Source organism: Desmodus rotundus, chromosome 2 (genome assembly GCF_022682495.2).
Source record: "Desmodus rotundus isolate HL8 chromosome 2, HLdesRot8A.1, whole genome shotgun sequence".
NCBI classification, from domain to species: Eukaryota; Metazoa; Chordata; class Mammalia; order Chiroptera; family Phyllostomidae; genus Desmodus; species Desmodus rotundus.
This window is the reverse complement of record NC_071388.1, coordinates 109148591-109292769: the sequence shown is the minus strand read 5'-3', so window position 1 is coordinate 109292769 and position 144179 is coordinate 109148591. Positions and strand designations below refer to the sequence as shown.

Genomic DNA, 144179 nt, shown 5'->3' with positions numbered 1-144179 from the left:
AAAGAAGAACAAATTAAGCCTAAAGTCAGTAAAAAGAAATAAAAAGTAAAAATCAGAGCAGAAATAAAATATAAAACAAAAAGACAATAGAAAAAGTTAATAAAAACAAAGAGCTGACTCTTTGGGAAAATAAACAAAATTGGCAAACCTCTGGTTAACCTCTCTAAGGAAAAAAGAGAAGATGCTCAAATAAAATTAAAAATGAAAGATGAGAAGTTAAAATGGACACCATAGAAATACAAATGATTACACAAGAATGCTATGAAAGGCTATATGCCTCCAAATTCAATAACCTAGAAGAAAAATACAACCTGTCTAGACTAAACCATGAAGAACTGGGAATCCTGAATACACCAATCACTCGGAGGAAATTGAAAAAGCAATAAAAAATATCTTAAAAAAGTAAAAGTCCTGTACCAGATAGCTCCTCTGGTGAATTCTACCACACATCCAAAAAAGATTTAAAATACCTATGGGGCAAGAGATAGTCAGGAAGGAGGAAACTCTGGAAGTGCCCCAGGGCTAAGATAAAGCACAATGATACAGGACACAGACCCTCTTCTAAGACCAGTTGTTCCCGCTTTCTGGGAAAGCGCTGAATCCTGGTGACTCATGAATGCACCTGAACAGATGATGCTACATGACCCCTGCTTCATTATAATAGCATTATAATAAATTAACATTGTGCAACCCCCTTCCCTGGTGGCCAATCAAGAAAAATCATGGGAGACAACATACACAGTCGCTTTAAAGTAATACAACTACTTGTACATGCACAATAAAAGCCCGCCAAAACTAGCCAGGAAATATGCACCCCATAAGAATAGAATCCCTCTAGCCCCTGAGGTCAATCTCTGCTCAGAGTTGGCCTACTCCCATGTTCTGTGGAGGGTACAATCACTTAATAAGTCTGCTGTCTCTCTTTCTGCTATAAACTCTGTATTCAGTTCAATTCTTTGTCTGCAATCACCAAGAACCTGGTCACTTGTGCCCACCTGTGACACCTATACTTCTCAACCTCTTCCAAAAAAAAAAAAACTGAAGGAAAAGGACTACTTCCTAACTCATTTTAATAGGCCAACATTACCCTGATACCAAAACCCAGCAAGGACTATACACACAGAAAAGAAAATTACAGGCTAGTAACTCTGATGAACATAGATGCAAAAATTCCTAAAAAAATACTAGCAAATCAAATACATTAAAAGGATCATACATCGCAATTAAGCAGAGTTCATCTCAGGGATGTTAGAATGGATCAACATCCACAAATCATTCAGCATTACCAAATAAATGATAAAAATCATATGATTATATCAATAGATGCAGAAAAAGCATTTCTCAAGGCACAACCTCCATTTATGATTAAAACACTCAATAAAATAGATAGAGAAGGAAAGTATCTCAACTTAGTAATGGGCATATAGGACAAACCCTCTGCTAATATATTCAGTGTTGAAAAACTGACAGCCTTCTCTCTGAGATCAGGAACAAAACAAGAATGTCTACACTCGCCATTGTTATTTAACAGGATACTGGAAGTCCTGGTCAGAGCAATCAGTAAAGAATAAGAAATAAAAGGCATCCAAATGAGAATAAAGAAGTAGATGACATGATTCCATACATAGAAAACCCTCAAGGCTCCACCTTAAGACTATTAGAAACAATAAACAGATACAACAAATTTGCAGGATACAAAATGAATATAAAAATTTTGTTGCATTCCCAAATAGCAACAATAAAATATCAGAAAGAGAAATAAATAATCCCACTTACAATCGCAACAAAAAGAATAAAATACCTGGAAAGACACTTAACAAAGGAGGTGAAGGACCTATACTCTGAAAACTACAAAGCCTTGTTGAAAGAAATTGAAGACACAATGGAATAGATATATAGTCCACGTTAATGAATTGGAAGAATCAACATTGTTAAAATGGTCATATTCAGCGAGAGGGAGGAGGAGGGGTGCCCACACTGACTGATCAGAGGAGAGCAATAGGGGCTCAAAGGGATAGCAGTCCTCAGAGAGACTTAATTTAATAGGGGAACTAAACAGCCCTGAAAGGACTTTGAGAGTGCACAGTACCCAGCACAGCAGAGGAGGAGGAGGACGGGTGCAAGTTGCTTCTAATCAATGCACCTCACAGGCGGTACAACGTGGTGGATTAAAGGCACTGTCCTGGCGCAGATGGACAGTGGGTGTGGCGCAAAACCACAGGAAAGGAAAAAAATCGAAGCCCAGCCCCACTCTGTCTTCAGCATCCGGGAAAACCAGAAGAACAGGCTTGATGGGTTTAAAGTCAGCAGGAGGCTTCTTTCTTCCCCCAAGTGTGAGACAATAAGACCTGGAGCTGTGAAAGGACCAATTACAGATCCAGAGAGAGATCACAAGGATAACCTCAACAACTGAGAAACCGAGAAAAATTTCACTTTGCTATCCTACAGAACTTGCATTTTATTTTCTATTTTTATTATTATTTCTTTCATTTATTTTTATTTTCTACTACTTTTTTCTCTTCTTTCTGTTCAGTTTTCTTCATTTTCTTTGTTTAATTGCATTGTTTGAATGGTTTTTTTTGTTCTCCCTTTCACATTCCACTTAAATTTTTCTACTATCACATCAATTGTATTCCAATAACACACTACTCTTGGTCTTTTACTGTCTATTCTTTTTATTCAGATCATATATTTTTTGTCACATAATTGTTGTTCCTGTATTATTGTAAATAATTGTTGTTCCACATTATGTAAGTCCTACACAGCACTCCTCCCTAGTCTTGGCCCATTTCACTGTCTTCCTGAGCTTTATTACTGTTGTGGTTAACTTAATTCTCTCACACACTATGCCTAGTTTCTATCCCTTACTCTCACTATATCTCACCATCTAAACTTGCAGCATCACCATGTTTTCTGGATTCAGCTCATATTCTTTCTCCCCTCTAATAAGAGTCTTCTATCTTTTTCACCTTTTATAAAAAGTGGCTAGTTGGGTGAAATATCATGGTTATCACTGTATTTCTCCAAAGGATCTCCTATCTGTTCTCTACTTGTTGGTACTTTAAATCCCATAAATTATTCTCCCACTGTCTTAATTAATGTTGCCTTCCCCCTGCCATGGATCACACACAAGATAAGGTGGGAGTTGTGAACACTAGTAAACCCACTGAAGGAGAGAACCCACAAACAAAGGAACCACCAACAGGTAAAACCCAAGTACAACAAGAGAGCCCCCACAAACTGAAGAAAGGACAACCCTAGAGCATCCACACAAAGAGATCAAAGAGAGCACACCAGTGAATCCCACAGAATTCCTACATAGAAGTTCACCTACAAAGGACAACTAGCAAAGCAGAGCATCAGGAATCACAGAAACAAAAAGAGTCACCTAAAATGGGGAGACAAAGAAAGAACCTGCAACCAAAAGGAATGGAAGACTCCACACTACCAGAGCTAAATGAATTGGAGGCAAGCAAACTATCAGATATGGAATTCAAAAGAATGGTTATAAGGATGCTCAAGGAACTCATAGATAAGTACAAGGCACTACATGAGAACTACAACAGTATGAAAAAGGAAATAGAAACGATAAACAAGAACCAGGAAGAAATGAAGAATACAATTTCTGAAGGAAAAAAGAAAATGCACTAGAAGGAATTACAAGCAGGCTGGATGAAGCAGAGGACTGATTTAGTGAGCTGGAAGACAAGGTAGAAAGAAAAACCAGCTTTTTCGAGCAGCTGCACAAAAAAGACTAAAAAATATGAAGATAGCTTAAGGGAACTGCAAGATAAAATGAAATGCAACAACATTCAAATCATAGGAATACCAGAAGGAGAAGAAAAAGAACAAGGGATAGAAACCCTGTTTGAAAAAATAATGACTGAAAACTTTCCAAACCTGGAGAGGGAAAAAACCATGCAAGTTTAGGAAGCATAGAGGGTCCCAATCAAGAGGAATCCAAAGAGGTCTACTCCAAGACACACCATAATTAAAATGCCAAGTTTTAAAGACGAATAGAATCTTAAAAGCAGCAAGGAAGAAACAAGAAGTAACATACAAAGGAACTCCAATAAGGCTAGCAGCTGATTTCTCAACAGACACAATACAGGTCAGGAAAGAATGACAAGAAATATTCCAAGTAATGAAAAGCAAAGACCTGCAACCAAGACTACTCTACCCACAGAGGCTCTCAATTAAAAAGGAAGGTGAAATAAGAAGTTTCCCAGACAAAAGAAAGCTGAAAGAATATATCTCCACCAAACCAGCACTGCAAGACATTCTAAAGGGACTGCTATAAGAACAGGAAGCAGCCCTGGCTGGTGCTGTTCAGTGGATTGAACGCCGGTCTGCAAACCAAAGGGTTACCAGTTCAATTCCCAGTCAGGGCACATGTCTGTGTTGCAGGCCAGGTCCCCATTAGAGGTCGCTAAAGAAGCAACCACACATTGATATTTCTCTCCCTCTCTTCTTCCCTTCCCCGCTCTCTAAATATAAATAAGTAAAATCTTTCAAAAAAAGAGAAGAGTGAGAGAGAGAACACAGGTACAAAGTGGGTAAAATGACAATGAGTAAGTACCTACCAATAATAACCTTAAATGTTAATGGATTAAATGACCCAGACAAAGGGTAGTTGAGTGGATAAATAAAAATAACCCACACATATGCTGCCTACCATAGTCCCACCTTAGAAAAAAATACCTACACAGACTGAAAGTGAAGGCTTGGAAAAAAATATTCCAAGCAAACGGACAGAAAAAGTAGCAATATGTATATCAGAAAATATATACTTTAAACCAAAAGCCATAAAGAGACAGTGAAGGACACTTCATAATACTCAAGACATAAACATTGTAAACATATATGCACCCAACATAGGAGAACCCAAATATATAGAAACCAGAAACTAACCTCAAGGAAAAAAATCAAAAACACTCAAAATCATGGAGATTGAATAGCATGCTATTAAACAATGAATGGGTTAATAATGACATCAGTAAAGAAATCAAAAAGTTTCTAGAAAAAAATGCAAATGAACCCACAACAGTCCAGAACTTATGGAACATAGCGAAGGCAGTCCTGAGAGGCCAGATCATAGTGATACAGGCCTACCTAAAAAAGATAGAAACATTTCAAATAAACAACTGAACCCTACAGCTATAAGAACTGAAGGAACCACAAAAATCAAACCCCAGAGTGAATAGAAGGAAGGAAGGAACCAAGATCAGAGCAGAATTAAAAGACATAGAGACTAAAACAACAATCCAAAGGATCAATAAATCCAGGAGCTGTTTCTTTGAAAAGATAAACAAAATCAGCAAGCCTGTAAGCAGACTCACCAAGAAAAAGAGAGAGAGGACCCAAATAAACACAATCAGAAATGAAAGAGGAGAAATTACAATTGATACCACAGAGATACAAAGGATTGTAAGAAATTACTAAGAACAACTGTGTGCTAAGTAATTTGAAAACCAGGGTGAAACAGACAAATTTCTAGAAAAACACAATCTCCAAAACTGAATGAAGAAGAAGCAGAAGGCCTGAACAGACAAGTAACAACATAGGAGCTGATGAAATAGAAGCTGTAATCAAAAACTACTGGCACACCAAAGTCCTAGACTGGACAGTTTCACAAGACAATTTTACAAAACATTTAAGGAAGAGCTAACCCCTATCCTTCACAGATTATTCCCAAAAATCCAAGGAGAGAGAAGACTCCCCAACTCTTTTTATGAAGTCAGCATCATCCTAATTCCAAAACCAGACAAAGACACAACAAAGAAAGAAAACTACAGTCCAAAATCACTGATGAACATAGATACTAAAATCCTCAGCAAAATATTGGCAAACTGCATCCAGCAATACATTAAAAAGATCATACATTATGATCAAGTGAGATTAATCCCAGGGATGCCAGGATGGTACAACATTCACAAATCAATAAATGTAATACATCACATAAACAACAGCAAAGACAAAAATCACATGATCATATCAACAGATGAAGGAAAAGCATTTGATAAGCTACACCATCAATTTATGATAAAAACACTCAGCAAAGTGGGAGTAAAGGGAGCATTCCTCAACATAATAAAGGCCATATACGAGAGACCTACAGCCAACGTCATACTCAATGACCAAAAACTAAAAGCTTTCCCACTGATAGCAGGAACAAGACAAGGATGTCTGCTTTCACCACTTCTATTCAAAATATTAGTGGAAGTACTAGCCACAGCAATCAGACAAGAAAAAGAAATAAAGGGCATCCAAATTGGAAAGGAGGAAGCAAAACTGTCATGGTTTGCAGATGACAGTATAGTGTACATAGAAAACCCTATAGACTCCACCTAAAACTACTCGACCTAATAAATGAATTGGCAAAACAGCAGGGTTCAAAGCCAATATTCAGAAATCAAAGGCATTTTTATACACCAATAACAAAAGGTCAGAATCAGCAATCAGGAAAAAAGTCCCATTTGCTACAGCAACCAGAAAAGTAAAGTACATAGGAATAAACCTTACCAAGGAGGTGAAAGACCTATTCTCAGAAAACTACACAACACTGAAGCAAGAAATTAAGGAAGACACAAATAAATGGAAGTATATACTGTGTTCATGGATTAGAAGAGTTAACATCCTCCGACTGTCCATATTACCCAAAACAATTTATGGGTTTAACACAATCCTTATTAAAATACCAATGGCATATTTCATAGATTTATAACAAACATTTCAAAAATTTACATGGAACCATAAATGGCCCCAAATAGCCACAGCAATTTTGAGAAAGTGGAGGGATCACAATACCAGATATCAAACTATATTACAAGGCCACTGTAATCAAAACAGTATGGTACTGGCATAAGAACAGACATAGATCAATGGAACAAAATAAAGAACCCAGAAATAAACCCAAGTCTCTATGATCAATTAATATTTGACAAAGGGGGCAGAAGCATAAAATGGACTAAAATAGCCTCTTCCGCAAATGGTGTTGGGAGATCTGGATAGCTACATGCAAAAAAATGAAACTGGATCACCAACTTACACCATACACAAAAATGAACTCAAGATGGATAAAAGGCCCTGGCTGGTGTGGCTCAGTGGATTGAGTGACAGCCTGCGAACCAAAGGGTTGCTGGTCCGATTCCCAGTCAGGGCACATTCCTGGGTAGTGGGCCAATTCCCCAGTGGAGGATGCATGAGAGGCAACCACATTTGATAATTCTCTCTCTCTCATTCTCCCTCCCTTCCCCTCTAAAAAAATAAAAAATAAAGACTTTAAAAAAACATTTTAAAAAGATGGATAAAAGACTAAAATATAAGTTGTGACACCATAAAAGTCCTATTGGAAAACACAGGCAGGAAAATCTCAGATATTCCACGCAGTAGTATTTTCATCAATATGTCTCCTAGAGCAAGGGACAGAAATGAAAGAATAAATAAATGGGATCTCAAAAGCTCCTGCATGGCTGAAGAAAACAGCATTAAAATGAAAAGAGAACCAACCATACAGGAAAACATATTTGCAAATGATACCTTGGACAAGGGTTTGATCTCCAAAATACATAAAGAATTCACATGACTCTACTCTAGGAAGACAAAAAACCCAATTAAAAAATGGGCAAAGTACCTGAACAGACACTTCTCCAAGGAGGACATACAGAGGGCCCAGAGACATATGAGAAGATGCTCAGCATCACTGGCCATTAGAGATGCAAATTAAAACCACAATGAGATACCACTTCACACAGGTCAGAATGGCCATCATAAACAAATCAACAAACAACTGTTAGAGAGGATGTGGAGAAAAGGGAACCCTAGTGCTCTGTTAGTGGGAAAGAAGACTGGTACAGCCGCTGTGGAAAACAGCATGGAATTTCTTCAGAAAACTAAAAATGAAAATGCCTTTTGGCCCAGTAATTCCACTGCTGGGATTATATCCTAAGAACCCTGAAACACCAATCCAAAAGGACTTATGCACCCCAATGTTCAGAGCAGCACAATTTACAATAGCCAAGTGCTGGAAGCAACCTAAGTGCCCAGCAGTAAATGAGTGGATCTTAGAACTGTGGTACATTTACACAATGGAATGCTACACAGCAGAAAGAAAGAAGGAGCTCCTACCCTTTGCAACAGCATGGATGTATCTGGAGAGCATTATGCTAAGTGAAATAAGCCAGGTGGTGAAAGAAAAATACCATATGATCTCACCTATAAGTGGAAGCTAATCACCAAAACAAACAAGCAAGCAAAATACAACCAGACATTGAAATAAAGAACAAACTGATAGTAAACAGCTAGGAAGGGGGAGAGGTTTAATAGGGCATAATAGGGAAAGGGCCATAGGATCATGTATAAAGGATGCATGGACAAAGCCAAGGAGGTAGGTTCAAGGGTGGGAGGCAGGCATGGGTGGGACAGTGGGGGAATGGTGGGGTGGAAATGAATACAACTTTATTTGAACAACAATAAAAAAAACCCAGCAAAATAAAAATAAAAATAAAATAGCCATATTATCTAAAGCAATAGGTACAAATTTAATGCAATCCCCTTCAAAATTCCAATGGCATTTTTTCACAGAAATAGAACAAAAAAACCCTCAGATTTGTACGGAAAAACAAAAGATCCTAAATAGCCAAAGCAATCCTGATTTAGGAAAAAAAAAAAAAAAAAAGGAATAAAGCCAAAGGTATCACACTCACTGACTTCCAACTACACTACAAAGCCTACAATAATCAAAACAGTATGGTACTAGCTGAAGAACAGACACGCAACCTATGGGACAGAATTGAGAGCCCAGAAATAAACCCACATATATTTGAGCAACTAATTTTCAACAAAGGAGCCAAAAATATACAATGGAGAAAGAAATGTTTCCTTAGTAAATGGTGGTGGTAAAACTGGAAAGCCAGATGCAAAAGAACAAAACTAGACTGCTATTTGACACTATTCACAAAGAACAACTGAAAATGGATTAAAGATTTGAATATATAAGACATGAAACAATAAAATATACAGAAGAAAACATAGGCACTAAACTTATGGACCTTTGTCTTGGCACTACACTTATGACCCCAAAGACAAAGGAGGTAAAAGAAAAAAAATAAATGAATGAGACTACATAAAACTAAAAAGCTACTGCGCAGCAAAAGAAACTATCAAGAAAGAAAAAGGCAACAAAATGAATGGGAGAAGGTATTTGCAAATGATACCTCTGATCAAGGGCTAATATCCAAAACACATAAAGAACTCATACAACTCAACAACAATAAAAAAATCTGATTAAAAAATGGGCAGAGGACCTGAATGGGCAGACGATTTTCCAAGGAAGAAATACAAATGGCCAACAGTTATACTAGGAGACAGTCAACATCACTATAGGGAAAATGAAAATTAAAACCACAATGAGATACCACGTTGTTGGGAGCCATCCTTCCTGGTTTCAGGAGCTGTAACCCCACTGACAGACGAAAAGGCCTCATGGCTAGGGGACCTTGGGACCATAAGCCACTAAGGAGACAAAACTTACCCTCCTGGCAGGGGCGCAGCCTCTGCCCCCTTTACTTCACCCTGCATGGCCCCTGGAGGATGGCTGGATAGTCAATGATGGGTAAGATTTCTCAGGGAAGGAACAACCTAAGACAGGCACAGTCACACAGGGGCCATCAGGGAAGGACTTAGGGGATTGTGGAGGAGGGACTAAAGATCTTCACCCCCTGGCTTCATCATATCCTGAGTCCTCATTCTATCTGTAAAAAGTCTCCCAATCTCTTGGCTGCCTTGCTTCCCCCGCCTGATTCAGGCCTGAAACAATGCCAAAGTGGGATGCAGCCCTGTGCCAGAACTGGCAGTTTCCAGGAGCAATCAGACCTGAGAAAGAATGCATAAAATCCTGTGAAACCTGCTTTGCTAAGAATGTCCTCAATTTAAATGTTAAGGGTACAAGCACAAAATAAGTTTGTTTCCCAAGGTTGTACAGCCGATTGGCATCACCTTGTCTACCAGACCCTGACTCAAAAGGACCCCCGTGACCCCAGAAATGTTATCTATAAACCATACCTCCTTTCTCTGATATGCATCCCTATGCAAGCTAACCCAATAAAAGTCCATTGAAAGTGAGGCTCAAGACCTTTCTTCTCTGAGACTGGTCAGCCTTTCCTCCCCAAGCAGATCATGTGTTTGTAGACCTATTCTCACCCACGGCAGCAGGGATCTCTGTGGACAGAGCACCCCAAAACTACCTCACAACTGTTAGAATGTTTATTATCAAGAAGAAAAGAAGTAAGTGTTATAGAGGATGTGGAGAAAAATGAACCTTCCCAGTGTTGGTGGGAATGTAAATTGGTGCAGCTAGTATGGAAAACAGTATACAGGTTCATCAAAAAATTAAGAATAGAGCTACCATATGACCCAGAAATCCCTCTTCTAGGTATATACCTAAAGATTTTTACAACAATCATTTATAAAGACATATGTTCACTGGAGCATCATTCACAATAGGCAATGCACAGAAACAATCTAAGTGCCTTTCAACTTATGATTGGATAAAGAATATGTGGTACAAATATATAATGAAATACTACTCAGCCATAAAAAGGGGAAATATTGCCATTGGCAACAACATGGATGGATCTTGAGAATATAATGCTAAATAAGTTAGATGTAAAAGGGCAAGAACCGTATGATTTCACTCAGATGTGGGATATAAAAAAGCAACAAATGAACAAAAAAACAAAAAAATCAAGCTTACAGATACAGACAACAGTATGTTGGTTACCACAAGGAAAGATGGTGGGTAGAGGGAGGATGAACAGGGTAATGGGGTCAAATATACGGTGACAGAGGAAGACAAGTCTTCAGGTAGTGAGCACACAATAGAGCATACAGTTGTATTACAAAGTTGTATACCTAAAATTTATGTTATCATCAACCAATGTTACCCCTATAAATCTTAAAAATAAAATAAAACTACAAAAGAAATCTTTCCAGCGCTGGCTGATGTGGCTCTGTGGAATGGGTGCCAGCCTGCAAACCAAAGCTTCACTGACTCGATTCCCAGTCAGGGCACATACCTGGGTTGTGGGCCAGGTCCCCAGAAGGGGACACATGAGAGGCAACCACACATTGATGTTTCTCTCCCTTTCTTCCTCCTTTCCTCCTTGTCTAAAAATAAATAAATAAAACCTTTTTAAAAACATTTTTTAGAAAAAGAAAAAAGAAATCCAACCTCTTCCTAGTTCCAAATCCATTCCCACATTTTGGGGTATTTGTTACAACAGCATCTCACTCTTGGTACCAAAATATGTAGTTATCTTTTGCTGTGTAATCATGTACAACCATGACCACTATCCATTTATAGAATTTAGCAATAAATTCCTTTAAAAAATGTAAATAAGAAAATTTTTAATTAAAAAAAATTCAAAACATTTAAAATTCTGTAGCTTAAAATAACATTTATTATCTTACACTTTCTGTGCATCAGGAATCCAGGTCCTCATCTGGGTCCTCTGGTTCAGGGTATCTCACAGACTGCAATCAAAGTAGGTTAGGGCTGTAGTCATGTCCACCTTACTGGGGGCAAGTACCGGTTTCCAAGCTCACTTGCAGTTGTTGGCAGGATTCAGCCCACCATAGGCTATTGGACTGAGGTCCTTGTCAGTTTGCCAAGTGGGCCTCTCCCCAGGGCAGATTGCTTTGTCAGAGCAGGCAAATGAAACAGTGTGGAAACCAGTTGCAGTCAGTCTTTTGTAACCTAATCTTAAACATCCCATCACTTTCAATGGATTTTATCCAACAGAAGCAAATCTGTACTTCTGCCTCACACTAAGGGAGGTGAATCCACAAAGGCCTGAATACCAGAAGGGATAACTGGAACCCATGTCAGAATCTGCCAAAACAACCCACAAGGTATACTTTTCATTTTAGACAATGCAGTTTTCGTCTCTAGAAGTTTGATACAGATCATTTTTGTTATCATTTACATCAACTTAACACGCAAAATCTTTCCCCAGCTTTGTGAACATACGGAATACAGTTACAGCTTTAATGCCCTGTGTACTAATTCTATCATCTGGGTCATTTGTGGGTCCATTTTATTTTCATTTTCATTATGAATACTATTTTTCAGGCCCTTTGTTTGCCTGGTGATCTCTGATTGGATGTCAGACACGGTTACTGTACAGTTGCTATATAGTTTTGTGGCACAATAACTTGCTTTTTTTTTTTTTCTGGGATGTTCTAAGATACTTGGAAATAGTTTGATCCTTTCAGGTGTTGCTTTTAAACTTTGTTCAACAGAACGGATGCAGAATTAGCTGAAGTCTATCTAACTTTACACAATACTGAGGCAACAACTCACTGAAAATTCGATCAGATGCCTTATGAATGATGAAGTTTTTCCACTCTGGCTGGTGGAAACAGGAATAGTTGAGGGCCCGGGTAAGCTCTCCCTAATCCTTTCATGTAGCTTCCGTATGCACATGTGCTAACCAGTGCTCAGTGGAAGGGTAGAGAGACCCTAAGGCACCTGTCTACAGTTCTTTGTGCGGCTCTCCTATTTTGGCATTTTGTCCTTGCAAATTCCACTGCCATGGGGTGTAAGGGCTGACTCAAGGAAAAGGAAGGAGGAAAACAAGATAGAGTTCACTCATAACTTTCCTCAAGAAATAAAGACAAGTTTATTTTACTTCTTTTAAATCCATAAGCTTTGAAAAGTGTGCCCAATTCAAGAGTCAATGGGTACCTACTGTACGCCAGATATTGGGGTACACACAGAACTCAGACTAATAAGATACCCATGTGAAAATAAAACAAAACAAAGAAAGCATAAAGGACATAGCACAGTAGAGGATACTATTAGTGGTAGGAGTTAGGCTTCCTGGGGGTAGTCTCCTAACTTACTTTTAAAGAATAGGGATTTGTTTCATGGTGTCAAACAAAAAACAAATCCAGACTTGGTAAAGAGACTATTTGAAAGAATTATTTCAAAGGGGGTAGGGGACAGTTAACGCAATAGGGAGAATGTGCTGACCATAAGATCTGTGTCTAAAGGGTTAGACAAAAGTTTTTCCTTTATGGTGAGGGGAAAAAAAGTAGAAACAGGGTGTTGGGAAGCAGGATGAATGAGAGTGGTACGGTCAGGCAGAAATCGGGCAATGTTTGACCCTGAGTCTAGCCTGTTCTCAGGAGGGGTAAGCCAAAGGTAAAGGTAAGCCAAAATCCAAGGGCCAGGTGAAAAGGAGAGAATCTTAACCAAGATTGGGTAACAAGCATTTTGCTCCTATTGAACATTGGGGAAAAGCAATTCCACTAATCATTTGAGGCAAAGAACTGGTATTTGGAAGGTCTATGTCTGGCCTCATCGTCGGTAATCAATCACCTGGGCATCCATGACTCTTCCCTAAGTTGGATGTGAAGGGTGGTTCTTTGCAGTAAGGCCTTCCAGAATGCAAAAGACCACAAGTTTCACTTAAAATTCAGCACGCCAGGAGAGAGGCTAGGGTAAAAAAAACAGCAGGTGCCAGCCCACTAAGAAGTGACATGCAGGTCTGCAGGCCTTAGCACTTACGTGCCTGGGCACAGGCCTCAGGTCTGGCTGTTCAGGGCCACTTCTGGGGTTTGCACTGACAAAGTGCCCAGCTGCATGTCAGCACCAACTGCTGGCCAGACTGTAAGAGTGTGTTGTGTCCCCAAAAGGTCAGCTCAGAGAAGTAGAATTCGGGAAAGGTAGATATTGCTTCAAAGCACTCCTGCTACACAGTAGACACCGTCACCTCCCCAGGGCTGCCATGTCGCTGCTTCGTGGAACTGGACAGGAGTGAAAGCACTAACCACTGGGAAGTAGAAGGCTGATGCACAGCTACGGGATAGGCTGGGACTCCAAATTTAAAGCCTTACTGACCACAGGCTTTCAATACTCCCCAGGTGTGAATGCTATTTCCCATTACAATGAGCCTCTACCTCAAAATAAGTTTTCCTTCATGATCTATGCTTGTGTGTGCCTTTACTTCAGGGAGCAATTCTACCTTGTCTTTTTCTTAACACCCTTTCTTTCATTCCAGAACAGGAGAAAAAAAGTCCAAAGACATTTTTTTCAGAATAAAGGAACTAGCTACTAAAGACTCAAGGGTAATAAGCTCCTATTAGGAGAGGAATCCAGCCTCCCAGGAATATCAGAAATGTATTTGGGGGAGAAATAGAGGTCTTCCTCTTAGAGAATATCAACCATCAGGAGCTATGTGCACTGTGGCTTCCTAAGGAGGTGATGGCCTTCAGGTGATCTAGAGGACCTACACACTGTGGATTCCCTCTGTTGAATGCACCTGAGATAAACAGGAACAGGTAGCACTGCAAACTGTTTCAAGCTCTTCCCTCTGCCTGGACCACACCCTATCCCCAGCTACCAGGGCCTATCCACTGTCAACACTTCAACACCAAGTAGCAAGTCTCTTCTCGTCACCCCAGTAGCTCCCTCAGAATGGGCTCCACCTCACTCTGCCTGCTACCAAGTGTGGACTTGGGGGGTTGTCACAGAGTCATGAAGCATGCCTATGACAAGGAAGAAGGGCATCTATAATGAAAAGTGGTTAAACTGTCCATTTGTTTATTCAGGAAAACAGTAGGATAAACACATCTTAAATACTACAAATTTTTATATACAGGAATGACCACTCCCCAACAAGTTTGAAAAGTGGTCTGAGAAGAGCAATGAAGTATAGACAGACCCCCACTACTTTTTTAAACTCTGGATAATCCATGGAGACAGAACCAAATTCTTGATATATTTTCTTCAACATAGCATCACTTTGGCCAATGCTGGAGGGAGAACATGATTAGTCTACGTAGCTCCATGAGCGTCATTTCCGGAAGCGCTTGAAAAGGGGATGTACATGCTTGGCAGAAGCCTTGCTCCGCGCTGAGTGGTACTCCATGTACACGGTGTCATCGGCCCCAGACATGGAGCTCATTGTGCCAAAGCGCCGAGATACCTGTGGGGGACCCAGCCCACTGTCAGTTTCCAAGGGGAAAGACACTCCTTTTGTAACATTTATAATAAATTTCATAAATTTTTTAAATTTAACAAATTTTATGATATTTAAATAACATTTATTGATCACTTACCATGTCTCAGGCATCGTTCTAAGCAGTACACACACTTACATGTATTAACTCATCTAATCCTCACAAACACTGTAATCTCCACTTCATAGAAGAGGAAACTGAAGCACAGACAGGGCAAGTAACGTGTGTAAGATTATACAGCTCTTAAAGAGATGGGACTTGAACACAGGCAGTCTGGCTTCAGCTACCCTATACTTAAACGTAATGCTACACTACCTCTCTTAATGACAATTTTTGAAGAGAATTTTTTAACAGTGAGGACGGAAGTCCCTCAAAATTTCCCAAGACTCGACCACAAGGCTTTGAATCAAGCGGAAAACCAGAAATCCTAGGCTTGAATCTTATCTTTGCATCTCCTTGGGTGACCTTGAGCAAATACTGAATGCCCGCACCTCAATGATGTCATGTTAGATAGGGATAACCACACCTGCCTAGACATAGGTGCTATGAACAGAAAACATTCAAGTCTGGGGTGTGTCCCAGAGTCTGGCACCCACAGGGACCAGATGGCAACCATACACACAGATGGGCCCTGAAGTAATGCCTGTAACAGCCTGGCCTCAGGGGAACCACTGTGAGGTAGGACTGACCCAAAGTTGCCCATGATGTGGTCAGAAGCAAGGAGTTTCCCTGGGGTCTCCATGGAGAGTGCCAGAGAGCCAGTCCCTGAATCCCAGGTCTGAGGGGAGCAAGGTCTCTGGCTGTAGGGAGGGCAGCACCTTTCCTGGTGATGTTGCTTCTCTCTTTCCTTGTTCTAGTCATTACTCTCCTTTTGGCTCTAATACCAATTTACTTTCAAAACCACCAAACTATGCTTCTCTCCTTGGAGGGCCTGATTAAGGATTCCCCATAATGATACTTTTGTTAATTATGCCATGCCTGACACATAGTGGGCATTCAGAAAGTATGTGCAGAATAAAAAGTTGAGTACTTTCAGAAAACTCTAAACTTTTTTCAAAATAATTATTGAAACTACAAAATGAGTTGATCCTTAGATCCATTTTATAGGCTGGAGGCTCAGCTAGGGACTAGGGAGGAAACCAGAGATGAAGTGACTTGCCCAAGGCCAAGAGTGGCAGCCCCAGGCCCATCACACTCCTTTCTACAGCTACCCTAGTAAGAGCCTGAGGTCATGTCTGCCATCCTAGGCTTCAACATAAAAATACTAACACTGGTAGAGCAAGAGCAATTACAGCCACTGTGGGCTCAGCCATGTAAAACAGCATGTACAGAAGGAAAGATACACACCAATAGCTTAATGGGTTGTTAGTATTCTCTTCTCTATAAGTTTTTTAGAAGACTGCACAGGCTCATACGCACAACTGTGCATGCGTAAGTCTAAGAACTTTGTCCTTCAGGAGCCTCACACACACACTCACTGACAGACCTAGGCAGGCCTAGGAGGAATGGCAAATCACCAGGCGACAAAATGGCACCATGGAAAACCGTGGGAAGCTGCCTGCAGACCCTACCCAGGACAAACAGATGCCCGGCTAAGTTTAGGGTCTGGGGTCGGCCTATCCAGCACAACAGGATGCAGCTTTAACTTGAGCCTGACAAGATGTATCAAGAACAATGGTCAGCAGAAATAGCACCCAGCAACCAGCTCTAGCCAATCAGACTCTGACACCCCAACCAGTTACCCTTTGCGGGTTTTTGCGCTTAAAAACCCTGCCCTAAGAACAACCAAGTGAGTCTTAACCTCCCTTGGTTGGCTCCACTTTCCCTCTTATTCCCCACTAATAAATCCTGCTCCTTAGCTCGCTGCATCCGTCTGGTTTCTTGAGCAACTCTGGCCTAATGCTCACCTGACTGGATCTGAAGCCAGACTCTCCTGCCACCACCTCTTCCTCAGCATCCAGGTCAGTGGCTGCCAGGACTTTTTGCAAGAGCTGCTGCTGTTCTTCTTTCGTTGAAAATGCCAGCTCTTCCTCTTCCATGCCAGCAAGCTTTGTGATCACCTGTAAGGCCAGAACCAGCAGGCGACACACTCCCTTTGCTTTCCCTCCCCTCCCCTTCCCTACCGCTTTCTCTTGGGTTCACTTGCTCTGGTCACTTCCCTTGACCAGCGGCATAGGTGGCTAACAGTGGAGAGCTCCTCGGGATACTCCAGAGACCAGCTTTAGCAGTCACCTTCAATAGGAGTGCAATCAATGACTGCAAGGCAGGAGAGGTTAAGAAAATTCCAGAGAAATCTGCTCCCAATGCATAACAGCTAAATGATCCCTTACAAAAGATCAACAGGGATCTTGGCGATGTTGAAACATCTTGCACCAGGTAACAAAAGGGACCAGAGACTGAAAGGCACAGCCTGCTGCCCCTGAGAAGGCCTTCAACCTCCTGGCCTGGACCCAGGGTTTCCAGCAGGGGGAGCACTTTCAAAAAACAAAATGTCAAGAATGGATTTACAAGATTTTTCCTAAAAGAGCAAGATGACAGCCTGATAGAGAGATTTGGTTTTCATTTCTTTGGAGGTAACTTACTACAAGGCCTACCTAGCTCTGCAATAAGCTTAGACTGATTTATGTAAAGGGAACTTTTTTTCCTCCAATTCTTCTCATAATTTTAATTAAAAGAAAATTCCTAAAGCAAGTAACAGGCTCAGCCCTTCTGGTGGCCAGATCTGGATTACAGATACGGGACACCTCTGCCCTGGCCTGGCCACCCCCCTCCAGAGTCATGATTCTGGGAACTGTGACCCGGCTGCTCCCAGCCACAGCACAAAAAGTGAAAAAGATGAAGACAGCTGCCACCAACACAGAAACCGTACGTCAGGTGCCTTTCTGTCAATCTCACCCTTCCAAGAACTCACAGCACTTCCTAACTCAGTGCTTCTCCCACCCTACCACTCTCCCAGGGATCAAGAGTCATGAATGCTGTCCACAGTGCACACTTACAGATATATAAAAAGGTCATGATGCAAATCTTTCAAAAACCTGTCCCAAGAGTCCTGTCCTCCAGCCCAACATAACAAGTCTCAAAAGTGTCACTGTCTCTGGCTAAAAGAGGAGGTGTCAGATAACCTTATCCTCTTGTCTACTGGTAATAATAGGATCCCTCACTAAAGTATCTGTATAAGTCAGCCTATAGTCTTTCTCAAATCAAGAACCTGGGAACCTATACACCCAAGTTCTAGTGAGGTCCCTTTAGTCCCCTTGATCCAGCATCTTCCATCCAACCCTACAAATAAAAACCCATTAGGACACTAAATCCTGATATAAATCTACTATTTGTGTTTGCAGGAAAGAAAATGCCTCAGCAAGTGAAAGCCAAAGCTTTAGAATTTTCCAAGTTATGCAAATAACTGATTTGTAGTACACTGGATGGCTGTCGTGTCTATGAGGCCCCCTAAGGCCCAGACTCACCAGCTGACTATGAGAAGAGCTGTCCAGGCCACCAGGAGTGGTACCTCTTAAGAAAGTAATCCCAGGGTTTCACACTAACACACTGAGGGCCACAGTTTGTGGGTACCTTAAGTCCTGCTAGCCTTACATATTTCCCCACCAACATCTAATGTTTTTTGCACAAGACAACTGTAAAATGTTAATAAGCAGATTCCAGCCCTTTGCTTCAAAGGTCCCATTCTTTGACCATTCACCGTGGGAAGCTGGGGGAATGAGGGGATCCTGCACAATGTTTTCCATCACAGACCCTGCAATTCAGGCAAAGACAAAGGGAGTCTGCAGCAGGCAGAGCCTCCAGTCCCCTAATGCTCTGTGTCTGCCTGAGCTCTGTCCCATGCTGGTACTAACCATGGCCCCACTTTTCCTGGAGGCCTAAGTACAAAAAAAGCCGTGGTCCTACTATGACCTGAGACCAAACGGAAACATACCTTAAAGCTGTAACCCTGATCTACCAAGAATCTCTGCCGCTTGGTTGAATAAGCCATTTCCTGTGTGTCCTGAGATACCAGTGAGTAGAAGAAGGCATTGTACTCCTCTGCAACCATTCCTGGGGAGAGGGCAGGAAAAAGGATAACATTAGCCATGAGAATGCAGGAACTAAGGTTCCAGGGCTCAGAAGCAAGTAATGCAGTGGGAGAGCTTTGGAGTCAGGAGTTGATTGCCCTGATTTTGTATGGGGACTTCATCAAAATTAAAAACTTTTGTGCTTCAAAGAACACCACCAAAAAAATTGGAAAAAGAAAACACATAATGGGAAAAAATATTTACAAAACATATACCCGATAAGGAATTTGTATCTAGGTTATATAAAGAACTATTACAACTCAATAATGAAAATACAACTCAATTACAAAAAGGGTCCAGGATCAGAACAGACACTTCTCTAAAGAGAATATACAAATGGCCAACCAGCACTTGAAAAGATGCTCAACATCATTAGTCATCGGGAAACACAAATCATAACCACAATGAGATCACACACTAATATAGCTAAAATTTTTAAAAGACAGATTACAGTTGTTGTCAAGGATGTGGAGAGGATGGAACCCTTGTACACTGCTAGTGAGAACATAATGGTATAGCCACTTCGTAAACAGTCTGGAGGTTTATTAAAATGTTAACCATAGTAACTACATGATTCTACTCCTAGATACATAGCCAAGAGAACTGAAAACATATGTCCACATAAAACTTGCACATAAATTTCATAGTATATTCTGTGAGCCAAAAAAGTAGAAATAGTCCAAATATCCTTTTACCAGATTATTTATCAGATAAATGGATAAATAAAATGTGGTATGTCCATACAATGGAACATCATTCAGCAATAAAAAATGAGGAATTACTGGTAAAGGGAAAGGATTTCTTTTGAGGGCGATAATAATATTCTAAATACAGATTGTGGCGATAATTATGCAACTTTGTGAATATACTAAAAACCACTGAATTATACACTTGAAATAGATCAATTGTATAGTATGTGAATTGTATCTCAAAAAAGCTGCTAAAAAAAAAAACGCTCTGTGGGAAAACCCAGAACAGAATTAACACAGAATCTAGGACAGAAAATACTGTAGCCTATAAAACCTGATCTTTCAGGAAAATCTAAACATTTATGTTTCACAGTTCAAATGCCAGTAGGTTAAGTATTGGTATATTGCTTCTGAAATCAATTGTTTCCTTGTCTTGTAAGAACTTATAGATGCAAAGGGGCCAAATACCTACCTCAAATAGTTTTTTTTTTCTTTCAGTTTTATTGATATAAAATTGACATACAGACTGTATAAGTTTAAGGTGCACAGACAGCATCATTTGACTTACATATATTATAAAATAATTACCACAATAAATTTGGTTAACATCCATCATTTTTTACTAATACAAAAAATGTTTTTCCTTGCAAGAAAATCTTTTAGGATTTACTCTTAGCAATTTTCAAATATACTATATAGCAGCATTAACTATGTCCACCTAAAAATAAAAGGCCAATGAGACAGGCAATAAGCATTTATTTAAAATCAAAAAGAAAAGCTTTTCAGGAAGTACTGATTCAGGTAGAAGCCCAAATACTACTCGCATTAGAAGAGTAAAGCAATGGGTGTTTATGAAAAAGGGAAGGGGAACCATTACACCAATAGAAGGAAGACCTTTCTACAGGTGCAAATAACATAATATAGGGATGTTAATCTAAATAATGTTTTTAATTTTCAGTCCAGGAGTCATCGTATCTGCTTTCTTGTTATCTTTGAAAAAAGTTTTTTGGGGACATAAGGTTGCTTTAAGACCAGTCCAAAGGTTATTTTGCCCTGTTTTAACATCCAAAGCTTTGAAAAGACACGCAAGACAGTTCCTCTAGGATGACAGCTCCAGCTCCATTTTAAAGTGGCTCCATTTATATCTTTCTTTTTACAACTGCAGTCATCATATTGTACATTACACACCGAGTAATTATTTATCTTATAACTGGAAGTTTAACCTTTCTGAACACCTTCATCCAATGCCTCTAGTAACCACAAACTTAAATTCTATTTTATGAGTTCAGTTTGGGTTTTTTTTTTGTATTTCACACATAAGTGGGATCATATAGTATATGACTTACTTCACTCACTTCACTTGAGGATGCCCTCAAGGTCCATCCATGTTGTTACAAATGGCAGGATTTCCTTCTTATTTTATGGCTAAACAGTCTTCTAATATACATACACCACGTTCTCTTTATACATTCATATGTCAAGGCACTTAGATTGTTACCATGTCTTCGCTATTGTAAATAAGGCTGCAGTTAACTTGGGCTGCAGTTTTCTCTCACCTACTGATTTCAATTCTGTCAGATATATATCCAGAAGTGGAATTAATGGATCATATGGTACTTCCATCTTTTAATTTTTTGAGGATTCTTCATACTGTTTCCCATAGTGGCTGTACTAATTTATAATTATACCAACAGCAGGCATAAGGGTTGCCACCCCACCCTTTTTAAGAATTTTTTATTTATTTTTAGAGAGAGGGGAAGGGAGGCAAAAAGGGAGGGAGAGAAACATCGATGTGAGAGAGAAACATTGATCAGGTGGCTCTCATACGTGCCCCGACCAGGGACCGAACATGCAACCCAGCCATGTGCTCTGACCAGGAATTACCTGTGACCTTTTGCTTCGCAAGACGACACCCAACCAACTGAAACACACTGGTCAAGACAAGTCAAATAGTATTTTAAAACAAAATTCTAAATCTAATTCAAAGGAGTTTTCAAATTGTGTGTATGTGTGTGTGTAAACAATTTCTTCTTTTGGTGAAGAATACAGAAAGTAATGAATTACTTTCACAAATGCTACTCGAGTTATATATGCTTGTCAGTTTCATAAAAGCTACAATTGATCCAGCGGCCTACTATATTCTGTAATGTAAGTCTCATTCCTCATAACAGTCCTACAAGATAGGATTGTCACTCCTACTTTAGATGGGACATCAAGGCTCAGAGGGGCAAATTATTGCCCAGGTCCCACAATTGGTCTGGTGCCCAAGTCCATGCTTGCTATTTTAATGTGCCCTCTTCTCCACTTTAAACATAGTCAATTAGCTGCTTCTTAAACATAACCAAATACAGTACAATTCTAACACGTGCCCACTAATGTTGTCATTTTCAAACATCTTACCAGTTCAGATGCCTCCTAAGCTAAGTGAACTCCTTGAGGACAGGGTCTGTGAACTTGTCTTAGGTCCTGCCTGGTCCCAGGAGGATGCCATGTCTGAACAGCAATGTCAGTCCCTACTGTGCCTGTAAATGAAATCTAAGCTTTTTTCTGTGCCTTGGCTGGTGTGGCTCAGTGGACTGAGTGCCGGCCTGCAAACCAAAAGGTTGCCAGTTCAATTTCCGGCCAGGGCACGTGCCTGGGTTGCTGTCCAGGTTCCCAGTTAGGGGCGTAGAGCAACTAATCAATGTTTCTCTCTCACATCAATGTCTCTCTCCCTCTCCTTCTCCCTCCCTTCCCATCTCCCTAAAAATTAATAAATAAAATCTTTAAAAAAAAAAAGAAACCTAAGTTGGTTTTTTTTCACAGTTAACAGGCAGAGTACCCATGACTTTTGCTTCTTCATTTACTGAGCTTCTGATGCCCTTGATGCAAGCAGCAACTTAGGGCACCACAATTCACAGGTTACAAGGAAGGCATACACTTGTGGCTGCTCGAGCTGCTCCCTAGGCCCTCCCCTTACTCCTAACTTGAGGTTCAGGGGACAAGTTCCAGCTCTCACACTTGCACTGGTGACCCAACTGTGCTTTCTCCCTTCTATGTTTACATGATACAGACTGCTGCCTAGCTCCTCTTACTATCTACCAATATAAGAGCTCAGCTTAGAGGGCATCTGTGTGAGTTCCAGGCAGCTGCCATTGGAAACACCCACACATCCACCCTCAAGGCATGAGAAATAAGGGCCAAGAAGATCTTGGTCCTACTTTGGGACTGCCTCCCTCAGAGTATACCTAGTCCAGGAGCACAAGTTCACCATCACAAACACACCAGCAGCTACCCTCTTCCTATCCAAGGTAGTTTGAAAGGAGAGACTCCCCAGAGAAGAAGGTGAAAGACCACCTTTACCTTTTTTGGCTCGCAGCACTCGCCCTAGTCTCTGGGCCTCCTGCCGTCGGGAGCCACCATGAGATGAAATCTGAATGAGAACGTTTGCTTCTGGCAGATCAAATGATGTGTCACCCACCTATAGAAATAAAGCAGCTGTGTGTCTGGGAATGTTTTTGTATATGAGACAGAAAGAGAAAAAAATCAACTGGTCTCAAATTTAAAGAAGCTCTGTAGGTAATTAAGAAAAACAATCACTGTCCTCTTCTTCTCTGTGCTGGGGTCTTTCAGATGCAGGCAGGCTTCTAGGAACGAGAGTGAATTCTCCTGAGAGCTGTACTTCAGAAAATAATCTCCACAGTCTCCACCATCTGTCTCAGCCACATTCCCAGTGTGGGCTGCTAGGGGCCCAAAGACAAGAGGGCCCTATCAACAGAGACTTTCTATACACAATTATTCTTACTTTTTGCTACACAAATAGGTCTGCCTAAAGCCATCCACACTCTTAAATAGAGGCCATTAAAACCAGCAGCACGTGTTAGACATGTGATTTAGTGGGTGTCTCTTGCTTTCACTGGGCTGGATTCTGACTTAGGGTAAGCTGCCTTAGTTTGGGGCTTCCAACCATCTAAATTCCCACATAAACATCAAAGTTTGGTACTTATGGACCTAGTCATATTCACTTTATAGGTAATTATTACTTCTTTTGGGCTCTAGGTCTATCCTAATCTCATTGACTGTTCTGAACAGTTGGGCCAGAGCTTCTAACTGCAAATTAAAACCACCACCAACTTGGGTGTACATGACTTTGCATTGTTTACATTCACCACCCATCACCAAGGCACAGCAGGAGTCAGGACACAGGCTGCCAGTGACCCACAGACCTCTCCAACTCCACAAAGAGAATTTCATTCAAATGCCTACTTTTGTCAGAGTAGGTGACGAACTTTTTTCTCTTTTATAAAGAAAATACAGCTTAAAATTCCTGCATCCCAAAAAGAGGCAGGAAAAACTTGTCAAGCAAAAGGACTGCACAGGTTATACATAATACATAAATCCCTGTATCTGTTTCTTCTACTACCCAGACACGTGGAAATGAAAACTGATAAATGATGTTCCTTCGACAAACACCAATTCACTGCTCCCCACCCCTAAGCCTGAAGATTGCTGGGACCTTATCACCACCGTGCATGTCACACAGACCTTGGATATGAAGATGGTGTTGATTTTGGGGTTGTGCTTGAAATTCTGGAGAATCTGCATCCTTTCTCCCTGAGATGTAGGACCATAGATATAGGGTCTAGAGAAAAACAAAGCTGTATTAGGAAGACCACAGAATCATTTCTCAATTTTCTTGAAAGCACATCAGAGTAGGAGCTCCTGCAAAGGACTCTTTCCCAGGAAGCCCCATCATTCATGAGTATCAGGAGGAGAACCATAAAAATGAGTGGCAATACACCCTCCGTACTCCTCTTCCAAAATACACACACATACTTTCTCTCTTCCCCATTGAACTGAGGTTCAAGGTACCATTCTCTTTGGGATTTCCTCCTTTAATTTTTCCTTGGTTTTTGGACTAAGGTCCCTAGCCCTAAGCTTAGTGTCTATACAAAGAGAATCCCATGGATTTCATGAAGCACAATGGGGCAGAAAAGGAAACATTGTTGTTTGGAAACGACTGTTTCCTAATGACACAAGCATTCTCCAAGAAAGGGGCAGGAAGGAGCAAAGAGCCACCTCTAAGCTTTTCCCTTCTGACCTCCTATAATACTATGTTTAAAATTCTTCTATTTAATTCCCAGCTCTCAGCCAAAGGGCACAAGCCTATCTGACAGACTCAGTGGTCATCTATCACCTCTTGTGATCTGGCAATGCCATTCCTCCGACCTAGTCTCTGTAGCTTTAGTATGGTGGTGGTGATGATGATGATGATAATGACAAGGGCAGCTACCAGATATATAGGTCCCACCCACAGTAAACGCTGAGCTGGATACCATGTTGAAAAAAATCCATCCGTTCCTGCCAACAGCCCTCAGAACTGTAAAAGACAGGTTTCATACTTCCAAGGTACACGTAATTGAGGGGCAAGAGTCTGAGGAAGTAAACCCAAGTGTAAATGTTCCACCACCCAGGCCCACTCACCATCCCAGGGCAGTGCCCATGGAAGGCACAGAAAGCACAATTTTTGATCCTCCACACAACGCTTCCCAACCCTGTGCCACAAAGTGGTAATGGGTGTACCTGGAACAGCAAAACTCTTGCCCATGGGGAAGCTGGGCAGGGCCTGGGACAGACGGATACTCCAGGTTGATGGCCTCTGGTCACCCCGACCACTGCAAGCCTGCTATACAAGAGTGCTCAGAACACCAAACATATCTTCTGTGTTATTTTCTACGTGTGCCATGTTGTGAAAAAGGCTGGAAAACACTGCTCTCGATAGCCTGTCTCTCGATACCCAGGTTTTTAGGTGGTTCTTTCTCTCCTTCCTCCTCATCAGAAGAAAATTGTCACAGGATGGTAAACCCTGAGTTTCTGAAGATTCATTCATTCCCCTACACAGGAAATGAAACAGAAGGGTGACCATCCTTCAGAAGAACCCCTACCATTTGTTGAATACCGACTAGATGCCAGGGACAAGAATCCTCTGAGGTGGGTAGTGGTAGTCCATGTGACAGAGAGAAAGAGGAGGTTGAGAGGGGTAAACAACACCCCTGAGATCACATAGCTATTAAGAAGAGTTGCTGGGAGTCAGGTCCATCATGTCAGACTCCAAAGTTGACGTCCTTCCTACTACCTCTCCTAACCCAACAGTCTCTCCTGCGAAGTAATTCAGTGACACCTATTCCTTTCTTATTAAGGCTAGGATAAACCAGAAGCTCGGAGACTCCCCTGTCCCCCAAATCAGTCCTAACCTACTGAATGGAACAAATGCCCAGGATTCACAGGATCATTTTAAAGCAAGAAACAAGGCAAACAAAAGCATTTCATACATTTAAAGGATAGATGAACAAAAAAGAAGGTAAGTACAAGTTGAAATGATCTTTCCAGTATCCACAAGAGAGCTATAAGCTGTCGTCCTTCATTGTGGTAGACATGTTCAGATTCCACAGTGCCAGGCCAATGAGTATCCCTGACCCAGAAAATGCTCAGAAGGCTGCAACCAAAAGACAAGCCTCAGGTGTGTTCAAATGCAGGTGTGAGGGAGGACACCTGGAGAAGGCTCCAGGAAGAATGCAGACGTAGTACTGAAATGGGGGAGAGGGGTGGTAAGGAGAGAACAGATGTTCAATATGACACAATAAACATAAGCATTGTCTTGTTGCCCTTCTCAAATTGACACTAGTGTGGACAGTAAAGGATTAAGAAGACACAAACAGCCCTGCCTGGTGTGGCTCAGTGGATGGAGTGTCAGCCTGTGAACAAAAAAGGTCACTGGTTCAATTCCCAGTCAGGGCACATGCCTGGGTTACGGGCCAGGTCCCCAGTGGGGAGGCGCACGAGAGGCAGCCATACATTGATGTTTCTGTCCCTCTTTTTCCCTCCCTTCCCCTCTGTCTAAAAATAAATAAATAAAATCTTAAAATAAAAAGACACAAACCCACAACAACAAAGAGAACAGGAGAAGAAGTAACAGCAGAGGGTGAACACATTGTGATAGTTGAGACACAGATGGATGCAGGCACGGTGACAGAGCTAGTAACTAGAGGAAGTGGGTGCCCAAGCCAACAGGAGGGAAAGTCCTGTATATAATACAAGCCCTCTTCTTTGCAGAACACAGTCACCAGGTGCTTCAAAAGCTGGGTGGTGGGGCAGGAATGCAGAGAGAAGCACTGGCAAAGTATCTGGATGAGGAGCAGTGTGAGGCCCCAGTCCCAGCAGCCAGGCATCCTCCTCCCACCTAGCACAAACCTGGAGGCTTACTTTCTAGATTCACAAGGAGGCTCTGCACTTAGGAACCTCAGGCAGAGCTGAGGACAAAGGCAAGACTGAAATTGAAGAATGAAGGGAATCCCCTTCTCCCTCTCCCACCACATGCTGATATGCAGGGGACCAGAAGATTCCTCTTTGGAGAAAATGTCCTACCCAAGAAAAAAGACCTAGAGATACTGCATTTGGCAATCTCTTAATGAAGCACCAGGTTCCTGCCCAATCATGCCATGCTGAGGTTCACAGGTGGGCAAACCCACTAAACAATATAGAAAAGGCCAATCAGCTTTCTAGTGACTGACTCTTAAAGAAGAAAATACAACCAAAGATTACGAAAAATCAGAAGGGCTCTGAAGACAGAGGTGAAACAATCAAAACAATAAAACTTGAAAAAGAAAAAGACAGTGTTAAGGAACAGAACAAAATTTTAAAAGCTGTACCAGCTTCAGAGAAGACACTGTATGCATGGAACAAAAACAGTTAGCAATAAAGAACTGTTGCAAATTAATAAAAGCTTCAATAGAAGGGTTGGCAGACAAAGGGAGGAAAAAAGGTAAGAAAATTAGAGAAGTTGTTCAGAAGATCTAACAGCTTACCATCAGGGATTCTAAATAAAAAAGAGAGAACAGGAAAAACAGTGAAGATGAGTTAACAAGGAAAAAACCAGGAATTCTCAGATTTGAAACACGAGTTTCCATATTAAAAGAGTCTAATGAGTGCACATTACAATGAAAGAAAATCACACTAAACATACTGTTTGGAAATCTCAAAAAAATATCCTGAAAGCTTCCTAAGAGAAGGATACAGATGACTACAACAGATCACATACAGAGAGGAGTCAGAAGGGCATCAGGCTTCTGAGTGCTGCACTGGAAGCCCCAACAAGACTGAGCCCTGCCTTTAACACTCTGAGGCCCAGCCTAGCTAATGATCAAGTGTAAGGCTGAATGAATACATTTGCAAGAACAGTCTTTAAAAATGTTCTTCCTATATACCTTCCATCAGGAACTACTGGAGGCTGTGCTCATTCAAAATGAGTGACCAAGAAAGAGGAGACTGGAGATACAGAAAAGGGCTCCAGCACAGGGAGAGGCACAGGGAACTGACAGGAGGACTACGGCTGAGCAGCATCCCTGGTCCCAGAGCAGAAGGATGAAGTGCTGGTAGGAACCCATCAGGGAAAGAAAGAAAAGAACTAATGTGTCTGACCCTCCTGAGAGGGAGTTTACAGCTGCAGGAAGGATCTGAAAAGCAATAGTTAAGTGTATAACAAAACAAGCAAAAGCAATGGCAAGGCAATATTAAGTCCAGAAAAAACAAATTTTACAAAAAAAAAAAAAGTAATCATCCTACACTATATGCCTTGGGGTGAACAAGGCATATAGTCAAAGTAATTTAACACTGAATACTAACTTAACCCCAAACATACTAGGAGGATGGGGGAGGGCAGCGGTGTGTGTAAGAAACCTAAATCCTAAACTTTTATAGTAGAAAGTTAAAAGGCGATTTCTATAATTAATAATCAAGAAACTGCTAAGTAAATTAGTACTTAGAAGTATGAAGGTAAATAGAGAAATGGGTTGAAGTGGCTGTCTCTGGAGAACAGGAATTTTAAGTAGGAAGACATACAGGGACTGCAATTTTTCATAACAATCTATGTTACTTGATAAAAATAAAATATTTTCTAAATTGAAAAAAGTTATAGTTTTAGAAATTTAAGAAATTTAATCTTTCTCAGTTTTCTCATCTGTAAAATGGGAACAATGAAATGACCTTACATGGCTACAGTGAGGATTCAATCATAGCTTGCTAAAAAGAAGCTGGTCTGCATGCTCCCCTCTCCACCCCTACCGCCACAAAACAAATTCAGGCCTTTCTTCAGGCAGGGCTTTATCTTCTGCTATACTCACAGCACCGTGTCACTGCAGTAGGCTTTAATCACAGGCATCTGGGTGGGGCTGTGGGCTGGTGAGGACTCTGCTAGGTGTTTTTCCTAAAAAGCTCTTTCTCAATGCCAGGCCATACCTGGGATGCTGGCCCAGTCTGCTTTGGCCTCCTGGTCCCTAGCCATACAGTCTGACCTCACTACCCCCCAGGGTGCTCACTCAGCCTGAAACTCCCGATGCCAACTTATGCCCACCTTTGGAGCCCAGCTCCAAAGCCACATGACTCTAGCCTCTGCTCCCTGGGTTCAGGGTGGCCATGTTTCCTTTTCTACACACTCTAACCTTTGACTCCAAGCAGCTACTCCTGTCTTGCCTGGTCCCTAGAACTGGGGCCGCAGAACCAGACCCTGAGATCCTAGCAAGTTTGTGAAAGCTTGGGAAAAAAAAAAAAACCAGGCACCTCTGCACTCTCACAAAGAGAAGATATTCTTACTTGTTCAGCCGAATGGCATATTCCTTTAGGGCAAACACATTATCAGCAAAGACAATAATCTTGTCATTCCTCCTTTCATGAAATTTGATCAGGAACTGGCAAGCTCTGAATTTGTTGGGGTTCATGGTATACAGTAAGATTCGCTTCTTGGTTTTGATTGCCACATACTCCCTGTAAAACTCAGGAGACATTGGGCACCAAACCTGAGATACAATAAGAAAGAGGAGTCAGTTTGCAAGTTGAAACATCACACGGTTGGAAACTTTTGAAGATCATTTATTTAGCAGAATTAACTTTAAAACAAATCAACACAAAACCAATGGTATGTCACTTATATCTCAATATAACTGTACACAAACACATACATAAGAAATCATACGTAATGGTGAACCAGCACACTTGAACATGTTAATCACTACACAAAGATTTTTAAATGTGTCGATAACCAGGGAATTATTTTCACACCAGATCCAAGCGAAAAGCACCAGACTCTCAACCTGTGGTACAAGTGATCCCTCTCCCTTGGATCATACTTTCCCTTGAGTTGACACAGAGCTGCACAGAGAACTGTACACACACATTCTAGCTGTATTGACTGAGCCTAGAAATGATATCCTAGTAGCAATGAACACACCTAATACCCAGATCTTGGCTTCTAAGTTATATTTTCTACTGAAAGGCTCCATGGAAAATGGCTGATTCCAGGGCCAGAGCAAGTACCAGAACAAGTATCAGATGAATCAGAAATATATTGCTGAACGGCCACAATGGAAATGTAGGTAGGTACACTTTGCCTCCTCGCACAACCAAAAGAACAACAACAAACTTAAAAACAAAAAATAACCAGAACTGCCAGAAAATCAAACTGTATGGAAGTCTGATAACCAAGGAGTTAAAGAAGAAACATTCATTTAGACTAGTAGGGGGAAGGATGCCTGGAGAGACGGCGTCTAGAAGACCAGGGTGGGCAAAGTGGAGGTCCAAGGACGAGGCAAAGTGGCAGCTGGCTGAGTGGGCAGTCCCACATTTGCACACAGCTAACCAGGAAGAACAACTGGGGAACAAGACAAACCCTGCAACCCAGGGTTCCAGTGTGGGGAAATAAAGCCTCAAAACCTCTGAATGAAAAAAACTGCAGGGGCTGAGGTGGCCGGAGAAACTCCCAACCTCACAGGAGAGTTCATTGCAGAGACCCACAGGATCCTAGAACATACACAAACCCACCCACCCAGGAATCAGCACCAGAAGGGCCCAATTCAATTGTGTGAAGTGGGGAAAGTGACTGAAAGTCAGTGGAGAGCTGAGCAAGTGGCACTGTTACCTCTCAGACCCCTCCCCCACATACAGTGCCATAGTGAAAAGATGTGGGTTGCCCCGCCCTGGTGAATACCTAAGGCTCTGCCCCTCACTATGTAACAGGTGTGCTGAGACAAAAAAAATATGGCCAAAATGAAAGAACAGAACAAAGCTCCAGAAAAAAATATACAACTAGGTGATGAAGAGATAGCCAACCTTTCAGATGCAGAGTTCAAAACACTGGTAATCAGGATGCTCACAGAAATGGTTTAGTCCCAAATAGAGGAAGAAGTGAAGTCCATGAAAAGTGAAATAAAGGAAAATATACAGGGAACCAACAGTGAAGGAAACTAGGACTCAAATCAATGATTTAGAGCAGAAGGAAGAAATAAACATTTAACCAGAACAGAATAAATAAACAAGAATTCAAAAAAATGAGGTGAGGCGTAGGAACCTCCAGGACAACTTTAAATGTTCCAACATCCAAATCATAGGGGTGCCAGAAGGAGAAGAGGAAGACCAAAACATTGAAAACTTATTTGAACAAATAATGAAGGAGAATTTCCCCAATCTGGCAAAGGAAGTAGTTCCAAGAAGTCCAGGAAGCTGAGAGAGTCCCAAAGAAGCTAGACCCAAGGAGGAACACACCAAGGCACATCATAATTAAGTTGCTTAAGACTAAAGATAAGGACAGAACCTTAAAAGCAGCAAGAGAAAAGAAGATAGTTACCCACAAAGGAGTTCCCCATAAGATTATCAGCTGATTTCTCCAAAGAAACCTTGCAGGCAAGAAGGGGCTAGAAAGTATTCCAAGTCATGAAAGGCAAGGAGCTACATCCAAGATTCCTCTATCCAGCAAAGCTATAATTTAGAATGGAAGGATAGATAAAGTGCTTCCTAGATAAGGTCAAGTTAAAGGAGTTCATCATCACTAAGCCCTTATTATATGAAATGTTAAAGGGACTTCTCTAAGAAAAAGAAAATCAAAAATATGAACAGTAAAATGACAACAAACTCACAACTACCAACAACCGAACCTTAAAAAACAAACTAAGCAAACAACTAGAACAGGAACAGAATCACAGAAATGGAGATCACATGGAGGGCTATCAGTGGGAAGGGGGAGGGGGGAGAATGGGGGAAAAGGTACAGAGAATAAGAAACATAAATGGTAGGTACAAAATAGACAGTGGGAGGTTAAGAATAGTATAGGAAATGGAGAAGCCAAAGAACTTCTATGTATGACCCATGGACATGAACTAAAGTGAGGGAATGTGGGTGGGAGTGGGGGTACAGGGCAGTGGGGAATAAAGGCGAGGAAAAAAATGGGACAACTGTAATAGCATAATCAATAAAATATATATTTTTTTAAATCTACCAAAAAAAAAAAAAAAAGAAGAAATATATTGCTGGGTCAGAAAGCAAGGAAGTGCTGAAAGAATGATGGGAAAGTATCAACTGGCCAAAGAAAGCCAGATTCAATACGGTCCCATTGGTCACATCTAGGACAATCTGAGCATCCAAATAAGAATGACAGTAACATTCCCGAGGGCCTCCTCTGTGCTAGGCCCTATGCCTATGCTAAAGGAAACTCAGGCAAATATTCTGAAGTGCCATTAGTTTTCAAGTTCTTGAGGCTGTGTACAAATAAAAATGACCCTCTTGGAGCCTTGCACTGGAACCAACTCTGACTTTTCAGCTGTGACCGATTCCATTTCTGTGTGATCACCACAACCATTTATTCGGGCAGCCACCACTGGAGACCTAGCTACCATCACTACATACCAGACTACATGCTAAGCTCAAATCCATAAGTTTTGTTGTTAACATTTTCTGGTTACCTCTGAGTCATATCCTGTTATGACTTCATTAGAGTTTCTAGTTCTTTATAACCACAGCAATTCTTTTCCAACAGTAAAATGTTTAAAATCCCACATTTTACAGAATATGAAACACAAATGGCCAATAAATATATGAAAAGAGGAAAACACAAATTAATACCATAATGGAATACCATTCCACACTTAGCATATTAGCAAAAATTAAAGAAAACAATTAGATATTAGTATTGGAGAAGATGTGAAGTGACTTCACTTGCCCTTGATGAATGTTAACTGGTACAATCACTTCGGAAAATGTTTGCCATGACAGGACTAGTAACGTGAACCTCCACAGAGAATCTGACCCAGCCATGCTGCTTCTGGGTGTACCTGCCAGAGCAGTGGCCTTCAATCTTGGATTACTTTACATCACGAACTAAACAGTCACACATACACACAGTTTTATGAAACAATATAGATATACCATCAATACATATTACACGCTCTGATAAATGCTATTCTGTCCTGATCATGACCCACCAAAGCGATGTCACCATCTACTACGGGATCATGGTTCACAGTGTGAACAATACTGCTTTAGAAAAATCTGTGACCCAAGGAACCAAGGAAACAGGTACAAAAACATTTGTAGCAATACTGCCATAATAGCCAAAAAACTAAGCTCCAAATTTATAGACAAAATAAATCACTGGCTGCCTAGGGTGAGAGGAGAAGCAGGGATTCAATGCAAATGGTCACAAAGGAACTTTGGGGGTAATAGAAGTATTCTAACACTAGATTGAGGGGATAGCTACACAACTCTTTACATTAACTATAATCAAAAATGTTATAAATCACAGTATTCACTTACAACAGGTGAATGGTATAGAACATCAACTAAACTTTGATAAGGCTCTTAAAAATTTTAAACAACTTAGCAACCCAAATTCCTGTCAACATTGGAAAAGATTTTTATTTTTTATTGCTGCATAATACCCTATTACATATCAAATTGCAGTACAGTGGTACAATGGAATACTACAGAGCAATTCAAAGGGAAGAACTATAACTACATTCATCATCAAAAACTAATGCACCACACGAATAAAAATAGAGCAAATGAGAGAAGTCAAAGAACACATATAACCTGTTTCTATTTATATATATATATATATATATATATATAAAGATGTTTAAAAAGGCAAAATGAAACAACAAATGTTTAGGAAATATACACAGGAGGTAAAATAATAAAGAGAAGCAAGAAAATGAGAAACCTAAGCTCTAAGACAGTGGCTTCCTGGCAGGGAGAGAGGAGACGCAACTTGAGAGGAACAGGTCCTCCAAGGTTCTGGCAATTGTCTCATAAGATGAGTGGTGATTACAAAAATGCAACTAAAAAGTAAGGAAGCTTGTCAATACCGTACACCTATGTGCACATGGTCCTCACACTCACCTTTAACCAACAGGCCCCTTTCTACCCTTTCATGGCAAAGGCCACTCTAACCACTGAATGACAGTCATTTTTAGATGCCAGAAAGGATTCCTGTTGTTGATCTTTGTGAGAAGACTCACCTTTGAAGATGCACTTTTAATATATACCTGTGCAGGTTTTCCCTATAGAATAATATTGAGAAAATGCGTTCTTAGAAATGAAACGACCAAGGCCACAGGTGCCTTCGGAGGGTATCAAAACCAACAGGATGACTGCTCACACCAGAACTCCCTGAGTCACTCACTCCCAGAAAGGAAGAGGAGCATGGACTTTGGAGCAGAGCCAGCCTGGATTAGCATCCTCCCTTTCCCATTTACTGTATGCCCCTATACAGTGATTTTGCTTCACACATCTGTGACACAGCAGAGCACCACCTACCTCACAGGGGACTGACGGCACTGCATGAGGTGGCAGCACTTCTGCTCAGGTCATGACCTGTCTACCCCCAAGGAAGTGACACAGTCCATTTCCCCTGAACCATGAAAGAGCCTCTCACTGAGAGACTGCAAGGAAGGGGACAGCTACCTCAGCACACTGGACTTTGGCAATGTAGCCGTTGTTCTGCAGCTCCATCCAGTTGGCTTCATAGAGCTTGGGCCCGATCAGAAAATTTAAGTCAACAATTTTATCATCTTCCCGGACAAGGGTTGCAGTCAAACCGAGCTTGCAGTGGGCCTGCACAATGGTGAGCACCCGTCGAAACATCTTGGCTGGGGAAACAATTGGTGATTCACACTGTTAAAAAACTTAAAAAAAATTTTTTTTAATCCTCACCCAAGGATATGTTTATTGATTTTAGAGAGACAGGAAGGAAGAAAGAATGAGAGAGAGACAGAGGGGGGAAGGGAGACATCCATCAGTTGCATCATGTATGTGCCCCAACAGGGGTATATTCCTGACTGGGAACCGAACCAGCAAACTTTTGGTGCATAGGATGATGCTCATCCAACTTAGTCACCCAGCCAGGGCCACACTGTCACTTTTTTAAATGCCCAAGTATCACACACACCCTTGCAACTTAACACTGGCCTGTGACACTATGTGAGTTAATCCCCAGGTTTCTGAATCACAAGAAGCTGGCTCTAGATAAGAATGACCATGTGGGAACACTTCACCACCACTGCCAGACTTCTTCAAAGGAAGGATGAAAGGAAAACAAAAGGGAGAAGCAACTTCCAGCATTCTCCACACAATAGCTCAGCAGGAACACCAATGGCAATTTGATGTGGGAGCTACAACACTTAATGTGCCAATTTTCCATGGGATTTGTTACCCTGAAACTTGCTCTGAGGTGACCAGGAAGATGGCTGGGCACCTGGGGATCAGAGAAACACAAGGAGCCAGATCAGATCTGCTCAGCTCCCCATCATCTTCCCAGAAACCAAGGAGAAAACAGGGAAAGATGAACTTCAGATACCCTGACCCGCCTTAAGAAACTCTCTTTTCCACACTCCTCCAATTAGCTGGTAAACCAGCAGCTTCCTTTGTCTTATTTTCTTTTGAACATTGTAACTCTTTCTGATTTATCAAATTATATAAAATAAACACATAAAAGGGTATGAGATACTCATTTTAAAAGACCCAATTTATGGGTTTCCATGGGCTCACATTGTAAAAATTCTAATAGTGATCAACAAGTTTAAATTGTGTGGGTCCGTAAGAGTCAACTGGACTTTCGTTCTGAAGTCAAGAATAAGTATGCAGAGGACCAACTTAGGTTATACAGAGGTTTCTGATGCACAAGGACTGGCACCCCGAGTTGTTCAAGGGTCAACTTTATTCTGAAGGAAAATTAAATTGCTTACATTACAACAATTAAAGGTAAGGTTAATGATAACACTGAGGAATGAGAGGTCAAACTGCACCAAAACATAAATGAAAACTGTTAGCAGTAAAATAACAGAGAGCTGTCTAACCCTGAGGAAACATCAGGTTGTACAGAGTTTCACATGCCGAGGCCTAACATGGATTACACACACACTTGGAAAACAAACAAAAAAACAGGGTTAGGGTTACCTCCAAAAACACCGCCAGCTAAAAAAATAGGTAGCCAAGAAGCCCAGACAAGCTTCCCCACATCAGAAGGACAAAGTAACCACACCAATCTAACATGGGCCCTGGGAGGCAGAACCAGGGCTAGCCCAAGGATTATCAGCTCCAGGACAGCAGAGTTGGGCCCTGCCTTGGCACTGTAGCCAGAAACAAGCCCTCCCTGGGGCATCTGCCCACAAGCCATTCACATGGCTATTACATTCTCTTACAGCTGTGACAGCTGTCACAAGGGAAGAACTCATGTTACAATAAAGTGCATGGCTTGATCAATTTTTACACAGGGATGCACCTGCAGAACCACCCAGGTCATGAAGTTAGTGATCATAGCACCCAGAAGTCTCTCTGCTGACCTATCCTGTTGACACCAGCTCTACCCCGAGGGCACCTTGACTCTGGCTTCAAATATCACATAGGACACACCTGCCTCCTTTTTTGATTGCACAACTGTGATTATATCACAGTTGTTATCTGACATGTATTTGCGTGACTCTTTGTCCCTCCTACATTGTCTCCAGGGACAAGCACATTGCTTGCTACTTAAAGGATTTCAATAAATACTTGTAAAAATAATGAAATTGGCACAGTGACTCCCATGCAATAAACACTTAATATATACAAGTACTGTAGTAAGAATTTCTTATTAATATAATGACCTAATAGGGCTTCTTTTGGAAGATCTGTAAAAGAACACAGCAACCGTTTTTTGTTTTTTTTTTTTTTGATAAATCTCAAAGATTTATTATTCTATTTAATCTACGGTATTTAACAGTCAAAATGATTTGCTATAATTCCCTTATTTAACATTTGCTCTTTGCCCTGGTGAGGACCTAAACTCAAAATCCTTTAGAGCTGTTAGGTTTCACCCTCCTACCCAACCAGAGAGTAAGTGATGCAGCGAACCATAGAGGAGAGACAGACACACAGCTAGCATGAACTGTACATGGCTATAACCTCATCCCCAGATAACCAGGCCCACCTGGCTGCCACCTTCTGGGACTTGGGATGCAAGTGAAAACATCAACATAGTAAATATATACTTGGGCAGAAAGCCTCCAGTCTTCCTAAGTTTCAAATGCAGATAATAGGGTTCTCTTTATCATCAATTTCCAATCTAATCAGGCCAAATACCCACACTCTTCCAATTTTTTTCTTTACTTTTTAAATGATCACACAGTAAAACTGACTGTTCTCCGGGGTTTGGGGGGGGGGGGCAGTGAGTGGGACCAGTTCTATCAATTTTAACCAATGTATAGATTTGTGTAACCACCACCACAAGCAGGAATACAGACCAATCCATCGCCCCCAAAACCTCCCTTGTGTCCTCCCTTTATAGTCACCCTCCTCCACCCCACCCTGGCACCCACTGATTGATCCCCAGCATTACAGTTTTGTTTCAAGAATGTGCTGTCAAAGGCATAACACACTATGTAACCTTTGAGATAGGCCCATTCTCTCAGCATGCTGCCTCTGAGATTCGGCCAGGTTGTCACACACAGCCACACAGCAGCAGTGTGTCTCTTTTCACTACTGAGCAGTGTTCTAGGGGACAGATGCACCAGTTTGTCTCTCCAGTCGCCTACTGATGAGCATGCTGGTTGTTGCTAGGTTTTAGAGATTATGACTAGAATCAGAATAAACAGTCACACGCAGGTTTTTGAGTGAAGCTACATTTTCATTTCTCTGCGATGGACATCAATGGGTGAAGCTGTGGCGTCATGTGGTAACTATCTAATAAACTACCCACCTTGTCCAGAGTGACTGTGCACTGTACACTGCCTCGGGCAACGTGAGACAGCTGCAGCTGTTCTGTCCTCTGCCAGTACTGGGTATTGCCAATGTTCTATTTTAAGTCACTCTAACAAGTATGCAGCAATGTCTCATTATACTTTTAATCTGCATTTCCTTGAAAGCTAATGATTGGGAACTTCTGTTCAATTGATTACTGACACCTGTCCATTCTCTTTGGTGAAGACTATTCATGTCTTCTCCCATTTTCTAATGTTCTTGTCACTGCCTGAATGTCTAACAGGCAATCGAATTAAAATGTCTAAAAACTACCTGTCATCATCACTTTCCAAATCTGCTCCTTCTAGTTTGCCCCCTTTTAAAAAGATTTTATTTATTTATTTTTAGAGAGAGGGGAAGGGAAGGAAAAAAGAGAGGGAGAAAAACATCAATGTGTGGCTGTCTCTCGTGTGCCCCCTACTGGGGGCCCAACCTGGCCTGCAACCAAGGCATGTGCCCTGACTGGGAATCGAACTGGTGACCCTTTGGTTCGCAGGCCGGTGCTCAATCCACTGAGCCACACCAGCCAGGGTCAGTTTTCCCCATCCTAATAAATATCCACTCTATCCTTCTAAGTGCTCAAGCCAAAAACCTGACAGTCATCCTTAACTTCTCTTTCTCTCAGTTCCCACATCCAACCTGTCAGCTTAACCTTCACAACATATCCAGAATTAGAATACCTTTCTTCTTCTTTTTTTAAACCCTCATCTGAGGATGTTTCACTGATTTTTAGAAAGAGAGAGGGGGGACAGGGAGGGAGGGGAGGGTGGGAGGGTTTCTCTCTTACATCAGTGAGAAACACTGAAAGGTTGCCTCCCACATGCACCCAGACCAGCGATCCAACCCATAACCTCGGTACATGCCCTGACTGGGAATCGAACCTACAACCTTTTGGTGTACGGGATGATGCTCCAAACAACTGAGCCACTTGGCCAGGGTGTGATTACCTTTATTCTTACTAGGTCAAGCCTCTTGTTGGGATTCCACAAACTAACCCACTTAGCTGCTTCTATCCTTTCATCCTTCAGTCTATTGTCAAGACAGCAGCCAGGGTGCTACTTTTCTAGTGTTAAGTCAGATTATGTCACCTCTGCTTAAATTCCTCAAATAGCTTCCTACCCACTCAAGAATATAATCCTTACTGTCACCTACACGACCCTACATACATGATTTGCCCCCAATAGCTACCCTTCCTGTCCCTCTACAACCTCAACTTGACTGTAGCCCTCTAGTCACACGGCCACCCGGCTGTTGTTGGGCCATGCCAAGTACTTTCTGGACTTGCACCCTCTTCCTTCTACCTGACAGACCCCTGATCTCTACCTAGCTTGTCATGAACATCTAGGTATCTTCAGACACCCAGAGGTACTGGAGTAGCTCTCATTACACAGAAAAAAAGCAGATACTAGAGCCATTTGGACAGTATTTTGAATACTCCATGTAAAAATGCCTCTGATATCATTTCATTAAGAGTATCTCTGACACTTATCAAATTCCTCTTAATTTGTTTTATCCAGAAAGTTTTGCCTAGAATACTATACAGCAATAAAAGGAACACACTATCAATACATGTTACAATATGGATGGACCATTATGCAAAGTGAAAGATGCCAGATGCAAGAAACTATGTATGATCCTATTAATATGGTGTCTCCAGAAAAGGCAAGGTCATAGAGATAGAAAGCAATTCAGTGGTAACCTGGAGCTAGGGATGAAAACACTGACTATAAATGGGTATGAAGAAGAAGTTCTAAAACTAGATCATGGTGATATTTGCACAACTCCGTAAGTTTACTAAAAATCTTGAATCATATACTTACAATGACTGGGTTTTATGGTATATAAATTATATTAATGTAGCTGTTTTTAAAAAAAACAAATTGCTTGCAATACTAGAAGTAGGGCTTCTGTAACATATTAAGGATCAATACTTTAGCCTTCAAATAAAACAAGTAACACTACTGCAAGGATTTTCAGTGTTCCTAGTCATTTTCACAGGACCATAAAAAGTGAGTTAAGGGTAAGTTAAACTGCGACAAAAAATGTAAGACTGAAAAAGAAAGCAACTACTCTGTGCCAGTGATTACGGAAGCTGTGAATGTACACACCATCCACCCCTACCCTCACCCCACATGCTTCTGACTTATTTAATTATTTTCTTTAGTTGATTTCAGAGAGAAAAAGGAAGAGAGAGAGGAAGAGAGGGACAGAGAAACATCGGTTTGTTGTTCCACTTACTGATGCATTCATTGGTTGATTCTCATATGTGCCCTGAGTGGGGATCAAACCCACAACCTTGGCATAGTGGGATGATGCTCTAAACAACTGTGCTACCCAGCCAGGGTACTTAGGATTTATTTAAAAGCTTGACCCAGTAAGTCTCTGTAGGAAGATGGCTGTACTGCACAGCAGCCCCTCCTTCAAGCCAACAGCTGGAAATCAGTTTTTGTCCATGCAATGAGTGGGCAACTTAGCTCTCACCCTGCTTACCTGGTATGGTGTGTACCTCATCCAAGATCATGAGGCCCCACTCCTGAGTTCTGAGCCACTCCATAACTCGCTCAGCCTCCCAGGACCTTTTGGTGGTGTGGCCCAGCATGGAGTAAGTACTGATGGCAATGGAGCAGCCTATGGGCTTGTCCTTGGCATCGGAGGTGAAGCGGCAGATCTGGCTGTCGTCAATGGTGGACCACATCTTGAACTGGGCTTTCCACTGCTCCACAGACACAGCTGAGTTGCCTAGCACCAGACAGCGTTTTCTGACAGTGCATGCAGCTGTCACACCAACCAGGGACTTCCCAGCACCTACGAGAAACCAAAGAATAATCCTACCCAAGGCCAAGCTGAAATGAAGGACAGAGACAGACAGACTCATCAGCACACAAATCAGGGCAAATTATTCATAACCATCTTCACAGCTGACATTATGAAGCACTTACTCCTCTGGAGTCCGTTTTCTTCTTTATAAAAAGGAGCCATGCTCACTTTACACACAAATGTAAGAAATAAGAGGCAAGTGCCAGCCCCTATTGTAGCATTTTACATGCATCTTGTTTAAAGGCTGAAACCTTGAAACAAACCAGAGATAAGAGACTCTATTGTTTCAATTTTAAATGTGGTAGAACTAAAGCTATGGCATAACTTGCCCATATCCACGGGAAAATGGTGCTTCCAGGGTAGACTGTGCCCAGTACACAGATGCACCATGGAGGACTCAGCAAGACAGCTGTCATGACTACACAACCAACTGGGCTGAGAAGTCAAAAATGTAGTAAGTGTGCACACTGCTGGTAAAGACAGAGAAGGTGAAATTTCAGGAGCTTCCACGTTTACTACCATCAACCATTTGAAGATCAAGATAAAAAAAATCGAGTGGAAAACCAAGATGGTGGCGTAGGTAGACACACTGCACCCCCTCGCACAACCAGAACTGACAGAGAATCGAACGGCAAGGGGGTCCGACACCAACGAAATAAAAAATAAACATTCATCTAGACTGGTAGGAGGGGCGGAGATGGGCACTGGGGTGGAGAGGACTCGCGTGGCTGTGGCAGGACCGAGACTGGCGGAGTGTGGGACGAACAGAGCAGGCAGTCCGACCACTAGCAGACCCTGCGGCCACACATTCGCGCAGATAAACCGAGAGGGCCAGACTTGGAGTGGCGGAGAGTGGGGCAGGCAGAGTGCAGGTAGCACCCCGAAGCCCCACATTCGAACATAGATAAACCGGACAAACGGCGGGGAGTGAAGCAGACCACACAACCCAGGGCTACAGCTCAGGCAAATAAAGCCTCAAACCTTTGATTGAAAACACCCGTGGGGGTTGGGGCGACAGCAGGAGAGACTCCCAGCCTCACGGGAGAGGTCGTTGGAGAGACCCACAGGGGCCTAGAGTGTGCACAAGCCCACCCACTCGGGAACCAGCACCAGAGGGGCCCAGTTTGATTGTGGGTATTGGAGTGAAAGATTGAAATCCGGAGGAGAGTGAAGCGGGCGCCATTGCTCCCTCTGGGCCCCTCCCCCACGTACAGCATCACAGCACAGCAACCAGCGTTACCCCGCCCTGGTGAACACCTAAGGCTCCGCCCCTTAAAGTAACAGACACGCCAAGACAAACAAAAAAAATGGCCCAAATGACAGAACACTTCAAAGCTCCAGAAAAAATACAACTAAGCGAGGAAGAAATAGCCAACCTATCGGATGCACAATTCAAAGCACTGGTTATCAATATGCTCACAGAATTGGTTGAATCTGTTCGAAAAGTAGATGAAAAAATGAAGCCTATGCTAAGAGAAACAAAGGAAAATGTACAAGGAACCAATAGTGATGCGAAGGAAACTGGGACTCAAATCAATGGTGTGGACCAGAAGGAAGAAAAGAACATCCAACCAGAAAAGAATGAAGAAACAAGAATTCGGAAAAATGAGGAGAGGCTTAGGAACCTCCAGGACATCTTGAAACGTTCCAACATCCGAATTATAGGGGTGCCAGGAAAAGAGGAAGAACAAAAAATTGAAAACTTATTTGAACAAATAATGAAGGAGAACTTCCCCAGTCTGGCAAAGGAAATAGACTTCCAGGAAGTCCAGGAAGCTCAGAGAGTCCCAAAGAAGCTGGACCCAAGGAGGAACACACCAAGGCACATCATAATTCCATTAGCCAAGATGAAACAGAAGGAGACAATCTTAGAAGCAGCAAGAGAAAAGAACACAGTTACCTACAAAGGACTTCCCATAAGACTTGTCAGCTGATTTCTCCAAAGAGACCTTACAGGCAAGAAGGGACTGGCAAGAAGTATTCCAAGTCATGAAAGGCAAGGGCCTACATCCAAGATTACTGTATCCAGCAAAGCTATCATTTAGAATGGAAGGGCAGATAAAGTGCTTCTCAGATAAGGTCAAGTTAAAGGAGTTCATCATCACCAAGCCCTTATTATATGAAATGTTAAAGGGAGTTACCTAAGAAAAAGAAGATAAAAACTATGAACAGTAAAAATGACAGCAAACTCATAGTTATTAACGACCACACCTAAAATAAAAACAAGAGCACACTAGGCAAACAACTAGAACGGGAACAGAACCATAGAGATGGAGATCACATGGAGGGTTGTCAATAGGGGAGTGGGAGGGGGAGAGGGGGGAAAGGTACAGAGAATAAGTAGCATAAATGGCAGGTAGAAAATAGACAGGGGGAGGGTAAGAATAGTGTAGGAAATGTAGAAGCCAAAGAACTTATAAGTATGACCCATGGACATGAACTATAGGGGGGGAATGTGGGAGGGAGGGGGTGGGCAGGATGGAGTGGAGTTGCGGGGGGAATGGGACACCTGTAATAGCATAATCAATAGATATATTAAAAAAAAAATTAAAAAAATCAAGCTATTCCTTTAGGCAGCAAGTCTTCCTTTACCAGGAACGTGCGTCAAAATAACTTGTGGAGCTTTTTAAAAAGAACACCAACCACCTAAAGGCCTAGGTCACTCCCCTAGAGTTTCCTGCCAGCCTAAGTCCAGGACAGCAGAGCCTTTGTGACTGCAGGCCTTGAAGGTAGGCCAGGAGCTGCCATGGCTTGGGATAAATGATATCAGATAGAAGCCAGGGCTGCTCCTGCCTTAGTGGATGCACACACTCTAACCTGCTGTCTGGGAACAAGCCAGTGTCTATGCTGGGGAACCTCCATACAACAGGCTTCACAAGACTGACTGCAAAGAAAAACAGCCCAACCCAGCAGGCAAAATGATACCTCCCCGATACAGTGTTGTTTTTCTTCACTGCCCAAGATTTCACACATTGCTTAGGTGATTTGTATACTATTTGTCTCCACCTCACCAGAATAAGCTTGAGATCAGTGTCACTCTCTCCATCATTACATCCCAGTGTGGAGGTCAGGGTCCTGCATACAGCAAGCACTCGAATATTTTTCAAGTCCTGAATCAGGGAGTCATCTGACCATAGCTATTCCCTGGCCAGGTGTGAGGTACATTTAGGGAAAGGTACATAAGGAGAGTGCGAGGCAGCCTAGAGATCTTCTTCATTTAAGAATCACTTACCACAAGGAAGAACAATGACCCCTGAACGTGCACGCCCATTCCCAAACATCTTCCGCAAGCTCTTCTCCTGATAAGGTCTAAGGACAGCTGTGGGTTTCAGGTCAATGTTGATATCAGGGTTAACAGAATCATTCCGAAAGTCATATTCTGCCAACAGAGGGTACTCTAGGTGAATGCAACGTTTCTGAAGCTCCTCAATCATCTCCTAGGGAGTGAGAACAAAGGAAGTTTTATAACCTTCTGAACTCCAGAGCATGCTCATAAACAGCACATATTCTAAGGGGCCTTGTGGTCAAAAGGAGAGCAATTTATCTAGGCTTTGGCAACTTCAGATCCTGCTTAATAACAGCTGGGTTAAAACATGGAAAGGCAACCCAAAGTAAGGACACACGCAAAATGAAATGCAAGCAGCCACCAAAAATGTCCCTCTAGCACCATTTCCCACACCTAAGAACTTGCGAAGGCTGACCCACCCCCGTGAGGAATGGGACACTCAGATCCAACTCCATTAGGAAGAATGATGCTATGGCCCACAGACACCAAGAAGGAAAAAGTAATTTGGGAACAGATGAGCATTCCTTCCTCTCACACAGACTACAGAAAAGAGTCCGTGCAGCACTGGACCAGCTTCTGACATTGTCTTAGACAAGGAACCAGGAGGGGATCTGTTCAATAACCTGCTTGACTTCAAAAGATACTGTCTGTGTCTCTTCTTCATCTTCCTCATCCTTGTCCATTTGCTCATAAAAGTCAAGTAGGTCCGTGGGGATGTCAGATTTACCCTGTGGATCTGTCACCCGGGAAGTGGAGGGCCCACCACTGTCTTCAGTAGTCTTTGCAATCTGTGAGAGAAAGACAGGATTTGGATTCACATGCAACAGTTAACCCCACTGTTGCCAAGCAAGAACTTAAGTTGCAAGAAAATAGTAAGGCCACTAGGTTGCAAATACTGAAAGAGGAGCACCTGAGAGAGCTGTAATACCAAATGCTCCCACCCCCAGGGTGACGCAGCTCACGTACAGCAGATCTGCTTGTGAAAGTCTCTGTGATGAGCTCAGTCACCTCCCCCTCAGAGCTCCTCAGGCGGCACTCCCGAATCACTGGGTCTTGGAGAAGATGCTGGATGACATCAGGGTGGGAGCTTTCAACAAAGTACCTATAAGAGGAAGGAGGTCCCAACTGACCAGTACACCATTTTCAGAAGGTCCCACTGCTCAGTTAGATGTCTAAAAACAGTGAACTCATGCCTCTCTCTACTTTATCACTCTCCCACAACCCTTTGCCAAATCTAAGCTATAAACTACTAGCTACCTAACATGAGAGTTGTGGACAAAGCCATACCATGAAGACAAATAAACCAGAATCAGAGCCCCAGCTCCACTTGGGGGAACATGGTGGCCAGTGAAGAAACTTTTGGATTTGGCCACATTACTTTACTTATTCCTTTGTATCACCTTACTCAGGGGAGTGGCTGTTGGTGCAGAGCGGACAGTCCACAAATGTTGGCTTCTTAACATCTGCAGCACAGAGAGTGAAAGTGCCTTGGACAGGCCTGTCACACAGAATCCCTTACCTGTTGTGCTTCAGGACCAGCTTGACTTTTCCATAACTGACAGTACACAACTGCAAAGAGTAACAAGTCAGGCAAAATTAGCAACATGCAGCTCACTCAGATTGCATTCACTACTGGGCACGCCCTACCCCTATCAACCAAGTGTGGAGTTCACGTCACTGTAGGAAAACTCAATGTGCAACCCTAACATGGTCAGAGCTGTCTAAATCGGGCTTTCCCCACTAGACTCTTCTTTTTGACAGCAACACCTTCTTCTTGTCTAACTAATTTCGATACATACTTCTTAATTAATAAAGCGCTGCTTAAAATCTTTATTTGCCCTTTCCTTTTCTTCTCTATTCCCACAGGCCCCAGTTTAATCCACAGACCCATCATACCACATCAGTATTACTCCAGCTTCCAGCACAAAGCTGGCCAGAGAGTGTGTTCTGTAATTGTTTGTTGTGTAAATCAAATGCAAAGCCTCTTGGACTCCTCACCAATGTTTCTGTTTCCCCAACTAGCATATAAGCTTCTTAATGGTACAGAATACAATGTACATCCCTCCAGGTTGTATGGTGGCCATGAAAAGCCACCCCTCAGACCCAGGGCTGCTGCCTGCCTCCACAGCTGCCTTCTGGATCCACCAATGCACTGTGAAAACACCTACATGCCTGCAGGCAGCTCCCAGCCAAGACTGACCGCAGCAAGGTGCTGATGTGGCTCACTCCAGCAAGGAGCAGGCCCTTTTCTCTGGGCAGCCTTCCATATCACAGGAGAAGAGAACTCTCTCCAGAACCACTGCTAGCTTCTCTGAGGTTGGATGCATTACTATTCTGGAGTCCTGTGGCACTCATCTTCTGCCACACCAGAGTTGGGGGTTTGAATCCAACTCCCTTTAGATAAGCAGAGGGCAATGAAAGCCACTGTCCATCTCTTCTGAAACGTATTTCACCTGTCTCTTTGAACAAACCCAAGCATGTTCAACTGTTCTTCATGTGTGGAACACTACCCACTTCAACATTTGAAGTTCTTTTTGGCTTTTCTTAAGGAAAACTGTTGACTATTGTCTGATTCAGGTTATTCAGCCTTAGATGGAGTTTACCACCTGTGTTATTCCACTTGGGCTGTTATGCAGAACAACATAGACTGGGTGGTTTAACAACAGAAACTTATTTCTAAAAGTCTGTAATCAAAGTGCCAGTGATTCAGTTTCTAATGAAGGTTCTTCTTCTGGCTGTAGAGAGCTTTCTTGCTTTGTGCTCACATGACCTCTTCCTTGTGTACATGCAAATAGAAAGAGAGTAAACAAGCCTTCTGGCATCTCTTCTTATAAGGACACTAATCCTGTTGGATCAGGTGTTAGAAACTGTCCTGCCCGGTTTCAGAAGCTGTAACCCCACTGACAGGCGAAAAGGCCCCATGTCTAGGAAAACTTGGGACCACAAGCCACTAAACTTACCCTCCTGGCATGGGTGCAGCCTCTGCCCCCTTTACTTCACCCTGCTTGGCACCTGGAGGTTGGCTGGATAGTCAATTATGGGTAAGATTCCTCAAGGAAGGAACAACCTAAGACACGCACAGTCACAAAGGGGCCATTATGGAAGGACTTAGGGGACTACAGAGGAGGGACAAAAGACCATCACCCCTTGGCTTTGTCATAGCCTGAGTCCTCATTCTATCTGTAAAATGTCTCCTAATCTCTTGGCTGCCTTGCTTCCCCCGCCTGATTCAGGCCTGAAACAATGCTAAGCAGGGTGCAGCCCTGTGCCAGAACTGGTGGTTTCTGGGAGCAATCAGACCTGAGAAAGAATGCATAAAATCCTGTGAAACCTGCTTTGCTAAGAACGTCCTCAAGATATGCATACGAAATGTTTAGGGTCCAAGCACAAAATAAGTTTGTTTCCCCAGGTTGTATGGCCAATTGGCATTACCCTGTCTACTAGACCCTGACTCAAAAGGACCCCCATAATCCCAGAAATGTTATCTGTTAACCTTATCTCCTTTCTTTCATCATTACTATCTGACATCGATTGATGAGCTTTACGTACATGCTGTGCAGACTACACAATCTATGCAAACTAAACTTAATAAAAGCCCACTGAGAAAGGGGCTCCAGGCTCTTCTCCTCAGAGAGACTAAGTGGCCCTTTCCTCCCTAAGCGGATCATGTCTTGGAAGATTTCTCCTCATCTGTGGCAGCGGGAGAGCTGTGCTGGACCCACAATCAGGGAACCACTCTTATGACCTCATTTAACCTTAATTACTTCCTTACTTCTAATGTGGTTAGGGCTCTAAGATACGAATTGTGGAGAGTGCACACTTCAGTCCACACCACCATTAGCTTTGGGCTGCATTCCCAAATAACCTTGGCCAAAATGGGCTTGAATTACTACCCTCATTGTGTGAGTACCCACTGGCTAAGAGCACCTCATGGGAAGTGTGGCCTCAGCAAGAATACAATGCTGGATCCACAGGAGTAGCAGCTGGTACAGTAATCAGTTATTATGTTCCCCACACTAGATATGAATGGCCATTTTCTTGACTGTCACAATTAACAATATGTCACACCTGTCCTCAATATTACTACATTAACAAAGAGGACAAAAGTGCCAGCCTTTGCCCCCACCTACCTTAATAAACTGAATGATTCCTTCAGGAATTCCAGTCTTGCTGAGCTTCCTGAGGTACTCAGTGATGTCACTGGTTTGCAGCCCAACACTGACAGCTGCATACAGGGAGTAGGCAGTCAGTTTGTATTCGTGCACATGGGTTGGTCGGCACACTGGCTCTGCAATAGCCACCAAGAAGTCTTGAGCATATTTGTAAACTGGAGAGAAGGCTTCTAAGAAAATGTGGCCATCGGGAGCCTGAGAAACACCAAACAGACATGAAACTAATGAGTTTCTAAGACTATTAGGTTCTTTTTCTCTCTCATTTATCTATAAAAGATTAAGCTGCTGAAAGAGTGGTGCACCAGGGATATTTTTGTAAGCACTCCTTCAGCCAACTGTGGGGCCTTTTACTTTTACCAGATACAGGGAGTGAAGAGAATAGAAGAAAAGGTTTACAAAGTCAGTAGATGCTTCCCACTATTCTTCACAGGAAAACCCACCTTACCATCTACCCTCAAGTTACCTTTTGGCTAGATCAAATGAATGCAGAACCTTGATTACTTCAAGTTGAGCAAAAAAACGTAACAACTACGTCTTTATAAATTTTTTAAATTGGGGAATTAAAATGTTACATAATAAATGCCATCTATTCGGTAAAGTATTCCCAAACCTGCAGTATAAGTGGAGAAAAGGGGAAGTAAAAGGTGGGGTTAGAGTGGAAGGAAGCTGGCCCAGGTGCGCACACCTGCCATCCCTTTCTCGGCTGTCCACACTACCAGTATGAAAGCTCTCCCCAGCCAACTCCGCCAGCAGTAGCCTGAATTTCTATTTTGGCCCCAAAGATTCCTGGGAGGGGGGGGGGGGAGGGGCACTGCCCTGGCTGTCAGTATGCTCACCACCCAGAGGGGCCGGGAGTTGTGGTCGGCCTTCAGCGGCATCTGCAGCCTGTAGTCCTTGGCTCCATACTCATCCAATTTTGTGCTTGACTCATCCACTTGCTTTCCGGCAGCCGAGGGCACCGCCTCCTGAGAATCGTTTCCAGGGGCATCATCTTCATCTTCCTCCTCATCCTCGTAGTGCCGCTTCTTGGACTTCTTCTTATCTGCAGATGTGGACACAGAAGTGAGCCCCCCGCCGCCCCGGAGCAAGGGCCCCTCTGCCGCGCCTAGCGGCATTTTCGGGAACCGGACAGCAGCCAGGCTGCAGCAGCCCACACATTTCCGCTCAAGAGTCAAGTGCTGCCGGGCGCCTCTCACTCGGACCCTGCCCACCCGACCCAGGGACACAGGGCTGCCCAAGGGCTATGGATCACCACTACCCTCCCCCAGCCCCGCCCCCGGCTCGGGGTACTTCGGGCCCAACGTGCAGGCAGCGAGGCACTGCAGGGACGTGGCCGCTGGGGAGGCCCGAGCCGGTCGGAGAGAACGACGCAACCGCGAGTGCGGGCAGCCGGGCGCACCCATGCCACCTCTTACCGCGGTCCGCCCGGTCCCTTTTGCCCATGGCGCCCAAAGCGAGAGACAAGGCGTCTGCTTCCCAAGGGGCGGCCCTCTCCGATCACTTCCGGTCCACCCCGGAAACTCTTCCGACGACCACAAGTAAAGTCCCGCCTCTGGGCTCGGGTGGCGGGGTAGGCCTGTAAGTTGGGGGGCCGGGTTGCGGGGGTGCGAGCTGGTGGCTGCTGAATAACGCGACCCAGTTCGTGTGACCCAGCCTGGATCGTGTGATTCTTTCTTCTAGTCAGTGAAGTGTTGTATTTCTCGAGTACCTGGCATGGTCCTCAAGCACTGTTTTAGCCACTGTTGGAGGCCCACTGGAACTTAAACTCTGCAGATGTTGGCAGTGAACAAATTTGGTGTTAACTGCCAAGAAGGAATAAAACAAGGCCCAGGGCTATGGCAGTAGTGCCATTCTACATGCAGTGGTCAGATCCTCTGACTTGGTGGTGTTAGAGCAAAAGACCTGAAGAAGTGAGACTGTTGTGTGTGGTGGGCCCTGGGCTGGCGCAGAAAAAATGTGACGGAAAATATCAACGGATGGTGTTTGGTGGATGGTGCCCATCAAACGCCAACGGGAATCCCCAGTTTGGGGAGATGTGAAAAAGGGACTTTTCAATGCAAAACCACTGCAAAGCCCAATTATGAAGCAGCAGTGCTCTGAGGCGGCCCTGGAGCCAGGCCCTCTCCAGCTCAGCTCTGCTCTCCTCCTCGCTCTACTCAGGTCTGCTCCTCTGCTCTGGCAGCTGTCTTTGGCCATGTCAATTTCAGCTCCAATCAGCAAAATTCGGTCTCCACTTTTTGTGGAAAGAGAAGGTACACTCCTTAATCCAGAGGGGAGCGGACTTGTAAACGGAAGTTTTCATTCCTGGTCCCTGATTGGTCTGCCCTCATCAAATGAGGAGTCCAAATCCTCACAGTTTCATTGGTCCAGAAGGCGTTGTTCCTAATTGGTCAGAACGAAGCTGCTCTAATTGGTCAGTGAAGAAGCTGATGGGGACAGAGCTGCACAGCTCCACTCAAAGAGGAAAGCCTCAGTTCTATTGCTTGAAATAGGTTTCCAGGAATTCCTTTACAAGGGCTGGCTCAGCTGGCAGAAGCACTGCGCAGGCAGGCAGCTCAGTACCAGACACAGGCAGCTCAATGCAGGCTTCTCACTGATGTGCACTTTGCATGAGAGGCCCCTGTGTGGAAATAGCTGCTAAGCTGTTTTTTGTTGTTTGTTCCTTAATTTCAGCCCACTTAGCCACTGGGAGCCCTTTTTTGGTAATCATCTTTCTCACAGCCCACAACAGGTTTGGCAGGTAAGAGTATGGACCAAAATGGGGTGCTATAATAAATCTGACAAGTCCAGTGACAGAAAGGAACCTCCCAGGGCAATCTGATCATAAATTCCTAAACTTGGCAGGTCATGGTGGTCAATCATGTCCTTAGCAAAGGTCAGTATCTACCTTATGCAAGCTCTGTCCATTGTTCTTGTGCATCTAATTAACACATCTTTGAATGCCTCTTTTTGCAGCGTTCCAGGTTAGAAATGGCTGACTTATGAACTTAAAAAGGCCCACACCAAGACACATCATAATTAAAATGCCGAATATTAAAGACAAAGAGAGAAACTTATAAAACAGCAAAAGAAGAGCAGTTACTTAGAAGGGAGCTTCCATTAAGACTCAGCTGATTTCTCAACAGCAACTTTGCAGGCCAGAAGGGATTGCCACATTCTGTGAATTTAAGAAACATCCAAACCTGTAGAGTTTTCATGAGTTTATATGAGCCAAACTATGACAAATGTCAGGGAGCAGGATCTCAAGTGCTCCAAAGAATAAGTTTTGCAGCTTCTTTTACACATTTGAAATTAAGGAGAGAAGGGAACATAAGGAAGATACAAGAAGGTGAGAGAAAGCATGGTGGTAGATTACAGGATGGTTAACAAGATTATGTGCTTACTTGAAGGTGGTTACCGCTTATTTCAAAAGTGTGTTAACCTAGATGCACAGAAACAATGCACAGGGCTTGGTAAAGGCAAAGATAAATCTTTTACTAAAACGTTGTATGCCTGGGACCCTGGCCTGGTGGCTCAATTGGTTGGAGCATTGTCTCACACACCAAAAGGTGTGGTTTTGATTCCCAGTCAGGGCACATAGCTAGTTGGCAGGTTCGATCCCCAGTCGAGGCCCATTTGGGAGCCAAGTGATTGATGTTTCTCTCCCACATCAGTTTCTCCCTCTCTATCCCCACTTTCCAATGAACTCTCGTGTGAGATTGGGAGTTTCTCCCACCATGGCAACTCCCGCTGTAGTCCATAGTCAGCTCTGAGTCTCTGTTTCCCGTTCAGTCAGCCCTGTCCACATGACCTGCCACCTCACCACAGCGAGCCCCATCCGCACCAAACAAAATCTTGAAGAGAGAGCTGCACTCACACGTTTATTACAGCATCATTCATATCATTCCAAGATGTGGAAACAACCTGTGTGTGTGTCAATGGATGAATGAAGATACACACACACACACACACACACAATAGAATAGTATTCAGCTGTAAGAAGGAAATCCTGCTGAGACATGAATGGACTTTGAGGGCATATGCTAAGTGAAATGAGTCAGGCAGAGAAAGACAGTACTGTATGATCTCATTTACATGTGAATCTAAACAAATCTGAACTCATAGAAACAGAATAGAGTGGTGGCTACCTGGGTCTGAGGGGTGGGGGAAATGGGGAGATGTTGGTCAGAGTAAAACTTCCAATTAAAAGACAAATGGCTTCTTGAGATATAATTTACAGGATAATAGTTAATGATACTATACTATACTTGAAAGTTGCTAAGAGAGTAGGTCTTAACATTCTCACCACAAAAAAAGAATGGTAATTATGTGGCATGATGGATAATGCTACAGTAGTAATCACACTGCAGTGTATGTTTATCAAATCAACACATTGTACACTTTGAACTTAAACAGTGTTCTATGTCAATTATATCTCAGTAAAGCTGAGAAAAAATATTTTGTACTAAGCAAAACACCCACATTTATCCTAAAAGTTTAAAAATGACATATAAGCAAAAATAATCACTTATAACTCTACCAAACTCGGAGTAATGCCCCAATACCTTTTTCTATTTTTTAACAAAAAGTGCCATCATACTATACACCTCATGTAACTTCCTCTCTTTTAGTCAAGAATGTGAGAGTTCCATTGAATGGATCTCCTACAGTTTATTCGCTTAATCCTTGTGATGATCAACTTGGCTAGGCTATGATGTCCAGTTGTTTTGTCAAATACCAACCATGATATTACCATTAAGATATTTCTTAGATATAATTAACAATCAGTAGACTTCAAAGTGGAATACCATCAATAGTGTAGGTAGGCCTCATCCAATCAGTTGAGGGCCGTAAGAGCAAAGACAGGTTTCCCAAGAAAAACAAAAATTCTGCCTCTCTGAAGAATGCGACTAAATACAGTTTTCGTTAAAGAAAAGTGAGGCTGTTGTACCAAATACCTAAAATATATAAGTGGCTTTGCAATTGGGTATCAGGGTAGAGGATGGAAGAATCTTGAGTTGCATGATAGAAAAAGCCTCAATTGCCTTGAAGAGACTATTGCTAGGAACATGGATATTAAATGTGACTCTGCAGAGCACTCAGATGGAAATGAGAATGTTATGGGAAACTAGAGGAAAAGTCGCAGAAAACTTGGCTGAATTGTTTTCTGTTTGGTGGAAAGAAGACGTTGTAAGCAATAAAATTGGTTATTTAGCTGAATAAAGTTCTAAGCACAGGTTGAAGGTTCTGCCTGGTTTCTACTTGCTACTAATACTAAAATGTGAGGAAAGAAATAAATTGAAGGAACTGTTAAAGAGAAAGGAGCCAGACTTGAAGATTTGGAAAATTCTCATCCTAATCATACGGTAAATAATGAGAAAGTATGCTCTACAGAAAACACCAAGGGTGTGTGGCGAGAAACTATTTGCTAAAGATTTATGGACGCAATCAACTATCTCAGGAGAAACACTGCCAGCTTGTAAAGGACAGAGATGCAACTAAATGAAGGCAGGCTGGAATTCTATGGGCAAGAAAGGGACTGAAAGAGTTGTTTAACTGTGAACGTGTTATACTTCCAAAAGAGTGACTTGAGGGCATTTCAGACGCCAGCAGGGCTGCTGCTGCCACCATGGGCCGGGAAAGCAAAGGCCCAGAGTGCAGGTCCAATGATTCTGGGCCATTTCCTTGATTGTGAGGAAGCAATGCCACCACTCCAGGGGGCTCCTCAAGACAGCATGGAGTCAATGAGAATTTTCCTCAAGTATTAAAATAAAATAGAATCGGTTGGCCCATTAGGTTTTAGACTTGCTTGGGAACAGGCCTTTTTTCCTTTCGATTTCTCCCTTCTAAAATAAAAATGTGTATCCTCCATCTCTTCCACTTGAAAGCAGGTAAATAGTCTGGTTTGACAGGTTCACAGATGAAAAGGAACTTTGCTCCAGTATGAATTATACACCAAGTGTTACCCACAATTTATTTGAATGATCTGAGTTGATGATGTTTAAATGAAATACTGGACTTAGCACTGATGCTGAAATGATTAAGACTGGGGTATGGTAGGATGGGGTGAATTAATTGCACATGTGGGTAGGCTATGAAATTTTAGGGGCCACAGAGAAGACTATAATGGGTTTGTTTTCCCCCAAAAGAGATGTTTTGATGTCCTAATCTCCAGTATCTCAAAATATTATTGGGAAACAGTTTTTAGAAGTTAAAATTAGGTCATCAGGGTGGGCCTTAATCCACTATGACTGTGGTGTCCTTATTAAAAAAGTAAACACATACAGAGGGATCGACATGAAGAGGGGGAACATCCTGTGAAGACAAGAGATAGAGAGACTGGAGTTACGTTACCAAGAGCCAAGGAAAACCTGCTGCTACAGAAGCTAGGAAGCAGCAAGGAAGGATTCCCCTACAGATTTCAAAGGAAGCATGGCCAAGCCAACACCTTCATTTTGGACTTGTAGTCTCTAGAGTTGAGACAAATTTCTGATGTTATAAACCATCCAGTTTGTGGTACTTTGTTACAATAACCCACAGTGTTGGACATAAGAGAACCTCAATTTGGGGCTTCTACAGCTATATCTTAGCACATTTGCTATGATTTCCACAAAATTAATCTCTAGGTATAGAATTACTGGGTCAGAAAACACAACATTCTGAGGGTTTGACTTACATTGCTAAGTTGCCCTCTATATCAAAGTATTAATTTAAATTATCTCCATTACTGTGGGAACATCCATTCCTTACACTTTGACATAGGCTTTGTTTATGCTATTTTTTAAAAAGAGCAGTTCAGTTGGAAGTTGAAGAGCCCCAGTTATAGTAATTCCTTATAGTCTAGCACTGTTGCATGGCCCATGAAGCTACAGACAAAACACATCAGGTTCAAAAGCAGCGCTTTGTTCATGCTATTTTTGAACACTGTTAATTTCTGATTTTGGATAATCAAAGTGTCAAAAACGATATGCCAGAGCATGTTGGGTAGGACATTATAGATTTAGATCCTGGAAAGATTTAGTTGCAGTGTTTCTAGATTAGTCTGTTCTTGGTCTCCTAGAAAGTGATCAACTCAGGCAAAGGAAGGAAAATTGGGAACACAACGTGTACAAGAGAAGATCTGGACAGACCAATCACAGTGGAAATAAATATCAGCTTTATTACCATTCAAAGTGCCATTCACTTATATCCCATAATCCGTTACTAAGAGTAACCCTCTGCACCGCAATCTTTCAAAAAAAAAAAAAAAAAAAAAAGAACATGTAAAAAAAAAAAGGAATTTTCATTGTGCTAATTATTGCAGGCCTTCATGCACAATAAATCTAAACAAAGATGTGTGCCAACAATATACAAATTTCCATATAAACAGTCATTGATCACTAACAAAATATAAACATGGTTTCTTTCACATTAGATTTTTAAATGGCTATTTACCAGTAAGAAAAACAAATATATAAAAACTATAAAACTCAGAGATTTTATACATTTTTACGAGTACAACTTTAAATGAACAACACAAAATCAAAATATAAATGAAACGTGGCACATACCACACTGTAACCAGCTTCTGGGAGGTTTTACTAATCATACTGGCTCCTTGCAATATAATAAGGTTAGTGACTGACATACAACTGCAACAGTGGACTTTATTCCTAACACAAGTAATTTTTACATGGTACCATATATTAAAATCTGAGTCTTCCTTAACTACGATAACATTGTCAGATTGGAAATTTATTTCCAATTCTTTTTCTGCCAGTTACTTAACATACACAGTACAGTATAAAGACACTCGATGCATATTTAAACATTTCTAAATCATTTTATAGTCAATGTAAGAGAATCACAATAAATCAATGCATTGTTTTGTAAAGAAGGTCTGACCTTGCCCAGTAAGAAAATAACCTAAAAGTTGAAGTCTCTAGGGTAGAATAAAGGAAACATTCAAAAACAGTAGGACCAGCCAAGAGAAACTGGAGATATAAAAATCTTGGCATCTTTTCAAGACAATTTAGTTTCTTAGATTTTTTTCATAGCTCTCAGAATTCAAAGGCTATTTTAGTGGAAAGTGAATTTTGCTACTGCTTAACACCTCTTTTTCCTCTTAATTTCTATTTCAGAGAATTCTCAAAAGAAAATTCAGTGCTCTTCCTTGCATGAGTATTTGATATCTAAGTAAATTTGCATCCAATTTTGGAAATACAAACATATTTTGAATGGTTAAAATCAAAATTTTAAAAATATTTTTGACCAGCCAGCTGAAAATATACTCACATAGTAAATAATCTCTCAGAAAGCTTTTTATATATATTTAATTCTAACTAAGCAGTACCCTTATATAAAACAAGTTCATAAAATTGTACAAATAAATGAAAATAAGAAATTACTGGAATACAGAAATGTGCCTACAGACAGAAAAAGACATTTCCACACACACATTCCCTGATACACAGTTACAAGCAAACTTTCAACTAAATGCACTTCAAAATACACATAAAATCAGAAAGCGATGTTGAACTCCTGAGTTCTTCAACAAAGACAGAATCCTAGATAAGTATACTTCGTAAAAACAATAAAGTTAATGTAAGTCTGTAATAGCAGTGCAGTTACTGATGGCTACTTCTTCAAAGTTAAAATATAGAGACACAGACAGTAGTTCAATGCACACATTTATGACATGACGCTCGTACACCCATCAACAATTATTGGCCAGAGTAGTAAATCAGTGTACAAATTAAACATTTCCAAAAATGTGCAAAAAGGTCAACCTTGATAGGAAAAAAAAACTTTGTACATAATTATAAATTGCCCAACATTCAACTAAGATTAAAAATGTTTATAAAGAGAAACTAATAGGTTAAATATAAAGAATTTAATGGCTACATTAAAAAATGTACATTAGGCCAAAGGGTAAATTTATAAATTGATAATCACACTTTGCAACAATTAAAGTTTATTCTCAAATTTATCCAAGTTTATTCTTATTTACAATGATATTTGAATAAAAAGAACCATGTGAAATGTAAGAGATGTCAGACATTAACAGTATTTTTAGTATTAAATCTTTTATAATATTTCTGAATGTAGGGCAGCAAATTTTAAAACAGCAATAGAAAAATGTAAACTTTTTACTAACTAAGATTGTTTTTTAAAACAATCATTTGTTTCTAAAGAAGTATTCCTATCCTTAGACACTGCACTTTCACTTGAATAAAGTATATTGCAAGGGTTTGGCCCATTTTTTTTTGCCCATAAGCCGTTTTAGCTCAAATGTTTCCACTAATCCTCTCTTCTTATTCCAGGTGGGAAAAAAAATCTTTGGAAAAGTGACAATATGTCAAATCCACTTTAGAATCTAATTATTTGCTAGAGCTTAAGATGTAATTTTGTTACTTATCTCTCCCTTCCAAGTAATGCTAATGCTAAAATCACCAGTAGTTATATATGCTTTTAAAAGATAAATTCTAAAAATAAATAAATAAATGAACATAAAAGTGCTTTTTCAGCATAGTCACAAACTTTACTGTTCTCAACTGTCATGATGGGACTCAGATACCCTTACTTGGGAACCAACCCTGCACGTATACTGGAACGCAGACTCTTCCTTATGTTCTAAAATGTCTACGGCACAAAGCAGACATCAGTTTATAATTTACTTTTCTTCACAGCTTTCCTGAAATGCCCCTCAAGTCAAATACAAGATCCTAGGAAGAAGTTACACCACCAATCTGAGTCATCATATGTCAATGCATCTGTGGCCATCTGATGTTAATACGACTGGCACGTGCGCAAGCTCACGTTTCTAATGTCTATATAGCTCCATAATAGTTGAAGTAAATTCTGCATATCTAAATGCAAGCACTGAGCACCTCTCCTTTTTCTTGAAGGATAAATTGAAATACAAATTCCACTAGTACCTACTTCATCATTTTTATCTGGTTAGCTTACAAGTGGGCAGAAGTAACAGTGTTAAATCATTTTGGCAATCTGTGCAGGGAATATAAAAGCTTTGGTTCTAAGTGATTCTGATAATACAGACTGTGAATACAAACAAAAAAGTAATTGGTCATAGGGAACAATAGTATTCACTGACTTAATGCCTTTGCTATTATTAACAAAGATATATTACTGTCAGTTAAAATGCAGAATTATGAAAAACATGAAAAATTATGTAAAAGACTATACTCAGGCAACAGATAAAATTTATTCTTGTCTTTACTATAGCTATGACTTCTCCCTCAACTTTCTGAAACTAAATCATGTCCACTCTCACTATCACTGAGAAAAGATTCTCTAGACTCCCAACAGCTCATTACTATTTAAAGCTCTGAAAGGCAAGTACTAGAAAATGGTTGACTCTGACACTTCCTACATCTATGATGGCATCCTATTCAGAATGCAGGCAGAAGTCAACATAAAGCCAAAAACAACTGTGAAGTAGGAGCAGTGGCTTCATAGCATGCCTTCCCTAGCCAACCAAAGAAAGGTATAAGAAAATTTCCTTTTGAACATTTCATAAGCTAAGGAAGCTTCTGTTGATATTGTCTGGCAGAATTTCTATTCCAAAGAGTTCATGAAGAACTATGGAAAATCAATTACTTTCTATTTAAGGATTACATATAAGCTATTATATAAACATACAAATTTAATTTTAATGTTTTAGCAACCAAGAGCTTGGCAATTTACAATAAATACTTTTATTAAACAATCATTTGTACTAGTTACTTGTAGAAAATGTGCTGGCATTCCTACCCAAGGTCGATTACTCTCATCCATCATCAGTAGGTCATACACCTTTGAATTGTTCCTCCAAGAACAGAAGCTAATCTAACTGAACATTCATACCTTTCCTCTTTTCCCATCCCTGCCCCAACTCCACACACACACAGACACACACACTTCACAGAAAAGTAAGCTAGAGTTTTTATCAAAATGTTAGATTAGAATTTGCTATCCCTGGATTTCTTGCACATTGCCCTAAGTCTCGGTGCCTTAACATTTGTAAACCATTTACACAACCTCTTCAGGGCAAAAACAACCATTCTACCTCTGCTATGAAAATTGTAACTGAACTGTGATATACAAAGAACCTGGACAGTGTCAGTATGATTGAAAATCAAGCAATCAGTCTGGAAAACAATTTATTATACATTTCTTTAGAATTAGAATACCTCTAATGACCTTAGGAGTTCACGTCTAGTAGAGACTGCAGTGTGTCTATCCCAGATTAATGCTAATGTCTGTTTTCTAACATTAAAAAAAAAAAAAAAAAGAGGTAGAAAGGGATAGGAGGAAGAAGCAGGCATCAAGAAATATTTAAGGGCCAATACACAGTCAAATCAACTCTTAAAATTACTGATTTTGGAAAAAACCTTCAGTTTGGTGGGTAATGTAAATTATTGATATAAAATCAAATTAAGGCATACAGAGAAAAAGGCACTACCAAAAACAATTAAATTGCTTTTCATTAACATTTAACCAATCTCAAAATTCAAATAAATATGAACAATTACATTTGTAACAAAGGTCAAACAATAGGAAACAGTAAGGTCTCAAGAAATTGTCCTGTTCTTAGTATTAATAACACCATGGATAAAATTCAATTTCTGTCAAATGTTTTAGGTATTTTAACTATATAATAGACTGAAAGAAAGGATTTGGTTTTTCTTTTTGAAAAAGCAGAAAAGAACACTATGGTATGGAATAAATGTCCTCCATCACTGAAATTGTTAGAGAAGAGGCTGGATTTTATAAGAGGGAGTCCTGAGCGGGAGAGAGAGGCTGCCTGACCAATGAGGTTTCTCTAATTTGGGGATACTTTTAATCTATGCTGTTAATGACATTTTAATTCTTAACTGCCAATAATTACCTAAAATTGCTTTCCCCTTACATCACAAAAAACAGTAAGATTTTAAAACATCGTTACTGAACTTTCAGAGTTAGGGGTGCCCTATTGTTTGTCCATGTTTCTTTCTAGACTGTGACCTCCTTGAGAATAAATTAATTTAGTACCTGACACAATAAGCCACAATTATTGAATAAGCAAATGAAGAAGATTCACCCTATTTTAAAAAATTGAGATTACTATTCTTGATTGACACTAGGTGATTTTATCTCCAAGCTTACATCGGTAGACCCCAATGAAATCATTGGCTCAGGACTCTGCCATGGGCCAAGGAGTCTGCATGTGGCAAACATCTTGGCTTTTGAACCCAAGCTTGGTCATCCCTATAAACTATTCAGATTTGATTTTCTTAATGAATTCATGTGTCTTGTCATAACTCCATCTCAGAAATACTACGGACCAGATCTGACATATATAAGAGGTAAAGTAGCAGAAAGCTACTCTAAACAAGTAATTTCACTTTCTTAACATAGTTTCTACTGATAATAACGTACACTCTCAAGTGAAAGCCAATTTTATTTACTCTAAAATAAGCTTTAATTTTTTTTTGTAGTTCAGCCTGTGCATCAGCCTTTAACAATTTTTTCAAGTTAGAATTATGTAAATGAGGAAAACTGAAAAATTTTCAAGATATTCATATCAAAAATTTCAAAGTCTATATATACTTTTAAATACATTTTAAAGAATTACGAACCATCAAAATTTCCGTTAGCCATTATATTTTTCAACCCTTTTATTCAATACATTTTGTTTGCAATGTAAAAGATCTTATATTTGGCCCAAACCTAAGTAATGACATTTTGAATCTCTCAAGGCCTATGTAGAAAGATACTTCCTGAAAAGCACAGGTGAGACTGCTAGTGAATCTTCTCCAGCACCAAAAAGTCTGCCACAATCAAAGCAGAATGCATTTTAAAGGCACAAAGTCAGCAGTCTGACCATTTTCCAGCCTCAGCAAAGAAACATTACAGTATAGGAGAATCAGTTGTGCATTTAAAAAACAAAATACATTTAGAGTTATCTTAAAAAGTTCAAATTTCACTTGTTGATCCACACCATCATTAGAAATAAGTTGGAGTGTTATATCTAACTGCCCCTGATAGAGGTGTTCTGTTTCAAAATTTTCTTTTTTAAATTTACTTTTGGTCTTCCATACCTCACCCACTTCAAGCTTTTTTGTTGTAGTAGCTTTTATATATATATTAATTTTTATTGTGGTTTTGGTACCTTACAACTTGTTTAAAATAAATTCACATCACATTTTATATAATAACTCTGTAAACTATAAGTCTATTTTACGTCTTTACATAAAGAACAATATTTTCCCATAGCTAATAATATTTTTCTTATTATAAAACAAAGGTCTTCTGCAGCAGTGTTAAACTAGTAGTTTCTTTTCAGATTTTCTATAGCATGTAAAACACAAGAGAGACTGAAAAATGCAAACAATTTTGCTTTGAGTTTCACAATCTCCCAAGATTTCTTTTTAAAGAGCATTTGTTGTCTCATATTTTGCACCACTGGTTACCCTGACAGAGCAAAAATGAGCCAGAAGGAAATCACAACCATACAAGGCAAAGAAACAAAGAAAAAGCCCACTGGTCCAGATACTATGATCCTGCTCAAGTAAGAGACATACCTTCACTCATAAAAGATAAAGAAATATAACAGATCCTTGGGGGCTATGTTTACAACACAAAGATTTGACAGTTGACTTTCCAGGGGAGGGGCCACCAATGTATGTTCTTCTTGGTGAACCACTTTCTTTCATTATAAAGTATGGGAGAATCTTTGTGCTTTGACTTACCAGATTAGCTGTGGAATTTCAAATTTCCTACAGGGAACGTCAGAAAGGACCTTGTTAGAGTAAACCAAAGTCTTTCAGGAACAGCAAAAGAATCCCTAAAGATCATACTTTTTAGCACAAAATAAAAAAACCTGAGTCCCCTATAAATCTCATAAAAGGTATCACCATTAAATGGACCTCCGGGAAGACTACTATTTTCTAGATCTTTAAAAATAAAGTACTTAGCACTTGTTTAATATACTGAAAAAACTGCAAGTCGCCAAATTATTAATAACATTCATATTTTTCAATAGCACAAGTCCCTTAGAGATAGAATTCTCCTAGTTGTCTCCTTCCATTTAATGTCCTTGGTCTTAGTGGATACATTATACTAGAAATAGCTGGTAGTTTTTAAGTTTCCTATAAAGTAGTTAATAGTTGTTTTGATATGCTTTTCTTTCCCACAATTACAAATTGAGTTGAAGAAAGAATATATACAGACAGCTGAGTTCAATAAGCTCCATGTTTAAATTCATTTTGTTTCTAAAATGGAAGTTACTGATTTGGGTGCGATATGCAGCTGGTAAGGAATGGACTGCTATTTTCTGTTCAGATCATTTACCCCTGACTGGAAGTAGTGATATCTTCTGTTGTAAAACCCTCATTATGCATTACATCACTTTCTTTTCGAAATTTACTTTTTACAAGGAACCTGCTTTGTAAATGGCTGTTACCAGTTTATAACTTGAGGCTGGTCTTTGCAACATAGTTTCTCAATTTTGGCACTTATGAAATTTTGAGCAGGACAATTCTTCTTTGGGAGGCAGGAGGTGCTTGTCCTTGTACACTGTAGTTTGTTTGGCAGCATCCCTGGCCTCTGCTCACTAGATGCCACTAGCATCCTCCTAAGTTGTGACAATCAAAACTGGCTATAAGCATTGCCAAATGCCAGGAGAAATTATCCCCACCCCACCCTTGAGAAGCACTGTTTTACTATCTGTCTGTTTTTTGGGGGGGTGCTTTAGTATTATGTCATCCCAAGAACAAGGGTCTTACCTCATGACACTAGCTTTATGAATACTCCAGGTTAAACATTTAGTTCCTAAGAAATGTTGACCTATGGGGAATCAGGAGCTAGAAGTGGGAAGATATAATATACATTATTTTGGTTATTTCTCCTTTCCCTTAATTTTGGGACTTTCTCCCTCAGGTAAAGAACACAATTTAAAATACACTAAACAACAACTAGTTCTGCTTTTCATTTCTGTTGATGGGCAAACGTGGTCTCTTCTACTGCTCACACATTGAGTTAGAGCAACCTCCTTTTGTCTTTTAATTTGGATTTGTTCACTGACTTCCCATATCTGTTTTAAAATAAAATACTATCTTTTCTTTTTTTAAACAGAAAGCTATCCCTCAAGGTTTATAGATTCCAGTAACATGGATCTTTTATAGTGTATTTGCTTATTATACTGACTAGGATTAACAAATAAACATACTTCTTAGAGATTCGTATTTTCTATCAAGATTCCTACTGAACAAAAAACTTGGTAGACAGAGGTTAGAATCTAAAGAATACAGGTATAAGAAGGAACCTATATTCTTTAAGTTGAGTACCTACTCTAAAATAGAGTTTAGGGCTCAAACCCACAAATGAGAATTTATTTTAAACACTATCATTAAAAACTACAAATCACACATCATTCTCTTTTTGTTTTCCATGTCTCCCCACCACCATCAATTTGTCGGTGACACAGAGAAAGACTACAGTCTTTAGGTATTCCAAATGATTTGTTTGTTCTAGAAAGAGTGACCATGTACTAAACTAAAGTGCTTTATGTCTCTGAACCACATCAGTACATTATAAAAATTAAATTAAAAAAAGTTTCAAGTTCTTGTAAGGGAAAAAAAGATTAAATATAAAAATTTAGGTTACTGTTATTAAACAAATTTAACCAAGAATCAAGAGAAACACTTTCCCCCTTGTCTTTTTTTTCTCCCCCATCTCTCTTTTTTATAAAAAAGAAAAGTGCAGTCAGAGAGAAGGTGAATGGATAATTGGGAGCCAGGCAGAGGCACAGGAGAGGTTACTGGCCACTAGTGATAATGCACAAACACGTGCCTTAAGAGTTCCTCAGCTGAAGGTCTCATTTTGGCCTCTATAAAGATCCTTTTGAGGAAATCTCGAGTATAGTCTGAGACATGCGGTGGCAGCTTTGGGTTTGTTGGCTGAGTGGCGATTTTAAATATGGCAGCCATTGCTTCATATTCCGCCCAAGGAGGCTTTTCAGTTAGCATTTCTACCACAGTACAGCCCACACTCCTAAAAAGAAATTTTAAAATTATATTACACAAACAATATCATGATGAAAGAAAGCCAGTTAACTACATAATTAGAAACAGGAGTGAAGTCCATATACATTTAAGTATGACTTGGTTTCATTAAAAGGTTATAATCATACATAACATAATTTAAACATAAAAGTCAATGAAAATAAACCACAATTAGGGATTGACTCCAATGGCTAAGCAAAAATCATTACTCATTTTATAATTTTTGCTTTAAATAATTTTGTAACCCAATATTAAATATAACTTTCTTGTCTTTATCTTACAAATACAAACATTAATACTCTTTGTTTGCCTTTTAGGTGCTTAAAATGAGTATCCAATGTATTAAAAACTTTTCTGGTGGGCTATAGAAAATGGTCATTTTAAGTTCTAGCTTAACATTATTAAGCAATTAAAAATTAACTGAATTATATTATAAGAGACTAATAAAGATTAATTACTTTTAAAGTTCTTCAGGGAAATGAAAGATAGTTTTCTGATGCTGAAGCTGCTTAAGACAAAATTCCTCCTGAAGAACGGAAGACAGGTTCAAGACCTCTATTTATTTAATCGATGATTAAGTTTCAAAGAAGCATAATTAAAATATTAATCATTGTAATCCCAACATCCCATTTCGAAAGTACAAAAGGTAATTGAAATATGGCTCAGTAATTTCTATCCTGGGTGGAAATAAGTAAGGCAGGTATTTTCGAGCAAACCTACCAGATATCAGCTTTTCTGCCATACCCTTCCCCACTAATGACCTCAGGGCTCATCCAGTATGGCGTGCCTGTGACTGACTTCATTCCTGTCCCTGAAAGACAGATGCTTTGAAGCCGTTTGCTGGCTCCAAAATCTCCTAGTTTGACGTTGCCTGTTGAATCTCGCAGAATATTTGCTCCTAAAAATAAGAAACATCCTCATTTCATTACTTTTATCGGCAGTTTGGAATATAATCTAAAAGAACAATGGCAGAGAATTAAACGTAGTAACTGACTCTTCAATCTGTCTCCAAAACTAGGTTGCTTTTCATCTTCCGAACAGTACCTGTCACAACGCCAGTCACACAAACAATGCTCATTAAGGACAAACACTGAATTTTTTAGAGTCAGAAATGCACTTTAAAACCTAAGAAGGTTTTCCCACTGAAAAGGACTGATGTGGAGGGAGAAGAGGATGAAAAAAAAAAAAAAAAGAGAAAGGGGAAAGGGCTCAGAGAAGGATGGAAAGCAACAGCAGGCTCTTGGGCACAGTTTATCATAAAGCAAGAAGCTTATGGCTGAAGTTTACTTCCCTGAGAAGGAACTTCCTGGAGGAGTCTCATAATCAAAACTTCTATCACTTTTCCCCTTCTGCTATAACTTAATGTTAATTACCTTACATTTTACAATTTTCCTAAATATTGGGTTGTGCTTTATATTAATTTTACTTCTCAATTTCTATATATTTTAACTCTCTTCTAAGCAAGCTTGGAGCTTTTTTGTTTTAAAATTTCATTTACTTTATAATGAACTTAATTTATTTATTACAAACTGATTTGATTGCCTGGCTTGAGGTAGTTTGTTTACTTCTCTACTATAAAGTTCCTCTTTCCCCCTTCCCATGCCATGATCTTTAGGAGAAGTTCACTATGCATAGCCCACAGTGAAGGAGTCAGGAGATATGCACCAGGCTGAGTAGATACATAAATTATTTGGAATTATCCTGCACAGATTTGTCTCCTCTTTTCCATTTATTTATTCAACCATTCATTTATGTCAGTGTAAACACATGGATATTTATTGTATACTTTGGGTTATAAACCAATGTAACTTTTTTTTTCTTTGCTCAAGTCATTCTAGCTTTGGCCATTGGGAACTCTCAATTGGCTCCTGTGTCCCTTTGTCATACACTGATAATTATGTTCTTGTTTGTTTTCCGTTTGAGATTGTTTTTAGCATTTTTTTTTTTTTTTACTTTGGGGCACTATTAGATGCTCCGTGCTCAACTTGTATATATCCTGCACCAGTCCTACAATCGGTCTTCTCTCCAAGGAGCCCTGGTTATCAGAAACCAAGATCCAAGTGCTAAGTTCACTTATTTGTTATTCTCTATTTTCCCATTTATCATTTTTAAAGCTCTATCTTTTTTTTGTTCTGGGATTGTAAGTCCAGTTTCTATCTTATAAAAATTATTTCCAGTCTCATTTTTAATTTTATCTATAGGCTACCTGTTTTTAAATAAGCAATTCGTTTTATCTAATTTTCATTTTAAAATGTACTTCATTGTTTTTAGGTCTCCTATCTATATTTTACATTTAAAAAAATCCTTATTTCCTTCTTCTTCTTTTTTTTAATGGCCTCTAAGAAGGAGAGTTAACAGTAGAGAGAATGTGTACTGTCCATTCCCATCATGAGCTTCAGTACTTGTCTTTCCATTCTCCCAGCAAATTCCCCAGCCTAGTGGATGATAGCTCTTTGCAGTCTCTCTGCAGGCGAGGGCATAAGCTCCATTGTCTGCATGCCATAAGCCTAAGTGAGACACATACCAGTGACTCTGCAAAAGAGCACTGTCTACCCCATTTAACATCTCACTGTACAACACTTAAAGAGGACACTGTCAAAGAAAGGCCACTATCTCTAAAATATCTAACCAGGGGTCTACAGCCATACTACCCTGAACGTGCCCGATCTCCTCTAAAATATTTAACCAGGAGAATGACAACAAACAAGCCATATTTTACTGGGAAGAAACAGTCCCAGGCAGGTCACAGAAAGGAAGAACTATCGCTGAGGAGTAATCATCAATGCTGAATCAATACTCACCCACACAAAGGGCTGAGGAGAATAACATGTAATCACATTCCCAATATAGTCTCCTAATTTTTCAAAACTGATTTTGGATACCTGAAGAGTAAGCTATTGCCCTGGCCAGTGTGGCTCAGCTGGTTGGAGCATTGTCCCATAAACTGGAAGATCGTGTGTTCAATTCCCTGTCAGGCCACATGCCTCAGTTGTGTGTTCCATCCCCGACTGGGGCGTGTATTATGAGTGGCGATCGATCATTGTCTCTCTTATCGTTGTTTCTCTCCCTCTCTCTTTCCCTTCCCTTCCCTCTCTCTAAAATCAGTAAGCATGCCCATGGGTGAAGATTTTTTTAGAAAGTAAAGTAAGCTATTACCGAGATTTTTTAAACATCTACAAAAACAGGTACAATAGTTCATGTACCCATCACTCAGCCTCAACCACCATCTCAAAATCTTCCCCAACCATACTGCCAGCCACTCCTCCTTTCCCTCATATTATTTGAAGTAAATTGAAGACATCATCTCAATAGTTCAATATATAGATTTAAAAGATAAGGACTCATATTACACCTAACAGGATAAACAATAATGCCTTAATAATGTTAAATATACACTCAGTATATTTTACAGTTTTTTTAAAATCAGAATCCAAATAATTCCTAACATTGAGACTCAATGATGTATCTTTTTAAGTCTTTTCTAATGTTCCCTCTAACCTTTTTTCCTTTGCAATTTATGAAGAACCTAAGTGGTCTGCCTGTAGCTTTCCTATGTCTAGATTTTGCTGACTCCATCCCAAGGGATCATATTTAGTATGTTCGTATGTCTGATATATCTGTTCTGTAACTCTCAAATTTGGTAGCTGAGTCTAGAGGTTTGATCAGACTCAGATTCTTTTTTTTTTTTTTTTGGTAAAACTATTTCATAGATATGATGATCCAAGAACAGGAAGTATGTCATGCTCAGCTGTCTCTGTTTTAGTAATGTAAGCAGCTGTTAATGTTTAATGCTTATACCTATTAATTCATCAGTGGTTGCAAAATGGTACTATCCCATCATTCCTTCTTCATTTGTTAGTCGAAATGCTTCTATAAAGGTAAGTTTCCTTTCATCCACTCTTTAGTCCTCAATGGCTTAATTAGAAAAAGAAAGGTAAAATAAAGGAACCCTGTTATGAAATATTGAGTTGGTTCCCTAGAAACAATGATCAATTAGTTTTTTCCTAGGTGTCATTATGAACTCATAGGTTTAAACTTAAAAGTCACCAGGTATCTTTCTTTTCCCATTACAACTTAAAAATAGATCATTATAAAAATTGGGGAAATGTATAAAAAGTAAAAAATATGCCAAATAAAATGATTATCACTCATTCTGCCATCTGTAAATAACCACTGTTAATCACACGAAAATTTTTCTTCTAGGTCATACTTTAATTTTACAAACTTGAGATCATATTGCATATCTAATTTTATATCTTCTATCAATACATTTGCCCTATAATGATTTTAAGTTAGCTTGTTGTTTCCAACTTCCTCATTTTAACAGTATGGTTTGTCATTTTTTCTGATAAGGCCCACTTGGGGTTGAATCTCCCCTTGGTTCCTTTACCTTGTCTCATCATGAGTGCTAAAAAGAAACTGGCTTGAACAGAGATCACTCCTAATAGAAAAATCGCATTCAAATAATTTCCCTATGTGGTTCTTGAAGCTATCAGCTTTTGTTACTTGACAACTGCACCTATTTAGTTTAGATCATGAGCCATGTCCTCAATCTCTCAGACTCACTATAAGCTCCATTCTAGTACACATGATCTGGCTTGGCATTCTCCAGCAGATTGTACTGTATCACTAGAAACTGGTTAGGAATGTTTTCTTTAGCCTGAATATGGCCATATTCAGAATGTGGATCACCACAGGGAGGCAATAAATATCTGGTAGCTCATTAGAACCCTCAGAAAGACCAATGAAAAATGTACTTTTTATTTATTATTTATATATGCATGTATTCACTATTCTTATCAGTTGATTAACTAGAGTCATCTCTGAATTAGGGGTCATATCCAATTTTTATAGAACCAAACTTCAGTTTTTATAGAATCAAACCTTCAGGTACACTTTGTAGTACAGAATTTAAGCCCTCTCAAATTTTACACGTCTCTACCACTCACTTTTGTCTCACTTCATGCATTTACCTTACATACCTGATCCCTGAAAGCTGCTGAATTTTAAAAACTGAGCTTAACTGAGTTGAAGGTCATCAAAGCTCAATCTTAGGCTCTCTTCCTCCATCTTCTTATTCTCTCCCTAGATAATAACACCCATTCCAATGGCTTTAATTAATTACAATCTCAACATAAGAATGTCATCATCATCATAGCTATCTGAATGCTTTCTAGATAGCAGATTATTTTAAACATATTATACACATTAACTCATTTAATCCTTTCTTTTAAAAAATATTTTATTTATTTATTTTTAGACAGAGGGGAAGAGAGAGAAACATCAATGTGTGGCTGCCTCTTGCTTGACCCCTAGTGGGGACCTGGCCAGCAACCCAGGCATGTGCCCTGGTTGGGAATTGAACTGGCAACTTTTCTGTTGGCAGGCCAGTACTCAATCCACTGAGCCATACTAGTCAGGGCTCATTTAATCCTTTCAAGAATCTTACAAGTTGGACATTATTATCACCCTTGTTAAATATAAGGAACTCAGGCATAGAGGGGTTATGTGCCTTGTGCAAGGTCACATGGTTAATGACGAATAAAGCCTGAATTTGAACCAGGTCATCTAGTGTCAGAGCCCCTTCTCTTAATCACTGTATTGTAATAAATGTTCTCTATGTAAAAACATGGTCTCATTTTTATGATCATTTGAACTTTTTTGATTCTGTGAACCCCCACAGGGGAGCTACCCACTGTGGAGACCCAAACATCAAGACTAGTTGGAATATTGATGGAGTCCATGAGAAAGGAGAATTGTTTCCCTATATTTTAAAGGTGAATTTATTAATTTAAATGTTATATTTCTTAACCATATTACTCATTTCATTCACAAAACACAAAACCTCTATACTTAAAAAAATACCTCATTACTTACCTTTGATATCTCTATGAACAATCATATTACTGTGCAAATAATGAACACCCTCCAGAATCTGACGGGTGTATTTCCTAGTCACATTCTCAGTAAGAGCTCCATATGCTTTTAATTGGTCCTTAATCGAACCCTGTAAGTAAACAAAGAAGACTATGGTGTGGTTTGAAATAAAAACCACTATATTAAAAATCTTTTTAAAAAGAATCCTAGTTCATCAGTGGGAGGCTTTAGTTGGAGAGCACAGGAATTCTCAGTAAGAATACATATGCCATCTCATTTACATACAACTCTTTACAGTCCCTGACTAGAACTGTGGTTGAGTATGGGTCACAGATAAAGGAAGCCTTTAAAACTGCTTCCTGATGGATACCCTTCTTTCTGTGACTATGTTGGTTCTAATTATCTCCTATGCCTTGCAACTGTGTTTTTAAAAATTCCCCAGTACTTTTATACTGCTTTTTTGCCTACAATATACTTGTTTTTCCTACTTGCCCTTCTACATGTCCTACTTTATTTCTATTTGGTTTTTATTTTTCTTCCTCTGTTTTTAAGTGTTTTATTGATATCTGCTAATTTATTTCTCAGGAGAAAGAATGGGTATAATTAGAAAACCAGAATACATGAGATTTTTAACTTTTTCCTTTGTATACTCAACATTCTAGTTCAAAACATGAGAAAATATATTAAAAAGGAATTTCAATCTTGTAAGTGGTTTTTAAGGCAGGATGAGGTGCCATCTCTGATAATGCTGAATCAGTCTGAAGTGAGACATACACACCTGAATTTTACAAAAGCTTCCCTACTGATTCCAATGTACAAATTTGATAAATAACCAACCATTTTACAAAATGGGAATTAACTCTTTGCTGAGGGACAAATCTTTTATTCTAAACAGTAGAATATATTTAAATGTTTCTGCCTTTCTTTACATTTTAGTAAACTATGTACCTTGTCGTATAAAAGTAGATACTTTAATTTTACAGGCTTAACCATTTGCTGTTTCCACTATTTACAAGCAATCTCTGAAAGGACAGAAAGATGCCACTCTGCTGGCCTAGACTTGCAGACCTGGGTGGAAAGTGTCAGGCAATGAGTAAGTCCAGCCAACTATCAACACATATTATTCCATATAGCTTGTTTCTTCAGGCTACTTATTGGGCCTCTACTTGTAGTAATACATACAAAAACCTGCCTAGAACTGCGCTTTCCAAACAATAACCCCCAAAATACTTGTAGGCTGAGAATGAGCGATGGCCTTATGGATCCTCTAAACTGTTAGGTAGCTGGGCCAGTGGCATACAGAGGTAACAGATCCATTGGTATATAGTCTTTTTACATTTGTGTACCACAAAATGTTACTTTATTTTTAATTTTAATATATTTTATGATTATGCTATTACAATTGTCTCATTTTTTTCTTCCCTTTATCCCCCTCTGCCCTGTTCCCCCTCCCACCATCATTCTCCCACCTTAGTTCATGTCCATGGGTCGTACATGTACAAGTTCTTTGGCTTCTCCATTTCCCATACTATTCTTAATCTCCCACTGTCTATTCTGAACCTACCATTTATACTTCTTATTCCCTGTACATTTTCTCCTATGCTACCCCCAACCCCTCCCCGTTCATAACCCTCCATGTGATCTCCATTTCAGTGATTCTGTCCCTCTTCTACTTGTTTGCTTAGTTTGCTTTTGTTTGTGTTGGGTTCAATTGTTGAGAGTTGTGAGTTTGTCGTCATTTTACTGTTCATATTTTTGATCTTTTTCTAAGAGAAGCCCCTTTAACATTTCATATAATAAAGGCTTGGTGAGGATGAACGCCTTTAACTTGACCTTATCTGAGAAGCACTTTATCTGCCCTTCCATTCTAAATGATACATTTGCTGAATGGAGTAATCTTGGACATAGGTCCTTGCCTTTCATGACTTAGAATACTTCTTTCCAGCCCCTTCTTGTTTGCAAGGTTTCTTTTGAGAAATCAGCTGATGATAGTCTTATGGGAACTCCTTCATAGGTAACTGTCTCCTTTTCTCTTGATACTTTTAAGATTCTCTCCTTGTCTTTAATCTTGGGTAATGTAATGATGATGTGCCTTGGTGTGTGCTTGAGACCAACTTCTTTGGGACTCTCTGGGCTTCTTGGACTTCCTGGAAGTCTATTTTCTTTGCCATATGAGGGAGTTTCTCCATTGTTTTCAAGTAAGTTTTCAACGTCTTGCTCTTCCTCTTACCCTTCTGGCGCTCCTATGATTCAGATGTTGGAACATTTAAAGTTGTATTGGAGCTCCCTAAGCCTCTCCTCATTTTTTTGAATTCCTGTTTCTTCATTCTATTCTGGTTGAATGTTTATTTCTTCCTTCTTGTCCAAACCATTGAGTCCCGGTTTCCTTCCCTTCACTGTTGGTTCCCTATACATCTTCCTTTATTTCACTTTTCATAGCCTTCACTTCTTCTATTTTACGACCATACTCAACCATCTCTGTGAGCATCCTCATTACCAGTGTTTTGAACTCTGCATCTGAAAGGTTGGCTATCTCTTCATCACTTAGTTGTATTTTTCCTGGAACTTTGATCTGTTCTTTCATTTGGGCCACATTTATTTGTCTTGGTGCACTTGTTATGTAGTAAGGGGAGGAGCCTTAGGTATTCACCAGAGTGGGGCAACCCACATAGTGGTGTTCTGGAGCTGTTTGTGGGAGAGGAGTCCAAGAGGAAACAATGCCACTTGCTCAGCTCTTGGCCAGCTTTCAGTCACTTCCCCTTGCTACCATAAGCAAATTGGGCCTTTCTGGTGCTAATTCCCAGGTATGTGGGTTTGTGTTGTTCTAGGACCCTGTGGGTCTCTCCAACAAACCCCCCCCTGAGGCTGGGAGTTTATTCTGCTGCCTCAACTCCCAGAAGTTTTTTCAGTCAGAGGTTTTGAGGCTTTTGCCCTGTGCTGCAACCCTGGGTTGCACGGTATTTCTCACTCTCCAGTTTTTCCTCCTGGTTTATCCGCATGCAAATATGGGACTGCCCGCTCCACCAGCCTCTGCCTTGCTCACCCCAGTCCTCCAGCTACTGCCTTGCTGCAAGTGCTCTCCACCCTGGCTGCCCATGTCCGCACCTCATACCAGTCTGGATGAATGTTTCTTCTTTAACTCCTTGGTTGTTGGACTTCCATACAGTTCGATTTTCTGTCAGTTCTGGTTGTTTTTTGTTTTTAAATTTGTTGTTGTCCTTCTTTTGGTTGTGCGAGGAGGCAAAGTGTATCTACCTATGCCTCCACTGTGGCCGGAAGCAGCTAATGTTACTTTCTTCAGTTTGAACAACTGGAATTGAGAAGCAATGTGCCAGCTAAAAATCCTGTGTGTGTGTGTGTGTGTGTGTGTAAAGGTAACAGAGATAAATCAAATCCTAATGCAAGTATTAAAATTAAAGAAAGTTTTGGTTCTAGTCTGAGAATAGTTCTAGATAAACTAAGGAATGGAATAGTACATTTGGGAAAATTGAAGAACAGAATGACAATTTTGGAGAATCTTGAATCTAGGAAATAAAGGGGTCAGCATACTAAATTTAATGAGAGATTATATAGCATCATTCACAAACTTAGAGATTCAGGAAAGTCTAGGAACATGTATGTCCAACCCATGTATACCACGAGCTTACCATATGTACAGTTCATTTAGATTGCCAACAAACTATTACTAATTTGGTAACATGCTTTTCAAATTCAAGAAATGACAATATATACTTTGAAGAGATAGCTGCTGTTACAAAACTAAGTATAGGTAATGAGAAACATGATCTACCTCTTCCTGAATAGTCCTGGTTTAGTCTTAAGATTGTTAACTATATAAAGATTACACATATCCATTTGCGATATAAATCAGTTCTAACCAGTTAAACATTTTAATTAATGGTATCTTCAATCTAGGTCTCTATTCACTTATGCATAATTTTGCTTTCTACTTTAAATATTTATTGCACAAACAATAATGAAAATCTGAATAAAAGAAAAAATCAATGCCAACATAACACATTTCCATTTTTCTAGGTTTCTTCTGCCCTTATCCAAATACAGATACTTTTTAAATATCACAATCATTATCAAAAAGCATTTTGCATTCTTTTTTCCTCTCTTATGTAAGTACTTCCCCCAACCGTGCTATATAGCCCTCACAATTTTAATTTTTAACATAAATTCTCTTGGACAATGACACCGTAATTTACTTCCACCATGGGCAATGAATTTCCTTTTTTTTTTAAAAATCACAGATAATATGAAAATAAACAAAATAAACACATGCAGCTTTTTCTATCTTTTAGATTACTGCTGTAGGATAAATTTCTGTGGGACTACCAGGTCAAAAGGCTTCAATATTTTTATGGCCTTCAATACATCCCACCAATGTGTTTTCCAAAGGGAATTTTTTTTAAAAAAAACTAGTTTACATTGCCAACAAAGTATTTGAAAATAAAGAGTACCAACAATGAGTAACAGTGGTATCACTATAAACAATTAATAATTCACCATAATAAGAAACAAAGTAAAGTTTGCTGTTGCTTTTGTGAGACTGAGAATGGTTAAGACCATTACTATCAGACACTGATCCAGTGTTATGATCCATAAGTTTAAACTGCAACCTTGTACATTATACATATAATTCTTTTTTTTTTTAAGATTTTATTTATTTATTTTTCAAGAGAGGGTAAGGGAGGGAGAAAGTCAGGGAGAGAAACATTGATGTACAAGATACAGATTGGGTACCTCTCGCACACCCCCAGATGGGGACCTGGCCTGCAACCCAGGCATGTGCCCTAACTGGGAATCAAATTGGTGACCTTTTGGTTCACAGGCCAGTACTCAATCCACTGAGCCACACCAGCCAGGGCTACACATAATTCTAATAAGATTGATAAATCAAACCTTTTTTCTACCATGTACTACCTATTAAATTATGGGAATGCATGTATTTTTAAATGAGTATGTATCCACCACTTTGAAAATCATTAGTATTAGAATGTACTCTACATATTATAAAAACAACATAGAAGGAATGACAGAGTTTGAAAATTACATTTTTTAGCTCCTAGTAAAATTATTGACGGAGACAATGATCATCAACCTATGTTAAAAACATTAGGTGGATGGCTGAAAACGAACTAGATACTCCTATGTGCCATTGCATAGCTCATTACTTTTTGGTCTTCAGGAAAAGAACAAAACTTTACAATGGAGGAATCAGGATGTCAAGCACCCTAATCTAGCAGTCAACCTTAGAATCACTAACCATGGAATAGACCAAAATTGTATATCTACTAATAAGATGCAACATAAAATACACAGCATCATCTATGATGCATTCTAATAAAAAATGTTGACTTTGAATCTAATTTAGATTTTAGATCTAACTTGGAGTTACAGAAAATAAGGGAATAAAGAAACGAATTATACAATGCCATGAGATGACATTGTGAACAGCATAACAGAGTGGTCTATCTGTCAAACCAATGCCATATAAAATTGTTCTACATTAAAAGAGAAGTAAGGGATGTATCAGCTAAACGTAATATGTGATCCTGAACTAGATCCTGGTTTGGATAAACCAGCAATTATGGGTGGTTTTAAGACTCTTAGAGAAATCTGAGTATGGACTACTACGTATGTAAGCTATTTTATTTAGTATATGTCAGCATTTAAAAAAATTAGTTAAAAAAAGACAAAGATAGATGAAGGTAAAAAATAAAATTATATTACTAATTTAAAACTCTTCCAAAATGTCATAAATTAGCTATAACATTTTATAATCAAAGTTTTATTGTTTCTCTTCTCTCAACTGAACCGTTAAATAGAATATATCTATTTCCAAAGGATATACTAACTTACCCCTGGCATATATTCCATAAATATGGAAAGTGTTTTTTCCTGGGGATCCCTCAAACAGCCATAATACTGAACAATTCGCTCATGCAGCAAATTTTTCAACAACTGAATTTCACACTCAAGTGCATTTACTTCCTGAAAGACAGAACTCACTGTTAAGTCATTACAGCATTGTTAGTAAAAGTAAAAAATTCAAATTTCATTGCCCATCAAGGTGCTTTGATTCTGAAATTTTTACTTCCTAAGGAATAAACATTTTAAAGCACTAACAATAACTTTTATAATAGTCCTTGAAGGTGTGCTAAAGCAACATTAAATCAGATCAGGAATATAAATGAGCACTAAAAGAGAAAAATTCATGGTACAAAGCAGATGAACATATTTAATTATCTATTTATTTTGCAAATAATCTGTATTAAGAAAAAAATAAAAATGCCATTGTGTTGTATTTATTTTATTGAAACTGCTTTTTTTCTGTGTGAAGTGACTGGGCAGTCTGTACAGTGATTCTTACCTTACTGGTCTCAGGTCTATCGGGGTCAAATTGAACTTGCTTAACAGCCAACTCTCTTCCTGTATCAACATCATAACAGAGGTAGACCCTGCCAAAGGCTCCCTGGCCAAGCAGTTTGCCCAATCTCCAGTTGGTTGGAGCACGAGGTGCTAAAAAAGAACATTTTCTTAAAATGGAATAGCTAGATAGCACAAAAATGGTTAAAGACTAAGTGTATTGCATTAGTATATGCTTCAGTGTAAGAGAAAATCATGATCATCATCTTTGAAAATTTTTCTCTTCAGTCAATTTTCTAAGAATTCTAAACCCAAACTAGGTTCATAACCCCATAACTCATTTTTTCCAATGTGATATTTTCTTTCTTGGTTACAAATGTAATAGTATCATTCACTCAATCTATGATGCCACTGATTGTAAGATAGACTATTTCTAATCTTTACTGCAGCAATATTTACAATTAATTTTCCATCTGCCTATGATGTAGAAAGCTGGAAAGACCACCACTCATTCTAATGAGAAAATCTTGAAAGTAGTCCAGAGAAAAAAGCAAACTACAGGCAGAGGAACAAAGATAAAAATTATAGAACACTTCTCAGAAAGTATGAAAGCCAAAAAACAACACTGGCCAGTGTGGCTCAGCTAGTTGAAACGTTGTCCCCTAGACTAAAAGGTCACAGGTTCAATTCCCGGTCAGGGCACATACCCAGGTTGTGGGTTCAATCCCTGGTAGGGGAGCATAGGAGAAGGCAACCAATCAGTGTTTCTTTTTCTCTCCTCTCCCTCCCCCTCCCTTCCCTCTCAATCTCTCTCCCCCACCTCTCTCTTTCTCGCCCCCTCCCTCCCTCCCTCTCTTCCTCTCTAAAAAACAGTTTAAAAAAATGTCCTTGGGTGAGGGAAAAAAGAAGCCATAAACTAATGGAAAAATAGCTTTAAAGTGCTGAAAGAAATAAAACTGACCAGAATTCTTCACCCAGAAAATCTTTCAAAAATAAAGGAGAAATAAAGACCTTTTCAAACAAACAAAAGCTGAAAGAATTTATTACCAGCAGACTTCTATCATAAGAAAGGTTAAAGTAATTATTCAGGCAGAAAAAACTGGATACCTGACAGGATCTTGGATCTACACAAAGGTCTATGGAAATAAACTGAAGGTATATATAAAAGACATTCTTCTCTTATTTTTAATCACTAAAAGATAGATGTTTAAAGCAAAAATAGCAGCAATGTAGTGTGAGGTCATAGATGTAAAAATAAAATATGACAACATTAATACAAAAGGAAGGTATTCCGAATATGCAAATATTATTGCAATCTGTGAGCACATCTCTTTGTATGCATTGTTTACATTATAAAGTCCAAATATCTGACAATCCAGTCTTAGTTACCATTTTTGTCCTACTCCCACTCTTTCAAGCAAGATATCCACCACTTCGGACAAAAGAAAATTATTCCCCACTTTCAGAATATGCCGTGGTCCCCTGCACATGTCACCTCCTTAACTGGTGAATTCCTACTCACATTTAAGATGTAGATTAAATGCTATACTGTAATTGTTGTTCCAGACATCATTCTCCCCATTACACTATATCTTAGAGGGTGTATTTGAAATCTCAGTGCAGGAACTCAACAAGGAAATGCGACATGAATGAATGGATGACTAATTGGTAAAAATTTTCTTAATAAAAGCAAAGGACAAAATCATCTGGAGTAATTTAAAAGTAATACCATGCTTATACCTGCCATTCCAATCATCTGAGAAATACCACTTTTATTTATTTTAAGCAGTTGGTCACACTCTAAGGACTGGCTTGGTATCCATCCCTTTGAATACTATAAAATTCTGCAAAGGTTCTGTTAAACATTTCACTATGCCAATTTCTACTTACAGCGGCTCGGTGGGCTGATATCCATTACAGTCAAAGTAGGATTATCTATGTCACTTCCCCTCCTTCTTATTCGACTATCATCATACTCTGGGGTAAAGATACTGCTTCCACTACTAGTGCTTAAGGAGTGATCAGTAGGACTGAAACTCACAGGAGACCGGAAGCTGGTCCCCTGCGTCCTTCTAGCTCTTGGAAAAGTTTTTCGACCTACAAAACAAAAATATAATTACCGTAAAACTTTTATTAATACATTGTAATTATATGTTTTTACAATTTATGATGTAAGGAACAGAAATCTGTCCTGTGACAAGGCTAAAAAAATTGAAACAGCAATCATATTTCATTATATGCTTTAAACCTAAGATTATTTTTTTTAAGAGTTCAGGAAAATATCTTTGTTAACAGTAAATCATAAAGTCAATAATGAAATACAAGAAAGAAAAAAGGTAAAAGCAGAAATGAAAAGTAGGAGAAAAACAAACAGAAAATGAATACAAATTCAAACAATATCTTATGTTCATACATATATGCACACATTCATACAATCATAGAACTCTCTCAATTTGAGATAAAAAGTAGAAAAAATATATTTTGGGAAGATGGCGGCGAGATAGGTAGGAGCGGAGTCCACTTCCCCTGCACACCAGTGAAACGCATAGCTGACCTGACGAAGAGAGGGAACAGCCAACGGTATTCCAGCATATATGAAGATCTGAGACCAAAGATAGAGGACATTGAAAGATCTGACGGTAAGAAGAGTGCTTAAGGAGAATAAGGTCCCTAGGACCAGCGCGGGGACCAGGGCGGCTAAAGCCCTGGCAGGGGCGTAAGGTCTGCTGCAGGATTCTTGGGAGAGAGCCAGACTCGGCAGTGTGAGAGGCCAGGTGCTTGTTTGGACTAGGGGGGCTTGAACAGGCAGAATTTCTCCAAAAGAAAAAGAGAAAATAGAGGCACTCAACGGCTGTTTAGAGAACTCTCCGAAGCAGCTGCGGCCACTGGCGCCCCTCGCCCTCAGCCCCTGGACTGTGAACGCGGGATAAGCAGCCCCAGTGCTCATTGGAAGCCCGGCTGACGCACACCCAGATCAGCGGACTGGGCGCCCACAGCTAAAACCCCAGCTGGGCGCCCACACCTGAAACCTTGGGTGGGTGCGCACTCGATTCAGTGGATGGCTACCCCTCGCACACGCCCACAGCCTCAGATCTCCCCTGCAGCCCAGTCCCACAGCCGCTGATCGCATGCTCACCCCAGGCCCACAGCCTCGGATCTCCCTCGTACCAGAGTCCCAAAGATGAGGATCGCGCCCACAACCCAATCAACCGCCTGGCTGCTGGCAGGGGATCAAACCTGAAAGCAGAGGTTCTGAACAACTCCTACCTAGCCCCTGCGCACAGAGCCCTGCAGGGCCTACTGGCTCTCTAGGACTAAGGCAGAACACCCAGCAGAGGGGAGCTGCAGGGCTAGAGGAGACTGCATTCCCCGGAAAGACTTGACCCAGTAGGGAGCTGAACTACCCCACAGCAGCACCCAGAGCCCTAGCATCTAAGAGAGCAAAGAGCAAGAAGGGGGAGTGTGAGTTGCCCCTAGTTGGTGCAACTCAAGAACAGCACAACTGGCGAACTAAAGGCCTAGTGGGGACCGGAAGGACCCTGAGGAACTGGACTAGAGGCTGAACGACAGCAAAGAGTGTGGCTCAGGAAGGGAGAAAAGTGAAACCAATCCTTCCAACCACCCCCTCCCATTTCACAGACAGGAAGACCAGCAGAACTAACCTCACCAATTTAAAGCCAGCAGAAGACGTTTTTTTTTTTCTTTTTTCCTCCTTTCCCCCTAAATTACTTCTTCCTTCCTGTCCTTCTTTCCTTTTTTATTCCTTCTTCCTTCCATCCTTTACTTTTTTATTCCTTCTTCCGGCCTTCTTTTATTTTTTTGCTTTAATTTTTCTTAAAATTTCTTATCTTTCCTCCGATCTTTCTTTATTCCTTCTTCCTTCCTTCCTTCCATTCCTTTTCTATTCCCTTTTCCCCTCCTTCCCTTCTACCTTTTTTTTTTTTTCTTCTTTCTCTTTTTCCCACAGGTGAGATAATAAAACCTGGACCACTGAAAAGATAAGAGTTAGACTGTGTTAGACCCATAAAAGTCAGCACAAGACCAGTGAGCACAGGAGATTAAGAAGACGGCACGACTGAATCCCACTGGCATTCTACCATAGAAATTCATACCATAAACCCAGGGAGTCAGAACAGATCAATTTAAGAAGCAGAGCCTAACAAGAAGAGTCTCACAAACAATGGGAAGACAAAGAAACAATCCCCAAATGAAAGGAAAGGAGGAAGCCTCACAAAGAAGGCTAACTGAAAAAGAGGCAAGTCAACTATCAGATACTGAGTTCAAAGCAATGGTTATCAGGAAGCTCACTGAGCTCTCTGAACTCACAGAGAACTACCAGAAACTACAGGGAAACTACAATGAACTCACTGCAAACCATATCAACATGAAAAAGGAAATAGAAACTATCAACAAGGGCCAAGAGGAAATGAAGAATACAATTTCTGAATTGAAGAACACAGTAGAAGGAATCAAAAGCACACTTGATGAAGGAGAGGATCGTATCAGAGAGCTGGAGGAAAAAGTAGAAGAAAACACCCAGGAAGAGCAAGAAAAGGAAAAGAGGCTCAGAAAGAATGAAGAGGCAATAAGGGAAATGCATGACAACATGGAACGTAACAATATCCGTATAATAGGAATACCAGAAGGAGAAGAAGGGCAAGGGATAGAACTCTTGTTTGAGAAAGTTATGATGGAAAATTTCCCTGATCTGATAAGAGAAAAAGTCACCCAAATCCAGGAAACATAGAGAGTCCCAAACAAGAGGAACCCAAAGAGGCCCACTGCAAGACACAACATAATTAAAATGGCAACATTGCGGGGAACCAAGATGGCGGCGTAGGTAGACACACTGCGCCTCCTCGCACAACCAGAACTGACAGAGAATAGAACAGCAAGGGGGACCGACACCGAGGAAATAGAAAAATAAACATGCATCCAGACTGGAAGGAGGGGCGGAGACGGGCACCTGGGTGGAGAGGACTCGCGTTGCTGTGGCTGGACCGAGAGTGGAGGAGTGTGGGACAAACGGGGCAGGCAGTCCGAGCACTAGCAGACCCTGCGGCCCCACATTCGCCCACAGATAATCCGGAGGAATGGCAGGCAGCGAAGCAGACCACGTAACCCAGGGCTCCAGCTCGGGGAAATAAAGCCTCAAACCTCTGTTTGAAAGCGCCCCTGGGGATTGGGGCGGCACCAGGAGAGACTCCCAGCCTCACAGAAGAGGTGGTTGGAGAGACTCACAGGGGCCTAGAGTGTGCACAGGCCCACCCACTCGGGAACCAGCACCAGAGTGGCCCAGTTTTATTGTGGGAAGCCAAGTGAAAGATTCAAATCCAGAGGAGAGTGAGGCGGGAGCCATTGCTCCCACTCGGCCCCTCCTCCAGGTACAGCGTCACAGCACAGCCACCAGCGATACCCCGACCCAGGGAACACCTAAGGCTCCACCCCTTAAAGTAACAGACGCGCCAAGACAGACAAACAAACAAAAAAAATGGCCCAAATGACAGAACACTTCAAAGCTCAAGAAAAAATACAACTAAGCAAGGAAGAGATAGCCAACCTATCGGACGCACAGTTCAAAGCACTGGTTATCAATATGCTCACAGACTTGGTTGAATCTGTTCGAAAAACAGATGAAAAAATGAAGCCTATGCTAAGAGAAACAAAGGAAAATGTACAGGGAACCAATAGTGATGAGAAGGAAACTGGGACTAAAATTGATGGTATGGACCAGAAGGAAGAAAGGAACATCCAACCAGAAAAGAATGAAGAAACAAGAACTTGGAAAAATGAGGAGAGGCTCAGGAACCTCCAGGACACCTTGAAACGTTCCAACATCCTAATTATAGGGGTGCCAGAAGGAGAAGAGGAAGAACAAAAAATTGAAAACTTATTTGAACAAATAATGGAGAACTTCCCCAATCTGGCAAAGGAAATAGACTTCCGGGAAGTCCAGGAAGCTCAGAGAGTCCCAAAGAAGCTGGACCCAAGGAGGAACACAACAAGGCACATCATCATTACATTACCCAAGATTAAACCCAAGGACCTACATCCAAGATTACTGTATCCAGCAAAGCTATCATTTAGAATGGAAGGGAAGATAAAGTGCTTCTCAGATAAGGTCAAGTTAAAGAAGCTCATCATCACCAAGCCCTTATTATATGAAATGTTAAAGTGAGTTACCTAAGAAAAAGAAGATCAAAAATAGGAACAGTAAAAATGACAGCAAACTCACAGTTATTAACGGCCACACATAAAACAAAAACGAGAGCAAACTAGGCAAACAACTAGAACATGAGGGTTGCCAATAAGGGAGAGGGAGGGGGAGGGGGGTAAAGGTACAGAGAATAAGTAGCATAGATGATAGGTGCAAAATAGACAGGGGGAGGGTAAAAATAGTGTAGGAAATGTAGAAGCCAAAGAACTTATAAGTATGTCCCATGGACATGAACTATGGGGGGGGAATGTGGGAGGGAAGGGGGTGGGCAGGATGGAGTGGAGTGGGGGGGGAAATGGGACAACTGTAATAGCATAATCAATAAATATATTTTAAAAAAATGGCAAAACTGCAAGACAAAGAGAGGATCTTAAAGGCAGCAAGGGAGAAACAGGAAGTCAAATACAAGGGAGCCCCAATAAGGTTAGCAACTGATTTCTCAATGGAAACGCTCCAAGCCAGAAGAGAATGGCAAAAAATATTCCAAGTAATGAGAACCAGAGGCCTGCAACCAAGACTACTTTACCCAGCAAGGCTCTCAATCAAGATAGAAGGCCAAATAAAGAGTTTCCCAGACAAAAGAAGTCTAAAAGAATACACCTCCACCAAACCAGCTCTGCAAGAGATGCTAAAGGGGCTGCTGTAAGGAAAGGAAGGAAAAGAGAAAGACAGAGGAACACAGGTAGGAAATAATGGCAATGAATAGCTACCTATCGATAATAACCTTAAACGTAAATGGATTAAATGCTCCAATCAAAAGACATAGAATAGCTGAATGGATAAGAAAACATGACCCACACATATGCTGCCTACAAGAGACCCATGTCAGGACAAAAGACCTACACAGACGGAAAGTGAAGGGCTGGAAACAAATTTTCCAAGCAAACGGACAGGAAAAAAAAGCAGGGGTAGCAATATTCACATCAGACAAAATAGACTTCCAAAGAAGGGTCATAAAGAGAGACCCAGAAGGTTACTTCATAATACTCAAAGGAAGAATCCACCAAGAAGACATAAACATTGTAAATATATATGCACCCAACATAGGAGCACCCAAATACATTAAGAAAATCTTGGAGGACTTCAAGAAAGATATTGACAGCAACACAATTATAGTAGGGGACTTTAACACCCCACTGTCAAAAATGGACAGATCTTCCAAACAAAATATCAAGAAGGATATTGTGTCACTTAACAATACCCTAGATGAAATAGACTTAACTGATACTTATAGAGCTTTTCATCTCAAAGAAGCAAAATACTCATTCTTTTCAAGTGTACATGGAACTTTTTCAAAGATAGACCATATGATAGGACACAAAGCAAACCTCAACAAATTCAAGAAAACTGAAATCATATCAAGTATTTTCTCTGACCACAAGGGAATGAAACTAGAAACCAAACCAAAGGGAAAAAACCCCAAACACTCAAAATCATGGAGACTAAATAGCATGCTATTCAACAATGAATGGGTCAAGAATGAGATTAGGGAAGAAATCAAAAACTTTCTGGAAACAAATGAAAATGAACTCACAACAACCCCAAACCTATGGGACACAGCAAAGGCAGTCCTGACAGGGAAGTTCATAGCAATACAGGCCTACCTTAAAAAGATAGAAACACTCAAACAAACAACTTAACCCTACGCCTACAAGAACTCGAGGAATAACAACAAAGAAAGCCCAGAGCAAGTAGAAGGAAGGAAGTAACCAAGATCAGATCAGAGTTAAATGACATAGAGACTAAAAGCACAATTCTAAGGATCAATGAATCCAGGAGCTGGTTCTTTGAAAAGATAAACAAAATCCACAAGCTTTTCAGTGGGCTCATCAAGAAAAAAAGAGAGAGGATACAAATAAACACAATTAGAATTGAAAGAGGAGATATTAAAACTGATACCACAGAAATACAAAGGATTGTAAGAAATTACTACAAAGAACTGTACGCCAAGAAATTTGAAAACCTAGGTGAAATGGACACATTTCTAGAAAAATATAATCTTCCAAAACTGAATGAAGAAGAAGCAGAAAGCCTGAACAGACCAATAACAGCAGACGAAATTGAAGCAGTCATCAAAATACTCCCAACACACAAAACCCATGGACCAGATGGTTTCACAGGAGAATTCTACAAAGCATTTAAGGAAGAGATAACCCCTATCCTCCAGAGACTATTTGAAAAAATCCAAACTGATGGAAGACTCCCAAACCCTTTTTATGAAGCCAGCATCATCCTAATCCCAAAACCAGATAAAGACATAACAAAGAAAGAAAACTTCAGGCCAATATCACTGATGAACATAGAAGCTACAATTCTCAACAAAATATAGGCAAACCCCATCCCGCAATACATTAAAAAGATCATACACCATGACCAAGTGGGATTCATCCCAGGAATGCAAGGATGGTACAATATTCGCAAATCAATAAACATAATACCTCACATAAACAACAGCAAAGACAAAAATCACATGATCATATCAATAGATGCGGGAAAAGCATTTGATAAGATACAGCACCCATTTGTGACAAAAACACTCAGGAAAGTGGGAATAGAGGGAGCATTCCTCAACACAATAAAGGCCATATATGAGAGACCTACAGCCAACATCATACTCAATGGACAAAAACTTAAGAGCTTTTCCACTAAGATCAGGAACAAGACAAGGATGCCCTCTCTCACCACTCCTATTCAACATAGTATTGGAAGTCCTAGCCACAGCAATCAGACAAGAAAAAGCAATAAAAGGCATCCAAATTGGAAAGGAGGAAATGAAACTGTCACTGTTTGCAGATGACATGATAGTGTACATGGAAAATCCTATAGACTCCACCAAAAAACCACTTGACCTAATAAACGAATCTGGCAAAACAGCTGGATACAAAGTCAATACTCAGAAATCAAAGGCATTCCTGTATACCAACAACGAAAGTGCAGAAACAGAAATCAGGAAAAAGATCCCATTTGATATAGCAACAAGGAAAATAAAGTGCCTAGGAATAAACCTAACCAAGGAGGTAAAAGACCTGTACTCAGAAAACTACACAACACTGAAGAAAGAAATTAAGGAAGACACAAACAAATGGAAGCATGTACCATGCTCATGGATTGGAAGAATGAACATCATCAAAATGGCCATACTACCCAAAGCAATTTATAGATTCAATGCAATCCCTATTAGAGTACCCATGACATATTTCACAGATATAGAACAAACATTTCAGAAATTCATATGGAACCATAAACGACCCCGAATAGCTGCAGCAAGTTTGAGAAGGAAGAACAAAGCAGGTGGGATCACAATACCTGGTATCAAACTGTATCACAAGGCCACTGTAATCAAAACAGCCTGGTACTGGCATGAAAACAGGCACATAGACCAATGGAACAGAACAGAGAGCCCAGAAAGAAACCCAAGACTCTATGGTCAATTAATATTTGACAAAGGAGGCAGGAGCATAAAATGGAGCAAAAACAGCCTCTTCAACAGATGGTGTTGGGAGATCTGGACAGCTACATGCAAAAAAATGAAACTCGAGCACCAACTTACGCCATACACAAAAATAAACTCAAGATGGATAAAAGACTTAAATATAAGTCATAACACCATAAAAGTCCTAGAAGAAAGCATTGGCAGGAAAATCTCAGACATTCCACGCAGCAACATCCTCACAGACACGTCCCCTAAAGCAAGGGACATAAAGGAAAGACTAAACAAATGGGACCTCATCAAAATAAAAAGCTTCTGCATGGCTAAAGAAAACAGCACCAAATTACAAAGAGAACCAACAGTATGGGAAAACATATTTGCTAATGATACCTCAGACAAGGGCCTGATCTCCAAAATATATAAAGAACTCACACGACTCCACTCCAGGAAGACAACCCAATTAAAAAATGGGCAAAGGAGGTGAACAGACACTTCTCCAAGGAAGACATACAGAGGGCCCAGAGACATATGAAAAGATGCTCAGCATCACTAGCCATCAGATAGATGCAAATTAAAACCACAATGAGGTACCATCTCACACCAGTCAGAGTGGCCAACATAAACAAATCTACAAACAAATGTTGGAGAGGATGCAGAGAAAAGGGAACCCTAGTGCACTGTTGGTGGGAATGCAGACTGGTGAGGCCACTGTGGAAAACAGTATGCAATTTCCTCAGAAAACTAAAAATGGAACTGCCCTTTGACCCAGCAATTCCGCTGCTGGGATTATAAGCTAAGAACCCTGAAACACCTATCCAAAAGAACCTGTGCACCCCAATGTTCATAGCGGCACAATTTACAATAGCCAAGTACTGGAAGCAACCTAAGTGCCCATCAGCAAACGAGTGGATCCAAAAACTATGGTATATTAACACAATGGAATTCTACACAGCAGAGAGAAAGAAGGAGCTTATACCCTTTGCAACAGCATGGATGGAACTGGAGAGCATTATGCTAAGTGAAATAAGCCAGGGGGTGAGGGACAAATACCATATGATCTCACCTTTAACTGGAACATAATCAACAGATGAAAAAAGCAAACAAAATATAACCAGAGACATTGAAGTTAAGAACAATCTAACAATGGGCAGTGGGGAGTGGGGAGGGGACAGTGAGGAGACGGGATTACAGGAACTACTATAAAGGACACATGGACCAAATCAAGGGGGAGGGTGGAGGTGGGGGAGGGAGGGGGGTTCAACTGGGGTGGGGTGGAGGGATGGGGAGAAAAGGCATACAACTGTAATTGAATAACAATACAAATTTTTTAAAAAAAGAAAAAATATATTTTATTCTCATATTTAATCATGATTTTAAATATCAATCACAATTTAAAAGTTTATAGGTAGTAATAATTTTTTGAAGTATGAATTTAATGGACGAGTAACTTTTGAAGTAATATTTTTAAATATTTCTTTTCTTCTAAGGAAAAGATAAATATTATGAGATAAGTTGGCATATAGCTAAGACGTTATTATAGTTTTAGTTATGATATAATTTTAAAAAAATTTTTTAGGCAGAAAACTGAATGATGGAGAATCAATTTTATTTCTAATGGTATTAGTTAAAGATGAAATTTTTTATTTTTTATTATTTTTGAGAATTTTCACAAACTGTTCTTGTAATCTGATTGAGAGCAACTTACCATCATTATAGTCTTGATGGTGATATGAAACATGATACCGCCTTGGATATGTTCCTCCTTTTCCAAATTTCTCAAAGATAGGGTTATCAAAGTCTATTAAGACACGTAAGAAACTTATCATTACTAAAAATCTGAAATATTTCTAATGATGAAAAACACATTTACACATTTTTATTTTATTTAAAAACAAATTCCCTCTCCCTCCCAGTTAAAATATTATTTAATGACATAAATGTTAAACATTCCAAATGTATATAATCTAACCTGAAAATTCCTGATGATTATCTGGGTAGCTCTGTGCCCTTGGCATTCGTGATTTTGGATAGTTTTCTCTAAAAGTAGAAAATGTCACATTAAATTGACACAATGTAAATAAGACATTAAAAAATTTATATAATATCAATATCTGTATGTATGTGTGGAGACTGTATATATAGATATGTACATCTCTACACACATACACACACACAGCGAGGGAGGGGGAGAGAGGGAGAGAGAGGGAGGGAGAAAAGCTCACTCTGAAATGTTAACATAACTGAAAAAAGAGAAACTTCTTCTTAAACTCTTATTTGATACATGCAAGCAAAAAGCCTGGCTTATAAACTGAACTCATTGAGTACAGTGGTTAGAACATTACTCTTTAGCATTACAGGTGTTTGGAAATTCCTGTGTTTTAATCCTAGCTCTGCCATTTAACTAGCTTTTATAACTTGGCAAATCACCTTTCTAGACTGCTTCCACAACTATAAAAAGGAGATAATTTCTAATTCATGAAATGTATATATTTCACATTACTATTTCCCTTAATTTCATAATGTTTTAAATGGCTACCTTGAAGTAGATGCGGGCAAAGACAAAGGCTTCACATACACAGGTAACAAAAAATTCAATGTGTATATTGCCATAAAATATTAGTCATATTTTTACAATTTTCACAAATTAATACCACAGGAAATTAAAAAGGTAAAGATTTTTGTTTAATCCTCACCTGAGGATATGCTTATTGATTTGAGAGAGAAAGAAACATTGATCAGCTGCCTTCCATATGTGGCCCAACCAGAGATTGAACCCACATACTAGGTATGTGCCCTGACTAGGAATCGAACCCGTACCTCATCCTTTTGGTGTAAGGGGGGCCACAACTACCAAGAATTTTATTTATAATTTGGTTCCAGAATGAGCATGTGAACAAGTGAAACAACTCAGGAAATCTCCAAAACATATTAATAAAAAATTTGACAGTAGTTTCACCAACATAGTTTTAAAAGTAAACCTGCATTAATTCTAAGTTTGCATTTAGCTCCAAAACACAATTTTGGCAAGCAGGAATGCTCAAAATATTATAATCAGGTATTATTTTTAACTAATAATAATACTGAGCACCATGAGGTCAAAGGACTTGTCCAAACTATAAAAAATTAATTTGCCATAACCATAGATAAATATCAGTTACATTCCTCTAAATGTAGCACAAAAGTGTTGATAATTCAACACACTGTATATATATGCATATTTACCCACATATGGTAAGAAACAAAAACTACAACCAACATTACCCATCCAATGGACTATCAAGTGATGGACAACTTCCTGAGCCAGAATTTTCAGGGCTGCTTAAAAATAATGGGTCCAGCATCTAGAAAACCACAGAGTTTCACCACTTGATGTTATATAACCAAAAGTTATTGCTTTTTATGAAACAGCTTTATTGAGATACAAATCATGTAACATAAAATTTACCCATTTAAAGTGTACTATTTAATGGTTTTTAGTATGTTGAGAACTGTGCAACTTTCACAGCAATCTCGAACACTCTCAGTACCCCAAAAAGAAACTCCATACCCAACAGCAGTCACCCCTACAGAGTTTCTGATTTTTAAACGTTTAAAATGCAATTGTCCCTTATAGGTAGGTTACAACTGCAAAATTTCCTAAGAGAAAAATATTGCTAAACCACTAAAAGCTAAAAAATTTCAAATAATTTTGCTTACTATAAAATGAACAAAGGCCCCACCCAATGAGACTAATGATACCATGACTGCTACATTATTAGAAAATGAAAATTGCAATAGTAAGCAGCCAATGTAATGTTAAGGAAACAACAGGAACCCCATGGAAATACTTCAATACTACTAAGCTTTTAAAACATGTTTTCTATTTCCTTTGTTCATTTTGTTCATTAGATTACACAAAAATATAAAATGCATCACAAATTTGCTTATCATCCTTGCGGAGGGGCCATGCTAATTTTCTATGGTTCCAATTTTAGTGTATTACTGAATTGAGAACTTAATAACATTTTTAAATGTGTAGAGAGCTGACAAACCTCACCTTTACAAAGTTAAATATTTGTAGTTTTACTATATTGTTCAAACATTAATTTAAAAATCTAAATATTAACCCCTGGATTACAAATACATGCATTCATACATTTATGGATGGGCAATATAAGATCATCTGTCTTATTCCAGCTTTCTTTATGCATAAATGCACACAGGCACATGTAAATTAGTTGGCATTTTCCTACATTTTTTTACTATTTTGTTCACGTAAGGAAGATACGGGGTTAGAGAAGAGGTGTATATACACACATACACACACAAATACCTGCCAAACCACAATGTCCTTGACAACAACACCCCTTTAAATAAAATGAAAAAGCACATCCAACTTTTGCTTACTTGGTCCATGCTTTCTGGAATAAACTCTCCTTCACTGTTGATACTGGTGAATGACCCATTGCGGGCAACTTGATGTAATTCATCTGGAATGTATCCTGGGGGAGGGGAGCTTTGCTCTCTACTAGTGGGACCTCAAGGAAGAAAATTATATGATTTTATAAAAATAAGCATGGAATCAGTGTTTGTTTTAATTCAATATACACACGGAATTTCTGGGCTACAGTACCAATAATTTTAGCAACTGAAACCCAGCTTTTATTAAAACTTATCAAAACACTCATGTCTGTAAAACTTCAAATATGTTTATACTGTTCTAAACTTCCACCTTACTATAACTATTAATCTCACTATAATATTAATTTAGACTTATTAGGTGGTATGTTCTTCTGACTGCTGACAACTGCATTGTGGGGTTGATAATACAGTAAGGATTTTTAGATAAATGCCACTGCTTCTAACCTTCCCGGTCACTTGTACCCAGGTATATTACCCTTCAATGTAATTTATTGAAGGCATCATGATGTGGTAGAAAGAATATGGTATTTAGAGTCAGACCTATGCTTAAGTGTCAGTTCTAGTTATTCATCAGCTATACATCTTTGCAAAAGTTATCCAATCTTCAGAAACCTGTTTCCTCACCTGTGAACATGGGACTACTGTGGTTGTAAAATTATTATTCATAATGAACATGTGCTATGCACATTTGGCTCTAAGATTTCCTTTCCATTCCCTCTCTTTAATCTTTAGAAACCTAAAATGAGATGACTTCTTAACCAGTTAGCCCATATTACAGTGCTTTCAATCTGGAGTCATGGATTAAATTCTTGGGTACTTAAAATCAGGTACTTTTTTTTTTTTGCGGCGATCCATATTCCTGAATGTACACTTCTTCACAGTTTATAAAATCAAACTAATACAGTTCATCTAATTAATCACTTAATTTCTTATTAGACAATAATCCACTTTATTTTTACCTGGTTGTACAGAAATAAAGTTTCTCTCCTTTGCTCTTAACTTTTTGAAATTAAACTATAAAAAACACATGGGGAAGTTATATCAGCATTAAAAGATTTATTTTTTAAAAAAAGGTTTTGCCTTACATAAAGGGGTCATTTTAAGTATATGCCAGTATTTGTTAGTGATGAAATAGGGGGAAAAAATAAAATGATTACCAAGAGATGTGCATAAATGAGATAATTTTCTACACTTGACTCTAAAATGATGAGGAACTCTACTGTAAGCTAGGGGTTTGATTTGGGCTTTTTAACAACTATGATCACATTGTCCCTAATATTGTTATTCCTTTCATATACCCTTGATTATAAAAGAAGACCAACATATTCATTACTTAATGAGATAGGAAAGAAAAAGGACTATGAAACTTTCTTCATCTCCTTACTTAATAATTCATTTTTCTTAACTTTTGTTAGTAATGGATATGCCAATACATTCTTGGTCAAGACCTCCATAACATAGCATAGCATAGGTTCCCATCCCAAAGTAAGTTTTTCCTCTAGCTATCTTTTATGATAATAATTAAAGCGAATAATTGTTGGTAAGTAAAGAAAAAAGATATTGGTAATATCCATCAAAGCCATTCTGAGTTTAAAGAGGTGCCAACGAAAAACCAGTAATTGGTGGGGGGGATGTAGGGGGTAAATGCAGACAACTGTACTTGAACAACAATAAAATAACTTTAAAAAAAAAGAAAAGAAAAACCAGCAATTGTATACTTTACAATTTCTAGTTTCTTCTTATGCCAGCAGTGAAGTCAAACAAAAGTGAAACATTCAATACAATTTTAACTTAAAATTAATTTAAAATGTCAATTTAACTAGTGCATTTAGCTTATCTAATGCAACTAAAACAAACTGGCAATTTTTTACTTTAAAATGGTAGGTATTATAAGAAAAAGAGAAGAAAAAATGAAATGTTTAATTAGTAACAGTCAAAAAATAGTCATGCTTTCTGGTTGGAAAAGTGAAATACACTTTAAAAGTATTCTCTCAATTTATTCCTACAACTGTTCCATGAGTTAAAGATGTGGGCAGAGTTACTGATCTTAGGTTAATTAGAGAGCTGGAATTAGAATTCAGGTATCCCTCCTGTTCTTTCACCAAAATTTTAAATTATATGAAAATATATCCAAATGAGGACAAGCAATTTTTATTTTACTTGTATATTATCTCCACTGCTCACAACTTCAGCATTTCTGAAAACAAAACTAGGACTCATGAAAGACTGATACTTAGAAGGAAATTGTCATGAAATAGCTTTTTCTGGGGACCAAAACAGAAGATAAATAACCAAATTTTTTTGGTGGCTCATGTGTTAATTTAACCTTTTCTTTCATTATTAACAATCTCTTCTGCTATCAATCATATCTCTTTATTTTGTCATACTCTACTACTTCCTCCCTATTCATGTCTCACCTCCACTTCTACTTCTCACCTTCAAACCCATCACTCAAATATGTTTACACGCTATCTTTACAACCATATTCACTGCCCAATCTGTTAAAAACATTTAGACCAGTGGCTTTTAACCAATGTGATGCCCTTATAATATAAAAATAGATTATCAATGTTTAATAAAACTTGAACACTGGGGAGTTTAGAGCACCTCTGCTCAGCCCATGCCTTTTTAACAGGCCTCCTTTAAAATACAATGGCCCACAGTATCCACTTCTCTTTATACCAGAAGCTTAATTATAACAGTATATTATTAATAAGAAATAAAAACTAAATACTAATAAGTAAAGCACAATCTGGACATTCTTAGCACTCCTTACTTTAATAACTTTCTTTTTCTAAGTATATTTTATTGATTTTGCTATTACAGCTGTCCCAATTTTTTTCTCTCCCCTTTATCCCCTCTCTGCCCCACACACCCCCATCCTCCAGCAACACCCCCTCCCCTGCAATTAGTTCATGGCCATGGGTTGTACACTTAAGTTCTTTGGCTTCTCCATTCCCTATACTGTTCTTAACCTTCCATTGTCTATTTTATGCCTACAAATTATGCTTCTTATTCCCTGTACCTTTTGCCCTCATTCTCCCCCTTCTCACTGATAATCTTCCATGTGATCTCTATTTCTGTGATTCTCTTCCTGTTCTAGTTGTTTGCTTAGTGTTTGTTTTTGCTTTTTAGGTTCAGTTGTTGATAGTTGTGAGTTTGTTGTCATCTAACTGTTCAGTTTTGATCTTCTATTCCTTAGATAAGTCCCTTCAACATTTCATATAATAAGGGCTTAGTGATGATGAACTCCTTTAACTTGACTTTATCTGGGAAGCACTTTATCTGCCCTCCCATTCTAAATGATAGCTTTGCTGGACAGAGGAATATTGGATGTAGATCCTTGCCTTTCATGACTTGGAATACTTCTTTCCAGCCCTTTCTTGCCTGCAATGTTTCTTTTGAGAAAGCAGCTGATAGTAATGGGAATTCCTTTGTAGGTAACTGTCTCCTTTTCTCTTGCTGCTTTTAAGATTCTCTCCTTCTCTTTAACATTGAGTAAATTAATGATGATGTGTCTTGGTGTGTTCCTCCTCGGGTCCAACTTGTTTGGGACTCTCTGAGCTTCCTGGACTTCCTGGAAGTCTATTTCCTTAACCAGATTGGGGAAGTTCTCCTCTATTTGTTCAAATAAGTTTTTGGTTTCTTGCCCTTCCTCTTCTCCTTCTGGCACTCCTATGATTTGGATGTTGGAGTGCTTAAGGTTGTCCCAGAGGCTCCTCAGTCTCTCTGTCTGTTTTTGAATTCCTCTATCTTCATTCTGTTCCATTTAGATGTTTATTTCTTCCTTTTCTTCCAAATCATTGATTTGAGCCCTGATTTCCTTCCCTTCACTGTTGGTTCCCTGTGTATTTTGCTTTATTTCACTTTGGGTATTTCACTTCACTCCATTTCTTCTTTCATTTTGAGACCAAGCTCAATCAGTTCTGTGAGCATCCTGATTACCAATGTTTTGAACTTTGCATGAGATAGCTTATCTATCTCATCACTGCTTAGCTCTTTTTCTGAAGTTTTGATCTGTTCTTTGGACCATATTTTTTTGTCTTGGTGCACCTGTTAAGTTGTTAGGGGGTGGGGCCTTAGGTATTCACCAGGGCGGGGCAACCCTTTTTGCTGTGTTACAGTGCTGTCTGTGGGGGAAGGGACAGAGACAGATCAATGCTGCTTGCTTGCTCAGCTCTAGCCCCACTTTCCAACGAACTCTCCTGTGAGACTGGGAGTTTCCGCTACCTTTGCAACCCCCACAGTATTTGAATCTAGAGGTTTTGAGTCTTTAGTTTCCAAGTGAGCCACCCCTCCTCGCCCAGGGGGTGCACCACCTTACCAGAGGTCCTCTCCAGCCGCCCCGCTGCCCGTCTGCCCATCTCCTCCCCTCCTATCATTCTGGATGAATGTTTCTTTAACTCCTTGGTTGTTGGAGTTCCATGCAGGCTGCTATTCTGGCAGTTCTGATTGTTTATTGTTTTTAAATTGGTCATCATCCTTCTTTCGGTTATTCAAGGAAGTGAAGTGTTTCTACCTATGCCTCCAGCTTGGCTGGAATCCCGTAATAACATTCTTGACATTAACTAAAAACTTAGAGAAAGGCTTATGAACATAATCCATCAATTTTAATGTTTTAAAATACTTCTTTTAATTTCTTCTCTCCAGTTTATTTGTACAGTTAAAATTCCTTTGAGTAATTTGAATTTGTTCAACATGAAATTCTTTATGTACCCTCAGGGTACATAAAGAAAAAACAATTTAAATTAGAGATTGCTAATCCTATAATACTTGACGTAAATTTTCAAGGAGTATCAGATACTAGAACATAGTTATAAAATTACAGAAAGTGTGGAGATAGGCTGCTATTTTTCAGGGGTATGTTTAGGTTACATAAAAGGGTAGAGAAGACACCAAGAAATAACCTATTTCATGATTCAGGCACTAGCTTTCTTACCTATTATAGGAAGCCGTTTTTTCCTCTCTGCTCCAAATACTGTGTTATCCAAATCATCTAGTGATGGCAATGGCTCTAAATTAGTAGCCTACAGAGGAAAAAGGATGATTAATGCTATTCTTCCCCTTCAAGGCTTTAAATAGAATCTTCTCCCCTATTAAAAACTACCTAGATATTCTATGTTGTGAGTCTTATCAAACCTACTCTTTGAAATTTTAACATTTTTCCCAACTTCTCAGTTTCTCCTAGTTTCATATGTATAATATATTATACTTGTAATTTTAGCTATATAGTTTTGAGAAGCAAGGATATTAAACTATAGTTATAATGAGTAAATTTTTATTTAATCATACTGAAATATATCAATGACTAAAGAATGTAGGCATGTTTTATATATTGATTTTTACAGGCATAAATCCTATAATCCTTACTGGAAAAAATTCTAATTCATACCTGTGTACTTCCATTTATTACAAGTAATATCTTGAGGCTCTTCATATGAACACTACGATCCAGTAGTTCCACAGCTTTGTCCAAGTCATCTTGAGTAGTTAATGGAATTACCAACTAAACAGAAAGGAATATTAGGAATCCTTTAGGAATCATACAGCCATCTCACCAGGTCAAGTACTTCTAGAAGCATCTCCATTACTATGGAGTTATTAACACAACTCTCGAAATACCTTCCTCTTTGATTTGTGAGTATAATAAAATTCTGAATGAATACATATATACATATATATATATAGTCTTATATATGAGACTATAATTCTGAATATATATATATATATATATATATATATAATCTTGCTCTTTTTATCCTACCCTACAAAAATTGTAGAATAAACATGAACACTTTTTTGTTTTATTAATCATTAAATTCTTCTTGAAAACCCATTAAAAAATTAATTTTCTAGGATATTTCTATAATATTGCTAAGCTTAAGTTACAGTATTGTCTGTCACTCCAAAACAGCATTAAGGAGTACACACAAGCTATATAAAATAAAAGGTGCTATCTTTCATCTACACTGATGGAACTTTTAGTTGTTGTTTTCTTTTTCAATTGTAACCATGGATTTACATTCTCACTGGGTGTGCTTATCAACATACTAAATACAATGAGCATCTGTGACAGCTGCAATGGAGGGGCTCGTATCCCTAACCCAGGTGACAAGCTAAGTCAGTCAGTCATCCCACAGTGAATCCTCAATGTGGAAATCTGCTTTCATTAGTCTTCTGTATTATATAAAACAAAACCACCTGGGAGGTATATGAGAACAAGCATGATTCACCCAAGTTAACAAAATCAAAATACCTTTTAATTTTTTTAAAAAATGTAAACTTAGTAGCATAAGATGATGCTTTCAATAACCTTCAAAGTCCATAGTCCATTTCATTAAAAGAAGAACACAATAAAAACAAGTGAACATATCCCAACTTAGCCGGCACAGCATATAAAGCCATTCAAATGTTAGCTTTGTGTCCTCTACAATATAAAAATTTGAAGACATGGACACTCCCACCCACACACTCCACACACCAGCAACTAGCATAGAGAACACTGAAGAGGAAACACTTGCTAAATGTTGTTTAATAAGTATGATAGGGTGAAAGCTTCATCTGCAGCCAAACTCACTAGCTGACATGGTGTGCCTTCATTCTCTACAGATTTCTTTAGGAAGAAAATTTCTTGTTTTAAAAAAGTCTGATAGACACAAATACAGCAGGTCCTGATGCATAGGAACCTAATTCATGTTTATATCAATTAGCCCACGGTAAAACTGGTTTCATTATACATTGTTTCATTTGAAGTCGCAGAACCTGTCAATGCTGATAGGTGAGAACTCACTGTATAAAGCAGGACTAATAAGAATTCTATCATACGATCTGCTTATGTTTACTTCATTTGTGCTTGAAATTATATTCCCAATTTCTGTGTGTAGTTAATTTTATATATTACAACTTATTGACTAACCAGACCCATTTTTTCTGAGACTTTTTTCTAATAATGAAAAAAATTAATTGTTTAATATAGAATAAGCCTGATCTACTTATTTTCATTATTCTATCAATTAAGAACCATATTGGTACATGGTGTTCCTATCTTTAATATTCTTTTTTATTATATTTTAAGCACTACAAAAGATTTTAAAGAAATATGGAAGACTGTTTTGCCAATTTTTCATTTGATGGAAAAACCTGAATATTTACTTTTACTACACGTTTATTTATAATTGGAATGTTTACTGCTCCAAGATAGGTTGCTTTGGGGGAAAGACACTAGCTTAAATCACAGTAACAAATTATGAAGGAAAATGATTTTGCTCTTCAGCTGCACATGAAATCTTGACATTCTGGAGCAGTATGTGGAGCAGTAGCTTGGAATACTACTGCGTATGGTTTTCATGTGATCCCTCATATGTTTTAAGGTCACCTATTACAAATTTTAAAACAAGTCCTTGCTTGTCTAAATTATACTAAATAGGTCACACAATGTTTTCCTGCTTCATGAATTCATTCTAGCCTTATTCATGAAATTGATTTCCGTCTGGTTTATTATTGATAAATCAGTTGTGTCTTAATATAAATCCCTTCTGGAAAGGAAACTAAAAATTGAGTTCAAAAACCCACCAAATAAAACCTAAATTTGAAAGAAGTGATTTATCTTCCTGACTTTACATAGCTTATATAGTGAAACATGAAAATAGCCCATAAAAAGGTTTTCCTCCCCTACCCATCTAAAATGGAAACGATCTTAAAAATCCACTTACTTTCCATGCACACCACCGCATCTCCCCCACGACAAGGCACACACAGACACACACACCTGACACTTTATTATATAAACAGGAATGTAATGAACAAATCCAATCAATTCTGGCTTAAATTTCCTGGTTCGTTCCATTCTGGAAAGATAGGAGTTTATAGAATGGTTCTTTTGGAAGAAAATTTATAGTACACTAGAAAAAAGTTGATAGAACTGGAAAAACAAGCAGTATAAATGATTTTTTTTGTTTGCCCATGGGCCCATAAAACTAACACCTCTAAGTTTGTTACTAGTACCTCCGATGACAAAAGGCATGCATTGTGCTAGTCATGATGTGAATTAGGGCACAGTTAATTCACAGATTCACAAATTCTCACAGAATCTCTAAGCTGAAAGAAATTTTAAAGAATGTAATCTCACCCTAATGCCTCCTCTACCACATTCCTGCCCAAAGGCTATCCAGACATAATGGCCAAACCACTTCCAGAAATTCTTCAGAAAGTTTGAGGGGAAGGGGATGAAAAAATTTTCCTATTTTCAGAAAACAGAAGAGAGTTCCGAAAACAACAGGTCAATTAGCTTGATATCGTCGATCCTCAAGAAAACCCTCCAAAAATTATATGAACAAACTGAGAACTCCAAAAACAGTAATTGTGGGAACAAGAACAGGAACAGTATGAACAAATAATGTCAAACTTGACCTACTTGGCTGGTAAATCAAGACAATATTGTAGTCTTAATGTATCTTGGCATTTGAAAGTTTTCTATAATACAATTTTTTAGATATGTTTTATTGATTAGCCATTACACTTGTCCCAATTTTTCTGGCTTTGCCCCCCTCCGCCCAGTAGCCCCTTTCTCTCCAGCAATCCCCTCCTACAGTGTATGTCCATGCATCATTCATTTAAGTTCTTTGGCTTCTCCATTTCCTATACTGTTCTTAACATCCCCCTATTTTGTACCTACCAATTATGCTTCTTATTCCCTGTACCTTTTCCCCAATTCTCCTTCCCCCTTCTCCCTAATAACTCTCCAAGTGATCTCTGTATCTATGATTCTGTTCCTGTTCTGGTTGTTTGGTTTGTTTGTTTTTGCTTTTTTTAGATTCAGTTGTTGATAGTTGTGAGTCTGTTGTCATTTTAATGTTCATAGTTTTCATCTTCTTTTTCTTAAATGAGTCCCTTTAACATTTCATATAACAATGGCTTGATGACAATGAATTCCTTTAGCTTTACCTTGTCTCGGAAGCATGCTATCTGCCCTTCAATTGTAAATGATAGCGTGGCTGCATAGAATAATCTTAGTTGTAGGTCCTTGCTTTTTATCACTTTAAATACGTCTTGCCAGTCCCTTCTTTCCTGCAAAGTTTCTTTCAAGAAATCAGCTGACAGACTTATGAGAACTCCTTTGTAGATGACTTGCTGCTTTTGAGATTCTCTCTTTATCTTTAACCTTTAGCCTTTTGATTATATAATGCGTCTTGGTGTGGTCCTCTTTGGGTCCAACTTGTTTGGGACTCTCTGTACTTCCTGGACTTGTATGTCTATTTCCTTTGCTAAATTAGGGAAGTTTTCTTTCATTACTTTTTCAAATAAGTTTTCAGTTTCTTGCTCTTCCTCTTTTCCTTCTGGCATCCCTATTATTCAGATGTTGGCACATTTGGAGATGTCCCAGAGTCTTCCTATTCTCTCCTTGTTTTTTTGAATTCTTGTTTCTTCATTCTGTTCTGGTTGAATGTTTATTTCTTCCTTATGTTCTAATTTGTTGATTTGAACCCTGGCTTCCTTCTCTTCGCTATTGGTACCCTGTGGATTTTTCTTCATTTCATTTAGTGTAGCCTTCATTTCTTCACTTATACTTTTGCCATTCTCAATGAGATCTTTAAGTATCCTTATCACCAGTGTTTTAAACTCTGCATCTGATAGGTCAGCTATCTCCATTTCACTTAATTCTTTTGCTGGGGTTTTGTTCTGTTCTTTCATTTGAGCCATATTTCTTTGTCTCCTCAATTTGGCAGACTCTCTATGTTTATTTCTGTGTATTAGGTAGAGCTGCTTTGACTCCCTGTCTTGACGCATCCATTACAGGGTAAAGCCTTAAGTAATCACTAGGGCAGAGGCAGCCCACTTTAGTGCTTTGTGGCTTTGTATGTGGGGGTGGGGTCAGAGAGGGAACAATGCCACTGCCTGACTGCTGGAGGCTTGTTTGGCACTCGCCCCACTTCCAGTCATTTGTGCATCTGGCACCTCTCTAGCTGTTGCTCTGTTGGTGATTCCCAGAGTGGGTAGGTTTGCACACATTCTAGGACCCTGCAGGCCCTTTAAATGGACTCTCCTGAGAGGCAGGCAGTTTCTTCTGCTACCCAAACCCCCATTGGTTTTTATAGCTAAGAATTATGAGGCTTTATTTTCCTGGTACTGGAACCCTGAGCTGCACAGTCTGGCCTGGGGCTCACTCCCCAAGTATCCCTACTGTGGGCCCGCTTGTTCTGCCGGCTGCTGCTCCACCTGGTCACTACCACCACACCATGTCCTCTCCACTCTGGATCCCTGTCTCCACTCCTTCTACCCATCTAGATGAATGTGTCTTCTTTAAATCCTTGGTTGTCGGACTTCCAAACAGTTCAATTTTCTGGCTGTTCTGGGTGTTTTGTGTTTTGAGGTTAGCTGTAATCCATCTTACAGTTGTGACAAGGAGGAAAAGCATGTTCCAATCTGCCTATGCCTCCATCTAGATTGGAAGTCTCTATAATACAATTTTAGAACAAACAAAAACATGCCCTGACCGGTGTGGCTCAGTTGGCTTAGCTTATCCCGTAAAGCAAAGGTCACCAGTGCAATCCTTGGTCAGAACACATGCCTGATTGTGGGCCAGGTCCCCGGTTGGGGATGTGCAAGAGGCAACCAATCGATGTTTCTCTGGAACAAGGATGTTTCTCTCCCTTTCTCCCTCCCTTCTTCTCTCTCTCAAATTAAATGACCAGACTTCCAGCCAAGATGAAGGCGTAGGTAGATATACTTTGCCTCCTCACACAACCAAAAGGAGGACAACAACAAATTTAAAAACAAAAATAACTAGAACTGCCAGAAAATCAAACTGTGTGGAAGTCTGACAACCAAGGAGTTAAAGAAACATTCATTCAGACTGGTAGGAGAGGTGGAGACAGGGAGCCAGGAAGGCGAGGACTTGCGGCAAAGAGGCAGCTGGCAGAGCAGGCAGATAAAGAGGGGATAATAACCAGGAAGTGAGACAGACCAAGCAACCCAGGGCTCCAGCTCAGGGAAATAAAGCCTCAAAACCTCTGACTGAAAAAAACTGTGGGGGTTGAGGAGGCAGGAGAAATTCCCAGCTTCACAGGAGAGTTCGTTGGAGAGACCTCTCCACACAAAACCACCCCCCTGGGAACCAGCCCAAGAAGGACCCAAATTGCTTCTTGGAAGTGGGGGAAGTAAGTGAAGCCAACCAAGAGCCAAGGAGGTGCCACTGTTCCCTCTCTGACTCTTCCCCACATATAGTGCCACAACACCACTATGTGGGTTGCCCCACCCTGGCAAATACTTAAGGCTCCACCCCTTACTATACTATACACAGGTGTGCTGAGACAAAAACATATGGCCCAAATGAAAGAACAGATCAAAGCTCCAGAAAACATACGACTAAGCAATAAAGAGATAGGCAACCTAACAGATGCAGAGTTCAAAACACTGGTAATAAGAAATGGTTGAGTATGGTCGTAAAACAGAGGAAAAAGTGAAGGCTATGAAAAGTGAAATAAAGAAAAATGTACAGGGAACCAACAGTGAAGGGAAGAAAACTAGGACTCAAATCAACAATTTGGAGCAGAAGGAAGAAATAAACATTCAACCAGAACAGAATGAAGAAACAAGAATTCAAAAAAACAAGGAGAGGCTTAGGAACCTCTGGGACAACTTTAAACCTTACAACATCCAAATCATAGGGGTGCCAGAGGGAGAAGAGAAAGAGCAAGATACCGAAAACTTATTTGAAATAATAGTGAAGGAGAACTTCCCTAATCTGGCAAAGAAAATAGACTCCCAAGAAGTCCAGGAAGCTCAGAGTCCCAAAGAACTTGGACCCAAGTAAGCACACACCAAGGCACATCATCATTACATTACCCAAGATTAAAGATGCAGAGAGAATCTTAAAAGCAGCAACAGAAAAGGAGACAGTTACCTACAAAGGAGTTCCCATAAGACTATCATCAGCTGCTTTCTCAAAAGAAACGTTGTAAGCAAGAAGGGGCTGGAAAGAAGTATTCCAAGTCATGAATGGCAAGGATCTACATCCAAGGTTCCTCTACCCAGCAAAGCTATCATTTAGAATGGAAGGGAAGATAAAGTGCTTCTCAGATAAGGTCTAGTTAAAGGAGTTCATCATTACATGAACTGTTATTACATGAAATGTTAAAAGGACTTCTCTAAGAAAAAGATCAAAAATACAAACAGTAAAATGACAACAAACTCACAGCTATCAACAACCAAACCTAAAAAAAAAACAAAAAAACAAACTAAGCAAACAACTAGAACAGGAACAGATTCACAGAAATAAAGATCACATGGAGAATTATCAGTGGGTATGGGGCTGGGGGATAATGGGGGAAAAGGTACAGGGAATAAGCAGCATAAATGGTAGGTACAAAATAGACAGGGGGAGGTTAAGAATAGTATGAGAAATGGAGAAACCAAAGAACTTAAATTTTCCACCCATGGACATGAACTAAGGTGGGGGAATAATGGTGGGAGGGGTTACAGGGCAGAGGGGAATAAAGGAGAAAAAAATGGGACAACTGTAATAGCAATAATCAATAAAATATTTTCTAAAATAAAAATAAGTAAAATAAAAACAAATCAATAAAATTTTTAAAAATAAAAAAACAAAGATGAATCTGGATTTCCCTAGAATCATACTATAAGAAAAAGATTCAAGTTCAAGGCTGTTATATGGAAAGATACACCAGGAAACACTGGAGGTAAATGGGGAGGACAGGGAAGAGAAGAAGACCCAAAAAGGGAATATTATCTAGCAAGTTACCACTGTGGGTAAGCACAGCCTATCATCCCCAGCTCTCACCCCATCCTTGATATATACTTCAGCCTAGTTCCTATCCATACCCTTGAAAAGCCATCAGAGTCTCAGGGACTGGCAGTGGGAAATCAGGCCAGCACAAACAGTTTGAGTACTAAGACAAGGTGAGGCAAAAAGACATGTTCGTGGCTAATAGAAAAGCCAAAAAGTATTTGAAAACTAAAATTTTAAGGTATTATTATATTATAGTTCTCATGGATTTTTAATCAAAATATTTTCTGTTTTCAGCTATATTTCTTTAGACAAGCTACATAACTCATTTGAAAATCTAATATTTTCAAATATTTTTATTTGCACAATGTTTTAACATCTACAAAGCAATTTCACATATATTCTAAAATTAATTTTTCCTAAGCTTTCCACTGTCACTCTATTCCCACTGGTACTTTTTCTACTCCTGAAATACAGAAGTCTTTTCTATCATAGGACCTCTGCACTGGTTTCAAGCTTCTTTCTCTACCAAGAATGTCCTTTCCCTCAAACTCTTTGCAGCGTTGGCTTTTCAAACTTCGTCTCAGTAATTAAAAATTACCACCTCAGTTAGTTTTTCCTTAGTACTATCTAAATAGAGGACCTATTGTCCTTCCCTTTATTCTTTATCACAATACTTCATGCATTTCCTTCAAAGAACTTAATATAGTTAAACAATTCTTTTATCAATCATCTGCTTCTACTACTACAAGTCTATAAATTCCATGAGGGGCTGCAATTTCTAAATCATAGCATTATGCCTGGCAAATTCAACAACTATTTTCTGAGGGCACAAAAACAAAAATAACAAAACAGTACAAATCAACAAGTCAACAACACCGTCCCTAAAAATTTTAGGATCTCAATTATCTTGAGATCTCATAGGATCTGAATGAAATCTGAAATATCATCTAATCCAATAAAAAATTTTACAGAAAGTCCAAAAGGAGTTTCCCCAGAACACAGAGCACCTCAGTGCCACAGGAAATCTTTAAGATCCTACACTGACCCCCAAATAGAAGCATGATCTAATCATGTCTTAACCAACATGAAAATAATCCTGTAAGTTTTAACTAAACTGTCTCACTACCAAAGCTCCATTGTCTCTGTCAAGTATGAGAGTATGAGAAAACAAAGTTTATCAATAAAGTACATGAAGTAAAAATAAAACATAAATAAGCAGCAAACTTCTAATATACTAATAATATACAAGGTCTGTCCGGAAAAAGTCCAGCCATTGTTAAATCACAACAAGGGTTTGTGTGACATCTGATGTAACCTGGCAGCCAAGGAGAGTAGACTAGAATGCGCATGCTTGAACAATGATGACTTCACTGTACTAGTCAGTAAGGGTGGTAGACGCCACTGAACAAGCATGTGTACTGTGTCGCTGTTGCATTCAAAATGACTGAGCAAGTAAAGCAATGAATCTGCATCAGATTTTGCATTAAGCTTGCACGCTCCTCTGTGGAAACTATTCAGATGATTCAAGAGGTCACACCTATAGGCAACTGGTGATTGGCAGCTTCATTATAACAACGTGCCTGCTCATGCATCACATCTTGTGCAGAGTTTTTTGGTGCAACATCAAATCACCGAGGTGACTCAGCCCTCCTACAGCCCAGATATGGCACCCTGCCACTTCTGGCTTTTCCCAAAACTAAAATTACCTTTAAAAGGGAAGAGATTTCAGACCATTGATGAAATTCAGGAAAATACGATGGGGCAGCTGATGGCGACTATGAGGTCCAAAGGTGCCTACTTTGGGGGACTGAGGCATCACTATGCTATGTACAATGTTTCTTGTATCTTGTGTCTTCTTCAATAAGTGTTTCTATTTTTCATAGTGCATGGCTGGATACTTTCTCGACAGGCTTTGTATATATTTCTTCCTTTAACAGATTATCATTCAATTATTTTCACAGTAGCACCTTTTAATATTTTTGACAATGAAAAAATCCATTTTAATTAGTTCAAATTTACAAATTTAACAATGTATGCTGTATCATTCCTCTAATATACTATACCTTTATCAATCCCTAAATAAAAGCAAAATAGTTCTAAAACAATCTCTGAAATGAACGCACTACTTTCTAAAACAGGAACTACTTAAAGTTAAACTTTACATGTTTACCTCATTATTGGTATAATGTAGATCCATAGGTTGTCCAAAGGCAATTTTAGCTTTAGACCTCAGATCTTCCAGTTTAACTGGTCTGGGGAACTGAAGGATTCTGTATAAACAGAATTTTTAAATATTTTATTTTCTTAGGCATAGTTAAATTACATACTTGCAACATTTATCTCTTGGAAAGAAAAATTAAGTAAAAATGTAAGCATTTACTTGAACACTACAATGGCTTATTTTTGATTAAGTGCACTAATTCTCAACATAAAGTTCAAAAACTCTGAAGTTTGTTCTATGCTAATAAAAATTATAAGAAGGAAACTCTCAAAATTTTAAATTCTAGTTATTTACTTCCTTTATCACAACAGACTGGCCTATGTTGCCCCTGGGGAACATGTACCTAAGCCTGGAGACTACTATACTGGACTATAAGCTCTGTAAGGGAAGGGACCATCTGTTTCACTCACTTTATTCCTTCATGGCCCAGCATATAGTAAGCACTCAATAATTAGTGCTCCCTGAATGAAAAAAAAAACTATGAAAATATCCATAAAAGACTTGCAAATATAAAAAACGTAGATTGGACAACATCTGTATGGTATTATCTAGTATATCCCATTTTCTTAAACATATCTCTGTGTAAAATATTTTTACATTTTAGGTTATGTGATTTATGAGACTTTTTAAAGTCCTTAAAATGGACAGATGTTTCATTAAATTAATTTAATGAGACATGAATGACAAAAATGAAATCCCATATTCTGCGACTCCTATTAAGCTTGTTAGTAACACTGTTCTTAAGCATCACAACCCACCTCCACTAATGTACTGAGACACAGATAGCCAGAAGAAGACTAGGTGTACATCTCTGCTAAATAATTTATAGCCATCATTCCAAATCACTTCTCTCAATGTTACTAATTAAATACATGTCATATCATTGAGGCCTCTTGAGAATAATAAAAATTGTGAATGTGAAGTCCACATACATAAATTCTGTATAGTATCTGAAGCAATAATACAATTATAAGGAGAAGTATATTTAATTTCCACTGATTAAGAATAAAAAGAAATGGTAATATTTAAAGGACTCATTATGCAATGATTTATTTCCTAATACTACAAAGTAAAAACATTTATAATTTCCAATGATTAGCCTGAATTTTGACAGGTTCTATCTTAAGTCTATATACATGTTACACATTACCAAGGACTATTCCATTCCCAATTTGTAAGCCATGAACCTTCATTAAAATCTAGAAGAACCTCTAATAGCTTTAACTAGAACATGGATTTAATTAAATCAATAATCTTAAATGTAATGCTTCTTTCCTTACCTTTTTTCTCCTCTATGTTCAAATTTGACTCGGACATCATTCTGTAATGAAATGATAACTTCAGAAATCAAATTAATTTCTAGAATTCCTAAATCTTTTTCTTAGTCATTCATTTAAAGCAGAGTAGAAGGGGAAGGAGGTTTCATTTCAGTATTAACTCTAATCAATTGACAGGGTCTGCCAAAGAGAATTATGTAGCTGAATCTGGGCTCAACAAAAAAGATCACCAAGATCTGTTAGTATGAGACATTTGCTAATCTTGTCAAGAGGGAAATATAGGATAATGTATGTCTACTTTTCACGTCACCATCCCAAACAAACTGTATCTGTAAGAATGAAAACGATCCTCATTTGGAAATATACAGATTACTGTAAATAAAAACAATGTGCTTATCTTAAGGGCTTTAAGAATGGATGAAATATCAGCTTAAGAAAGTAGTTACCACATTAAATGAAACTCTACCGTTCTTTTTTTAAAATACACACCCTTTGTGGAAAAAAATGTTTAACAAAAGAATTGATTCAAAAGTATAAAAGCTGAACACTTTAAGCAAAACCTCTATAAGATCAGGATATTCAAGAAAAATAACTCACAGAACAATATAGATCTATTAAAATATTATTAAAACAAATACCTGCTTTTTTGGTGATAAAGATTTTGTTTTTCTGGTTTCCTGTAAGGATAATGCTGGTCGACTGGCCTTATGCAGAACAGCCAAATCTTGCATGATTGAGTTCAAAGCTTGCTGATCATCTAGATATTTTTAAAATAGAATATTCAGAATTGTAATTTCAATGTGTATTTGGTATTGATATCCAACACAAAGTTTATCATGAAACTTAATACAAAAAACGCATCTAAAACATGTTCAAAGCCTACACTTCTGTTATTTTTGTGACTAGTCTCAAGCACTAGCATACTAGATGTTGCACACATGAAACATTTACAGGCAAGATAAAGTCATTCTGTCCTAGACCAGTGTGGTTCAGTTGGTTGGGCATCATCTCGCAAAGTAAAAGTTCGCCAGTTTGATTCCTGGTCAGGACACATGCCTGGGCTGCAGGTTCAGTCCCTGTTCAGGGTACATAGAGGAGGCAACAGATGGATGTTTCTTTCTTACATCAATGTTTCTCCCTCTCTCCCTCCCTTCTCTTCTCTCTAAAAGTAAAAAAATAAAATCTTTTGTTTAAAAAAAAGATAAAGTTATTCTGCTTCTTCTATTATGTGACGTCCTAGGATGCAGGTCAAAAAAGCCCTGGGTAATTCTTTTCTATGACACGTAAACAAAACATCACAAGACATCTAAAATATTAATTTTAAAAAAGTGGCGTGGGGGGGACAATCTTCTATTAATATCAACATTACTTAAGCATTTACGTTCAAAGTATAAATTCCTCTTAGAGCTTTCTCTTCCATCAGTACTTCAAGTCAGAAACAATAAAAGGCTTTATCTGTGGGTAATGGCCTACTGATTTTATGGACTGTTTTCTTGAAATTCTTCGCCATAAGTTTCAATAAAACTACAAACATTTAAGACTATTTAATGATCTCGGACAGGAACAGTTCAAACAGTAACAATACAAAAAAAAAAAAAATCCATTCCTAAGGGGAAAAAAAAACTAAACCCATAAAACTGAAAGAATCATAAACCACAAAATTTTAATTTCTTGCTAAGAAATGCCAATTATATGCTCTCTAGAAAACTTCAGAGAAAATGTAATTGCCTTTCACTAGTAAATTAATTCCACTAATAATAATCAATAATTGGTAAATAAAGGAATTGAGGGAATTTACAGCTTACATTTTAAAATGTAAACCGTCTTCGTGAGTCATAAATTTATGTTTCAGAGTAGTAATAATTTATGTTCCAGTGGAGTAACAATTAAAACATGCTTTATCTTGTAAGGAAAAAAATCATTAACAAGAATGTGGCTTTATCAGTCTTTCAAACACACAAATACCTGACTTCTGTAATGTATTAATTTTTTTAACACTCAATATATTGTAATGTAGTGAAACTAAAAATAAAATCAATGGCCCCAAGGATTTTACTAATAAAATCCAGGTTTAAAGAAAATTTTGTAAGTAACCTTTGTAAAATAAAATTTCATTATGTTAGCTTAGCCAAAGAGTAACTGAGCCAGTGGGTAAAACATAATCACAACATGTGTACTGTCCATGGGTCCAAGCCAGAGTATGTCATTTTTTTGATAAAAATAAATCTTCCCTTAGAAAAACAATTAGCTGAAAATGAGCTCAACTGGAATAAACTTATCTGATGTAAACTTCCTGAGAAAAGTAAGATCTTTAATTCTGCACTGGATGAGGGGAATTCTAATATTTAAACATATTTATGTTTTAATTATTTTCTTCATTAGAAAAACTTAAACACTTGAATTTAGGTATTGTCACATATTTAGTATCACAATACCAAAATAAATAAATGCCTGGGAAGACTTTGACCTAAATCTCTTATCACATTTATATATATAGTAATTTCTTTATTTTAAAAAAAAGTACCATATTCTATCTATCGTACATATACAAAAGTGAAGAGGACCTTCTGAATAAAAGTAACTCCTTAGAGAGATAACATACTAATAAACAGCAATTTAATTGAGTTCCTTCTTTTTCTGGCTTGAAGAAGAATCACATGGTAGATAAACACCCAAAGGGAAACCTACTTTGAGGGAACTCACAAGATGTAAGCTAATAAATCCACATAAGATCAAGCAAAGTGATAAGCTGAGATATACCACAAGTACTATTCTAACAATTCTTAGACTGTTTTACTCTATTAAGAATCTCATCCAGCCAAGATGGAGACGTAGGTAGATACGTTTCACTTCCTCACAAAACCAAAAGAAGGATAAAAACCAATTTAAAAACAAAAACAGCCAGAATTGCAAGAAAATCAAACTGTGTGGAAATCCAACAACCAGAGTTAAGAAGAAACATTCATCCAGACTGGTAGGAGGGGTGGAGACACGCACCTGGGGTGGAGAGGACACAGCAAGGTGGTGGGTGGTTGGTGAACAAGGTGGGCAAGGCAGCAGCTGGCAGACTGGGTGGTTCCACATTCGCATATGGATAAACTAGGAGGAACTAGGGAGCGAGACCAACTGGGTAACCCAGGGTTTCAGTGTGGGAAAATAAAGCCTCAAAACCTCTGGTTGTAAAAATCTGTGGGCGTTGCTAAGGTGGGAGAAACTGCCAGTCTCACAGGAGAGCCCACTGGAGGGGCCCACGAGGTCTAGAATGTACACAAGCCCACCCACCCAGGAATCAGCACCAGGGAAGCACCTTGAAGGGCACAATTTGCTTGTGAGTAGTGGGGAAAGTGACTCAAAGTGGGGCAAGAGCCAAGCAAGCATCATTGTTCCCTCCCCAGTGCCTCCCCCACATACAGAGCAAATTGGGTTGTCCCACCCTGGCAAATACCTAAGGGTCAGAACCATAGACAAATAAATATGGCCCAAATAAAGGAACAGATCAAAATTTCAGAAAAACTACTAAGCAATGAGGCAATAGCCAACCTATCAGATGCAGTTCAAAACACTGGTAATCTGGATGCGCACAGAAATGACTGAGTGAGTACAGATATAAAATAAAGGAAGAAGTGAAGGCTATACAAAGTGAAATAAAAGAAAAATGTACAGGAAACCAACAGCGAAGGGATGGAAACCGAGACTCAAATCAATGATTTGAACAAAAGGAAGAAATAAACACTCAACCGGAACAGAATTCAAAAAAACAAGAGTTCGAAAAACTGAGGAGAGGCTTAGGAACCTCTGGGACAACATTAAACATTCCAACATCCGAATCATAAGGGAGCCAGAAGGAGATGAGGAAGAGCAAGAAAAGTTATTTGAAAAAAATAAGGAAGGAGAACTTCCCCAATCTGGTGAAAGAAACAGACATGCAAGTCCAAGAAACTCAGTGAGTCCCAAACAAGTTCGACCCAAAGAGGACCACACGAAGACACATCACCATTAATTTACCCAAGATTAAAGATAAGGAGAGAATCTTAAAAGCAGCAACAGAAAAGGAGACAGTTACCCACAAAGGAGTTCCCATAAGACTATCAGCTGATTTCTCAAAAGAAACCTTGCAGGCAAGAAGGGGTTGGAAAGAAGTATTCTAAGTCATGAAAGGCAAGCACCTACACCCAAGGTTACTCTATCCAGCAAAGCTATCATTTAGAATCAGACAGCAAATAAAGTGCTTCCCAGAAAAGGTCAAGTTAAAGGAGTTCATCATCACCAAACCCTTATTATATGAAATGTTAAATGTTATCTAAGGAAGAAGATCAAAACTATGAACAGTAAAATGACAACAAACTCATAACTATCAACAACTGAACCTAAAAAAACAAAAACAAACTAAGTAAACATCTAAAACAGGAAAAGAATCACAGAAATGGAGATTACATGGAGGGTTATCAGCGGAGAGTGGGAGGAGGGAGAATGGGGGGAAAGGTACAGAGAATAAGAAGCATAATTGGTAGGTACAAAAATTGACAGTGGGAGCTTAAGAATAGTATAGGAAATGGAGAAACCAAAGAACTTATTTGTACGACCTATGGACATGAACTAAAGGGCGAGAGATACTGGAGGGAATGGGGTCAGAGGGGGATAAAGGGGAGGAAAACTTGGGACAATTGTAACAGCATAATCAATAAAGTATAGATTAAAAAAAGAATCTCTGTGGTGGTCACAGATACTAGGCAGATAGGACAGGTTATAAATAGTCTAAGGATCAAGAATTGATTCAATAGGCAGTATAGATGTCCAGAGGACTGACTCCACAGTCTAACCAACTGTCACACAGAAGAAGCAATGACTTTCTGGCACATATTGAAAGGACTTTTAGTTGAGCACAAAATCAGGAAGTATTTGGGAAATAATTTCAAGTAAAATCTTTTACTAGATACCTTTAATTAGATACCTTATATGTTTATTCATTATACTTAAAAAATAATTATAGAACATCTTCAATAAAAATTGCAAGAATCTGAGATTTACATTTTAAAATGTTCATGGTTTTCTATGACTACTTTGGTATATGTTTTTAGCAGTGGCTGTTCTTTGTTTTGTTACTTACTATAGTATTATTTGAGAAGTATGGTGGAAATCAATTTAATACACAGTTCAGACTCCACGTAAGAGTAACCAAAATAAAAAATTGATACAAGTTCAGTAAAAAATGTACCCAATTTAAAGCTGACAAAAGTGGAGAATCTAGACCAATGATGGTACTACATTCATGGTTACAAAGACAAAGTGGAAATTTAAAAAGTAGGAAAGTGACACTTTGGCTTACATACTTCCTTAAGTATACACTTTGAAAGTGTGCTAGCACTTCCATTAAAGAACATGGACAAATTTAAGCTCTTTGGCCTATAATGTTATGTACATATATATAATAGTGAGTAATACATTTGTTAAGCAAATAGTAGGAAAAGTGTGACTAAGACAAACACAGGCAAGTATACGTCTAACTTAATATACTGGTATAAATCTAAGTTTAAAAACTTCGCTTGGCAATTTATTACCTTTTACTATAGAATTAAAATCTTAAGGTTATCATTAAATTATGGGCTTTTATTTAGCATTAGGATTCTAGAAACTCTTTGAAAAATTGTATCTATGTTTTCCTTTCCTGTGCAAAAACTTTTTTAGTTTGATGTAGTCCCATTTGTTTTATCTTTTCTTTTATTTCCCTTGCCTAGGGAGATATACCAGATAAAATATTGCTACAAGCAATGTCCAAGATTTTGCTACCTATGTTTTCTTCTACGATTTTTATGGTTTTGGGTCTAATATTTAAGTCTTTAATCCATTTTGAATTTATTATTGTGTGTGGGGTAAGAAGGTGGTCTAATTTCATTTTTCTGCAAGTATCTGTCCAATTTTCCCAATGCCACATTGAATAAATTATCTTTAGCCCATTGTAAAAAAAAAAACAAAAAAAACTTTGCTTGGATGGGCCATTCACTCCATTTCTTTCTAGTGCTTCCCTGTTCAATCCCTGACTCACAATGGAATCCACAACTCCAAGGAGAAAAGAAAAAAAAAAAGGTAAAGAAGAGAAACTGATATGTAAACCGAACACCCACAATCCATTTCCATTCTTTAGCTTTCCTTTCCATTAACATAATGATAACATCGAATATTCAGAAAAGCTGTAAAATATATACTCTGAGTGCCATTATTTGCTGCTCTATTATAAAATTTTATAATTTATTATTTTTATGCTATTTTCTTTAGTCTATCTATTGTTGGGTAATTAGAACAATAAATTCCTCAGCATTCTTTTAATCTTTAAAAGTAAGGTTTATTTACAAGTATCTTTCTGGTCATCAGACTCTTAAGAAAATCCATCTTAACAGTTTATTTTGAATGTCCCTTCAATGGCCTGCATTAAATGATTACAAAACTGTAACAATATAAGGGGTGTTTTAACTGAAAATCTGTAGATAAATATAAAACATTACATAAATCTATATTATAAAATTTCTTTTTTTACCTTCATTGTTATTTTTTCAATTACAGTTTACATTCAATATTATTTTATATTAGTTTCAGGTATACAATATAGTAGTTAGAGAGTCAAATACCTTATAAAGTGTTCCCCCTGATATTTCTAGTACACAAAGGGCACCATACACAGTTATTACAATATTAATGACTATAGTTCCTACGCTATACTTTAGTCCCCATGACTATTTTGTAACTACCAATCTGTACTTCTCAATTCCTCACCTTTTACACTCAGTTCCCCAGCTTCCCTGCCCTCTGGCAGCCATCAGTCTGTTTTCTACATTTATGACTCTGACTTTTATTTATTTATATATGTTGTCCTTTAGATTCCACATACAAGTAAAAAATATGGCATTTTTCTTTACCTGACTGGTTTATTACACTTAGCATAATACCCTCTTAGTCCATCCATGCTACTGCAAATGGTTAGATTTCATTTTTTATGGCCAAGTAACATTCCATTATATATATGTATTGCGTTAGCCAAACAGTCCGTTTAGTACTTTTCCATAAAATAAAAGACACATTTTTCATTTTCACCTGTAATTTTATTGATTTGTATATTTTGAGTATGTTGGCTATCTCCTGCTATTGGCTTCTCGTGGGCAGAGGCCAGGTGTGCTGCTAAACATATTCCAATGCGTAAGACAGCCCCACAGTGAACAATTATTTGGCCATAATATCAATACTACCAAGAAACTTCGCAAACCACTTCTGACATGTTTGATCAGTCACAGTACCTTCTCCATACAGGGTACAAAGGCACAAAACTTTCTTTGCGTTTGTTGTATTTTTACCTTTCTTGAAATAACAAAGAATGATATGCCCAAAATCTTGTTTATTTTCTTCCATCTTCAATATTAAAATGGTTACACAGAAATTCACCGATTTTCATTTTTTCAAAATGCATGCTGACATGACAGCTGTCACAATACAATCTAACAAAATTGTTTTGAATGAAGTTAAAAACAACTAAGCACTACTGGAGCCATCTTTTTGGCCAACCCCACACCACAGCTTTTTTTTTTTTTTAATTTTGTATTGTTATTCAATTACAGTTGTATGCCTTTTCTCCCCATCCCTCCACCCCACCCCAGTTGAACCCCCCTCCCTCCCCCACCTCCACCCTCCCCCTTGATTTGGTCCATGTGTCCTTTATAGTAGTTCCTGTAATCCCATCTCCTCACTGTCCCCTCCCCACTCCCCCCTGCCCATTGTTAGATTGTTCTTAACTTCAATGTCTCTCGTTATATTTTGTTTCCTTTTTTCTTCTATTTATTATGTTCCAGTTAAAGGTGAGATCATATGGTATTTGTCCCTCACCATCTGGCTTATTTCACTTAACATAATGCTCTCCAGTTCCATCCATGCTGTTGCAAAGGGTATAAGCTCGGTAGCTTTTGTACCCACTTGTTTATTGAGAGGCACTTGGGTTACTTTCAGAGCTTGGCTTTTGTAAATAATGCTGCAATGAACATAGGGGTGCATATATTCTTTCAAATTAGTGTTTTGGGTTTCTTTGAATATATACCCAGAAGTAGAATTGCTGGGTCAGAAAGCAGTTCCATTTAAAAATTTTTGAAAGCCCTCCATACTGTTTTCTATAGTGGTTGCAAGTTTACCATGCACACAGAGAAAAAAAATTCGCCCCCATTTTATCCTTTAATTATAGACAAAATATTCTTTTAGGTTAAACTCACCCATCATGGCAAACCAGCTCAACAATCTGAAAATTAGGGAAATGGTTCTCCCATCAGCATTCTTTACTACCTTAGGAGGTTAAAAAAAAAAAAGCCATTAATAATAAGTACAGACAAAAGAGGCAGCAGACACACACAAATACCAATGAGAAACATACAATATTAGTATTTCATGCATCTTGTTGAGGACAGGTCCTTTATTTTTCCCACTCAATTATTGAGAATGAAAAAAATCACTATTATTTTATATTGAATTTAACTCAGTGTTTTTCATGCTCCTATCAAAGCTTAAAAAAAAAATTTTTTTTGAAAGTGAAAAACCTTAAGAGATAATCCAATAAACTCAAACTCCTACAGGGCAATGGCAGAGATGAATAAAAAGGGTCTAGGACATCAACAAAAAACGGTAAAGACTTACCAAAATTCTCCCTTCCATAAGAGAAAAAAATGTCAGGATCAATTTTATCAGAACTCTGAAATTAACCAAAGGCTAGAAGCAGCAGCAATCTAGGCATTTAACTACCTAAATAAAAGGAGAGAGCCTTGTGGTGTTCTGACCCTTCCCATTCCTATCTCCCTGCCTTTTACTCCCAGCTTCAAAGTAGCAGTTAAACCAATAGCCCACATGCACCATGGAAATGAGCAGCCTGGAAGCCACAGGAGAAGACAGATGGGTCAGAAATACCTTCAAAGTCCAAGTATCCCCAAATTATCATTATTTGATCTATCTACTGGTTGGATGGTAGGCCCCACCTGAAACACTGTCTTTATTTAACCTGACTCAAAGCTCTTACAGTGCAAAAAGCTTGAGGCATTTGTCAAAACCAATCAGGCAGTTATTGAATTATTTCAAATGTCTAAGGAAGGGGAAAACAGTTGGGGGCAAAACAACAGATTTAGAAAAAAAATTTTTTAGAAATGCTAAGGAATGAGATGTCAGCACAAAACTTTGAGAATCTGCAACAGATTTCTGGGGATGTACAAGTCAAACAGGAGAATGAATATACAAACCAAGGGACATCTAGACAATAAAATATTTATTCAGTGATAAAGAGAACTGAACTATCAAGCCACAGAAAGACATGGACGAATCTTAAATGCATACTTCTAAGTATAAGAACCCAACATAAAAAAGCTTTCTACTGTATGATTCCAAGTGTATGACATTCTATAAAAGACAAAACTACGGAAACAGTAAAAACATCAGTGGCTGCCAGGAATCCAGGGGAGGGAAGGAAGAATAGGTGGTCAGCGGAGATTTTTAGGACAATGAAACTATTCTGTATGATACTAGAGTAATGATAGATACATGTCATTATTATATTTCTCAAGATCCATAAGCCATTCAACACAAAGAGTGAACTTAATGTAAACTCAGAATTTAGGTATAGTTAACATTAATGTATTGATATAGGCCCATCATTAAATATAGTAAATGTATCATTAATCCAAGATGTTAATAATAAAAGAAACTAGGATGGGGTGAGGGGTAAATGGGAATTATGCACTTTATACTTAATGTTTTGTAAAACTAAAACTGTTCAAAAATAAAAGTAAAATTCTCCACTTTTCACCTTGGGGAAAAGGCAGAAAAAACCCCCACGACATTCCAAAAGAATGGCCATCTGAGTACTGGCAAGGATGTTATACAACTAAAATATTCACACTGCTGGTAAAGAACATCAAATGGTACCACCACTTTAGAAAATATTTTGCCAATTTCTACTAGATCAGGAACAAGACAAGGATGTCCACTTTCACCACTCCAATTCAACACAGTATTGGAAGTCCTAGCCACAGCAATTAGACACGAAAAAGAAGTAATAGGCACCCAAATTGGAAAGGAGGAAGTAAAACTGTCACTATTTGCAGGCAACATGATAGTATACACAGAAAATCCTATACACTCCACAAAAAACAACTGAACCTAATAAGTGAGTTTGCAAAACAGCAGGATACAAAATCAATATTCAGAAATCAAAGGCATTTTTATATACCAACAATGAAATATCAGAAACAGAAATCAGGAAAAATATCCCATTTGATATAGCAACAAGAAAAATAAAGTACCTAGGAATAAACCTAACCAAGGAGGTAAAAGACCTGTACTCAGAAAACTACACAACACTGAAGAAAGAAATTAAGGAAGACACAAACAAATGGAAGCACATACCATGCTCATGGATTGGGAAAATTAACATCATCAAAATGGCCGTACTACCCAAAGCAATTTATAGATTCAATGCAATCCCTATTAAAGTACCCATGACATACTTCACAGATATAGAACAAACATTTCAAAAATTTATATGGAACTATAAATGACTCCAGATAGCTGCAGCAATTTTGAGAAAGAAGAACAAGTTAGGAGGGATCACAATACCTGATATCAAACTGTATTACAAGGCCACTGTAATTAAAACAGCCTGGTAATGGCATAAGAACAGACGCATGGACCAATGAAACAGAATATAGAGCCAAAACTAAACCCAATTCTCTATGGTCAATTAATATTTGACAAAGGGTGAAGAAGCATCAAATGAAGTAAAAATAGCCTCTTCAACAAATGGTGTTGGGAGATCTGCACAGCTACATGAAAAAAAGTGAAACTCGATCACCCACTTACACCATACACAAAAACAGATCCAAGGGGGATAAAAGACTTAAATATAAGTCACGACACCATAAAAGTCCTACAGGAAAACATAGGCAGGAAAATCTGTTATTCCATGAAGCAATATTTTCACCAATATGCCCCCTAGAGCAAGGGTCATAAAGGAAAGCATAAAAAAATGGGACCTCATCAAAATAAAAGCTTCTGCATGGCTAAAGAAAACAGCATTAAAATGAAAAGAGAACCAACTGTATGGGAAAACATATTTGCCAATGACACCTCAGACAAGGGCCTGATCTCCAAAATATATAAAGAACTCACACGACTCCACTACAGGAACACAAACCCAATTAAAAAATGGGCAAAGGACTTGAACAGACACTTCTCCAAGGAAGACATACAGAGGGCCCAGAGACATATGAAAAGATGCTCAATATCGCTAGCCATCAGAGAGATGCAAATTAAAACCACAATGAGATACCACTTCACACCTGTCAGAATGGCCATCATTATCAAATCAACATACAACAAGTGCTGGAGAGAATGTGGAAAAAAGGGAGCCCTAGTGCACTGTTGGTGGGAATGCGGACTGGTGCAGCCACCTTGGAAAACAGTATGGAATTTCCTCAGAAAACTAAAAATGGAACTGCCTTTTGACCCAGCAATTCTACTGCTGGGGTTATATCGTAAGAACCCTGAGATACCAATCCAAAAGAACCTACGCATCCCAATGTTCACAGCAGCACAATTTACAAAAGCCAAGTACTGGAAACAACCTAAGTGCCCATCAATAAATGAATGGATCAAAAAACTACGGTACATTTACACGATGGAATACTATGCAGCAGAAAGAAAGATGGAGCTTCTTTCCTTTGCAACAGCATGGATGGAACTGGAAAGCATTATACTAAGTGAAATACGCCAGGCGGCGAGGGACAAATACCATATGATCTCACCTTTAACTGGAACATAATCAACAAAACAAACAAGCAAGCAAAAATATAACCAGAGACTTTGAAATTAAGAACAGTCTAACAGTAACCAGAGAGTAGGTGGGAGGGGATAACGGGGAAGGGTTTTCAGGAACTACTATAAAGGACACATGGACAAAACCAAGGGGGGGTGGAAGCAAGGGAGGGAGGTGGGTTTGGCTGGGGTGAAGGGGGAGTGGTGGGGGGTAAATACAGACAAGTAATTGAACAACAATAAAATAATTACAAATATTTTTAAAAAGAAATTCTTACAGCATGCAAACTTCATTCATCTGAGCAAAACATTAACTTAGTCCATCTGTGACAAACATAACTTGGATCCAGTTTTTCTTTCAAGTGTTGTACTGTTTTATCTCAGATACATAAGCTAGCATTTTAAATGAAAGTTAGGAAATCTCTGTCTGTGTGTTTGTATATGTATATCGATGTATGTTGTAGGTATGGCATGTAGACTTAAAAATAGTTTCCCAAAATCTTTTGGTAACTTGAAAACTTTAAGTTTTGCCCAGTTAAGTTAAATGATGAGTCAAGTTAAATGCATTAAATATTTAAATCATTTCCAAATTGGGAAACACTACCTGTTAAATATGTCTACTTTTGACTTATTACAGAAAAACTAAAAGGTAAATTTGGCTGTTAATGAAAATATTTTATACTTTATTGAAGAAGTATATTTCTAAAAATTATAAACTATATATGCCAGTAAAAGACCTATATTTCTAGAGGTTATGAAATGTATTCATAAATTTGACAATCTAAGAATGCTGATTGCTTACTTTTTAGTTATCATTAGAAATTAAGGTCTCTAAGGTGTAAGAATTCTAATTAATATGGCAGGAAATAATGTGTTTTCAGTAAAAGAAGGTATAAGACACAGAAATGCACTCTGGAAAGAATTAAAAGAAAATGTTTTATCCTAATTAAGTTGGTTACTTCTAAATGAGTAAGAAGAGACAAACTAAAAGGGACAAGGAAAGCTGCGGAAGCTTTGTGGAAAAGAAATCCTGAGAAAGGAATTTCATGTGTACTCAAACAAAATATGATTTAAATGAGTTTAATTAAGTGAATTTAAGTATCACAACTGATGCAAAGTTAGTTCCTTCTGTGTTAAAAGGACAATGTTTTCCTGTACTATTGGTGTGCCCTTAATAACAAACTACATAGAAAAGGTTTTATGTCTTACTGTCTTACTAAAATTATTTCCTGTGCTCTGCCTCATCAGGTCTTTTATTGCTTAGGTAAACCAAATCTTAATTTTAAAAAAGCTAATTTTGCTTCTAACCATTTGTAATTGCTTGTGAAGTCTTTGTTACCACAATTAAATGGATAACTAAAGTACAGAAGTCTCTTTACAAAACGGGGAAATAAAACTGAATGGCTTGCTTGAGGTTTGGAAATGGGTTCTATCCAACTGCCCCCTTTCCAAGGATAGCAATATACTAGTGATGATTTATATTTATTCTCATAAGGCAGAAGCATCCCTATGTGGAAGGGCCACAGCTACAGCAGTTACTAAAATAACTCAAGAAAGAATTTTCCCTGCTGAAAAAATCCCTCCAGAAGCCCATAGAAATAGGGGCACCAACTTTACAAGTCAAATTCTATACAAGGTACGCAAAATTTGACTGATACTGCAGCACTTCCATTGCACTTATTCCCAGTCCTCTGGTTTTGTAAAACAAACAAGTGAGACAGACAAAATTCAAATGGTGAAACTTGTTGAATCCTTTAATCTGCCTTGGCCCAAAGCCCTCTTCCCCTGGTATTGCTTAACCTGAGACCTATTCCCTTTGGTAAATATCAACTGTCCCCTTACAAAATCATTATCAAAAACCCTAGAAGACTACATTGAGGAATGTACGAACCTGCCTTAATTGAGACCCTGTGAGTTATTTAAAAGAACTTATCTTTGCATTTCCCTTGTACAAGGAGCTGTTTTGGACCCATATGCATTTTTCTTTGTTTCTGATAAGTCAGTGAAGCCAAATTTGTATGTCCTGGTAGAATGAAGTGCTGCTAGTGTATGAAAGGTACATAATTTTTTTTAATCCTCATCTGAAGACATTTTTTTATTGCTTTTAGAGAGAGAAGAAGGGGAAAGGAAGGGGGGAGAGCGAGCGAGACATCAATACATGAGGCAAGCAATGAGTGGTTGCCTCCTACACACGCCAAGACTGGGGATCGAACCCACAACTTAGGTATGTGCCTGACTGGGAATCGAACCGCAACCTTTCAGTGCTCCAACCAACTGAGCCACTCCAGCCAGGACTTGAAAGGTACATCGTTTTTAATGTGAATCACTTCTTTTATCTTGCTAGAAAAAATTTCAACTCATATATTGATATTGATTCAGTTATTCAAGTGAAAAATACCTGTATTTCAATTGAGGTCATTTAGAGCAACATGGTAAGATAAAATTGATGGCTAAGTAAAACTGTTGTATACAATCTTTATGAAAATTTTAGAATGTGTACTGTCTTTTTTTCAATATTTTAAACTGAAAAGAGGTAATTTCAAATATAAGAAAATTTTTTTCGGATAGAAGTAATATCTCAACAGAAGTCAGTCTGCCAGGTTAAGAATGTAACTTATTGGACCTCACTCTCCGGGCTAATTGTGGGGAATAAAGTTGAGTATTTTGAAGATTACTTCCCTTGTGAGTCCCTCATCTTCTACCTCATGCCAATATTTAAGTGTAATGCATTTTAAGTAATGTCAGAAAAAATAAGCCTAACATTTTTTTTAAAAACCTATTAGTATGGATAACATTTAATGTAATTTTAAAAGTTAATGAGTCTATAAATTGTTATTGAAGTTAAAGTGTGCCATTTGATAAACCCATGTTTTCTTTGAGGCGCGCACACACACACACACATACACACAGAGAAAAATCCTTTTCTAGCTAACATCCACCAAATGGTACTCATGTTGACAACACTTTAGTAGATGCTATAGAGAATACAGAAAAGAAATGAGGCCTGATCCTATTTACTAAGAAATTTTAATTTGGTAGAAAGATTAAACTATTATCTGACAAGGAAGAGTCTGTCTTCAATGGCAGCTGGTCTTAACTTCTCAATTGTTGATCCAGAAAATGTTTCTACGTGACTTTCTGGTAAACAGAATTCTTGTACAAACCAGCAATATTCTGGAACCTAGCAAGTTGCATTCATTGGGTCTTTGACTTACCTTAGACTAAACAATAAAATGAAACTAACATCAGACTCATGGGAATGTGTAAAAATTAAAGATAAATTGAATTGTTCCTTTTCTGTCTCTGAAAGTATGGGTCTTTACCCTTATAAATATGAGCCGCTTGCTTAACTGATATAATCTGACACACTTTAGTACTATGTTCATAAGGATTTTATTCTATAAACCATTACAAATTTCAGATAGTTATATATAAATAAGTTACATCTCTTTGTAAATCTAAGTATGATTCTAGTGCTTCTGTGGATGTTAGTACTTTCTAATCCCAATACTACCTTATGCATGTAGCAATAAATCCAGTTGTACAATTTTAAATGTCATCAAGACTATGGCACTTAAAGACAAGAAAGCATGTAAGACTATGGGTTGTTGGGCGTTTTTTTAGCTCCTGATTTCTGTCAGCCCCACTTCCTTAAACTCTTCTCAGATATCACTGAATCTTAATCATTCCAAGATGACTGTAAGATGATTGTAGAATTTTGAGATTAATATGAGAGCAACTGCTTCCTTAGAACTATAGGCTCATGGGCTGGCTTTGGCACTGCTCAATTAGATGTAATTTAAAACCAAACCAGAACAGTAACAGAATAGCCTGCTCAGCTGCTACAGCTATGGAGCTAAAAGATCTTCAGACCTCCTGGCTTGAGTAGACCTTGACAACATAGCTGCCTTAGATTATCTGCTTGCAGCCCAAAGACTTTTGTGCCATACCTAATACCTCTTGCTGTACCTGGTTAAGTATCTCTTTCCAGGCAGAATTAAAAACAACCAAGCTTTAAACTCATAAAATCTCTTAAGGATCATTCCATTTCTATGACGAGTACCACTAGCTGGTTAGGGCTTAAATTTTCTGGTATTTTTCAGTTGACTCCCAACTGAGCTCAATGCTATCTTAAAGTCTGGACTGCAGATTGTACTACTCACATTGTCCCAATTTGTTTAATGTACCTCACTGTCAAGCTGTTGTTCTGAATAAATCAGGTGCCTAAAACCCCCATAAAGACTCAAGTTGATGGTTGCACTAAGAATAGAAATGATACTCCAAGTCACTACCTCCTCTAATTTACAATGATTTGAACTCTTTTTCTGGTATAAGTAAATTGTTTTAATATATATCTGAATCAAGAAGATACAGGGTGACTAAACTCATAAGTCTAATTGTCTTTTGCCAATTGCTCTTAATTTACCCAATGTTTGCAGAATTAATGACTGTTCTACTTTTTCAACCTCTTTTATACTGTTTATTCCAGAGATTTACAGGGCAATGTTGAAAGGTCTTGCTGACGCTTCATTAATTCAATGCCTCATGACAAAATCTGCCTCAAAAACCTTCCAGATTTAACAGGTACCTGATGAACCTCTTAAATAGGTAGGTGCCCCTAGGCACTCTACTGGCTATAGCCCAACCTCAGAAGTACCAGGGGACTAAATTAACCTGTAGCAGGTAGCCAAACTACTCCAGTATCAACATGGAACAATACACACCTAAGAAACAAACCTGAGTGATCATCAATGCTATCTGCCAACAGGTTTCTATAGAAGGGACAAATACAGACCCCTTCTATAGAAACCTTCTACAGAAATTGGATGGGAAACCCAAGAAAGAAAATAGAAGGCCCACATTTTATAAGAGCCTAGTGGCCAACTACTAACGGGGGCTTCTCACATACTTACTCTATACCAGGAAGAACCTCACACTGAACCCTCAGCTTCCCACACTATGCCCATTTGTTTATGCCATCTAAGTCAACCACTGCAGGGAAACTCTGATTTTATCCTTCTATGAACAGAGCAAGACCTGCTCTGTCTAATGAGAACTACACAATTTGGATACCTCATTTACATAGAACAGATCTAATTGGGAACCTAGGCAGAAACTTTCACTATAAAAGGTGGCCTCCCCTTTGTCTCCGTGGAACAATTTAGATTTCTACCTGAATCTGTATCCTAGGCTGCAGATCCTTTTGTTCAAATAGATGCTTTTTATTTTCATTTCAGTCAGAAATTACTTTGGTTTACACCTGTGTAGACTATAGGGGATTTCTATAATAACTGATAATGTTTTCTGAACACTTATATGCTAGACACATATTTAAATATATTATCTCATTTAAACCTCATAAAAATCTGTAGGTTAGATACAATTATCTCTGTTTTACAGATAAGGAAAATGAGGCCTAGAGAGGTTAAACAGCAGAGCCAGGACTCACATTCAGATCTGACTCCCAACTTCATACTCTCAACTGCTTACTACTTTTATTTTCTTCCTTATCTTTTCTGTATTTTTTCCAATAAATATTATAATCATAATCAGTTAATGTGCAGGGTTTGCTAATTTAGTTAACTTAGTTCGACCGCTGCCTCATCTTCAAGGTCTTCTGGACGTGCTCTCCCCACTCAAATACACAGTAGGTACTCCACAAATGGTAACATTACTTTGGTAAAGCAAATCAAATTTTCTGGTTGCCCTGAAAAAGCAGAGATACTGCATGGTGCAACTCTTTAGAGCATAGATTCTACAGCCAGACTGCCTGCCTGAATTCAAGTCCCACCTCTATCACACAAGAAATGTGAACATGGGCAAGTCACTTATTGTCTCTATGTTCCAGTTCCCTCATCTGTAATATGGGTATAATAATAGTAACTAATTCATTGGGTTGCTAATAATGATTAAATGAGCATATTTGAAGTAATATTTAAAGCGGTATGTAGAATGTAGAAGTTGTTTTAAGTTTGCTAAATAAAGTAAATTATACCCAGAGAGAACAAAGTACACCAATAAAATTTTTTTTAAATTTGTAAATCATGAGTGATTCAGTAGGCATCACCTTTTAAGAATTTTGGGACACTGTAAAGGGAGGTCCCTTCTGTTTATCAATTCTCTAGTTAATAAACATTTGGCTCCAACTTCTGGGCAAGACAGAAATATAGGTAGATACACTTTGCCCCCTTGCATAAACAAAAGAAGGACAACAACAAATTTAAAAACAAAAAATAACCAGAGTTGCCAGAAAATCGAACTGTATGGAAGTCTGACAACCAAGGAGTTAAAGAAGAAACATTCATCCAGATCAGTAGGAGGGGTGGAGATGGGCAGCCAGGAAGCAGAGGATGCATGGCAGGGTGGCAGCTGGCAGACTGGGCAGTCCCACATTTATGTGCACATAACCCAGGAGGAACAACTGGGGAGTGAGACAGACCATGCAACCCAGGGTGCAGGGAAATAGTGTCAAAACCTCTGACTGAAAAAACCTGTGGGGGTTGAGGCAGTGGGAGAGACTCCCAGACTCAAAGGAGTTTCTAGGAGACCCACAGGGTCCTATAACGTACACAAAACCATGCACCCAGGAATCAGCACCACACGGGCTCAATTTCATTGTGGGTAGCGGAGGAAGTGACTGAAAGCTGGCACAGAGCTGAGCAAGTGGCATTGTTTCCCCTCAGACTCCTCCCCCACATACAGCACCACAACACAGTGATGGGGTTGCCCCAACCTGGCAAATACCTAAAGCTCTGCCCCTTACTACATAACAGTGGCAGAGACAAAAAAATATATGGCTGAAATGAAAGAACAGATCAAAGCTCAAAAAAATACAACTAAGCCATGAAGAGATAGCCAACCAATCAGATGCAGAGTTCAAAACACTGGTAATCAGGATGGCCACAGAAATGGCTGAGTATGGTCACCAAATAGAGGAAAAAGTGAAGGCTATGAAAAATGAAATAAAGCAAAATATTCAGGGAACCAACAGTGACAGGAAGGAAACCGGGACTCAAATCAACAGTTTAGACAAGAAGGAAGAAATAAACACTCAACCAGAACAGAATGAAGAAACAAGAATTAAAAAAAACAAGGAGAGGCTTAGGAACCTCTGAGACAACTTTAAATGTTCCAACATCCAAATTATAGGGGTGCCAGAAGAAGAGGACGAGCAAAAAATTGAAAACTTATTTGAAAACATAATGAAGGATAACTTCCCTAATCTGGCAAAGAAAATAGACTTCCAGGAAGTCCAGGAAGCTCAGAGAGTCCCAAACAAGTTGGACCCAAAGAAGCACAAACCAAGGCACATCATCATTACATTACTCAAGATTAAAAAGAAGGAAAGAATCTTAAAAGCAGCAAGAGAAAAGGAGATAGTTACCTATGAAAGTGTTCCCATAAGACTATCAGCTGATTTCTCAAAAGAAACCTTGCAGGCAAGAAGGGGCTGGAAAGAAGTGTTCCAAGTCATGAAAGGGAAGGACCTACATCCAAGGTTACTCTATCCAGCAAAGCTATCATTTAGAATCAGACAGCAAATAAAGTGCTTCCCAGATAAGGTCAAGTTCAAGGAGTTCATCATCACCCAGCCCTTATTATATGAAATGTTAAAGGGACTTATCTAAGAAAAAGAAGATGATCAAAAATATGAACAGTTAAATGGCAACAAACTCACAACTATCAGCTAAACCTAAAACAAAAACAAAAACAAACTAAGCAAACAACTGGAACAGGAACAGATTAAAGAAATAGAGATCACGTGGAGGGTTTTCAGCAGGGAGGTAAATGGGAGAGAATGGGGGAGAAGGTACAGGGAATAAGAAGCATAATTGGTAGGTAGAAAAACAGACCAGGGCAGTGGGGAGGGTGGGGTGTTAAGAATAGTATAGGAAATGGAGAAACCAAAGAATTTGTATGTATGACCCATGGACATGAATTAAGGTGGGGGAATGATGGTGGGGTGTGGTACAGGGTGGAAGGGATTAAAGGGGAGAAAAAAATGGAACAATTGTAATAGAATAATTGATAAAATATATTTTTTAAACATTAACAACAGAAACATTTGGCTCCAAGTATTGTTGTAGGTGTTGAGGCACAAAAATCAACAAAATACTGCCTTGCCCTTAAAGAGCTAATTTCCTAGTGGAGGAGAGGCGACGATTACCATACAATGTGGTGAGTACAATTGTAGAGGCAGGAACAAAGTGGTCTAAGAGCATTGGGCCTAAGGTAGTGGCCATCAGGTGTCCTAATATGGAAATTATAGAAAGAATACTGATAAAATCACACCTTCAACTATTCTTTTGATTTGTCATTATTATTTATTAAAGTCCACACTAAATGACTACCTATACAAATGGTAGTAAAAAGTATCTTTAGAAACAACTTCAAAGTTCATAAATAAATCATACAATGCTTTTTAAATGTATGATATTATACTATGGTACTGTGAATCTGAAACAAAACACTCTTGAGCACAGTTTAAGAAAGGCAGTGTGCTAGTAACAGGAGGGACTCAAAATTCTATTCCTATTCTCTGTCAATTGGGTAGACAGAGCATAACCAAAAAATTAAAAAACAATCTAAGAATTTAGTAACAATAAAGGCAACAACTTGCGATGTTACAAAGAAATCATGTCATTAACCACCATGAGAAAGGAAGTCAACCAATGTTGCAAACAAATCCTAGGGATATCCAAGACAAAAGACAAAGTTATACAGATACATTTCTTATAGTTGTGTGTGTGTGTGTGTGTGTGTGTACATGTATAGACATATACCTCGCACAACACTTGAAAATAAGAAAAAAACTTTTTTATTTCCACATATATAGTCCATCCTAATTTACAAAAGATGTGTGGAAAAACTTCATATAAACTGTTTCATGAATTAAATCTTACTATTAATGAGAAAACGTGTTAAAGTAAATCCTATTATAAACCCTTCTTTAAAACAACCACCTACTGCCCTGACCAGTGTGGCTCAGATGGTTGGCCATTACCAGAAAAGCTAAAGATCACCCATTTGATTCCTGGTCAGGGCACATGCCTAGGTTGTGGGTTCCATCTGCTTCCCTGCGGTGGAGGCACTTTCAAGAGGCAACTGACCCATGTTTCTCGCCCTCCCTTTCCCTCAAATAAATAAATAAATAAATTTGTTAGAAATCATCTACCAAGTATCAGTTAATTAGTTGAGAAATAAATTCAACTTCATATTACCTGTATTTGATCTATTTCTATCTGGCTTAATGAAAATGAGGTTCACCTCTAAATGTAATCAACACATTTCATTATCAAATTCGTTTCCTGACTTAATCACTATGAAATGAGAACAACGTTTAAAAACACTTGTAATTCTTTTTTTAAAGATTGTATTTATTTTATTTTTAGACAGAGGTGAAGGGAGGAAGAGAGGGAAATATCAATATGTAATTGCCTCTCGCGCGCCCCCTACTGGGGACCTAGCCTGCAACCCAGGCATGTGCCCTGACTGGGAGTCGGCCTAGCAACCCTGTGGTTTGGGGATGGGCGCTCAATCCGCTGAGCCACACAAGCCAGGGCTTTTTTTTATTTTTCCAATCCTCACCCGAGGATGTTTTCATTTACTTTTTTAAAAAAAGAGAGGAAGGGAGAGAGGAAGGGAAAGAGAGAAACATCGATGGGAGAGAAGCATCAATTAGTTGCCTTCGTGTGCACCCAGACCGGGAACCTGTGCAGGGACCAGGGATCAACCGTACCTAGGTATGTGCCCTGACAGAAATCGAACACACAACCTTCCAGTTACAGGACAACACTCCAACCATTGAGCCACACTGGCCAGGGCAAAACTTCTAATTCTTGAACTTCACATAGTGGTAGAATTAGGACTACAATTTCGATCTTCTGACTCTTAAATGCAGTGCTACTTTCATTTACACCAGAAAATGGACAGTTTTGATTCTCAAAAGGTTTTTTAATAAATGCACTCTTCCTTTATTAAACTGCTGGCTATTCCTGTACAACAAATATTGGCTAAAAAAAACCCCTGAAACACATTCCTTGAGTGAGAATACATGAAAAAAGCATTACATGTTTTCCATTCTTCTCAAGCCAGGTTTTTTCTTTTCAATGCATAACAGGAGACACCTTAAATTCATAATTAAAAATCTTAAAAACCACAAAATAAGCTGATTAATACATATAGCTGCACAGAATACTTTACAAAATCCTGTGATTTTGTTTCTATCTATAAACCAAGAAACAATCATTAACACTGAAATTCAAAAGTTAGCCTTACAAGAATCAGCAATAGATGCTACAACTATTACACTAGAGCCTAATGAAGAAGAGGCCAGCACTACCATGCTAATTTATCATGCCACACATTACATGCTAATTGCAGCAGAGAAAAAAATACCTTACCCCCAAAACCAAGTGATCAAACTCAGCATCACAAATAACTGGACTTAATAGGACTCCTGATGGGAAGCAATATGAAGTACACAGCATCACTTAGTAGTTATTCTTGCCCCAAAAGATTTAATTTGAAACTAGTCAACCCTTTAAACCTAGCTTACAGTTAGCTAACAAAGGGGGAAAAGAGGAACATTTTAAATGACACCATGAGGGGAAAAAAAAAATAGGACAAATCAAGAGTGTGATTCACTGTATGAGACAATTAGCTTGAACACTTTAAAAACTCGTATTTTTCAAGGGAGGAGGTGAGACTGTTGTAGATTAGAAGAGATCAGAGACTTAACCACCAAATGCAGCATATAAACCTTTATTGGGATTCTGGCTTGGTGGGGTTGGCTGTAAAAAGCCATAGAAGATTTTCAGTACAAATGGGGAGATTTAAATATGGATGAATATTAGATTTTATTAAGGAATTAGCAATAAGAAACTATTAACTAATTACCAATAATAAAATACTAAGAAAATCAACAATAATGATATTTTGGATATGTAAAAAAATGTCCTTATCTTTGAAGAGGCTAACATATTTAGGCATGAAGTATCATGACCTGTACAGTGTAGTTTCAAATGGTTCAGCCAAAAATACTATACACATATTTATAATGCAAATATGGCAAGATAGCAACAAATGTTGACTCCAGAGGGTCATCATATGGATGATCACTATTACCAATTTTCTGTATGCCTGAAATTGCTTCATAATAAAGGGCGGGGGGGGGGGGGGAGCTGAAAGGCTAGAGAGTGCCAATTTTACAAGGGAAAAAATACAACAACCCAAAACCAAAGCTGTGGGAACTGTCAAGAACCAAACATGACTTCATTTTAAGCATCTGTTAAATACAGTTTACCCCTTTAGTAGCAATAAGGTTAACTAGGAATGAAAGCTCCACCTAAAACACTGTTTAAAAGATTGAGTCTACAACGTACCTGGTAATCCCATTATTTGAGATAAGTCTTTTAACAGCTAGTTCTCTCAAAAGAGGCACATGGAGAGCATGACTAGACAACCATTCTTCAATGGTATCATATTCAACATAATTCAACAAGGCTCAACATGTTCATATTAACCAAACAACAAGTCAAGCTATAAACCACCCACTTGTTAACTCTGTAATTTGGTATTTTCTCTACAAACGTTACAAAAACATTCAAGTACAAATTTTCTTAAACCTAGAGAAAATTATACAGTACTATAATTGTGCATTAATAGGTTTTTTAAACGTTTGCAATTATGCACGAAGCTGCAATTACTCAAAGAAATTTATCAACACTTTCCTCTGTAAAGAAAAATATAAAGACTTTACTTTTTCACTAACCACAATCAAAGAAATAGCACAGGACAATGCTAAAATGAGAACTGGCAGTTTGTTTATAATTGATTGGTGGCTACACATAAATGAAAGGAAAAAAATCACACCATTAAAACACAATTTTCTACAATATTCTACACTTAAAAATTTTGACACTCAACTCAGAAATATTGCATAAGACAATGCACAAATTTCTAAGTGTGTTGCTACTGCCACATAATCCAGCAAATTTTGCAATAACGAAATATCAAGCAAATAACCCAACTGCAAGTTCCTGGTATGCATCAAGAATAAACTGAAGAAGAAAAATTAAACTTTTCAGAAGATATGCAGTTTTCCCAAATATATTTCTTAAGAGGGGAAATATTTTTCTCTTCAGTCCTACTGCAAAAAAGGTTGAAGGTGTCGAAGCAATCGTTTAAAATAACATTATTTTTAAGCCAAGAAAACACTTTGGTTAGGCTGCAACAAAACACATCAGTCTATGTTAAGGGCAAGTAAACTACATCTACCTACATATTTAGAATTTACTCCCAGGAAGAAACTCTCCAGGTATTCTTTTTCCTTAAATATTTATTTTGAAATACGCAGAAATACAGTTCTATAGAAAAGACAGTGTATTCGAATCAAGGCTTCCCAGATTACCAACTGCATGACCTCGGTCAAACTCCTGGACCGGACACTCAATATGTTCATCTGTAAAATCGGAAGCACGTACCCACCTCATTGGGCTGAGAAGATGAAGTGAGATGATACAAGACAACTAACTGCCTGGCGCACAGTAAGTTCTAGGTGGGCAGATAAATATTTGGTAAAGAGAGAAGGTGAAATCAACCCTACCATAAAGTGACAGTGCAAAGATAAGCATTTTTTTGCTTACTGCATGTAACATTTTTGCTTCTCCCAGGGACCAGTTGCAATCTTTCTTCTAACATCCCCACAGAGTACGTGTCCGACAGCTACACAACCCAGCAGCCCGCGCGCGCGCGCACAGATAGACAGACAGAGGCACGTACCGGCCGTTCCGCGGGACGTGGGGAGCCGCAGGCCCGAAGAGAGGCCCCCGCCGGCCTCTTAGCCCACCCCTCCGTCCCGCGCGGTCTGCCACCGCGCACCCCCCCCCCCCCCCGTCAGGGGAGGCCGTGGGCCCCGGGGGCCGGAGGGGCGCGCGAGGAGTAGAGCACGAGCCGGGGGGCCAGGCCCGTCCCTCCTTCAAGTGCAGCCCCGGCCGAACCGGGTGGCGTGCGCGCAGTCTGTCGCAGAAAGACCGGGCCACTCGGCGCCCCTGGGGCCCGGGTGCAGCAGGGCAGAAAAAGAGGAAGCCGCGAGCAGGGGGCCACCAGATGCCGAAGAAGGGGCGGCAGTGGGGACTCCTCGGCTGAGGGTGCCGGACCTCCGAGTAGTCGTCGTCGTCTTCGCCTAGCGAGCCAGGAGACCACCGAAGGCCTCACCCAACAGCAGCACCGCCCTACTCCAGCGCTGCCGCTGAGGGCAGCCCAGCCGCCACTACTCACGGACCCGTGACGTCCTGCGTAGCGCGGCATACGTCACGACCCACTGACTTGTGCGCGCGCAGCGCACCCGCCCCCTCCCCCCGTCCCGGCCCCGACAACCCAAACGAGTGCGCGCCAAGTCTAGATCGCAGAACTAAGCAAGGGGAGCGGGCCCGTGGCTGCGCAAGCGCGCTGTCCCACCCCTCTCGGCGAGGCACTGGTAATTCCCAGCCCGAGCACAGGCCCCACCACTCGCACTCGGCAGCTGGTCCCAGCTACCTTTTCCGGCGCGGAGCGCGCACGCGCACACGGGCAAGTTTACGCATTCGCCGCACCTAGGTCCGCTAGGGCCTACGGAAAAGTTCCGCGCCAAGACTTCAAAACAAATCTCCAAAAGGGCCCGCGGTGGGTCGCGGTCCTGGCTGGGAACTACGAAGTGTGGAGATTCTGCCTCTGACTCTGAGTTCATGGGAGCCGTTTGCAGGCGAAAAGCCACCTGCCCCTTAATTTTTTTATTCTGGTTTCAGATTTTTTTTCTAAAGGGCTTTTTTTTTTTATGTCTTTCAATTTAAAGAAATATTTTATTTAATTTTTTCATTACCATTTAGTCCCCTTATACCCCCTTCCCCACACCCCACATTCACCACAGTTTGTCCATGTCCCCGAGTCCTTTTTCCTTTTTGCTGAATCCTTCCAACCCGTACTCTTGCCCCCATTAGGCATCATCTTGCTATGGGTCTGTCTCTATTTTGATTGTCACTTGGTCTGTTCATTAGATTCCACACCTGAGTGAAATCATATGATACTTGTCTTTCTGTAACTAGATTATTTCACTTAGCACAATGTTCTCCAGGTCTACCCAAACAGTCCAAAAGGGTGAAACTTTCTTCTTTTTTTACAGCCCAGTAGGATTCCATTGTGTATGTCATAGTTATTTTATCCACTCATTTACTGATGGACACAAATGCTTCCATATCTTGGTGATTGCAATGAACATAGGGGCACTTAACGTTCTTCCGAATTAGCGCTTTGGCTTCCGTTGAATATAGTACCAGAAGTGGGATCGTTGGGTCAAAAGGTAGATAATTTTTTAATTTTTTGAGGTATCTCCATACTGCTTTCCACAGTAGCTGTACCCATCTTGCATTCCCACCAACAGTGCAGAAGGGTTCTCCTTTCCCCACATCCTCCTCACCAGCTCTTCTTTGTTGATTTGCTACTAATAGCTATTCTGACAGGTGTGAGATGGTATCTCATTGTGGTTTAATTTGCGTTTCTCTGATGTTTACTGATGTTGAGCATCTTTTCATATGTTTATGGGCCATTTGTGTGTCCTCTTTAGAGAAGTGTCAATTCAGGTCCTTTGCCCATTTTTTTATTTGGGTTGTTTGCTTTTTTGGTGTTGAGTTTTGTAAGTACTTTATATATTTTGAGTATTAACCCCTTATTAATGTATCAGTGAATATGTTCTCCCATTCTGTGGGTTGTCTTTTTGTTTGGTTGATGTTTTTCTTTGCTGTGCAAAAACTTTTTAGTTTGATGCAGTCCCATTTGTTTATTTTTTCTTTAGTTTCCCTTGCCTGGGGAGAGATATCTGAAAAAATATTGCTGCGAGCTATGTCTGAGATTTTGCTGCCTATGTTTTCTATGATTTTTATGGTTTGCAGTCTAACATTTAAGCCTTTGATCCATTTTGAGTTTATCCTTGGCTGTGGTATAAGCAGGTCATCTAATTTCATTTTTCTGCATGTTATCTGTCCAATTTTCCCAACACCATTTATTGAATAAACCATCCTTAGCACATTGTATGTGCTTGCTTCCTCTGTCAAATATTAATAGACCATAAAAGTGTGGGTTTGTTTCTGGGCTCTCTATTCTGTTCCATTGATCTGTGTGTCTGTTTTTATGCCAGTACCATGCTGTTTTGAATACTATGGCCTTACAATATATTTTGATATCAGGTAGCATGATTCCTTCAACTTTGTTCTTCTTTCTCAGGATTGCTGTTGCTGTGTGGGGCCTTTTTGGTTCTATATAAATTTTTGAAATATTTGTTCTAGTTCTGTGAAATATGTCATTGGAATCTTGATAGGAATTGCATTGAATCTATAGAGTGCTTTGGGTAGTATGGACATTTTAATGATGTTACTTCTTCCTATCCATGAACACGGTGTGTGCTTCCACTTATTTGTATCTTCTTCAATTTCTTTCTTCAGTGTCTTATAATTTTGTAAGTACAGTCCTTTTGCATCCTTGGTTAGACTTATTCCTAGATATTTCATTCTTTTTGAAGCAATTGTAAATGGGATTGTTTTTAAAATTTCCCTTTCTGTTATTGGCATATAAAAATCCAGCTGATTTCTGGATAAAAATTTTGTATCCTGCTACATGGCTGAATTCATTTATCAGTTCTAGTAGTTTCTTGGTGGAATCTTTGGGGTTTCTTGGGATTCTGTACGTACAGTATCATGTCATCTGCAAATAAAGACAGTTTTACTTCTTCCTAATTTGGATGCCTTTTATTTCTTCTTCTTATCTGATTGCTGTGGCTAGTACTCTGTTGAATAAAAGAGGTGAAAGCAGTCATTCCTGCCTTGCTCCCTATCTTAAGGGGAATGCTTGTACTTTTTGCCCATCGAATGTGATGCTGGCAGTGGGTTTGTCATATATGGCCTTTACTATGTTTGTAAATGTAGGTATGTTCCCTCTATTCTCCTTTTGCTGAGAGTTCTTATCATAAATGGATGCTCAATTTTATCAAATGCTTTTTCTGCCTCTATTGATATGATCATGTGGTTTTTATACTTCTCTTTGTTTATGTGGTAACTCACATTTATGGATTTGCAAATTGTACCAACCTTGCATTACCAGAGTAAATCACACTTAATTATGGTGTATGATCTTTTAGATGCAGTATTCATTTGCTAATATTTTTTTGAGGATTTTAGCATCTATGTTCATCAGGACAATTGGCCTGTAATTTTCTTACTTTGTAGTGTTCATATCTGGTTTTAGAATTAGGCTAATGTTGGCCTCATAAAATGAGTTTGGGAGCTTTCTCTCTTCTTGAAATTTTTTGAAATAGTTTGAGAAGGAGAGGTGTTAATTCTCCTAAAATGTTTGGTAAAATTCACCTGAGAAGCCATCCTGTCCAGAGCTTTTGTTTGTTGGGAGTTTCTTGATTACTGCTTCAATTTCACTAGATGTAATCTGTCCATTCAGATTTTCTGATTCTTCCTGATTTAGTTTTGGAAGATTGTATGTTTCTAGAAATTTAACGATTTCATCCAGGTTGTCCAGTTTGTTGGCATAGAGGTCTTCATAATATTTTCTTACAATCCTTTGTATAGCCTTGGTGTCAGTTGTTATTTCTCCTCTTTCATTTCCGATTTTATTTATTTGGTTCCTCTCTCTTTTCTGCTTGACGAGCCTCATTAAAAGTTTGTCCATCTTGGACTCTATTTTATTTATTTCTGTTTGGATCTTTATTATTTCCTTCCTTACTCACTGTGGGGTTTGTTGGTTGATCTTTATCAAGTTCCTTTAAGTGTGAAATTAGATAGTTTATTTGAGCTTTTTCTTGTTTTTTGAGATACGCCTGTAATGCTATGAATATCCCTCTTAGGATTGTTTTCTCTATGTCCCACAGGTTTTGGCTTGTTGTGTCCTCATTTTCATTTGTTTCAAGGTATCTTTTTATTTCTTCCTTGACATCGTTGTTGATCCATTCTTGTTTAATAACATTATTTAGCTTCCATGCCTTTGTGTGTTTTTCAGTGTTCTTCCTGTGAAGAAGTTTCATCGTGGTCAGAGAAGATGCTTAATATGATTTCAATCTTCTTAAATTTATTGAGACTTGTTTTGTGTCCTTACATGTGGTCTATCCTCGAAAACGTTCCATGTGCACTTGAAAAGTTTGTGTATTCTGCTGCTTTGGGGTGAAATGCTCTCAAGATACCAATTAAATCCCTTTGATCTAGTGTGTCATTTAAGGCCACTGTCTCCTTGTTGATTTTCTGCCGGGAAGATCTATCCATTGACATCAAAGGGGGTGTTAAAATCCCCAACTATGACTGTATTTCTGTTGGTCTGTCCCTTTATGTCCATCACGATTTGCTTTACATATTTAGATGGTCCTGTGATGGGTGCATAAATGTTTACTAGGGTAATATCCTCTTGTTGGATTTTTCCCTTTATCATTATGTAGTGGCCTTCTTTGTCTTTTACTATAGCCTTAGTTTTTAAGTCTATTTTGTTGAATATAAGTATTGGTGTCCCCACTTTTTTCCCTTTCCATTTGCATGGAATATCTTTTTCCATTCCTTTACTTTTAGTCTGTGTATATCTTTTGATCTGAGTTGGGTCTCTTGGAAGCAACATATATGTGGCTTTTGTTTTCTTATCCATTCAGCTACCCTCTGTCTTTTGGTTGAGCATTTAAGCCATTTACATTTAACATCATTATTGATATGCATTTAGTGCCATTTTATTGTTAGACTATTGTCCTCTGTTTTTGTTAATTCTCTTTTTCTTCTTCTTAACCAAGCCCTTTTACATTTGTTGAAGTGCTAGCTTGGTGTTAACAAACTCCTTTAGGTTTTTCTTGTCTGGGAAGGTCCATTTTTCTCCTTCAATTTTAAATGATAGCCTTGCTGGGTGAGGAAGCCTTGGTTGTAGGTCCTTGCTATTCATCACCTTGAATACTTCATGCCACTCCTTTCTGGCCTAAAATGTTTGTGTAGACTAATCAGATGACAGTCTAATTGGTGCTCCCTTTTAAGTAACTACCTGTTTTTCTCTTGTGGTGTTTAGGATTCTCTCCTTGTCTTTAAGCCTAGACATTTTTAATTATGATATGTCTGGGTGTAGGCCTCTTTGTCTCCAACTTGTTTGGGACTCTCTGAGCTTACTGGGCTGTGTGTCTTTTTCCTTCATCAGATTAGGGAAGTTTTCAACCATTATTTCTTCAAATGGGTTCTTAATCCCTCACTTGTTCTCTTCTCTTTCTGATATACCCATGGTGTGGATGTTTGTATGATTCATGTTGTCCAAAATGTTTCTTAAGCTATCCTCAACTTTTTTAATTCTTTTTTTCCCCCACTGCTCCACCTGGGTATTTTTCTCTACCATGTCTCCCAAATCACTGATTCGATCCTCTGCTTCATCTAACCTACTGTTTCTTCCTTCCAGTGTATTATGTATTTCAATATAGCATTCTTTATTTCTGACTGGCCCTTTTTTATGGTTTCTATGTCTTTTTTCACACTGTTGAGTATCCTTATAATCATTACTCTAACTATCTGATAGATTGATTGTCTCCACTCATCTAGTACTTCCGGAGAATTCTCTTGTTCTTTCATTTGGGGTCTGTTTTCTTGTCTTCCAATTTTGGCTGCTTCTTTGTATTTTTATATATTAGGTAGATCTGCAAAGACTCTGGTGTAGGCCTTAGTCACACGTTCCTAGTGACTGTCCCTGAGTAACCTGTTTGGCACTATCAGTGATCCATAGTATGTGGCTCCCTCTGCTGGGCTTAGGTATTCAGAAAGAACCACGCTGCACACCAAGGCCAGCTTTTACCTGCACCAGTCCCTGGGGGCAGGTCAGCTGAAACCTCAGAGTTCCCAGAGATCTGCCCCTGCCTGTAAGCTTGCTGTAGGGTAAAAGAGTGAAAGTCTTCCAGCTATACTCCTCAGCAGCAGAGCTTAAGCACCATAGGATGGAGCTATTGCTTCCCCTCAGGCTGATGCCACTTGGAGGGGATTGCTCTGCTTGAGATGGCTCCTGCAGTATGGAGAATGACTCAGCACAGGGATCCCGGCAGCTATTCGTTCAGCTCTCTCCCCAGAGCCACCAGCCCCAGACTCTCCTCAAGTGTCTCTAGTCCATTCTGCCCTTTTTCTGCCTGAGCTCAGGGTAAGTGGCTACAATGGGAGTTTTGTGCACCAGCCCTGTAAGAGGCTGTCTGAGTCTCCCATCATCTCTCCCTGGCAGACAGAAACCCTGCTGCTTTTCACAGCCATATGTTATTTGGGTTTATTTCCCAGTTCTGGTGCTATAAGCTAGGGAGCCCAGCTTGGGGTTTGATGCCACACTTCTTAGGGGGAACCATCGGGTAGCTGAAATATCCCTCCAGAACTTCAGCTGCACCTGTGGGAGCCCAACCATCCCTCTTGTGCCTCCTCCACTCTCACTACCAGTCACATTGTGATGTGGCTGCTTCCATCTGTCAGTGGTTATAAGGCTTCTCTCCAGTTAGTGTTCAGTTGGTTATTCAGGGTGACTTTTGTATAATGTAGGTGTAACTCCAGTTTGGTCCTGGGAGGAGGTTACTGTAGCTTCCACTTACTCCTCTGCCACCTTGAGTCTCTCTCTAAAGGACTTACACATTATTGTCAGTTTGTCACTTAACCATAAACCACCCTGCCTAGATATCAGCCTAACTTGTACAGTGTAGTTCTTATCACCCTTTTAGGTGATAGATGAGGCAACCTTGGCTCAAAGAATGGGGAGACACCCACCCCCAGAGCTAATGGAAGAGTTTAAACCCAAATCTCTTTTCATGTCCATTGATTTTTTAAATTCTTTAATTATATATTATTGATTATGCTATTACAGTTGTCCTGATTTTTCCCCCTTTTCCCACCTCCACCCAACACCCCCCACACCCTCAGGCAATCCCTATACCATTGTTAATATCCATGGGTCATGCATATAAGTTCTTTGGCCACTCCATTTCCTATACTGTGATTTACATCCCCATGGCTATTCTGTAACTACCTATTTGTACTTCTTAATCCCCTCGCCTCTTCCCCATTTCCCTACAACCCCTTCCATCGGGTAATCATCAAAATGCTCTCCATATCCATGATTCTGTCTCTGTTTCTCTCGTTTGCTTAGTTTGTTTTTTAGCTTAAATTGTTGATAGATATGTATTTTTTGCCATTTCATTGTTGATAGTTTTGATCTTCTTTTTATTAAATAAGTTCCTTTAACATTTCATATAATAAGGGTTTGGTGATGATGAACTCTAGTTTTTTCTTGTCTGGGTAGTCCTTTATCTGCCCTTTGATTCTAAATGATATCTTTGCTGGGTAGAGCAATCTTGGCTATAGATCTCTGCTTTTCATGACTTTGAATATGTCTTTCCAATCCCTTCTAGCCTGCAAATCAGCTGACAGTTGTAAGGGAACTCCCCTGTAGGTAACTAACTTCTCTCTTGCTTCTTTTAAGATTCTCTCTTTATCTTTAACCTTTGGCATTTTAATTATGTGTCTTGGAGTGAGCCTCTTTGCATACATCTTGTTTGGGACTCTCTGTGCTTCCTGGACTTGCATGTCTATTTCCTTCACTAAATTAGGGAAGTTTTCTTTCATTATATTTTCAAATAGATTTCCAATTTCTTGCTCTTTCTCTTCTCCTTCTGGTGCCCCTATGATGTGAACATTGGACCTCTTGAAGTTGTCCCAGAGGCTGCTTATACTACCCTCATTTTTTTAGATTCTTTTTCCTTCTTGTTCTAATTTATTGTTTTTTGCTTCCTCATGTTTGAAATCATTGATTTGATTCTCAGCTTCATCCACTCTCCTGTTGTTTCCCTGTAAATTGTTCTTTATTTCAATTAGAGTATCCTTCAGTTCTGAGCAGGTCTCTTTTTTGCTGCTGAGGTTCTCACTAAGTTCCTTGAGTATCCTTATAACCAGTGTTTTGAATTATGCATCTGATAGATTGCTTATTTTCATTTTGTTTAGCTCTTTTTCTGGAATTTTGACTTGTTTTTTCATTTGGCCCCATTTCTTTGTCTCCTCATTTTTGGCAGCCTCCCTGTGTTTGCTTCCATGTATTACGTAAAGCTGCTTAGATTCCGTATCTTAGTAGTGTGGCCTAATGTAGGTGTCCTGTAGCATCCAGTGGCGCAGGCTCCCCTACAACCCAAGCTGGGTACTCAAGGTGTGCCCTTTGTGTGAACTGAGTACACCCTCCTATTGTAGTTGAGCCTTGGTTGTTGTTGGCAGATCAATGGGAGGTATTTACCCGGGCCACTCAGCTGCAAGGATTGGCTGTGACCACTGACCACCAACCTCCACCCTCCATGGAGGATCAGCTTTGCAGGGGCAGGGTGGTGGTGCTCCAACATGGTCTGTAGCTGTCCAATGGATGTGCAGGCCCAGGGGTTTACCAAGTGATGCAGCCCAAGATCAGCCCCCCACCTGTGTTTTGCCTGCGGCCACCCTACCTGAGCTATAAAGCAATCTGAGATGGCTGCTACTAGTGCTGGGCTTGGAGATTCCCAGGTAAAGCCAAGTCGTGATCTAGGCAGGCTGCTGCTAGTGCCTTGCTGGGGCTCACTGAGGCCATTTTTTGCTTGTTTCAGAAGATTTAGGAAGTTGTGTAGCATGAGCCTATACCAGCCATTCATATGAAAATGCAACTTGGGTGGGCCCATGATTTGAGCATGGCATAGTCTCTGGAGATCAACAAGGTGAGTCAAACAGTGTTAGCAAAGTTGATAGAGTCTCATATATGGTACCATCTTGCAGGCTCTGTGGCTCTGTTGAGGGCGAGGGCCCAGAAAAGGGACAGTGTCCTCTGCTCACCTTGATGCCAGACACTTGAGTTTCTCCCAGCATACCACTGGTACCTCTCAAGCTGCAACCCCAGTGATGGAGCTCAGAGGGAGTGAGTCTGAGTAGGAGAGTCTGTATGTGTGTTATTTAAAAGGAACTGCTTAGGGCTCTAGAAGTTTCTTCCACCAACTCAATCCCTGCTGATTTTTGCAGCCAGAAATTGTGGGGACTTATCTTCCTGGCATTGGAACCCTGGGCTGGGGGGCCTGGAGGGGGTCTGGGATTCCTTGCTCCTGAAATTTCCCTCCTGAATTTTTATCCACCACATGTGGTTGTGGGAATAGCCCATTTCACATCTGCATCCCTCCTACCAATCTGGATGGATGTGATTTCCTTAATTCTGTAGTTTTGAGGCTCCTGTTTTACTTCATGTCTGATGGTTCTGAGTGATGGTTGTTGTAATTTTAGTTGTAATTTTGATGTGGTTGTGTGAAGAGGTGAGCCATGTCCACCTATGCTGCCATCTTGACTGGAAGTCTCTAAACCCAAATCTCTTACTACTAAATCCCTCCTTTGCCCTCCTTCTCTGTTGCCCACAGGAGGCCCTCTGTGATATGACTAACCTGCATTCTGCGTTTTCACCCCGTCTTCTCTGATCCAAAAAGCACTTTTCCCTCCCCAGGTCTCCTTTCCTAAAATACCTCTAACATCTTCCAGTAGCTTCCTTCCCTCATTCAAAGTGTCTTTCAGTACAATATGGACCCCACCCCCTTCCTGCCCACTCTAGACCAAGTTTTCACTCTAATAGTTGAAATGAGAGAGGTGGAAGCGGCACCCACCAGCCTGAGGTAAGGAGATGCCCCAACTCAGGGGGCCCAGTGCATCAGTGGAGCTGGAGTTGGTGCCTATAAGGCAGGGACTGAGGGAAAGGGTGCTATGGAATGTCAAAATATCTTGGGTCTCCTTCCTGGAATTTTTATCACAGACCCTTTAGCAGAGGTGTCAAATGAACAGGAACAAAGATGTTCATTGACAGCTGACTGTCGTAGTGAATGCCTGAATACTACCTAAATAACTGTCAGGATGAGCTGATGAATAATAGTCCCTCTGCTCTGCAGAGAATTAGAAAAGCAACACAAAGAAAAGCAGATACCGATACCGAAAGACCTTGAAAATATAGAGCTATCAATAAATAGAAAATCGGTTTGCTCCTGCTTGTTTAAAAAGTAGAGGATTCTTAAGGTTATATACACATAAAATCAAGGCCTTTAAGATTCCTTTGGGGAGAGAACCAAGATGGCAGTGTAGGTAGACACACTGCGCCTCCTCGCACAAACAGAACTGCCAGAAAATTGAACTGCAAGGAAGTCCAACACCAAGCAGATAAAAAAGAAACATACATCCAGACCGGTAGGAGGGGTGGAGAGGACTCGCGTGGATGTGGCGGAACTGAGACTGGCGGAGTGTGGGACGAAAGGGGCAGGCAGTCTGACCACTAGCAGACCCTGCGGCCCCTCATTTGTGCACAGATAAACCGAAAGGGCCAGACACACAGTGGCAGAGAATGGGGCAGGCAGAGCAGCGGGTAGTACCCTGCGGCCCCATACTCGTGCACAGATAAACCCGGACGAAAGGAGGGGAGCAAAGCAGACTGCGTAACCCAGGGCTCCAGCACAGGGCGGGGGGGGGGGGGGGGGGGGGGGGGGGGGGGTGGCGGAATAAGCCTCAGACCTCTGAATGAAAACGCCCATGGGGGTTGGGGCGGCAGCGGGAGAGACTCCCAGCCTCACAGGAGAGGTCGTTGGAGAGACCCACAGGGGCCTAGAGTGTGCACAAGCCCACCCACTCGGGAACCAGCACCAGAGGGGCCCAATTTGATTGTGGGTAGCGGAGGGAGTGACTGAAATCCTGTGGGGAGTGGAGCAAGCGCCATTGCTCCCTCTCGGCCCCTCCCCCACGTACAGCATCACAGCCGCGGCAATCAGCGTTACCCCGCCCTGCCCGGGAACACCTAAGGCTCCGCCCCTTTAAGTAACAGACAGGCCAAGACAAAAAAAAAAAAAAGGCCCAAATGACAGAACACTTCAAAGCTCCAGAAAAAATACAACTAAGCAACAAAGAGATAGCCAACCTATCGGAAGCACAGTTCAAAACACTGGTTATTAAGACGCTCACAGAATTGGTTGAATTTGTTCGAAAACTAGATGAAAAAATGAAGGCTATGCCAAGAGAAACAAAGGAAAATGTACAGGGAACCAATAGTGATGCGAAGGGAACTGGGACTCAAATCAATGGTGTGGACCAGAAGGAAGAAAGGAACATCCAACCAGAAAAGAATGAAGAAACAAGAATTTGGAAAAATGAGGAGAGGCTTAGGAACCTCCAGGACATCCTGAAACGTTCCAACATCCAAATTATAGGGGTGCCAGAAGGAGAAGAGGAAGAACAAAAAATTGAAAACTTATTTGAACAAATAATGAAGGAGAACTTCCCCAGTCTGGCAAAGGAAATAGACTTCCAGGAAGTCCAGGAAGCTCAGAGAGTCCCAAAGAAGCTGGACCCAAGGAGGAACACACCAAGGCACATCATAATTCCATTAGCCAAGATGAAACAGAAGGAGACAATCTTAGAAGCAGCAAGAGAAAAGAACACAGTTACCTACAAAGGACTTCCCATAAGACTTGTCAGCTGATTTCTCCAAAGAGACCTTACAGGCAAGAAGGGACTGGCAAGAAGTATTCCAAGTCATGAAAGGCAAGGGCCTACATCCAAGATTACTGTATCCAGCAAAGCTATCATTTAGAATGGAAGGGCAGATAAAGTGCTTCTCAGATAAGGTCAAGTTAAAGGAGTTCATCATCGCCAAGCCATTATTATATGAAATGTTAAAGGGACTTATCTAAGAAAAAGAAGATAAAAAATATGAACAGTAAAAATGACAGCAAACTCACAGTTATAAACAACCATACCTAAAACAAAGACAAAAGAAAACTAAGCAAACAACTAGAACAGGAACAGAACCACAGAAATGGAGATCACATGGAGGGTTATCAATAGGGGATTGGGAGGGGGAGAGAGGGCGTAAAGGTACAGAGAATAAGTAGCATAAATGATGGGTGGAAAACAGACAGGGGGAGGGTAAGAATAGTGTAGGAAATGTAGAAGCCAAAGAAATTATAAGTATGACCCATGGACATGAACTATAGGGGGGGAATGTGGCAGGGAGAGGGTGGCCAGGATGGAGTTGAGTGAAGGGGCGGAAATGGGACAATTGTAATAGCATAATCAATAAATATAAATATATCAATAAATATATCAATAAATATATCAAAAAAAAGAAGGGAAGCAAAGGGAATTAGACATTGAGCTTAATAACTGGGAAGCATGAGCCTGTTCGCTTTACCAGTCACACCCCATGGGATCACAACATTGCTCTGCCAAGGAGATTAACACTCCTTCCTCCCCTCTCTGCTGCTGGATTGTTAGAGCATGCAGGGAGAGGTTATTGACCATAAAGGCCTGTCAGTCTAACTAGAGGGTGGACCCTATCAAAATCCCTTGAAAGCTTAAGGAAGTTGATTGGTTCCTTTGGAAAAGCACCTGGTCCATCCCTAACCCAAGCTAATATAACCCCAGGAGAAGAAAGAAGTGCTCTCTCTCTCTCACTTACCCAGTAATGCACTCATCCCATATGTTCATGTGTTCTCTCTTGCCTGGAACCACAGGACCATGTGGGTGTAGCAGCTACTGGGGCCCACAGCAGACTCTGTGGGCTCCAAAAGACTAAACTTTAATATGAAGCAGAAGCTGGGCACTGGCTTTATTTTGGTTTTGCTGAGGACGAGG

At 39.3% G+C, this 144179-nt stretch overlaps 2 protein-coding genes, 1 non-coding gene and 1 pseudogene across 5 annotated transcripts; all 4 read right to left on the bottom strand.

Moving 5' to 3' along the window:
- Positions 1-14588: 14588 nt before the first annotated feature.
- Positions 14589-49655, bottom strand: ERCC3 (ERCC excision repair 3, TFIIH core complex helicase subunit). Its single transcript, XM_024569658.3, has 15 exons — positions 49546-49655; positions 48967-49172; positions 48089-48325; positions 45478-45527; positions 44925-45060; positions 44582-44746; positions 43905-44109; positions 40346-40660; positions 34544-34728; positions 29408-29610; positions 24305-24401; positions 23123-23240; positions 18956-19074; positions 16932-17084; positions 14589-14990 (listed from the first exon to the last, which is right to left on the bottom strand). Exons 1-15 carry the CDS (start codon positions 49571-49573, stop codon positions 14859-14861), a joined length of 2349 nt encoding a protein of 782 aa, XP_024425426.1. The 5' UTR covers positions 49574-49655; the 3' UTR covers positions 14589-14858.
- Positions 49656-54878: 5223 nt separating this feature from the next.
- LOC112313210 (small nucleolar RNA SNORA50) lies at positions 54879-55012 on the bottom strand. The gene has a single exon (XR_002975672.1). It is a non-coding gene; the product is annotated as a small nucleolar RNA SNORA50 (small nucleolar RNA).
- A 230-nt stretch (positions 55013-55242) lies between these two features.
- On the bottom strand, positions 55243-131790 carry MAP3K2 (mitogen-activated protein kinase kinase kinase 2). Of its 3 annotated transcripts, none has more exons than XM_053918550.1 (17): positions 131290-131790; positions 114927-114996; positions 107319-107437; positions 106684-106724; positions 105353-105452; positions 95827-95940; positions 95374-95461; positions 90420-90550; positions 89295-89374; positions 88003-88070; positions 87739-87831; positions 78277-78483; positions 76391-76539; positions 75880-76011; positions 70012-70141; positions 64855-65032; positions 55243-64123 (listed from the first exon to the last, which is right to left on the bottom strand). In XM_053918550.1, exons 2-17 carry the CDS (start codon positions 114931-114933, stop codon positions 63898-63900), a joined length of 1863 nt encoding a protein of 620 aa, XP_053774525.1. In that variant the 5' UTR covers positions 114934-114996; positions 131290-131790; the 3' UTR covers positions 55243-63897. The 3 variants fall into 3 exon arrangements, with proteins under 3 accessions (XP_053774525.1, XP_053774526.1, XP_053774527.1); XM_053918551.1 differs by having other exon boundaries at positions 114927-114992; XM_053918552.1 differs by lacking the exon at positions 114927-114996.
- LOC112313203 (U6 spliceosomal RNA) lies at positions 89929-90026 on the bottom strand (annotated as a pseudogene).
- Positions 131791-144179: the final 12389 nt, after the last annotated feature.

Coding starts and splice junctions, on each gene's coding strand:
- ERCC3 (XM_024569658.3), bottom strand. CDS start 49,573: ATGGGCAAAAGGGACCGGGCGGACCGCG. Junction 45,061..45,477: donor CTGGTCCTGAAGCACAACAG/GTAAGGGATTCT, acceptor TTCCTCTTATAG/GTACTTTGTTGAAAGCTCCC. Junction 34,729..40,345: donor TGAGGTACACACCATACCAG/GTAAGCAGGGTG, acceptor TTGTTTCCCCAG/CCAAGATGTTTCGACGGGTG.
- MAP3K2 (XM_053918550.1), bottom strand. Junction 106,725..107,318: donor CTTTATCACCAAAAAAGCAG/GTATTTGTTTTA, acceptor ATTTCATTACAG/AATGATGTCCGAGTCAAATT. Junction 90,551..95,373: donor AAAACGGCTTCCTATAATAG/GTAAGAAAGCTA, acceptor TTCTTCCTTGAG/GTCCCACTAGTAGAGAGCAA.